This window comes from Ascidiella aspersa, chromosome 2, assembly GCF_963924565.1.
Source record: "Ascidiella aspersa chromosome 2, kaAscAspe10.2, whole genome shotgun sequence".
In the NCBI taxonomy this organism is placed as follows: Eukaryota; Metazoa; Chordata; class Ascidiacea; order Phlebobranchia; family Ascidiidae; genus Ascidiella; species Ascidiella aspersa.
In genome coordinates, this window is record NC_139448.1 from 18,864,358 (window position 1) to 18,971,687 (window position 107,330).

A 107,330-nucleotide genomic window follows, 5' to 3' on the forward strand; every position below is an offset into this window, starting at 1 on the left:
AAAAACAGTAAGACACCATTTTAAAATTGGTACTCTATTTACTTTTATCCGAGCAGTTGTTTTACTGGCTTTGTTTATATCTGTGGTTCCCAGCATGGGAGACGGGCTCAAAACCAAAATGTGCACATTGTGCGCACAATGTGCACTTGTCATATGTGCACGAATCAAAATGTGCACATTGTGCGCACAATGTGCACTTGCTATATGTGCACCGCATTCGAAGGTGCACATTGTGCGCACAATGTGCACTTGCTATATGTGCACCGCATTCGAAGGTGCACATTGTGCGCACAATGTGCACTTGCGATATGTGCACGGTTCAGTGCACATTTGAAGGTGCACATTGTGCACTTGCGATATTTGCGCCAAATGTACACTAAATCTGCATCTAATGTGCACCTCACTTGAATTCGATGTGCTATTAATGTGCCGGTGCGGCAAAGGTGGCTAAAAAGTTGCACACTCTGTTTTCCGTGATCACTTTTTCCACCGCGTGTGATGGTAAGGCGCTATTTGTCCAGCAGCCGATTATTATTATCGAACTTAAAAACAGACAGACAGGCAGATGTAGGATTTGTACTTTTCTTACTTACCAGAAGATATATAGATTGTCACAAATTTAATTATTGTAGACCCTTTGTTCCGGACTAATGCGTTTGTCCGCGGGAATCGCCGTTCGGGTCAGCTACCCTCCGACTTGGTTTTCCCTCAGGGACAGGACTTTGTGTGAATTTCGAAGTCTCAGTTTTTCTAGCGCTGCGTGACAACTTTGTGTGCGGTTGCGTTTTGGATGGCGTTGTGTTGCATCGTCATTCGTCGGGTGGATACCGAGAGAATCGGACGCATTTTGAGCACGGTTTGCAATTTCGTTGGTTAGAGGCAAGAATAATTTTTGAATTGTGAAGTCATTTAAGCTAAGTTACGTGACGTATTAAAAAAACAGCAACTGATTGATAATATATGAAAAAAATGAAAAGTCAACGTTTTATTTAATCAATATTCATAGTTTTGTCATAAAATTACGAACATGGCGTTAACTTTACTCTGTAAAATACAAGTTGTGACGTCATGCTGGAGTGAACCGCTTTTGTTTACAGGTTGGGGTTCGGTTAAGGTTTATGTTCTTTCAAATTATTTCGTTCAGTTCCGGTTCTGGTCCTTAAAATTTTACAAAAAACGGTGATTCGGTAACAGTTCAGCTTTCTTTACCTTTTTGGATGTTGCATAAATGTAGGCCTATGCCTTTACTTTTTATTTTCAGTAATTATTTTTTTCTCTGTAATCTAACATTATATATTTTTTATGTTTCTGTAGCATTTTTTTACGGTCGTCTTTAACTTTTCTTTAGTGTATGGATTTTTAATTTTTTTATTTCGATAGCCTTTCCTTTTTTATTCATTTTTTATTTACTTTACTATAATTTCATTTTCCTCTGTCATTTGAGGTTATATTTAATTTGTTTCTGTCGCGTTTTCATATTACCTACCTATCGATAGTATTTCGTTTATAATCTTGCTTAAAGTATTTCGCAAATATTGCTGCTGCAGTTTTCCGTTTAAAATTTTTCTATTCAACCATTTCCAACTTTATATCTTACGATTGGTATTTCGCCCTGAAGTGAGTATTGTTTTGTTCCCTAATTGCTTTTGTTCTATATGTGTGCCGTGACGCCTTCAATTTTCTGGCTTTATAAAATAAACTTTTGTGTTGAAGTTTTATAAATTCGATAGAGCCACTAATTACGAGGTCGATAGAGCCACTAATTACGAAAGCTATTTTTAGGATTCATTGATCATTTAAAAACAAACACAAACAATCTAAGCAGACGTATCGCTATTCAATGTTCAACTAATTTTAACCAATTTTTTTCTAAGTTAACAAAATTAAAATGCAATAGTGCAGTTGAATTAGATTAAAAATGGTCAAACATAGATCTGTAAATACAAGAAGTGTTGCCTTACGTTTAAAATGTCCTATTAACATGCAATTGGGTTGGGGTGCCAAAACGTGACATTTTTTCCGATAACCAATATCGTGAACAAAAAGTATCACAATCCGATACCCAATGACGTCATAACCATGCCCACATAAGCAGAGTAGTTAAAAATTATGAACGTTTAAAAATACTTTTACGGGTTTTAAGGCTAAATTTGCAGGTTTAGTTACTTCCAGTTGTTAACTTATTTGTAAATTTAACCCATATAATCGAAAATCCATACAATTGGGACTCAATTAAAAAAAAAGAATTATAAAAAGAATCGATCGAAAAATAACATGCATAATAAATCCACTCCATATAATCGGAAATCCATAAAAGTGGAACTCAAATAAAAAATATATCATAATAAAAAGAATGGCACGAAAGATAACATGTATTACTTGATCTTTTCCATACAAAAACATCATCGGAAAAATCGTTTAATATGAAGTTATTTATTTTTCTGTATAACGTTCACTGATACATTGTAAGTTGCACATTGAGCGATAGTGCACAATGTGCACTTAATCGTCACATATCGCAAGTGCACATTGTGCGCACAATGTGCACAATTCGGTTTGCGTACATATCACAAGTGCACAATGTGCACGTTTTGGTTTTGAGTCCTGTTGCAGCATGGGGTAGCAAGATTTTGTCAGGATGGTTTCCATGCCCATGTACTATTTAACAAACAAGTAATATAAAGTAAAAATTTGGACATTTTTTTATTAACCTCATACTATATACCATTTTGTTCCTCTGCATGCTTGGTTTTATTATTGTCTACTGTGTTTTTTTAATTTTATAAATAGAATTTAGGAAATTATCTGATCAAATATAATGTATATTGTTGTTATATTTGTCTTGTGTCTTAAAGTATTACCTGCTGAACAACTGCAACCTATTGTTCCAAGTGATGCTGTTGTTCCTCTGGATGAAATGTGGGGCCTTGCTAAAGATTATTATTTTAAAGAGGACTATCACACCAGTATAAAGCTTATAGAAAAGTCACTTGTTACATATAGAATGATGCAACATGTAAAAATTGCATGTCATGCCAAATGTGTAAATACTTCAATAGAAGTTGAATTGCCAACAATTTCTTTCTCCAAACACCCAGAATTATTTGCAATGGGCAATCTTGTTGTCCAAGCAAATTGCATTAAATTATGTAGAGAGCAACACCCATATCGTTTGGCTGACGAAGACAATAAGGTTTCTTCTAAAGTGTTAGAAGAATTTGAAAACCGTTTACCATATAACTTTTTACAGTTTGCATATTTCAAAACTGATCGAATGAAACAAGCATGTCAAGCTATGTACACTTATTTTCAAGCCAATCCTAATGGTGAAGGTAATCTTGAAAATATTGAATACTACAAATCATTACCAAACAATACAGAGGATGATTTTAAGGATCTGGAAGCTGCAAAATTTTATAAATTCTACCTTGCCGGGATTGATGCATACTCAAAAAATAACCACAAGGTTGTGATCGAAAGTATGGAGAGAGCTTTGGTTGAGTACTTTAAGGAATATTCAGATTGTGAAGCAATGTGTTTTAAGCCACACTTGTATACACACTTTGAAAAACTTTACAAGTCAATATCTCTGCAATTTGAAAGTGCTATAAATTGCTCGCTTTCATGCGAGCCAAAATTAAGTCCAGTTATTAATGGAGTTGTTGTGTCAAATTTTGTTGCCCAATGTTTTTTCTATTTACAATTTTCTTACTTTCACATCGGAAATGTTGGTATGGCAGCACCGGCTGCTGCATCAGCTGAGCTGTTTAACCCTGGAGATACTGATGCCAAGAGCAATATGAAATATTATATGAAATCAGCGGCGCAACATGGTTTATCATCAATACACTTAAGTCCTAGGTTAGATGCAGTTAAGTTTCACCAGCACCTATCCATGCTTACTGGTGTTCTTAAACAATGTGAAACTCTCCATCCTGATGATGAGGGTGAGCTGCAAAATGAAGAAATCTATGATGTTGCAGATTCTGATAACAATGATGAATTTTACAAATTACTTGATGAAAAAATTTTAAAAAAGATTGAAGAACGTTTTGCATTATAAACATGACTACTTACGGCAGTTATGCAATGCAGTATGTGATCGCTATGCAGTTATCATGTGAAAAAGGTTTGAAGTTAGGCTTTATCGTGAAAGAAATGTTAGTAGAATTTCAGTCCTTTGATGTTTTTCTGAATTTGTGTGCTTAATTATCTCTGGTTGTGTTTTATATAGTTTTACTTACAATGTTATTCCGATATCCTGCTTCTAGCCCAAGCATGCGTCTTATTTTGATTTATTTTGCAAAGTTGTGTCTGTTTTTGCAGGTGTTACGCTATGGCAAGGAAAATAGGTGACATAAATGCTAAATTGGCCTATTATACGTCCACCAAATCTGGGCCATTACTAAAAGTACAGCATCCCTTATATCTCACTGAAAAGTTTATGCCAGGAAAAAAAGGAGTGAAATCAAGTAAATATGTTTTGCTGTTATGGTATTTAAGAATTGTTAAAAATTTGTTTTATTCTAAAATATAATGAAACATTTCACCAAGTTAAACCAGAAACCCTGCTGCCCAGGAAAAAAATTCTGAACCAATGTGGTTATCAATAATACTAAAATCCAATGATCGGAATCACTCAAGAGTGAAGCAAAAATGATCTATATTTTCCTAAACGCATTAAGTAGTTACCAAAATAATAGTCAATTCAATTGAACCTTTAAACCAATCCAACAGTCTTGATAATATATTGATTATAAATCTGTTTGAGGGAACACAGTGCTACATTGGAAAGATGATTGTACTTGTGCTACATTGGAAAGATGATTGTACTTCATTTCAGATATTCAGCATAATTCCCAAACCAACCTTTTTTATAAAACAAAGGTCCGACTGTCTTAGGTTTTTTACTCAAAGATTTGCTATTCTTTTTTAGGTATTGTCTGTCAAGATGAACTGGCAATGTTTTTTGACTGTGTGAAAAAGAGTGATTACAAAAATGAATTGTGTCAAAAAGAGTTTTCAAAGTTTCTACAATGTGATCAAAAATTTAAGGTTAGTCAACAAAATGCTTTTACATTAAAATAAATTATTAAGGGTAAAACATACATGAAGGTTGTTCAAAACGGTATGTTTGATTTTAAAGGAATTTAAATTTGTAGTATAAATATATTTTTCTTAGTTTATAAGCCGGTTGTAACACACTCAAGGGAGCACCTTTGCTGTTTTACATTGTAGGCTACCTACTTTCTGGCATCAACTTATTATTTTGATGATTGAGAGGGTAGAGATTTTTCAAATACAAGACTAAACATTGACTGAAGTGCAGGGGCGTATCTAGAAATTTGAAAAGGGGGGGGGTCCCGAATTTTCAACTTGGGGAATTCCCCGCTTTTTCGTCTGACGTTAATGACGTCATAAAATAGTGACGGATATGACGTCATAAAATAGCGATTGTGATAACATCATAAATAATACCGCTTAGTGTGCAATCATTAACTTCAGGATTAAATCGAAAACAAGACCGTGAAATATTTGTGATTGATATTGGTAGATCCATGTATGGGATCACGCTAAATGTTGTTAATAGGTCCGAACCCCCACCCCCCCCCCCCCCCCTCGATACGCCACTGCTGAAGTGTATAACTCTTATTATGTTACAATGTGCTTTGTGTGCTCTCTGTTATCTATTACGACTGCATATAACATTTTCATCAATCACTGTTGGTGTCCTATGAGAGAGGGTGAACATTTTCAAAAGCCAAAAAAAGAGAAATCTTTTTATATACAAATACAATATTATTTCAGTGATGTCATCCAGATACATTTGTGCTGTTATAAATTTGTATTGCTTTTCACACAGAAGCATAGTAACATAAAACTAATTGTGTATCAAACCAGGAGACAGCTGACTGGATGAACCTTACTGTCTTTTGCTGTCTCCTGGGAATGTCAAATATTGCTAAACGTTTTGATTTCAACCACTTTCAATTTATTTATATTTTGATATTCCAAATAAATCACATATCTATCTATCTATGTATAATACTGCATGCTACTTAAAAAAAAATTGTACTAATAAAACAAAAAAACATTTTCCAAATCAGCAACCCAAAGTTAACCAAAAACAACCTTTACTTTTTATGCAGCAAAATTGATGCAAACAAATAAATTTTTATTTCACTTAAAATAAAACCTATGTTGAATTTTCAAGTTTTAAATTAGGAAATTTGTTTGTTTTGGAAACACTACATCATAATTTTTAGTAAATATCACCCAAATTTAATAATTATATCAAAAGTTTACTTAATTATAGAGATCCTTTTAGAGCAGGGGTCGGCAACCTTTCGTACGCAGTGTGCCAGTTTATGAATAATGTCAAAATATTGACAACTAGCATGCCAAACATTTTTCTATGTTTGGTTTCGCACTGGCAATCAGGGCTGCGGAATTGGTTAAAAACATCCTGAGTCTGACTCGGGCCGAATATGAGGTTTTATCGCGTCTCAGCCTCTGTATTTTACCAATTTACGTAACTAAATTAAGGTGGATATTCCGCAATCCACTCAAAGGGTCATGGAAAATATGCCACAAGCATATGCTATTCCACCTTAACAATTTACAGTTTGCTGCCTTATCAGTTTCGAAATTTGGTACTGTGCATGCGCACACGTTGGACTCGGGTAGTTTCACCTGGTCTTACTCGAGTCGCGAGTCCGACTCAGCAGCCCTGCTGTGATCTGACATCTAGTTTACGTATCTTTTTTTAAATATACTTCGATGCTTTTAAGCCGATACCTGTTAACTATCAGTTTTGCTTTTTGTTGGTTTCCACCCGATCCGTTAGAAATTAGTGCATTTTTAAGCAAAAAGGTCTACGACAATCAGGGCATGCAATGGCAGAAAAGTCTAGACTTTTAGACCTTGAGGTCCTGGCAATGCACTGATTTGGACCTTCAGGTAAACTCCCGTGTAGATAAATTAAAAATATTCATTAAAAGTTCTGAAAAGATAACAAAAAATATGAGATAGGATTTGTAGAGGGTGGGTCTGGTTAATGAGTCATCATTTATATAATTGCCAAGATGAATCGACCACACTCCTACAAGATTTGAGATGGCCTGTCTTCGTGAGGCCAGACAGGTCCAATTTTTTCCTTTAGTTCAGATACATGAACAGTCAATTTTGCTGTCTCAGTATTTTCTCTCTGCACTAGGCAGTACTGGGTGATTCTGGTTGATACTGGTTCAGTCACAAAAGCACTCGAGTTTGCTGTCTGAGTAAAAGCCGTAAAAAGCCCATTTTATATTGATTGAACACGCTATTTATAGACGAGAATCAGTTAAGAAAATTTCTGCGAACAAAGAAAGATTTACGTCATTAATTCTTATAATACTTAACAACTCAAGCCTTTTTCACACTTATTTCTGACGCGAAACATACAATTTTACGTCAAAACGCGATTGCGAAACAGCTTCTGACTTCAGTTAAATGACAACCGTTTGAAATCACACGACCGGGGAAACTGATTTCTGTTCAGACCGCGGTGTTTTGAAAACATATGCTAAAACGGATGTAAATGCCTTGACGCATAAAAATTGGTGTCAGAAATTTGAATTTTTGCAAATTCGTTGCAAGGATATCGCAAACATTAAGAATGTGGTTGCAAGAAATCTACGTGACGGAATTTTACCGAAAACTTTCCGTTTATCGTTTGCACATTGGCTGCAAGAAGAACGCAAACATTGAAAAGGGTTGCAAAGAATTTAGGCCATAGATTTTACTGAACATTTTCCGTTACGACACATCGATTAAAACAAAAATTCTCTGTGTAAACACAATATGACGAAGTGGCTGCTATAGATTAATAACACTTGACCCACCTAAACCCTAACGCTAACCCAAATAATGTGCGTTATTTTAATATTCTTTAAATGCTTGGGAAAAAAGCCCAAACTCGGATGGGCATAAGATGGTTTCTCGTCCATTGTATTTAAGATAATTACGTCACAAATTGAGGTATTGCGGCCTGAAGCGTTATAATTGTTAAATTATCGCACATTATTTGGGTTAGGGCGCTGGTTAGCGTTTGGGTTTGGTTGGGTCAAGTATTGTTAAACTTAATCTTCTTATGCACATTTGTTAATGCAAATTAGTGCATTGTCCAAGACCTCAACGTCTAAAAGTTGGACTTTTTGATCCTTTGAATGCACTGATTGTCGTAGACCTTTTTGCTTAGAACTGCACTGATTTCTGACGGATGGGGTGTGGTTTCTCAGTCGCACAAAAACACACGTTCTTACTTTTAATGTAGACAAGTGGTTCTCAACCTTTTTAGCTTACGGAGCGGTAAAATTTTAAAACAATTTTTGCTGACCGGTGGCCTTCAAAAATTAAAATGAACCCAAAATGTAATTATGACAAAAGTATGCAACTTAACAAATAACGAAAACTTTAATGTAACGAGAAATTTCCTGCTGTCTTTTTGATATCATATGTGTTATACGTGGTTCTATTGAAGTTTTTCAAGTACAACTGAACTTAAAGTTTAAGACTTAAACAAGTTGTAGCCTACTTTTAAACAGTTGGACACACTTGTAGCATTGTGCGTACGATAAGTCCAAAATAGACCATTAACTCTATGTTACGTCACAATGAAGCAAGTGGTAAAAAACTAGTTGGAAAAAACAAGTATACCGCCTACAAAAAATGATATTAAATACAACAATAATATTAGATACAACAGAAGACACTTATTTGTGACACGAACTGGCAATGTGTGCAACCATTTAGTTAACGCTAGTGTTAGTAATGTAATAATAATAATGATAATTATGTGGTAGTGATGTAATGTCTGCACTTTCTTAAGGTGATATAACGTGCGCGTTAAATCATTTGGCGTGCCATGCAATTTCATCTCGCGTGCCAGGGGTTGCCGACCCCTGTTTTAGAGGTTACCGATATATGCCTCAAAATATCCCTTCGCTACATAGCGGTAAAATTGCATTTTAGTTATGCTGGGAATCTTCGATAAACAGTACATGTTTTGCGTGGTTGCGAAAAATATCAATAAAACTTATAATTTAATCACTTATAGGCTATTTTTAACTCTAAATGGTCCCTTCAATAGTCATGTATATTGTGTAATTGTTCATTGTGCTGCCAGCCACAGAAAATAGTCAGCATGTGTTTGGACCACCCTGGCCTAGGCAACGAAAGAGCCTCGCCAATATCGTCTTGCCTGCCATGTTTCACTTTAATATATACATTTCAATATTGCTAGCTTTTCGTTTAGTAATTTAAAAACAAAAATATTTACAATGTGTTTTAAACGGAAACACACAATAAGACCTAAAAGGAAACAATAAACAGAAAAATCTATAAAACCATAGTATGTTTTATACACATTTGAGTTGACTTCTGATTTTTGTTTTTAGGAGAGTAAAGTCAAGAGTAAAGAAAAAACAGACCAAAAAGGAGCTGGTGTTGGAAAAGTTAACAGAGCGACTAAAGCAAACAATTTGTTGAAACGTTTTCCAAACTCTGTCTCTAAACTAGCTACAATCGCCCAGCGAAACATGTACATAACTGATAAGGTCCAACAACGGAAGCCGATGCCGTATGGTCGAAACCGGAGATGATTGACCGTGACCGCTTCCAAATGTTTTCCAGGAGACACTAACTAAATTCATGTTAGGACAGGTCTTGGTATTTTTATTGTACCTCCGGGTTTCTTATTGTGGTTGTTATAAAATACAAAAGCACTGAAACAACAAGGATTTTTGTGACATTTATGAAAATTTGTTTCATCAAACTTCATACATTTTCATTTATTTGTCTCATCGCACAAAAATAACCAGAAAGAAATCCAGTGGTGTTTCGAGAATTTAAATTTCGGGTGGTTGAAAATGACTTCATAAAAACGGTTGCTTAAAAAAAACCTTCTATTTCTTGGGCAAAATCTCAATATGCAATTGAAGAAAAGTCCACGAGGCGTAAAAAATGCCTTGGCAAAACCTTCAATTAATAAATATTAAGAGCGTTGACCAATCCGCGGTCTACGACTACTTGTATGCGGATCTTACGTTCATATTGTATTTAGTTTTTTTGGGATGTCCAGTGTCAATTCTCGTTTCATTAACTTTTGGCTTAACTTCTTGTTTAACTTTCCAATATTACTCAGCCCGTTTTAAGAAATCTTGTCAGCATAAACCAGGGAATCGACTTTGCGGTTGAGGTTCGCTTCGGGTTAAAGAAATTTTTCGGCACCCGGTTCTTATCGTATCTAATGCCGCGTTCCAACAGCCATCGTGTTCTGTTCACCCACCAGAATTAAGCGAGCATTGTAAAAGTGTGGGGGCGTTGAGCTCTGTAATTGCCTAATTCTGTCTACACATGCAACGCGACCCGTTAAGGAAGTGGCTAGGGTCCTAGCTACGTCACACGCTGCCTCGTTTTTTAGGGTATAATACCCATCGTGGTCGATATCTCCACAGAAAATGTCAAACCTATAAAGTATTACTTTATATGAGCGAAGCAATCATGAACAGTTTTAAAAACCGTAACCGTACTGCCCACAGTGACATCGCAGCCGCAGCAAGCTGTAAAAACATAATTCTCATTAACACAACGCAACAGTATGACGTCACAATTTAATTCACCAAAAACGTGGCTTGGATGTGTAGCGACAGCGGTCATTAAAGATGTTTTTATTGAGCTTTTCAAATGATTGACGAATTGTAAAATCGTGCATGCCTTATTGAAAAACATCCTAAACGTTTATTCAGTTGTCTATTTATCAAAAATGTAATTTTTGACTAATTGTAAAAATCGTGCACGCCTTATTTGAAAACTTTTTGTATTACAGTCCCTTGCGAAACAGTTCTATGGTCTGTTCACATATGACAAATAGCGTTGACACATAATTCCGTTATAGATAGAAGTATTTCACCTGTGTGAAAGCGTTGCTGTAACAGTTCCCGCCAGCCAGAAAGGCTACGGGTTCTGAATCATTTCCGCTTTTCCGTATCGCCCCTTTTGTTGTTCATGCAAACCTTCAACTTATATATGCGAAAGCTTATATCAACCAAACCAGTCTTGTCTAGTTAATACAGTGAGCGGTTGTGTTGCTTGCCGGCAGGCTTGCCGGCTTGCCCATACCAGCCAACAAAAACTGTGTGGATTTGTAATTAGACTCATCTATCTTGAAGGAGTGAGGTTGATTCATCAGGCAAAGACAATTAATTGAGACTCATTTATTAACAACGTTGCTTAAGATACATTAATTTTAACTAAGTCACTTATGATATGTGGTAACCAAGAATTAATAAAAAGGCAACGTATCTAACCGAGTGAAGGACAGTTTAAGGCATTAATAGTTTACTGCAATTACAGCCACAAATTACATACATCTGCAGTATACAAAACAGTTATTTTAATAAACTTATCTTAATGGATTACTTTTACTTAAAACACCTTTAAGCACATGGATTAACGTTCATCAGTCAAAAATGAACAAAATATATTTTAACGAATTCAACTGTAACAGCTTACAAAATGACGGAACGAAATGATGAAGGTTATGACGATGCTCAACCCCGCATCAAATTTAATTTGACAGTAGAGAAGCTTGGATAAATTATTACACTCTCGCAAAATTGTCGCACAGCCTCGCCATGCAATACTCTCCACAAGCTTTTAAGTCACCCGAAAGATCCCATCAGTTCCTTTGACGAACGACGCGTTGCAGAGGCGTAGCCAGGGTATTTTGCGCCCGGGGTCAAACTATAAAATTGACGCCCCCTCCTCCACGTTCAATCACATGGCGCCAAGCAGTTCTTAGGGGGGAATGATTCTGGTTTCATTTGGGTTATACACCACTCCTACAGCGCTGTACATACTCTGTTTTTGCCAACTTTAACATTGAAAAAAAAAAAAAAAAAATTGCAAAATAGTCGCGCTCGGCGTGAATCTTGTGTTTTCTACTTTTGCTGACTACGTTTTAGCCCAAAGTCTCTTTTAGTGCCATTCCATGTTTTCAAATCATCAAAGGTATAACGGCCCTATTTAATTACATTTTGCTAACTTATAGATAAACGATAAAAGTTATCCCCCGTTCGAACTATTTTTTATCCATATTTTATATGATAACAGGCTAACAATATGGGGACTCAAACTTTTTTGTCCGAATCGATAATGTTTTTGCAATGTTGCCGTTGTATTGTGTGTCGTCACATCTTTTGAAACACGATAACGCAAATGTTTAATTGTCTAGAATCGTCAACTCTTATATGTTCTTCTCATGATGCCAATTTTGACGGGCAATCATGGTGCGCAAATATTTGCTATTCCAGATTTGATCTGAAAAATATTGGACGTGCCGCCAACCTCGACGTGCATAGCAGTCACGGCCCTCCCTTTGTGGCGGTGGTTGGTAAGCCAGCCTCCAGTATCAATCTCAGAAAATGATTTGGAGTTAGCGAGTTAGCGTTGTCTTATTATCGACATACAGCGTGGATGGACTGGAATTCAAAATCGACTCCACTTCCAAAAGCAATGTCTGAAGTTGATCATCAGTCAGGATCCCTTAATTAGCCATGGAAGAGAGACTTTGATATCCTTGTGAGTTTACCTTGTTCGGAAATTTCAAGCAACCATTGGACAAAATAATTTCCAATCAACCATCTGGACACAGTTTTTTAACATCGACCGTCAATGATGAATACGGCGCGTTGTACCTTTCCAATAGATACGACGTGTAACCTAGCATCCACGGCACTGCACACTTTAAGTTGCACAGGGACGAAAATCTTTCCAAGAGCAGATTTGTTGGTGAGTCCACCCCGACAATAAATACTCAGTAGTTTTTCTTTAAAATACGGCTACGTGGCATTGCTGGACTCAAACAATTTCGGCCCTTTATCTGGCCCTTCTTTTAGAAATGCTGGTGCAGAGAACAACAAATTAGAATGAGCGAGTACATCGGCGGTTGCGCCTCGCGACACCAAGTCAGCGGGATTTAGTTTGGTTGGTACATGCTTCCAATTGCGTGTACACGCGATACAAATAGTAAAAATCTGCACTTGTCTTTTGTATACAGACGAATCGGTCCAAAATATTGATGGGCGCAGATCTAAGTTCCTTTCTTACGGTCTTCTCCAATTTTTTTCGCAGTTACGGCAGCCATCTTTTCCAATCTGGGTGTTCTTCCTGCGGTACCAATCTCGATTTGCTCACCACCAGGCTGATTTCTTAAAATAAGCCAAGCGTAATTCCAACACAACTACATGGTGTACCTACCAAATCCGAGTGAGTCGAACGGCGAGTTCATCGTCACGAGCATTCTATGGCGGGTGCGTGACTTCATCGGTAGAGAAACCATGAATTGGCTCAAATTCGCCGCCAAAGTCACTAACAACTTGCCGTAAACGAAACGCAGCACAACCGGGCCACCATAAAAACGCAAGCAGTTTCGATCACGCGGAGCAACACCAACTTGGTAAAACATAGCTTCAACATCATCCACAAGGGCAATTGGTCGACAATTGGCTGTGACAGTGTATGCTAAACTGGAGGGATTGGTTCAGCGACACACCTCGAAACTGAGCGGCGCAATACAAAACAATACCTAGTTTACCTGGCTTGTTCGGATTCAGAATGCCATGGTGGGAATACAGAAGCGACGCTTTGCAGAGGATTGTGCTTCTGGCACATCTTCAACATAACGCTTGTCGATGGCAGCCTGCATCTGGTCAGCGTATTTTGCTTACATTGCGTTATCTTAAGTCAGACGGCGTTCGAGGCAGCCAATTCGCATCTTCGCCATTTTCAGATTCTCGGCATAATTTGGTGATCTTAACGCCAGGGTATTGACAACTGATAGGGTCCATCGGCAAATTCCACAGGATCTCTCATTAAACGACGATTTCTTCTGTCTTCACTAGATAGTGACGTTCCAAGATTTTCAACCTTCTCATCAGTAGGTAGCAGATCCTGTTTGTCACTCAGAAACATAGCGTTCGTGGTTTCAACAACAAAACTATAGTTGGTACAGACATGATAATCTGTGGACTCAAAGTTGCTACCGAGTAAGGATTCATTTCCGGGACGAATGGACTTCACTCTGAGAGCTACTGGAACATTGGCTCTTATTAGAGGGGGGACGGTTCCTCCAGGAATTCTGGATAATTTTTAATTTCGTAGTAGACGATGTGCATCTAACGTCTGCGAAGTAGGAACGAAGTTTGGCGTCACCGGGATCTGATCAATAACGACGACCTCATTGAGGTTGATTGGCTTTCCGCCCTTAAGCGGTTCAACCGTGACAAAAATAGCAATGGTGCCCAACTGACGTGGCGTCGTCAGAGTATTCAACAAAATTTGTTTGGGCCTGCCGGATGCACTAGGCTTGTCCACAAGTTTACGTTCGCAAAACGTATCGCGAATCCTTGGTCCAAAAAAGGTATTGATTGCTGTGTCCCCATATCACAAAACAACATGAACGACTTTCAGGAGAACATATGAGGCGTTTACCCTCGCGCTATATCCCTTTATCTCGGCGCCTTTCCCTCAGGACGGTAGTTAGGGTTGTGTAAAAGAGTGTGGTAAAACATTGCTGTGCATTTATTAAGCTACAACTGCCTTCAGCATTACAATAACTGGCCACGTGACCACCTTTCAGACACCTAAAACACAAACTCTTGTACCTCATAGTACCATAACGCTCTACGTAGGTCATCTTCTTAAAGTCCGAGCAATTTTTAGGGACATGAGCATCCCAACATAATGCGCATCTAGCTGAGATCGAAACAGAATATGGTGTTGTGAGTCGTCACCTTGACGCCGCGATTAGAAGGCTTGCTATCTTCTTTGGATGGAAAAAGCGCCTTTCCAAATATTTATTTCGCCTGATTGCTTTCTTGTCCAACAAATTCAGTTAAGGCCGTATTCTCTTCCATTTCGGTTGACCTGATTATTCATTTCTTGCGGTGGGACACAGGAAGTTTCTTTGCCACCGTTAGCATATTACATTCATTGAGTCCACGCAAGATGCTTACTTTATATTATGTAAAGAGGTGCAACACTTGTTCAAGAGAACTGATAGCTTCATCAAACCATCAGGGTCCTCTGCCTCAATGCGGTTGGCCATAAAGTTCATGTAAACTAAAGCTTGCCATGCAAGCTTATCGGGCAGTATCCCTCTGCAGGTTCCTTCGCATTAAAGCGATCCAACCTCTCGCAAATATGAGGTTCGCAGTGCTAAAGCAGAAACAAAAACACATGTCATCGCTTTGTACCTTTTTATATATAAATCTAACGTTCGAGCAAACGACCAGTAGTTCATTGAATCACCATCGTTCCTTTACAACAGGTCTAGGCAGAAAGAGTTCATCATTTTCCCGAAGTCGTATTCTGTTAATCGCAAACCAAGTTTCTATTTGTCTTGTCAACTGGTTTATAAAATGTTAGAAAAAGTTTGTGGGCCATGAATCGTAATCGATTACAAGCGGGGTCACCGTGGTTGCTGGTATAGACGCTTTATCAACGGTTTACTGACCTGTGGTTCCCGAAACTTTATCTGAGTGCGGTGAGCATGAAAGTCGTCCGGTGGCGGTGGGGTGCAATATAATGACTCCTCGTCCCTGGCGTCCGCTTCGGCCTCGACCATTTCGAGTTGTCGCCCCTTTTCATTGGCGTTTCGACAAGCTTCCCCTTTTAGACGTCGCACTTCTTCTTCTGCTTTGCGCTGCAGTCCGGCAACTTCTTTTTTCTGCATTACGTTGAGCTTTTACAGCTGCTTCCTCTGCAGCACGTTGAGCTTCTTCTGTCGCGCGTTGAGCTTTTGCTCTAAGATGTCTAGTTTTTTCAGCTGCATCACGGCGCAACCTATGAACTATGTCCTCAGCTTGGCGCACGTTTGTCTTCTGATCATTAGCCATTTAAGCATTAACTTTACTCTACTTCGACATATCTCACTTTTCAACGAGCTTAACGTGGAAATTCGGCTTGAGTGAACAGAGATCTGTTCTTTGGGACTAGACAAGTTTGAGCAGGTGGCAAAAAAATGGGTCTTTTCCAGACTGGTAAACCATTGCTCTACCATCTGGTCAAATTCTAGCTTTTCCCGACGGCAGTCACCCTTGTGGGACACCGTCTCCGGCAAAGTGTCAGTTTCTGAAAAAAAAAGAAAAAAGTGTCAGTTTCTGACATGGTATCGCACAGCTGGCTTGCAGTGCCTTCATTGCGGTAACAATTGATGTCTTTCGACATACATGATGAGTATAAGGTTTAACTTGTTTTACTTCTCCACGCTAGTAACAAATACAGCCATTAAACGAAGTCCAACGAATGATTTAACTTTAAATTAATTTAGTTAGTTATAGTCAATGTTGCAAAGCTCATTCTTGTACTCCGCAAAGGTTTTTTTTATTCGGCTCTGTTTAGTATTGAGCCAAGCGAATGTCATTACATAATTCGCGAATATTTGTGGATTTCGTTTTAAGATTTTGCGGGTTTCGTTTTTAGCTTCTCAACATAGTTATTGTTGCGAATTAAACGCACAATACAACGGCCTTCTTGCTGAGTAGTGAAGTATAACGCCAGACGTTTTCATGCCAATCGAAGTTTGTACTTTTCCGCGATAAGCTACCCATAATCCCATCGGGGAAAGTATGGCAGATCTCGCGGGTGCACGGCCAAAACGATTGGGTGACCCGCTGCAACTAAGGTAAAAAGGCACCCCGCCATTATAACATGTAGGAAAACCGGGTGCATATTTATTTTCTAGGTGTGCAGGGTCTAATAATTCTAGAAAAGTGACGAATAGGCATCTGCAAAGTAGAATCCAAAGATGTTCTACAAAAATAGGCTTCGAATCTAGAGTAACGAATCCAGAATATCGAATCGTAATAAGTTTTGAAATAATTATTTAACTTTGATTTTGGGGTATTGACAAAACGGCCATTAATTGCTGATCTAATAAAAAATCTAACATATGTATATTGTAATCTAAAAGTTAAATTACAAATGGTTAACTTTCTAAACAACTGCAATTTAAAAGTTGTTTAAATTAGACTTCATAACTACACGAAAAAATAAACAAGAACAAAAACATGTTAAAAACATCAGGTTTTTGCCAAAAGTTATTTTTTCTCATATAGTGAGTGCAATTTAAAATAACGTTGTGTTTTAGCTCTACTTCATTACAAATGTTATATGTTAATTAGGTAGTTAAATAATTTGCTGCAATGAATACAAAGTACCACTGCCAGTAATGCGTTACTTTTGCTTCATAATTAAGCTGTGCAGTGTGCATATTAACCTCCCTGAATATTGGCCTACAGTTGACCACAAGTATAATCACCTAGCACACTTTGCGCGTTTTCGGATGAAATCTGTGTTTTGCAACTAACGCCCTCAAAGGAAATCTCTGTACCTGGAATAACACGTTAGTTGCTCACCCAACAGCATTTGTCAGACAAAAAAAGGTTATCGGCAAGTAATTGGCCGCCCGAAAAAAACGCTAAAGCCGCATAATCGGGGCCGAGGGTCACGGTTGAGAAACCCTGTACTATACGCTGTCTACTTAAAAATATTGTGTTTGGTTTTGCGATTTGTGAAATATTTGCAAATTATAATGTTTTTAGTTTTGTTCTATTTGAGATACTTTTAATTTGTAGCTGCTATTTTACGGCTATTTGTGGCTATGTTTATTCAAAGCAATCTGACACACAAGGAGGAGACCTATGATTTGCAGTGCGGGGATTTGATGAGTGTGGTACGAAGTTAATATTTAAATTTAGCACAAGGTCTCTTTTGAGTGCCATTTCTCTTTGAGTGCCATTGCATGTTTTCATATCATCGGAGGTATTAAGGCCCTATTTAATTACAATTTTGATATAGATAAACGATGAAACTATTTTTTATCTATATTTTATATAATTGGATAACAGGCTAGCAACAGGGGGCTCAAACTTTTTGGCGCGAATCGATAATGTTTTTGCAATATTGCCGTTGTACAGTATATTGTGTGTATCGACACATTTTTGTAAAGACGCAAGGCATAAGAAAATTATCAAAGGGGGCGCGACTGAAAAAAGGTTAAGAACCACTGGTCTATAGCATATCATTTTTCTTAATTATTCTTTAAATTTAGACAACAATAAAGCAAAGTAAGCTATAAATTATAATGCTGAAGAGGAAACCTCTGTTAACTGATGAGTAGGGCAATTATTTTTTGACCTAAAAAATGAAAGATTGTGACCTGAAATATTAAAATTTTGACAAATTTTGACCTAAAAATATATTTTTTTGCCAAAATTTTGACCTATTAGGGATTTGCACAACATCTTACTGTTTTATCTGCCTTAGTGCCTTGGCGTCGTCACTACACGTTTTGCATGTTTTACTGACGACCGGTACAACACAAATCAGTTATTTTTTTCGGGTTTTTGCAAAACTCATGAATGCTTAGTTGATATTTTTGTCATTTCAAAACGACAAACAACTATAAAAATACCAAAGAAAAACAAGACGCTGGTTATTTTAGAAAAATGTTGTCTAAACAGTTGAAATACCGGTAAAAATAATTGCAGAAAATTAACAAGGACCTATATCATCGAAATAGAAAATGGGATAATTGTAAATAACAAGCAAAACAGATAGCAAATAGTGTTGAATACATTTGTTCTGATAAGTAATACACAACGATCTCAAGCAAAAACGAAGTTCGAGCTAAACCTAATGCGATAAACTAAGCCTGGTTGGTTAATTCTGCTATAGCTCGCATGTACCTGTATTGCTCTAATGAAGATAAAATACTGTTTAATATAATTCATAATCATAACCAGGGTTTTTTTAAGGTTTGGTTTGGGTGACCGCTAAGTAGTTTTAAGAGACCGCAAGTGTTTCATTTAAATACCAAAATGTTGACAAGTCAAAAAATAATCGCCCTACTGATGAGCTACGCCAGAATTATCCTTGTGTCAGAAAAGGACGTGTTAATTTCGAAGCTGAATGCAATACTTGTAGATATAGCACGTTTTTCTCAAACGTAACAATTCTAATTTCGTTTTACTTGCAGGCAAGAAAATGTTCTCTTTTTGGGTGCTGAAAATATGGCAGCCCTCATATACCTGCAGTGTTGTAAACAAGTCATTTTGAAATGACTTAAGTCCCCGTCAAGTCATTCGTAAAATAACTTAAGTACAAGTCAAGTCTTTTTGAATAAATAACAAGTCAAGTCCCAGTCCAAGTAATCGGTTGCCCAAGTCAAGTCCCAGTCAAGTCATAATTAGAGCAAGTCAACTTCAAGTCCAGCCCTTGTCAAAAAAAAATAAAACTTTAAATTATGAAAACCGGCAAACTCCTTCGATTATTATGAGCAACCAAGTCAAAAATAACATAAAAGCAGCATATAACAAGCAAATTCTTTTATGTGCAAAGATTGGGCTAAATAACGCAATTTTATAATTAATTGCGTAATTAAAACAATTTATTTTAACCCAAGTCATTTGTCCGAATGAATTAAGTCAAGTCAAGTCATTTTCCCAAAAGACTTAAGTCAAGTCAAGTATTTTTGTCCAAAAGACTTAAGTCAAGTCAAGTCATTTAAAAACAGTGACTTAAGTGCACTTGAGTCAAGTCATTGATTACAGTTAAATAAGCTTTTTTTTTCCAATCATTACAGTTAAATAAGCTTTTTATTACACTTAACCAATTAAATATCCATTTTTCTCCCCAATTTCTCCCTGCAACAAATTTCTTCACAAAATTAAAAAAAAACTCCTCCCTAAGGGAACCACTTGGCTCCGATTGAGAACCACTGTGGGCCGTTATATTAATTTTCGTTTATATTTTTAGGCCTTACACTGTCAATCAAAATATCCATTTACAAATATTAGGTTTGACAAACTTTCGTTTCAAAGAATGTCACAGTGCAGAGGGCGACTTTTATCTGTAAACATGCCAAAAAAAACGCGTGAAACTAACAAGAAAGACAAAAGAAATTCGCGCAAAACGCAAAACCAATTACCATTTTATTCTTTAAACAAGCTAAAAATCGAGTTGGCGGGACATAGATCCGTCCTTTGAAAGAGTGTACATATATAATGTTACAAGCTACAACCAATCATGAAGAAAGTCGCCCCGGTTTGTATTTTAGGAAAAATGAACCACGGGCCAGATTAAATTGCTTGGCGGGCCAGATCCGACCCGCGGGGCGCCCGTGCTTGTGCTGCCTGTGTTTATCCAAGTTTATGGACTGTTTTCCTTCAAGTTTTACTGGCAGCCCCCGATACATGCATGAACGGACACAGGACGCGATGACATATGTTCGTCGTTTTGGTAGACCGGATCTTTTCATAACGTTTGCTTGCACTCCCAAATGGCTAGAAATTCAGCAGGAACTCCTTCCAGGCCAAAATTACGTCCACAGGCATGATTTAACTGCGCGAGTGTTTCACTTAAAACTCATGAAGATGATGTGTCTGATCACTAAGTGCCAAGTGTTCGGACCAGTAAGGTGTCATATGTACACTATAGAATGGCGAAAACGAGGTTTGCCGCATGCGCACATCCTTTTATGGCTGACAAATGGATGTACGCCAATCAAGTTGATTCCATCATATCAGAGTAACTTCCGGATCCTGGCGTTGACAAGCATCTTTTCAACTGCGTTAAAACTCAAATGGTTCACGGCCCCTGTGGTGCAATCAACCGGAATTTCCCTTGCATGAAAGACGGAAAATGTAAGAAACGTTTTCCGCGAGCATTTGTTAAAGAAACCCAAACAGGCGAAGACAGCTACCCTTCTGCACCAGAGTACGGAGGATTTCAAACGCTGGTTCGGGACCATGAGATAGATAACAGGTGGATCGTTCCATACTGCCCACTTTTGCTTAAAATATTCAATGCGCATATTAATGTAGAGTTTTGCAATTCAATTAAGTCTATTAAATACGTTTGCAAATACGTCAACAAGGGCTCTGACGCTGCCATGTTTGCCCTCGCACAGCAAAACAACCGCGATGAAGTTACTCAATATCAACAGGGTCAATACATCAGCAGCAACGAGGCTTTTTCGCGTATTTTTTGCTTTCCCATACATCAAAGATATCCAACAATTCAGCAGCTTGCAGTTCACCTCGAAAATGGCCAACCTGTTTATTTCACTTCAAACAATGCTGCGTACCAAGCTAGAAATCCACGAGAAACCACACTTACCGCGTTTTTTGAGCTGTGCGAAGAGGATTCATTTGCAAAAACATTACTCTATCACGGTCCCTTCGTATTATACATGGAGAAGCAAGCAATGGAAGCGTAGAAAAAGGTACCCCTGTGGACGGCCAGCCAGATGTTAGATTTGACAGTGCTATAGGAAGAGTTTACACAGTTCACCCAAGTCAGCATGAATGTTTTTATTTGAGAATGCTTTTACACGAAGTGCGAGGTCCATGTTCGTTTGAAGATCTTCGGACAGTAGATGGCGAAGTGTGCACCACATACAGAGAGGCGTGTCGCAGACTTGATTCATTAGAGAATGACGCCAGTGGGATGCCACGTTATAAGCTTCTGTAACCCAGTCAGCAAAGAGTCTTAGGGTTCTTTTTGCCATTATTTTAAGGTGCTGTGAACCTGCAAGCCCACTTCAGCTTTGGGAAAAGTTTCGTGACGACTTTGCAGAAGATTTTAAGCATCGCGCCCAACAACTTCAGCCAGATTTAGAACTTGGTTATTCTGAGGAAATGTATAACGCGGCACTTATAGATATAGACAACAAGCTAAAGGATTTGAACGGCCAGGAGCTTCAAGCGTACGGCCTTTAACCATACATTTGCCGCTACTTTATCTGCAGAAAACTTAACCATACATTTGCCGCTACTTTATCTGCAGAAATCATACGAGAAACCTCCTACGACGCCGAAACCTTAGCAAGACATGTGAATCAAAATGAACCTTAAATCAAAGAATAGTATATGATTCAATTTTGGATAAAGTAAAACATAAACAAGGTGGTATCTACTTCATAGATGCCTCTGGAGGAACTGGAAAGACATTTCTTATCGCCCTTTTATTGGCTAAAGTGCGACAAGGAAATGAGATTGCCCTTGCCATTGCTTCCTCGGGTATTGCTGCAACGTTACTTCCAGGTGGCCGTACTGCACATTCAGCTCTTAAACTTCCACTAAACTTAGGAACGAATGAAGCACCTGTCTGCAACATCTCTAAACAATCGGGAACCGGACAGGTATTACAACGATGTCGGTTAATTGTGTGGGATGAGTGCACCATGACTCACAAAAAAGCTCTCGAGGCATTGGATAGAACGCTTCAAGAATTGCGTAACAACTCCTCGACAATGGGAGGAGTCACAATAGTGTTGTCTGGTGACTTTCGACAAACCCTGCCAGTTATTTCTAAGGGAACCAAGGCCGACAAAATCCGCGCCTGTTAAAATCATCATGTTTGTGGGCCACAGTTAAAATCTTTAACCTTTCTACAAATATGAGGGTTTACCTGTTTGGAGATCAAGTTTCAGGTCATTTTGCAGAACAATTATTAAAAATTGGAAATGGTTTATTCCCTTTGGATAGCAATGGCGCAATAAACCCATACTCTATCAGCACAGTGCTGGTCAATGAAGATGAACTGCTATTAAAGGTATTCCCCGGTTTAGAATACAATTATTTGTCACACGAATGGTTATGCGGAAGAGCTATTCTTGCGCCAAAAAACGTAACGGTAAACAACATTAACTGGCAAATGTTGCAGCAACTTCCAGGAAGCACCACAATTTACAAGTCAATTGACACTGTAGTACATCAAGAAGAAATCGTTCATTTTCCAATAAATTGTTTAAACTCTCTGCAACCTTCCGGACTACCACCGCACAAGCTAGAACTAAAAGTTGGCTCCCCGATTATGTTACTGCGAAATTTAGATCAGCCGCAGTTATGCAACGGTACTAGACTGGTTGTTAAGAAGCTAATGGCACATGTGATTATCGCCACAATTATCACTGGATGCGCTAAAGGTGACGAAGCCGTAATACCCAGGATTCCACTAATACCAACAGATGTACCTTTCCAGTTTAGAAGACTACAGTTTCCAATACGTCTGAGTTTCGCCATGTCCATCAACAAATCTCTAGGTCAGACTTTAGCAGTGGGAGGTATTCATCTCGAAGAATCCTGCTTTGCCCATGGCCAACTTTACGTAGGATGTTCACGTGTCGGAAGCCCGAGCAATCTGTTGCTCCATCGGGGACTACCAAAAACATTGTCTATCCAGAAGTATTACGTTAAGAAGAGTTTGGCAATTATACTGTTTATTTAATTTCTATCAGCATATTTTTGATTTCTACTAATTGTAAAAAGTACGTTTAACAATGGTGAAATAAATTACACCTGTTGTTACTGTTGTGGTTATTTTAAGGACATTAGCGAAAACTATACCTATTATTGCTACTACATTTAATCACACCATACTGGTGTTGAATTTTGTTGCTTTTTTGTTGATTTTTTTATTAGTTTTGTGACTGCCGAATGTTTATTATTACTGCTTAAAATAGCATTGCACTGTTTTTGAAATTGTTTTAATTTTGTTTGACCTCAAACATTATTTTAGTCCGTTAAAAATGCGTAATTACTATTAAAGTTTTTTATACAACGCAACAAAGTATGTAACCAAAAAGCAATTTTGGAAGCACTCACAAACGTAAAACCTTTAGACAGATACGTAATCCCTATACCAGGGGTCGGCAACCTTTCGTATGCAGTGTGCCAGTTTATGAATAATTTCAAAATATTAACAACTCGCGTGCCAAACGGTTTTCTATGTTTGGTTTTGCACTGGCAGCCGGGACTTCGGAGTCGGTTAAAAACAACCCGAGTCCGACTCCGGCTAAATGTGCAATTTCATCGAGTTCCGATTCCGGCTCAGACTCTACAGCCTGTATTTCACCGATTTACATACCTAAAATAAGAATAGCAATCCACTTATAAGGCTCATGGAAATATGCTATTCCACTTTAAAAAATTATGGGTTGCTGCCTTATCACTTTAAAAATTTGGTATTGCACACGTCGGACGGTATAGTTTTACCTTTTACCTAGTCTTACTCGAATTCTGAGTCCGAATCCGCAGCTCTCCTGTGATCTGCTAATTTACAAATGATCTGACATCTACGTATCTTGGGTGACGCCAATAAACCTAATTTCATAAGTTAAATTCTGTAAAAATAACCTAACCCTGCTGAAAATAAAACGAACTATCACGAGCACAATACTTATTTTGGTTTTGAAATATACTTCAACGCTTTTCAGCCGATACCTGGAAGTGTTAACTATCAGTTTCGCTATAGTTTGTTTTCTTAGTCGCACAAAAAATCACGTGCTTACTTTTAATGTAGAATTAACGCAGTAAACATCACGCCAATTTTAAAGCATTGGGACGTAATGCGAACGGTTGTTCGCAACCAACAAGTTTAACGGCCACAAAAAATAATGTTAAATTCAACAGTTAAGCCACTAATTTGTGACACGAACTGTGTGCAACCATTTTGTTAGCGCTAGGGTTAGTGATGTAGTGCAATGGTTGCACTTTACGTGCGCGTTAAATCATTTGGCGTGCCAGCAAAAATCATCTCGCGTGCCACAAGTGGCACGCGTGCCAGGGGTTGCCGACCCCTGCTCTATACCATATTGCGTCGAACGTAAGTAAAATCTTGTTTAAACTGAAAATTGGTTACTATTAAAACCGCTGCATTAAATGCGAAATTTTGCGAACTCTACCTAAATTTTGCGCGGTAACAGACATCAAGAAGTTTTTAAACATTTAAGTCTTAAGTTGGAAACATTAAAACTTATTTATGACTTCAATTTGATTGTTATGCTGAAAACCCGCGACATTTATCGATCCAGAATTACTAACAAACATTAAACTTCAAGTTGTAACAGCGATTGTTGAGACTTGCGTAATAATCAAGCAAATAATACCGGCACCAAACTGCGTCTTACGTGAAAAAAATCCTTGAAAACAAAAATTGCTTAAGGGTGACCGGTTTGCGAAGGCGCTCGCTTACCTTCCTCGAAAATATATCTCCCAGCACCCGCCGGATAACATCCATTTACATTTTTTACTCACCACACACGAAAACGAAACTACCGGTAGCGCCAGCAACCTCACCCCCAGAAAAATATTTCTTAACACCAGCTGGAAAAATAATTAAATTTGCTTGACAGCCTTACCAACCGAAAAGTAAAAGTAAAAAGTATTATTTATAGTTGTAATAAAGAATTGCTAAGCGGGCTAACTCAAGAGTTTTTACATTTTTTAATATTTTTTATAAATCTCAAAGTGAAAAATCCGGGACAAATTGGTTAACCGGCCGGGACATCGGGACAAGGCCTTAAAACCGGGACTTATGGCAAGCCTAACTATACTGTTTAAGGTTTACAAATCTGTAGGTCATGCGAAAGTGTTTTAGGGGTGACGAGTAGGCATGCAATAACTGTACGTCAACAAATGCGTGCAGAAAAGCAGACAACTAAAAGCATTTTGTTTATCGCTGTAAAACTTAAAGGGTGGCGAAGCTTTTAATTAAATTAATAGTTCGCAGACTAAAAGTTCTAAAAACCTGGTTTAACCAATAAACCATGCTGAAAAGCTTTCTGTTGAACTCCTGTAATCTCATAAAAGATGCTGCAGCATTTTTTAACTAATTAGCTTCTCAATATTTGTGGGAATCCGAATTTGGAAATCGTTCAAAAACCTTAAATTACCAACCCAGACAATAACACTTAAAACGACGCAGCAACAAAGTTTCGCATAAATTTAACAAATAATTAAATATATGATCCACTTGTGCATTTTGTAAGGATTAAGGTCGTGTTTGTGACCCGCGCGATAAAAAGGTTCGCCATCCCTGATATATGCCATAGGCCGGCGGTTCTAAACCTGGTGGGCGCGTTTAACATGGCAACTGCCAAAAAATTTTGCGCCTTGCGTGAATCTTTTTTTTCTACTTTTCTTGGCAATGTTTTATCCCAAAGTATCTTTGATTGCCATTGCATGTTTTCATATCATCGAATGTATAAGGCCCTATTTAATTACAACTTTTCTAACTTAGAGATAAATGATAAAAGTCATCCTCGCGTTTTAGGGAGACACAGACAGAGCAACGTGGCTCATTTTGAGAAGACAGACAGAGCAACCGTGGCTCATTTTGTTCCCTCTTAAGCGAGTCGCCGAGCAAGTGGGAAAAATAGAAAGAAACTCGTGTGCTCCCAGACAGAAAAAAAATTGTTTCTTTCTATGAGAGAAAGTCGCGCATCTCAAGCGAGCGCCGTCGTAAACCGGTTACGGGCAACTTTTATTTTTAAGGCGTTTGTTAGCAATTCTGGATCGATAAATGTCGCTACATATTTTGTTGCTGTGTATAAAAAACCGTGTGAAAAGAGTAATTTAATTTCAATCCTTATAAGTCAAGGGACGACCAGCGCTTTGGTGTAAACAATAGGCTCACGGCATAAAAACATAACATGTTATGAAATCTATTGTAACCGAACGTGTGCAACGTTCCAAGTAAAGGCTTAAGTTTAAAACTTTTAGCAGTATATTCAACCACGCAAAATTTAGACAGAGTTCGCAAAACATCGCATTTGTTGTCGCATTTTGAACACTAAGCAGATTTACTTTTCAAACGAGGTTTTCTTTCGTTCAAATACTGCTACCACACGGGTCGTATACTAAACATACTTTGAAAAAAACATCAGGAAACCTACACGTATATCGTACAACAAGCCTTCCCGGCAATGTTGTGATGTTGATTGAGGCCAAAGTCTAATGACTTATTACAAAGGGTTTAACCACGCAATACATGACAGAGGTCGCGAAATATTGCGTTCATTGCAGCAGTTTAGCAGAAAGCATTTGTTTTTTCAATGAGGATTTCTTACGTTTGACGCAGTTTAGCACCGGAATTAGTTATTACGTATTATCAAGCAAGTCTAAACAAATTGCTGCTACAACCCGAAGTTTTACGTTAGAGAGTTATTGTCAATTGAAAAATGTCAAGGGTTTTCGTTACTTAAAAAAAACCTCGCAAAACCTCTTGACAAAAAGGGTAAAGCATTTTCATACATTTATAAGGCCATAACCTGCGTAAAGTGCATTGCCTTGGTAAAAATAAAGTTACATTTGTCAAAGTTTATACTTTTATGTTTGATAGCTTTTTGCAGTTTGTTTAACCACGTAAAAGATAGTATAAGTTCGCAAAATACTGCGTTAATTGCAGCGTTTTCCTTAACATTCTTTTATGAGGCATTAAGAAACTTACACAGACAACTTACAACAACCCTAACCCAGTTTAAACTACGCAACATTTGGACTGAGTTAGCAAAATATCGCGTTTGTTGCAGCGGTTTAAACACTAAGCAAATTTACTTTTCAAACGGGATTTTTTTTCGTTGGATGCAGAATGGTATTTACCGTGATGACTTATTTGCTTGAATTTCGCGGAATTTGAACAATTGCTGCTACGACTTTTTTACGTTTGTTAGTAATTTTTGATCGACATATGTCACGGGTTTTCGTTACGTAAATTATGCGAGACATCTTTAGCCAAGGTTGTGTGTTTAGTAGCTCCATTTTAAAAAGCACACAACGTTGCAATTTGGTTTGATGTTAAATACCCAATGTTTTTTAAAATCATCGGCTATATCATGCGGCTTCAGCAAGCTTTTACAATGGTAGCACGTGAATTAGTAATTAAATAGTCACAGCGCGTTCGCGACTTTCCTTTAGTGACCTATTTCAGACACAAAACTGCTTTTTAGGTTATACGATAATTTTTTATCTTTAGATTGTTTTAACCAAATGAAAAAAGTACTGGGACACAGATAAGTCAAAGAATTAAACACGCCATTCCGCTTTCACATTAATGCCGCTTTCACACAGGCTGTAAGTGTTACTCTGATTGTGGGGACCACGCTGATTCAAAACATTGGTACCGGTAGTTTAAAATATAACAAAAATATTTATAGTAAGAAAGTTGAAAAACATTTATTGTAATTTGGGACATTTTGCTGTGAGGATGATGTGTAAATTTTTTAAACTAATCGTGTCTGCCTAAATTTGTTTTCAATCTTCTACGGTTTTGAAGGCATATATAATCAATTAGGCCAACTCAAGTAGGCCAACAGTTCTTTTTTGCATTTTGAATTTGTCGTTTAAAACGCCGCAACCCAATGCCTAATTATGGTAACTTTTAAAAGGTGAAATGAGTCTCCGAAAAAGTGTAACATAAACAACGTTCTGCATTCTGTGGAGCGTGGCAAAAATGACCTAATCCTCGAAATAGAGCGTCGCACTTGCCGACAAACAAGTGACTCATTTAAATGCGGAGACATGCAGGCACTCGACCGTGCGCTACTAGAAATAAAAAAATAAGGAAATCGATACGCGTTTCAAGTATGTGTCTGGACATACTCATTTTAGTAAAATAATTCGCCAGAAAACGCACATCATTTAAGGAGTTCCAAATTTCGTAATGAAATATAACTTTGGTTAGATAAATTACTTAACAACCTGATTGTGGCGTCATCTCATTTTATCAAACATACCTTTCTGAATTAAAGATAACCTATACAGTAGAATATCATATGTTAAGTTTATATTCTTTTTTGCACTTGTTATTTAACCTAACTATTTTTAAAAGAAATACAGTTCCTATATGAATGTCACATTTCAGATACCGTACACGAGTTTGTCAATGTTTGTCATCGAAACGAATGTGGCATTCAGTGTTGAACTTGTCGTGTGGATTTACGAAACAAAAGCGCTAAATATACCAGTATCTCATGCAGGCCGCACAGCCCTGGCCCCAATAGGGTACAGCAACAAAGACATTCCACCGGAATTTCAAGGGGCAATACGATCGGCGGCGAAAACACCGATCGCACCAGAAAAAATAGTGCGCGTTGCAGATAGGTAGGAATGTCGAGACGCAAGCAGCTAAATCCGCAGCAGCTGGAGGACAAATCTTCCATTTCTTGCTTGTCAGGTAAAGTGATGTCGGCAGGTAACGAAGCCAATGCTAAAATTGGGTATTTCACGGAGACACCTGAAGCGAACAAAGAAATAAAACAACAAACGCCCGAGACGAAAGGGAACGAGAAAGATGGCGTTGAAGGCATTCTCTCGAAGAACGGACCTGTAGCTGACAACTCAAGCAATCCATTCGGTAGTAAAGTGCACTGCCTAATCGAAAAGCAACCTAAACTGATGAAAGGGGAAAATATCAATACTGGGATGGATGAAGGTTAGATAAAGTGTATTTGTGTTGCATATAGAGGGTTCAGTTGGGTAAACAGAATAATTCATTTTTCTATAACAAAAATAATTTTGTTTACGTAAACTTTTATTCGTGTTATCCATTTGAAATGGCCCGCAGTTATATTATAAGTGAAATAGTATGTGCATCGACGATCGCAAGTAGACATACACTTTGATACATTGATCAAGTAAAAGATGCTGGCCCTCGCGTGTGAGCTGTCTTAAATTATAAAATATTCATGTCATTTTCATAACACTCCTGCTTTATATATTCCTGCTGATGGTAGAGGCGGTATATTTTTACCACAGTACTACACGCACATACCTTTCTGCTTGCCGTTTATTTGTAACCACGAATGTCAGCTGCTCCAGTGCATAACTTTCGTAGCACGTGTGCCTCGTTCCTTAAAGTTTATCAACCTTTTTGTAAATTATGTTAATCGTTTTCAGCAAAGAGTGATAATGCACAAGTAAATATGCGATTTCGCTATAGGAAATGTGTTCCTCGAAATAGGCTATATTTGTTTAACAGCTTTTTATTCACCTTATGAATAACATCCTTTTTTGGCAAAATGTATATTTATTCGGTTTTCGTGAACCCGATTTCTGAGTTGTTTGAGGTCTATCATTTGGTTATCTTTTTTAAGCAGAACGCAATATACATATGTATAAATCTTAATGGATAAAAAATTATGTGACGTATAACATAATCACTAATGGCGACGGGACTCTCTCGATCCTATAACTGCATTCGTATAGTGCAGACTTCGTATCAGCGAAATCGCGAGTTAAACTGTCGTTTGTCGCGGATCGATCTTGTTCGAGCGCAGCTATCTTGAAAATCAGATCGACTGCCTGTTCATATCAGGCGCAAAGTCAATTAAAAACGCCAAACGGCAACGCTTAAAAACGCCGCACGCGCTTTAACCGATCTGTTCGAAAATTTTCTCCAATCGATGAACTGAAATGTCCATGAAATTGGATCGAAATGCGATGCAGCGCCGCATGAAAGCCTCCTTCTGTCATAAATCTTTCATTCATGGGTGTCACTGCTTCGACGCCCGCTGCCGAACCAGGTCTAAGATGCTTTATGTACATGTAATGAAATATTTCAACGACGGATGATTGAATATTATCTGGAGGGCCATAAACACCCGTGACCATCATAGTGCTTTTATGGTGTGTATGGCGATGTGCACGTCGGTCTTCCGTTTGCTTGAAAACAGCCAACGAAACAAGTTGCAATAAAGCAACAAATTATGAATTTGTTTATAACAAACAATATACAATTCTGCCATACAATACATTCAGCCTATCGGTAATATCTGATCTAAACATTTAGCTAAAATCATAACTAATAGGTAGGAGAAAGAGATAATTTTTAAATTTGACAAAACTGCTGAACGCATTTTTTTGCGAATTTCATAAACATATATCACACATAACTGACTCATATCCCGGAATAAGTAATCAGATACCTATTTTTTTCAACGGGTAGAAGAAGCCGCTGAAAAATGTTCGCGTCCCTATGCTGACGCATTGGAAACGCAGTTAAGCGAAACGTCGTATGAACACGTCATTTTCGAGGGGATAACATTTTCACTTCGTGTCATGTTGACGAACAGGGCTAGGTCACGGTTTCGCAAGAAAGGCCACAAGCTGTAGTTATTTTGTGTTTGAAATTTCAACTATTAGGCTGTCAATTAAAGCATGTTTTCAGCTTTAACTATATGATTCATACTTTATTTTATAAAATTATACCCTCGTTTCTCTTATGTAAAAGTTTTTGCAAAGTGGTATACCAAAAATACGAAGTTATTATAATATTTAAAAAAAATACAATAGTCAAAAAGACAGATAATGGTGAATAGGCTGTTTTTCTTGGAGATCATGGATTTAAAATAACTTAAGGCGGTTGATGTCTTAACTTCGCATGGCGCTATTATTCGTGCGCAAATATAACGATCGTTTTTAGTTGATAAATGTGCCTTATTAACTAAACAGCAATCTGACACCGCCGGGCCCATTCACCGCTGCAATCGTATATCCCTGGGACGGGGCTTCTCACCACGATATTACACCACCAACCCTTGTTAGATTGTCGATATAGGACCGCCGACACAATGGCAAAGGTGCTTTGAATAGGATCCACCATGCGTTTCATCACGGCGCCAAGTGGTTAATTGATCAGTACCTATATCGACATTCGTCCAATCGTAGCCGATACGTGTTTTGCCACAAGCTTTCAAAAACGCAGCATGTAACCTAACCCTATTTAAAACGTGTTGGTGTATTGGTTCGGTTCCTGGTCGATATATCAAAATCCATTAACTGATAAAGACACGCTTCTTTGCGGCCATATCGTCGATTTGAATGTCCGTTGTATTTCTATTACGTATTGAGCTTTTAGTCAGCCTATTTAATGATCACCTAACTTTTTACAAGGGAGATTGATCGACATCTGTTCATCTTTTGGGGGTTCATGTAAATTGGTCAGTAAAACTTTCCAAACGGCCACCGACAGTGTTAACATTACAATATTGCGATAGCTTTGAGTTAAACGTTTGCAGTTTTTTTGCTTAACACTGTTCATTTGAAATTTAAATTAATGTTTAATTTAACGAATAAGATAAAGCAGCATGTGCTTGCTGTATACACATGCACTTTTTTTATAACCAGGTCAATATTACCAAATTTTTTCCATGTAAAAAACTACATAAATACTTCTTGGCAATCCGTCTGAGCCGTGTGAAAATCGGCTCAAATTGTTTACATATAGAACGAGATTTGTGTCTCTCCAACGAATCTAGGTCAAACACTCGAGTTACGATATCGCAGAATTGCTAACAAAAAAAACAATTTTTGTCAGTGGTATTTTGTTGGTTTCATGTAAATTGCTTGCTGGCCTATCACTTTTAAAGATAATAACCAACCGCGAAATTGTTAAATTGGATGACGCCTAAAAAAAAGATGTAGCGTAAAATTCTGAATACTTTTATTTATTCGGTTATTCGGTCGACCATATGTTAGGGATTTTTACTACCAAAATTTTGATATTGAACAAAACATTTTAAACACGGTATATGTTTGTCTGCATTTAAGGGTTGTGGTTTTAGATTAGGCGTCATGCCTTTCGACAAAGAATCAGTTATAAACTTTTATACACCCAAGCACGCGCGAGATCCATGTTGGATATCAATTTGGCGAGTAAGAAATCTGAAGTGTCATTGTTACCTTTTTGCTATATCCCTCAACTAATAAGCTATTTAGAAGTGCCAGTCGGCAAACCTCACAACAGGATGCGAAACTTTGCCCTTGTTTACTTTCGCTCGGCATTACGCAGCTGCATTGGCGGCATCTCTGATCTCCGATCGTCGCGACATTGTGAAATTTAACGGTAGCAAAAATACGACAATTACGGACGAGCTGACCTTGTTGTTCTACAAATGCTTCCTGCGATGTATTTCCTTTCCTTTCGTAAGCTTCGACCTTTTAAAATAGTCCACTAGGTATCGTATTTCCAAATTAATTTACATGCATCCTTTAACTTTAAGTTCACGGTAAAGACGACCGGAAACGCCGATTTAGTTCTTTCCGTCCACCGCAATTGTTCGCTTTTAAGACCATCGCATTTACGTTGCTTTTAATTTTACACGGACCCAATAAACTTTAAAAAATAAAGACGACTTTTTTACGGCTACGCATTGCTGTTAGCACTTTATTTAAAAAATCAATCAAAAATAATGAAATGCACAGCCCTTAAAAAATTAATCCAGTGGCTTTTTAACCGTTTTTAGTTTTAGTATAACATCGATCAGCAAATATTCATTGATAGGCTTTCTGGATAAAACACTCTAGGTTTAGCAACGACTTTGTAATATAATTCCGTTGATGATAATTATTATGTAATATTTAATCAGGGATTTATGTAAAAAAAATATGTTGAGTGAAGAAATAATAATACTTCATCTTGCTTAGGGATATTATGCAGCGTTTAGGCTACTGCAATTTAGGGCAATCATACATCTTTTTTTATTATTTTATCGTTTAACTACAATGCTGTCCACGAATTGGGAGGCAGAAAAAAAACGTATTCATTTAACTTAAACGCTTAACATTCAGTAAAATAAACTGGTATGTTGAAAAGATTTGATCTAAACCGCTTAAACATAATAATAATAATAGTACGTGTGTCTCTACTAGGTTAAAAAAGTAGGTTGTCGCCAAATTGCAATTCCATCCTCATAAAAGCAACTTGTGACAATTGACGCCGCGCCCTATTTTAGTTTCTTGCGAGCAGCAGCGAAAATCCAATATTGTATCCCGCACACCTTGGTTACCTTGCAATAAAAGGAAACAGAGTCGATAAGCTCAATTGAGGTCAATATTATTTGATTGGTCTAGTTCTTGCGTGCAAATTCCTAGTCGCCAAGTCCCAGGTTGTACTTGCCATTATTTAATCAGCGTCGGGCGCCGAGCATCGTTGTCCTGTGATTTCGCAAACATAGATTGTTTTGGCGCCAAATGAATAACTTTATTTCGCGAACGTGTGGTTCCCCGCGATGCGCGGCTCGCTTAATCTTCATTGATAAATATATGTAAGAGTAAAGGTGTTAGGCCACGCCGCGCAATGAAGGAGCACGTGCCAGCGGTATGCCAAAAGGGAGAAACAGTAGCGTTTTATTAGACGCGTTCGCACGACGGGGTGCCAATAAACACACACGCGAGCCGCCTCGTGCATATTTGCAATGTGGCGAATTGTGGTGAAAAAATGCAATCGCCTTTTTTTCACATGAAAATGTCGTAATAACGTGCATTGTTGTATGCGATAAGACTGGACGGACCTCAATAGTTTGGCGAAGTCACGAGGTTATTAAACGTGGTTGCTTTTACCTTGACATGACCATTGTTTCTGCAGTGCCCGAGTTAGTTGGAGTTGTTTAGTTGTATCAATATTGTTCAACAAAAGATAGAAGAAGAGTAACTGTTATTGCTAAAGTGCTTCGGCGCCAATTATGGATTGTAAAGGTAACATTGTTTTTATATAAACCATGACATACCTAAAATTATATTTTCGTGCATTAAATCTATTTTTTGTTGCTGCACACTGGTGTGCCCTACATTGTACTTAAGGCTTTCGGATAATCACAGTATTGCTATTTAATTGTTAAACCCTTGAGGCTACTATGCACTGATATTTATGGTGTTTTTTGGTCAGTTTAAATGTATAAACGAATCGTTAGTTTTTTTAAAGACTTTTCTACAATCGTTTCATTACATACCTCTGCGTATTAACATATGGGCTTGAAAGCAACGAGATTAGCGCGTGTTGGCTTTATCTCTTGCTCAAAGCGGCTCAGGTCGAAAACTCCTTGTACACCGCTGTCAAGTTAGACTGCTTAAACCTCCGGGCCCAGGCATTAGTTTTAATCAAAACATATTTTGCTTCCAAAACAATGTTATTTAAAAACGCGGCTTGAAATTTTGTTAAGGTGTTCACCACCTTGCGAAGTGAATCGGTATGGGTGCTTCTGTGTTGGCAATATGCAACTTAAATTTGTGAATATTGTGTCATGTTTATCGATTAACTTCTTGGACAAAATTTTAAAAATACTCAGTTCATATCTCGATTCAATAAAACTACATTTCGTTTACAGTGTAGGATTTTTAAACTAGCCATTCACAATCGTATAGGATTTCAAATTTAATGTTTTAAACCGGTCAGAATGCTAACAATTTTTTCGATTTGTAAAACTCTGGGTACAATGTGGCCTCAACGGCATAAAAATCATTTTTAGGAACATGATTTAGGCTAGGTTTCCATTCCGTCAGCGGCGCCTAGTGCACGTAAACACCCAGTATATTGCACACCAGCGCTTAATATTTGCATAGTATTTTTACGCACACAACTACTGACCGTATTCTGTTTTCAACGAATTAACTTGAACAAAGGCTCCTCATTGTATCTCCGCGTCAACCTATACCGGTCAGCAGCCGACAGCTGATTCACCCAACCGTACCTAATTTTCCAACGGAACACCAATAAACTGGTCTCTTTATTGCGCCATTCCAACCGACATTATAGCGCCACTTTTTAGCAAAGAAATCAATTTTTGCAAACTCTTCTCCGATAAAAAGCGATTCGCTATTAAAAAAAGAAAACCTTTTATGCAATTTGCACTTTCTGTTGTCTTCATGATCTTATTATCGACGAACCATCGCCGTTTCGGTCGATTTACGTTCTTCATGCGTGTCAAACATTAAAACTAAAAGTGTGCATTTAAAGCTCTGTATTAGAATCTTTGTTTATCATACAATCGAAATGATATGTTTTGAAGAGAATTCATCCTAGCCGAGAAGCTTGCCCTTCCCAAACAATGTTGGCATTGTATCGATAACCCTTTGGCGTCAAGGTTTCGACAATCTAACGACAACAGCTACAGAAAATAATTCTTAAGCGAAAATAGGTTTCCTGAAGCCTATGAATTTAGTAGCGCCTTCTGTAAGTTGATAGTGTGTCCTAAAATATTTTTATTTTTCAGAAATGTCCAGTCGAATGACTGATCAGACGTTTCAATTCAATTCTGAAACGGTAAGATTTACAATTTGTTGTGAAATAATGCAACCTGTTCAATGTTTTTGTTTAATGGTTCTCTGTTTATCTAGTCTACTCGCTTGGACTGTGGCGCCATTTCACCGATTGAGAACAAACCACAACAAGAAACTTCTCGTAAGCAGTTTAATGTAAAATATGACTTCTATTTTGGAAATAAAAACATTTTCTCTTTCTGTAGCTAATGTCATACTGCAAAATACGAAAACGACCAGTGATTCGCCAAGATATGAAATTAAGGACGTATCACGCCATCTTTCCATCAGCGAGATATCCAGCGTACGGTGCCCAGTTGATTATAAAATAGCGGAACATCATTCTTCAGAGAGTGAGTCCCAGTTGTACATTGACGAAAAGTCTGATAATGGCGAGGAAGACGCAACAAACTCTCTACCACACGGGTCAAATGTGCAAGTTAATAACGCTAAGCTAGTGACTAACCTAAGACCATTGCATTCCAATTTTGATGAGTTAGTTGAACGACAAGTCAACCCTACGGCTGCAGTTCAAAAAAGCTTTCAAGAGTCTGACGAAGTTCAAAACAAAACTATTGCAGCTGAAGAAAAGTCGGAGCTTCAGTCACTTCGGGAGCAGATTTCTCTTATTCAACAGCAACATGCTTATCAAATTCAAATGATCCAGTATCTGCAGTGGCAACTTAATGTATTATCTCAGCAACGGCAGCAAAGTACGTCAGCTTCAGATCGTCCTAGTGTGTCCGTTAGCCGTGGCCTAGGTTCACTTGGTCAACTAGCAACCAGAGATTTCGGCAATATGGAGCAGTCTAAACGAGGATGTCCTATGGTTTCATCTTCATGCAGATCGTACGACGCTAACACATCGCCCCTGCAAACAGTTCGAGAGAGCCTGGAGACCACTCACAAATCGATGACATCACCAGAGGGTGTCAACGGGCAATTTTTCTCGGCAATGGGAGGTTCTTCGGGCTCACAGTGTCCTCGAAATTCGGTCGAGGAAGGAAAGTTGGCGCCTCATCTCAACCCGTTTAGCCATGCCATGCAACATAGCCATGCAACCAACAAATATCCTTTGTCTCTCGTTTCTACACTGGCGGGCCAGACTTCTCTTCCTGACCACGTTTCAGCAATGCTGCGCCACAACATTGCAAGCAGTCTATCCGCGGATCATGGTAAGACCGGAAGGTACCCCTCGGAAATTTTCTCCGCTGATAATCGCCGAAAGGTGTCGCCGCCTACCGGTAATGTGGGAGAAACTCGTAAGCTGCAAAAGATGGTAGAAAACGTTGGAATTGCAGAGCAGGAACCGTTGGTTAAAAACCAATGCCGAATCTGTCGTCGTGTTCTCAGCTGTCCAAGTGCACTCAAGCTTCACTACAGAACCCACACAGGTATTTTTTGTACAACCCAATTGGGCTATTTTTGTGTGTAAGCTTAATAATTTTATGACATATTTATATTACAAAAGGTGAGAGACCTTATCAGTGCGATCTTTGCTCTCGCGCCTTCACCACCAGAGGCAATTTGCGCACTCACTACAGCAGCGTCCATCGACGAGAACTTCCGCCAGCATCTGCTACCAGTACCAGTGGAATCAGCAAGCGTGGTGGATCGGCTGCCAAGAGCCACATGTGTCCTCTCTGCAATAGCGTGTTCGATGACCAAACTTCCTTTGGTCAGCATATGCAGATGCACGCTTTAGCTAATCACCAGCAACAAAAACAATTATTTGCCATGAAGCAGCAACTCTCGCAATCGGGTATGATAGATAACGTAAATTTGCAACGTGATATAAGTTATATCTTACTATTTTGTAAGGATGGCCGTTGGCTTTTTGTAGGTACACTACTACCTTGTTAACTGTTGTATATTAGGTTTAACTGAATCGTTGCGACATTTCTAAATGGTTTCAATACGCCTTTATTTGTTCTTGTATTGCAGCTGATGTACCACCAACTACGGCCCCTGAAGTCGACAGTCGAGCGCCATCTAGCTGCAACAAGACTCCATTTTCGTCGGCCGTTGATCTATCTAGGTCATTGTTGAAGCAGGAAAAAACGCCACAAAGTTTCGATCGTAATGTGTTTGAACAACAACAAAATGTAAAGCGGGAAATGTGTACACCACCACGAGATGACAAGAGACCATCTGGCGTACTTGATCTTTCTGCTCCTGTAAACAACGATCACGACACATATCAAAAGCAGACAGTACAACACTCCCGGAGCGTGTCGCCCATTGAACCACATCCTTCGTGTCATTCACCACAACAGTAAGCAAAACCTGTTGTAAAATGAAGCTTATTTTAAAGGGGTAGGTTTTAAGCTTTTTTATTTTTACTTTTGCAGATATCCAGATCAAATGATGATAACATGCCAAGGTCCAGAGCCACTGCAATCGGTCAAGGAGGAGAATGAGGTATGTTTTTACTGTTAAGATAACTTTGTCGACGTCGACCAATACTTAGCTCTCAAGACCACCTGCGGCACCTGCGACAAGAACGCATTGTGACCAAAGTTAAGGGTTAATCGCACAAAGAGCGAAAAAAGGTTTATTTCGTTACCACAAATATTTAGTTTCGGGGAACATGACCGGGACCCACCCTTGTTTGTGCACACCACAAGTCGTGCATTTAACTGCACCAAATGTTCTGATAACCTACATTGGTCTTAAACAATTTAAACGAAGCCCATAATTCACCAAAATTACAAACCATCATACTCGACATTGCATGCGGGGACAAGCGTATTGTTTGGCAAAATACTTTTTATAAAAAAATTAAATACGAAACTATTCAACTTAAATTTTAGGACGCAGAAAAGGAGCCTCATACCTTTCGATGCGAGAGTCTGCTGCACGATTCTCATTCAACAGTTATGGACAATGGATCCTCAGCAAGTCCATCCAGTGAAACATCCTCTAGCTTAATAGACCAACAGAGAGCTGCAGAAGAACAAAGATATTCTTTGAAGGTAAATTATCGTTTTGTCGTTTGACCAAGAGTTCCAATGAATTTAGTTGTTTACTATATTTAGGTGCGTTCTGAAAGCCGTAAAATGTTAATAAAACATACATGTTTCCCGTTTTTAAATATAATTTTAAATTTGAACTCTCCTTACGACAAAGTGAAACTAAAATCTCACAAAGAAATCTTTGCATTTATACCAAACCGTGATACCATTTTAACACATTATCTTCCAACAGCGCTCGCTCGGAGAAGAATGTGGTGAACTACCAGAGTCGAAACGCAGCGCACCACGTCATTGGTGCGAACTCTGCCAGAAGCAATTCTCGTCTGCTAGTTCGCTGCAGGTAATTATTTTAAAAATCTAATGTAAAACGCATTGCGCTGAAAGGTGAAGTGTTAGGTAGAGCGAGACAAAGTTGCATGCTGTTTATACAATAGATTCATCCCGACAACCCAGATTGTTTTATAGCTGTCTAACTCCAGGAGCCGCGAGGAGCCGCGACCCCTTAGTTGTTTTTCTATTAAATAATTATTTCTCCAAACTTCCGAATGTACTTTGGCAGATCCACACACGAACACACACAGGAGAGAAACCTTATGGATGTAAGGTTTGCGGCAGGGCCTTCTCTACGAAAGGAAACTTAAAGGTAGCTTTAGCACAGCATCAGCAGATTTTCTGTCGCGATCCAACTGCCATTACCCTTGTCCAGAGTGGAAAAACATGCATTCGTAATAGCGCGGTTTACCTTCTCTCGAATCCAATGATCTACAATTTGATATATCGTGCTAGGCGTTGGGTTTCAATATTACACTGCTTTAGGTGCACATGGGAACGCATGTCTGGGGTGCTGGTGGTTCAAGGCGAGGAAGACGCACCTCCATGGATAACCCGGTTATTTCTTCATGGATGAAAACCTCTACTACTAATGAATTGGAGAACAACGGAGTTGCCGCAAGAATAGGAGTTTCCAGTGCAAAAGACTCCTCCATTCAGCAAAACTCTGCTAAGCCTAACTCTGCATCTGTCGCTGCCATCTACCAGGTAGGTAACCTATTTAGCATTGTTTGTCTGGCATATAGACATCAATATGTTTGGATCTTGTATACACTGGGGAGACTTTACTTTTACGTTACCTTCGTGGTTATAAGCATTGTTTTTATTTTTTAGTACATATTTGATTTTAATGGTTTTTTGTTGTTTATTTTTTTGTTTAGCAATATGCTGCGCTTGCCCAAGGCCTAATTAACCGAGGACAGGAATCTAAATTCGCACCTGCTGCTAACGAATCTTCTGTTGCTTTGAACCTAAATCCTGCTGCTCTGGTCGCCTCACGATATTTTCAGCAGCACCAACATCAACAACCATTTCAAACTGGACCTGTCGATCGTTCCAACGAAGGTATGTTTTTTTTTACTTCAAACGCAGCGCTTACGTATTGTTTTCGCATAACATGCCTATTTTAAAACCATTTTACTGAGTTATTGGTATTGTCCCTTATTATAATAACTCGCCTTTATAAACACAATGTTGGATAAAGGATCTCCAGAAGGTCGTACAGAGAACAGCCTCTCTTCTGACGGGGAGCCGGAACAGTCCGAAGCTTCCAATAGCAGCATGGTAACCGCTGCTCAGGAGTGGTTATGGAAAGCCTATCAGAGATCCCATGCCGGACAGGTAAAGTAATAAGAGTGATTGTGTACCCGTGTTTTTTTTATATTGTACATTACACTTACTATTGTATCGAACCTCCTGAAAGACGCCTCATTTGACACATTTTAACTGTATTTTAAATCCTTTTGTTAAGGTTAACTAAATGCGTTTGGAGAGCATCATCGGTCGCTTCGAAGGACTGAAGAAACTACCAAAATTTCTGTTTTTGCACAATTTAGTTAGCCTAAATTTTGTGTTGCAATTTTTGTTTATGTCGATGCTACAAATTTCTGTTCTCATCACAGTTTTACCGCTTGTTATGGCTGCTAGCTGCTAACTGCTTGTAGATATTGTATTTTCGTTTTCCTGCTGCTTTATTTGCTGTGGAACGTCGACCACCTGAGTTAACACACTTTTCACTAGTCTCTGATTTTTTTGTGTTGCCGTGTTTTGCTAATACAACAGCGGACGAGCTTCGGTTGGTAAAAGTTTTTTTAAGGAGACTTGCTGCATCGCGACAATTAAACTTGACATATTTTGTATGTCATTGCCATAAAAAAGTCTTCAATTTAACTGTCCTGTTCAGCGGTTTATAAGCTGTGGTTCACGTACGGCAAAATTGTTCCGTAAAAGCCTTCCTGCTCATCGCAACTATTAATAATTACTTCGGTCAATATTCTAACACCGAAGTGGTCTTTTGCAATAAAGCCAACGTTTATAAATTCAGCTAAAGAAGTAAAATTATTTGCAGTTGAGCTGGTCACCAATACCAAACCATTAAGCAACTGTCTACGCTGGCTGTAAGTTCTAATCGTTTTGCCACGTTTAGGTTCCTGGCAGTTTTAAAATCTGCGATTAAGGTCTAGTGGATTTTACTTGCGACGTTTGACAATTTTAAGGTAACTGAAGTTTCACTAAAAAACAACAAAAAATTTTATACAATTGAATCCGGTGAATCTGCAATGGCTTTCAGTGTACTATTGATATGTAAGCCGTAATCGTTGGTCAAAAAGCAGCTTCAGAAGGGCTAGATCTCAGTTGTTAACACTCATATGTGTGTACATATATTTCATTGTATATAGTAAATATGTATGTGCTAATTTTGATGCCTTTTAGCATAGCATATACTTTTCAGACTGTGAAAATTACCTACCAACCAAATAGTTTGAATTCAAATAAAACTACTTTGAAAACACGCGATAACGCTAATGATTAATCTAGTTCAGTATGGGACCTGGCGAGCGATATATATGTTTTATTTCTTGCAAGTTTGTTATTACCCTGCCGAAAATAATAAAATATTATAGTCAAAATTTTGAATACGTTTTCCGTTTTTCCGTCACGCAGTTGGCACCCTTCCCCGGCGCAACGGTAAATAAGCATCGATCTATTTGAAAAGACATTTTCAAAACCAAACGGATGTATAAAGATGATTCGAAAATTTTTCGCACTTACGTGGTGAAAATACTCAAAAAGTTGGAAATGGACTCGTGTCTAGTTTGTCAAATAGGCGGCGGGCCGGATGAATTACATTGGCGGGCCGATCCGGCGTTCTGTCTAGAACGTCGAAACGTCGATTGAATATACTGCTGGATGAGCAACAGTCGGTTATATATTATGCCTGGCAGCAGTAGCTTATTTCAAATACTTATTAGTTCAACAACAAAAAAATCTCGTTACTTGAACCAAGCACTATACTATGATAGACGAAAATAAGTTTAACACAGGTACATTTAGGCTACTCAGACCCAAAACCATTAATTCTGCACAACAATTATGTCAATTGTTACGTTAAATACAGCCCTTTGAATAGTTAATTCCTAGTCAATCATACACAGAGGCAGATTCATGATTTTAATCTTGGAGATTTGGCGTCAAAAAGGTACCCCCTAATGTCGCGTCATAAATAGTAACCTTAAGAACAACATTCAGTGCATTTATGTTACAACACAAATGGTATTACAACACAAATGCCACATTGCATGTAGGCCTATTAAATATTCGCGCAACAAAAAAACCGCTTGCCCTGGACAAGTTTAGTGGAAATTGCATTGAGTCATATGGCATAAGCCTATGGCTATTTAAAAATGGGGAAATAACCCCAAAATGCCTTATATCGTCCGAGTTAGTAAAACTGGCATTTAGAGCTAGAGATGTGATGCACGGTTCCATTCCTAATTGGAAAGGTAGTGTAGAATCGCGCGAAGCGCTAAAAATGCCATAGTCAAATTTAAAATAGTGCCCCTTGGGATCTGCCCCTGGTCATGGCCTTGGACAGGATGACCATCACGGGTTGTGGTAACAGGTCGCATGCTAGTCTCGGGCCGATGTTGTGGACTATGGTAATAGATCGTTTTATAAAATGCACAACTTTCGAACAATTAGGTTTTCCATTTATTTTTAAGAATAATTTGTAACGGCAAAGTACACTAAAAACTGTCTTACTATAAGCATTTATTCCAATTGATGTTGGAAAGCCGCAATACCATTACCATTAGTTTGAAAACTTTGTCGTGAATATTCCTATTATCTCAGAATAGCTCATCCTCCATTTCTTTCTTAATTACTACTCTATATCATTTAAATACTTTTAATATCTCTATGCAAAATGTATTTTTCATTGCAAACTCTATCTTCATTGTCAAAACGTCGAGTTACCCAAAGGCAAAATTTATTTTTAGCCTTAACTAAACAGTATTATTTTTAGATTGACATAACCACGCCACTTTTCGATTGAGATGTCCATCCGATTTAACCTAAATCGTAAGTAAAGTGGTCCAATTTACAATAATTAGTAATAAAAATTATTCCCGCAAAAAAAACGAAAAAAAAGTTAAACCGTGCAACCTGTTCCTGGATTTAAATGGTATGGATCCTAACTGAAAGGATCCAACTGAATTTATTGTCTTTTTATCATTAACATTTTTGTTTGCAATTTGTTTTGATTAATAAATATATAAATTCAACGTTCTTTTATAATGAATGACCATATAGCCCGTCAGAGCCGCCAGTTTAAAAGATATCGGTTTGAAAAACGACGTTATATATGACACCTTTCAATTGTAATGAATTTAGTGGAGTCTAAACTTCTTTGCCACTTTCATTTAGAATAGATAAATCTTATCTTTTTATAATCGCCTGAACAGTACGATTTTCCGAACAACATAAATTTCTGATAATATTTTGCAATAACAAACAAACCAAAAAACGAGCTTTTTAAAACTAATAAAAAAGAAACTGCAAAGGTTTGCGAAACCTTAAATTTCTCCGACGCTTTAGGGCAGAACGTTTTATAAGCAACAAACGCTCCTGTACAGTTGGATAAGAAGCACCGCACTTCGTTAACTGCTTTGAGATATTTCTTGCAGGCAGTAGACGATGAGCGATCTATAGTTTTGTCACGCTCTAAATACTGTGGCTCGCACCACACGCTGAAGCAAATCGTACTTTATGGGCCTTTTAACCAATTATAAGCAAGTTCGGTAATCAAACAAAGTTTGAAATTCCTAAAGGGACGTGTTTGTCTAAGTTTACTTGCTGATAAAAAACTTTCAGTTGTGAGCAAGATAGTGATTTAGAAATAAAAACTTATTTACACCATATTAACAAGATTAAGTTCCAGGTCTCTCGAAAAGTTTAACAGTCTAATATTATGAGTACTACAGTATACACAAGGTAAAATTAATATACAAGTTTAAAGTTATTCTAATCTACACTTTTGATTTGTAACTGGCCAACGTAAAGTAGTTTAGTAGTTGAAAAGCAAAAGATGACACGGAGAGGTAATTGTGCGCAGTGGCCAGTGATGGCATTGTAACGTGCTGGTGATTCTGTTCTAAGTAATCTCTTGCCAAAAATATTTATTTCCAAAAGTGTAGTTTATTTGGTCAAGCATATTTACTAATGAGGCATGAATCAAAATAACCAAGAATTACATACAATGATTTTACTACAGATATTTGCCATTAAATTGCTCAGTTGTTAAAGTTCTGTGACAAATTCTGATGGAGCTTGAGGAAGTTCGAGAAGGAAATGGCCGAGAACTAAGCGATAAAACGGTGTGTAATTGATTCTTTTCTAACTAAACTGTTGTTTATTTCCTTTGTGTCGATTATAGATTCGTCTAATTTGTTTTTTCACCACTGGCACTGTATAAAGTTCTTTTAAAAAAGCAGCCACTATAACGCTAGTAATTTGAGAAAGCTTGATTTGATTTAAGTTCTCCCAATTGAACAAATAAATGTACAGTAGTTCGTAAACCTAAGCGATTCGTAATTTTTTAGTATCCCATCGTACAACCATGTACCACCTTTTTGGTGGTTGTTTTTTTGTCAGAAACCGAAGAGCCCATACCCAAAGCATGTATTTCTGATTATTGGAAATGAGTTCTGCGAAAGATTTTCATTTTACGGAATGAGGAGTAAGAAATATCTACGAGTGTTTGATCTCAACTCGAAGTTTTTTTGGTCGTTTATATCAGTATATTAATCAAGTTAAACTACCTGGATGTTAATTTTCTTAATATAGTTGAGTATCGGTCCCCGCAGCAGTCCCAGACTTACGACTCCGAACTCTATTTGATTATATTTGAAACAGCACCGCCCAAAAAAATCAAATAGACCTGGTTTTATAGGGAAAATACATGTAATTGTGGCTAAATTTCTCCTATTTATGTTACTTTTTTACCCCTATAAACATGTCGTTTTTTGTTGTGTTGATCTGATATTGAAATGCACCCACCATGCTGGTTATGGTTATTAATGGTTAATCTGGGAATATGTGTGAAAATGTTTTTCGTGCTTTAGCTGTCCTAGTACTCTATGCAAGGAACTACTTGATGTTTGATTCGGACACATCTACTGCTATTTTTCACGCTTTCACCTTCTTTGCCTATTTTTTTCCGTTGGTTGGTGGAATTATCGGCGACTCGTACCTTGGAAAATACAAAACCATACTCTACCTGTCTGTGGTCTACGTATTAGGTCACGTGGTCAAGACATTGGCTGCAATTCCCTACATTCCGAGCAATGCTGCACATATGTAAGTGGTAGATGTCGAGAGACACACTTTTGGTTGTAAAACATAGGATTTGCACAAGGTGTTGTTGGCTAACATCAGAGCTGGATTAACCATTAAGCAAAATAATCACGTGTTTAGGGCACCAAGGGAAGGGCCCGGGGGCATCACAGAAGTTTTCATAACCGAATTTTCAATGGTGCCTCAGTGTTTAATGAAATAATTTAAGTTGAAGTGAGAACTATTTCCAAAACAAAATCATGTACATTAATCATAACTTGACCCTCAATTATATTTTGAATGACACATATAGGCACCAAAGTTGTAAGTGCCTGTAGGGCCTCTAAAGGCACGATCCTCCCTGGTTAACATGCTGTATCGGTCCTGTCAAGCTTATTTAGTATTACAAACGACGTTTTTATTTAACAATTCATAAACTACAGTATTCCAAATCTAATCTTCGTTATTTTAGTGTGTAACTAATACTGTAACTTCAAACCTTTAAAATCGTTGTATTTAGAACCTTGTCAATGCTTGGATTGTTGTTGATTGCAATCGGAACAGGGGGAATCAAACCATGCGTTTCGGCTTTTGGAGGTGATCAGTTCGATGCCACACAGGTCGGAACAATAAATAAATTGAAAACCTAAACATGCTTACTATATTATTTTGCTTCTCAATTGTTTTCATTTTCAAATATATCGATCTAGCATAATAAAATATTATAATTGTTAAGCAAAAGTAACACGACAGAGAACGTTGCATAAAAATACTATATAGCCTATATTATCGATAAAACTTCACTTTCCAGACAAAATATCAAAGACAGTTTTTTTCGATGTTTTACTTCTCTATCAACGCTGGAGCTCTTATTTCAAAGTTCATAACACCCATGTTTCGTGTGGATTTGAATTGTTACCCGGGAAAAGAAGGTCCAGAATACGAAGAATGTTATGCTATGGCATTCGGAATACCAGGACTTTTAATGTTGTTCGCTGTCGGTGAATATTTTTTTATGCTTTATCTTTAATAAGTAATGTACGGTTATGTCTATTTCTTTATTGATAGGCCTAGTTTTGTTACAAATAAGTCAAATAGCAAGTATAAACGGCGTTTTGTTAATGCAAATATATGTTTTTAAAACTGCATTCCTTTTTTTCGGATAATAACGTTTACAAGATCGGTATTCAATCATTGTGATAATAACGTTTCAATTGGTATCAATACGTGCAGGTTTCTTTGTGGCTGGTTCAAAATACTACACCAGACGTCCTCTTTCAGAAAATGTTTTTTGGAAATTCTGTAAATGCATTTATTCGGCTTTACGAAACAAATGGAGGTCAAGGAAGGAGAAACAAGAGCCCAAAGAACACTTCATAGATTATGCCGATGCTTCTGTAAGTGTATGTTGTAGATTTATAGAGATGTTCGTTACACGAAGGTTAATATTTCTACCTTCGAATTTTTATACAACGTTTACAAAAGCATTATTGCCTTTTTCAGGCATCCATTAAAAAAGACACAAAGAGCGTCCTGAAAGTCTTGTTGCTTTTCACACCCCTTCCCTTCTTCTGGGCCTTGTTTGACCAGCAAGGTTCAAGATGGACTTTACAAGCTTTACAACTGGATGGACATTGGGTATATATATACGTATTGCTTATAAAAATATAAGCGTTTTGTTTTATTTTTGAATGTTTAATAAAAAATCGAAACACTGCAAAGTTTCATAGTAATTATATTTTATTTTTTCTCATCAGGGAACCTTTCTAGTTAAGCCAGAGCAGATGGATGTTCTAAACCCTCTTTTGATTATAACTTTAATCCCTCTGTTTGAGTTTACCTTGTATCCTCTATTACGACATTGTAATATTAATTTCTCTGCTGTAAGACGAATGGCAGCGGGACTTTTTCTGGCAGGATTGTCATTTGTTTTTGCTTCCATTGTTCAATTCAACATAGACGTAAGATCAATTCGTTTTACACACAAACTATAGGTATATCACGTTATTATGGTAATTTTTTAATTTGCTGAGTGATTTGTTTGAAAGTAGCGACTATGTAATAGGCCGATGTATTAGTTTCTAAAGTCTCGCAGTCATTTTTCTGAATCAACTTAAGAAACTAAATTTAAAGCAGTCAAGTTTTTAATAGAAAGGAATCACCTCTATTCCGACTTTGGAACAGTTTTCCGTGCGGGTGGTTAACATGGCTCCCTGTGATGTCACTCTACAGTCAGCCAACGTTAACTTCAACAATTTAACTGTTTATTCCAAACAAGTAAGTGTACTACTCCCCCATTTAGAAGGTATTATAAATAAACTAGTTTAGGAAAACAGCTGCATAACGCCTTTTTTTTTTCTATTTTGGTGGACAATGCTTTACATTTTCTAGGCAGATATTCGAAACAACTATCAAAGTTCTTTGGAACCTTTGTCATTCACATATAGAGAATGTACAACACACAATACGGTCACTATTGACGTGAAAACTGAGGCAGGACAAACTTTGGACGTAATACTTTACGGCTCCCAAGCTGAATTACATGAACAGGTAGTCACCTTGACTGATTTAGGTACATTTTACGACATAGCCGACCGAGAGATAATTTCTCGTTTCGCGCAATTAGAGTCACCTGCAATTACACACGTTTACGCACTATAGTTGACAGATTACTCGTTTCTGACGCCACGTTTTGACGTCATTTCAAAATTTATTATGCAATAGCATACGAAATTTTGCATACACCTCAGTCCTCAGGTCACCAACAGATAAATAAGAATACAATTTTGGTTTCTGGTCTTGTCCGGATATTCATATTCAGTCGGTATAAAATGGTTGCACACTCCTGTAATTATTTTGAAAATTCGTAACTTATATTTCATCATGGACCGAAGGGACTAATCGACTTATATTGCATCAAAGCTAAATTATAATTTGTGATAACTTTTTAGACAAATGTGCCGATATCCCAATTGGAAAATGGCGGTGGTTCAGTAACGTTCATCAATCTTGATTATTTTCCAAGTTACATTTTGACATCATCAGGAGAAATTATTCAGTCAAAAGTTGGAGTCAGGTCTTCAGTACTGGAAACACAAAAGGGAAAGTATGTGCAGCGTACTCTAGATACAAATGTGACAATTTAAACATTACGGTAACATTTGTTTTAGGTTCCCGTTTTCCGTATATTACGCTAATACATCGACAAATGCGTTCAACGGAAGTTTTGAAATGCAACCAGCTGGAGTGTACACAATTTTTTTGGTATCACCTTGAAGTAGTCAAATGTGTTAAATTACTATAATATCAAAATTGAATTAAATTATAATGTGTTTTAGACAAACTCCTCATCCATCCAAATCACTGATATGAACCCTAATACAATTAATATAGCGTGGATGATACCACAGTATTTTATACTAACAGTGAGCGAAGTCTTTCTTTCCATAACTGGCCTGGAGTTTTCCTACACACAGGTCAATTTAACAAAAAGTTCATGGATACATTATGACGTATGGTATCAAAGATAAATTATATGGTGCTAAAATTTAGCTTTGAATTACGAATTTTATAAATAATCTAAGATTAATATGAACTTTTGATAGGCTCCTCAAAGCATGAAATCAGTGGTTACTAGCTTTTGGTTATTAACCGTGGCCTTCGGAAGTTTGATTGTTCTGTTCGTTGCAAAAGCGAAGCCAATAGAACAACAAGCTTACGAGTTCCTTCTGTTTGCTGGACTTATCGCAGTCGCAGGCTTTATCTTTATACTGTTGGCTAAAAGGTAAGACTCTGATGATCATGATAGGGTAGCAGGTATTTAGGTAAGTAATTATAAGCAGCTCTTGCTACGAAAAATGTGGTTGAAAGCATAGAAATTGTGCAAAACAGAATTAGGGCATACAAAGTCAGCCATGTAAAAGAGCGAAATCTTATCCAAAATAATTTAATTAGAGCTACGTAATGTTTTTTGCCTGAAGAAGGTCTAATATCCTCTCGATATAGGATAATTCTTGCACACTTCGTTTTACAGTTTTGGTAAAATGTCAACGGTTTAAATATAATTTACGGATAGTTATACTTTTTACATTTTAAATGTAGCTGTGAATAACGTTTATTTGGTTTAAATGTCATACTTCTAAATCAAAAGGAGGAGCGATGCACTGTGTATTTGGTGGCGTTTATAAAGTAGTTTTTGCAAAAAATTTTGAGTCCACACAACGCAGCATGTCATGATTTAAACGGCCGCTTTTGCCTAAAAATGCTCGAAAACCCTTAGGCAGTTCGTTTGTTTCTAGTAATGTTGCTGTAAAAATAAATCGTTATAGTTCTGTGAAAAAACAAGAGCAAAACTATGACTAAATTACTGCTTTTAATCTCGACTTTTTCCTTAACTTTTAAGTAGCACTGTTTAAGGCAGAACTAGCTTATCTTTAATTTAATTTTGGTAAATTGCGATACATATATCAAGTGATTCTGTCTTTAAAAATTTAAATCAATTTTAATATTTTTACAGTGAAAAAAACAGGCTCTTAAAAAAGTTTCCAACCCAGCTTACGTAAATTTATAGATACAAAGAAGTGGGTGACGATGCCGAAGAAGATTTTTCACAAAGAAACTCCGAAGAGGATGACTCTATCGATGAAGGAAATAAGCTAATTGTTTCAGATGAAAACAGCAAGGATAATTTTGCTTAAATTGGTTTACCACCTTTTAGTAAACCATTTACACTAAACAGTTTTGCAACCTCATTTTACTTTGTCAAAACCCGTTGCGGCCGTACGCACCTCTTAAGAAATACTCATAGAGAGGAAAACAGCATTATTTTTTTGAATAATTAAAGCTTCGACATTTTCTTTTCTTAAACACATAACTTCTTAATTTGCCATTATCATAGAACAGGGATAGCGATGTAGTCCACTGACTCGCCGGTCACAAATTTTTAGCGAGCCACTTGATATTCCAAAATTAATGAATTGTAATTAATTGAAAAGATAAGCATATGTAAAAGACAAATATTTGCAACAAGGACTGCTTTGTAAACCATGTAAAAGTACAGTCCTTAAAGCAGTGGTCGGCCAACTGTGGGCCGCGGTCAAAATGTGGGCCTTTGGGCAATATTTAGTGGACCGCGGGCTATTTTTTAATATTTCAGTTTAGTCATGTATAATTGTGGGCCGCGTGATAACAGTACATTCATTACACTTTGTTTTAAAATGGCGTTCTTTTTAAATTTTGCTCATTGTTGTATCATATAGGCCAGGGCCACCGTTCTATGTACCCTCCCTATAAACTTTTTCGCACGAAACGCAACATTTTTAAGATTAAGTCTTTTATGACGTAACTTGTGACGCCATTCGTTTTACGTAGTGGACCTTCAACAGTTCTTGCAAGAACATTTTGGCCGCGGCAAATAAGTTTGCCGACCACTGGTGCTAACCCTACTTTTCACAACACAATTTCATACAATCAGTTACACATAGTCGTATCGATAATCTTATGGATTACCAGACAAAGAACACTAATTTGTACAGAAGATTCGACAGCAAAGTCGCATTTATGTTTTCAAGGTTTAGTCTTGTTTGTGATCCACGCAATTAATATATTTGCCATCGCTGACGTGGACCAATTCACAGTTTTACATTTTTTTTCAATTTACAGAAAGGGAGGGAGGGTCAAACAGAATTGCATACATAACGGCCCCAATCAAAATTTGACGTATTGCCCAATTGGTTTTGAAAAAACGCTTTTTATTTTTTCAGTTTGTTGCTAATGCTTTAATATTAACATGAACGAAAGTTACCGAAAAAACATTCTTAACCTTCTAAAAATTAGAATATGCTAACTTCTATATATTTAAAAAAATCTCTATCCCCTAGTTTAAACTGTCAATTTATTCGATTTAATAAATATACGTCTTCTAAATCTAAACTATTTCCAAAAGAGTTGTTTCAAAATTGAATTGCTATCCGTAATCACAACACGAAGCCGCAATTTTGTTCAAAATCGTAAACATTATAAACATATATATATAAAAACAAGTGTTTGGATTCTGTCGTTTTGAGTTGTTCAGGACCTCGGGATGTTCGAGTACTTAGAGACAAGTGGTTGGATATTGGTAGCATTCAGTGGACAGCAATGCTTTTCAGTGGTACTTCAGGACATCTGAGTAAATGTCAAAACAACCAAGAGTTATAGGCTTGTGTGGCGCTGTTTGGCTATGTGAATACGATAAACTGCCAATCCTAAATAAAGAATAGTCAATGGAAGGAAGTCGAAGGGAATCATCTGCAGTTGTCGATCACGCCGAATACCGATAAAATTACTGCATTACAGCACACAGTTTGTAATAAGAAAGAAAGGTGGAAATAATGGAAAAAGGAACTTTAGTGCTGTTGTTACATATTAGTTCAAGCTGCTGCGGTACGTATTTATCGGGTATAAAAATTTTTTAATAATAAATTGTAAGAAAACCTTAAATATTTATTTAGTACGAACCGTCAAATGTATAAAATCAACGTCTATCAATTCCGACAGAAAATTTTTTTGCAATGCCAGAAATCCAGAAACCATTTTTTTTGCGTTCATGCTTGTGTAGTTTTTTTTATTTAAATATGCTTGTCTGGATATATTTCGGGAAATAGAGTAACATGACCGCAACATGGCGACATTAAACAATACAAACCCTTTTATGATTAATTATTATTATCTTTAGTTTTTGTATGCAACAATGGTAAGGCAATTCTTCCAGAACAGTTTTGTGATGGTCAGCTTGATTGTGACGACGAAAGCGATGAAATTAAAACCAACAAAACATGTCCAGAATGTAAAGATGCTGAAATAAGGTAAAATAATTTTCTTTTGTTTAATTTCCTAATCTTCTGTTAAACAGAAAAATAAAGTTTTTTATTTAAAAATTTCAAAAGTTTAACCTATGATTCCCAAGTTTATTTATTACGGACAGCCTTTGCGATTCTACTCATTTGAAGGTAGCCTAAACCAGAAAAAATATATGACAGTATCCAATAAAACTGTTTTTGATAACCTTTTTCGACCGCGAACCATCTGCAGCTGGTGGCTATTTATCAGGGTTGAAGGTGCCATTTGCTCCGAGAGGGTACCGACTCCTATCATCAGACAAAACATAGGTGTTTGTTGTTGTGGTGTTAATCTGTGACAAGCTATGTTTAACTCAGTGGTTCCCACTCGACCCGCTTGCCAGTTTGCAACCGCAATTTCTTCTTTCATTGGTTGAAAATAAGGGTAAAGATGACTGGTTCACTAAAGCAAATTTCGTTAGCATAATTGTTAGACTGGCAAATTTTTTGACTCCTTACACTGCTAATTTGTTTGTATTGTTTTGTTTTTTGTCAATTTTTCGTTTGGCAAACAGTACACGGCGATCCCTTGCTATCCCTTGGGATTCGCGACCCCCAAGTTGGGACCCACTGGTTTAAGTATATAACTAAACGCTAATTGTTTCGGTTGTTCGCTGACTGCAACAAGCGCAATTACTTAGTAATAAGAAAAACTAACTCACTTTACGTCAGTATGAAGGCTTCTTCTGTTTAAGTAAGCAACATAACCAAAAGTATTATATGTTTTTAGCACGTCTAAGCTGTATATATTAGCGATGTCCAAACTTCATATATATATATATATAGATGGTTTTAATTTGAACCATTTTATTGCTGGCCACAGATGCTTGAGCTAACCGTGCCGTGACAACCAAGTTTTGTAATAGTCGTATTGCGTCTCTATTTGCATTCAAATAACTAAAATCTGATAAATGGTTATATTATTTCTAACTAAACTTTGAATATTAACTCGGTTTACCATTATGTTTAGTTGCACGTCGAGGATCAACAACAAAACATGTGTTCTACAAAAGCATTTTATATGCAAAGGTATAATCACATGCCTTTCACCTACTCCATGCGAAGCCGGTTGCCGGAAGTCTCACTACAAGTGCTCTAACGGAGATTGCTTTCCACGCTCGAGCATATGCGATAGCAACTCATGCTTTGGTTGCCCTGAAGATAAGGAGTGGTCAACAGGGATTGGTTTTAAGTGCATGAGGAGCGAACGGAGCTGTGTCCTTCCCCAGCAGCTACTTTACGACGATGTACAGGACTGTGACAACAAAGAGGACCTATGCTTCTATGAAAAAGGGTCTGTCTATTGTAGTAGGCTTTCACTAGTTAATTATAGAAAAATAACACACCTAATAGAAATTTCAATGCTTGGTCACATAACCTGTATACGGAACACACAATACAACTGCGCCCCCCTGTGAAGTTCATTGTAAGTCGCGCGAACTGCGAAATAATTGAATATATTTGATGGAATTGGCTAATCTGTGATTCAGGACGCATTTCGCAGCGGGCACACAACACATTGCTCGTGTTAGACATATTGATTTTTATTAAGCTGATTTTAACAAACACATTTTGATGAAAGAAAAACAAACAAAAAAACATGTTTTGAGGGCATTGACTCGTAGAAACCATGTAACAATGATGACTGAAGTGTAAAAATAAATCGAGTTTCAAAACATTTTTGATTTGATTTCATCATTCTAGTTAGACCGTGCTGCCTAGACCAGAGGTTCCCAACGTGGGCGGTACCGCCCCCCTGTGGGCGTTGGCGAGTTCCAAGGGGGCGTTTTGAGTCTTTTTATTATTTGGGGGGCGCTGAATGCACATAAGGGGGCGTTACATGAAAGTACTCATATCAAAATTTTATAAAAAGTTCACATAAAAATAGTAACAAACAGCACTGTAGGACGTAGGTAACTTTTAACCTTAAATGGCAACTTTCCGTACTGCGAACTTGTAGTAGTTTCCCGACCATTGTTACGCAATAATTGGCTTTCTTATGTAAAGCTGTTGGTTGTTGTTGCGTTTCACCGTTTTATACGCGGCAAAATGTTTGTATATTTAAAGCAGGGGTCGCCAATTTACGGCCCTCTACCCATCGCCTCTTTGACAACTAGACACCAGTCCATTTTAAATACTTTTTGACTATTTTAACTTAGTACGGGCGAAAAATTTTCGCGCTGCGCGAATGATCTTTCTACGTCCAGTTTGTTTACGTTTTGATGCTTTCTTTGGACTAGATCAGCGCTTCTTTACCGTTGGGACGTGGAAGGCTGCCAAGTGTGTCGCGGACAAACGGAAAACGTATTCAAAAATATTAGACATAAATTTTTTAACATTTTTTTATTTTTTTCGCCAATGTAATGAAAACTAGCAGGAAATTTAAAAGAAATGCCGTTATACCCCCCAAAAATCGCGCTCGCTTCGCTCGCCAGATGCGCCCGGACTTCAAAACATTAACAAACACTATTACACTTTTCATTATTAGTATGGATAAAGAAATCCGAGGCCCACCTGATTCACAGTTGTTCTTACATTTTTCTTAGTTAACATTTTGCGCGCCACACAGATACATTTATGAGTTTGGTTGCGGCCCGCGACTAGAAAAGGATTTAAAGTCTTGGTGCAGAAAGATATGAATTTTTCCTGGTAATGACATAACCTGGTGAAATAATGTATGTATAAATTCCAATAGTGAATTTATGTTAGGCAACCTAAAATATCACTGACAGCTTATCGAAACGAAAGTGAAGACAATATGATGTCTGACAATGATTATTATAATACTTTACTGTAAAGCAAGATGAGGGGGGCGATATGAAATAATACTGAGCCCAAGGGGGCACTAGTGTCAAAAAGGTTGGGAAACACTGGCCTAGACAAAACCTGGAATTAATTTTTTTTTTGTTATTTAACTACAAACATAAAGACATGAATATAACGGTTGTATTCAAAATACATTTATGGCCGCGTTGACATAGATTCTCTCCAAAATGTAAAATAATGTTTTTAAGAAAAGCCAAAAGCATCTAAAATTCATCAATGTGCCAACTTGTTTGTGCGCCCAATGCGCAACGTCTCCTTCCATGTAAAGCGTTTTGTCGGTTAAGCCTTAATGAAGTTACGTTATGACGTTATTTTGTGATGTCATGTTTATAAATGTCATCACAAAAAGTCCTGGATCCGCCCTGCTCGCTATGTATTAAGCGCTCCATTTTTTCGGCTGCATATTTGCGGGCTAAACAATAATTTAAACACATTTGCCATTTAAAAAATGAATTAGCCTTAATCAATATTTCGAATAGTACGCGAAATGAGAAAGTCATAATTACTTGATTGTTCCGCGGGCCACAGATATTCGCCCCCCATACTTGGTTTCGCCTAAAAAGATGCAATAACACCCACTTTGAGAATCACTGAATTCTAAATGGCCTAAATAACATAAACCGTAGAAAAAGGATATAAGACTAATGGGCGTCGAAGTTTGTCATTCAAGTTTGGCACCGCTGTTTAAAGATGCCATTTGGGGCCTCTGTTTTGGCACCGGAATATTTTCACTTATTTATAGTTGGGCCGTTGGGGGTGCGTGAATTGTGTGGTTAGAGTTTCGTTTAGGGTTAAAATTATTAGTGGGGTTAGTTATAAATTAGGGTCGCCTTTGGGGATTAGGAAATAGGTTGTTCAGATCTTATTCTAGCCTTATAGGTCTTATTTCGATTTATGCCTTTTTTCGACTATTGGGTATTAGTCCTATATTGGTCTTATACCGACGATGATTCTAATGTGGGTCTTATTGCTGTAGGTCGTCTATTTGCTACAGTTTGAATTCCTAAAAAGGAGGTCCTATAGATGTCCATTTTTAGGACATCTCTATTTTGGTCACCAAAAGTACCACCGTCAATCATGATTGTCAAATCATGACGCTGCCCTGATTTAGGGCATCGGTTACGACCTGAAATCGGTCATTTCTCGATCACGTTTTTTTAATAAAGTCACTCATTTGGAGTTCTTCTGCAATACATGAAACAAAGAGGTATACAATGTTGCAAACAAATATTTTCAAATGACTTGTGTAAAGACAAGTCAATAAAAAAACCTCTTAAACCTAGTAGGCCTACAGTCGCCTTTAACACTTTTTTAAACAGTCATTCAATGAAAAAAAGGCATTTACTTAAACCAGTGATTCTCAACATTTTATGGCTTACGACTTACGTCACCCCTTGAAAACAATAAATAGATTTACGGCACCCCGCTTGGAATTTTCGTTGAGTATTTTACTAAAATGTTACTGTAAATGGAATTCGAACAATATGCTACAATTCAACTTAAAACATGTAGGAAAATGTCATTAGATATAATCAGGGTTACCATCTGCTGAGACCAAAAAATAAGCACGCTATATTCAAAAAAATAAGCGTACGCTACTAAAGACCAGGGGCAGATCCAGGATTCCGAAAAAAAAAAAATGCGTTTATTTTTTTATTTTTTATTCTATAACGTTATTCCTGAAAGCTTGGATTTAACATAGTTAAAAATATGAGGCATGGCCGATTAGTCGTGTTCACTGTCCAGCTTGTGAAACAGGTCGCTGGCCGGATGATTTTCTCTGGTAGACCGGATCTGGCCGCGGGCCGTAGTTTGCCCACCCCTGTTTTAAACCGTGGTGCATGGCAGCATAAAACGCCTGAAGCTGACCCTGCCTGGTAGTTAAGTTTAGTTCACTTGGCGGAGTTTGGCTTGTAATGAAATTATTTATTGAATTATTTACTGTAATGCTTCTAGCAATTTTTTTTGTAGTAACATTTTGTTTTCCATAGCCTATGGGCTGATTTCACAATCACAATAACAGCAATGATCGTAGCTCTTTTCCTTTCCACTTCTTTTGACATTACAAAATTCATTTTCATGTTTATCCCAAAAACGTGCTTATGCTGACTCATTCTCTCAATAACATTTTGTCTTTACTGACACAAAAATGCCTGCCGAAAGTTTACTTGATTGCTTCAGCAAGCTACCACACTTCTATAGGCTACATTCCCAATGTACTTTTTAGATTTAAAATAAACAATCACAATCCATTGTTATTGTGTGATTTAATGCATTGTTGCTATAATCTGGATTAAATAACTTGGTAAATATAAGGAAATGAAATCTCTTACTCCTAAGTCGATGTTAAAAGAATTGATAAAGAATGCTTTTCAAAACTAAAATAAGACAAACTAAGCACACAACTCTAAAATAAGCACGTTTCTTAGAAATAAGCACATTTGTGTTTTCTAAGACACTGCACCCAAAAATAAGCACAAATCTTAGAAATAAGCACGGTATGGTAACTCTGGATATAATGGTCTCTAATCGTACTCAAATAGTTTTATCAAAAAGCTTACAAATGGGGCAAAAAATCATATTTTAAAAATTTCTCAAATGCTTATCGGCACCCTTGAGTATTAGAAATGGCACATCAGGGCTCCGCGGCACCCCGGTTTGAGAACCACTGACCTAAACCCTTAATAAACACCAAAGACTTTCCCCCCAAGTAACTTGTTTATAGTTAAATCATTTAAGTACTGTACAGTGACTTGAGTGTGCGTCGCCTAGTAATTAAGCTGTTTTAATGTTATTTTTATCTCAAGCAGTGGTTCCCAACCTGGGAGTCGCAAGAGGTTGTCTAACTAAGGGGGTAGCCATGTATTATTTGCCAAAAGAATAGCTTATTGACAATAAACTACAAATTGAAGTTGGCAATAGAAGTAAAACATCCCCATGGCCGTTTAGCATTTGGTTCAGTGAATGCTTATGACGTCACCAGTCGCTTAAACATCGTTGTTAAAGTTTATTTGACGATCGAAAAAACGTTTAAGCTTACTAAGTGCTGCGTTTAACATAAAATCACCATTCTGTATAGCTTATGCTTATGACTGGCTGCTATAGACGTCAATAAATCCTTTTCATTGAATTGCTCTACCAGTAGGAAATGGCACCTATGCGCTAATAATGGGCCGAAAATTTATTTTGGCAAAAGTTGCAGATAGAGCAGACCTGGGCAACATACGGCCCAAGCAATTTAATCCGTCCGGCGGCCTATTTTCCTTAAAATACATAGGCTAAGACATGAAAAAACATGGGCGAGGTTCTATATGTCTGGTTGCATCGTAAACACTCTTTCCTGGGACAAATCTAGTCAAGACCCTGCAAAAGTCTAGTAGATTGTTTTAAATACTGAAACGCAAAATTGTTTTCGCGCTTCGCGCGAATCTCTTCTGTCTTTCTCGTATGTTTTTTAAACTCTTAAATATACCGATTCACATTTTGTCAACCTAATTTAGTTAATGCTATGTTGTGTTTCTTCCGATTTATATTGTCTTTGCAATATGGCCGTTGTGCCGCAAGTGACACATCGATATAACTTAAAGCCTTAAAAAGTCAAAAAAAAATTTACGTTTTTTTGTGCGATTTTTTTACGTATTTTAATCTTAACCTTTGGGTTACACCTCCCCACAACTTGAGAAACGCCAAATTATGAAGCAATGTAGATTTTTAACTGTGCTTAATATGTCATTCCCCTTTAAATCTAAATTAAAGCTTACATTTTAAAACAAATATAGTGGCAATTTTTACAAACGTATTAACAAGTTTGTTAGTTTATTTGTTTTATACCGTCAGAGTATGACGTCATATTGCGTGTATGTGAGATCCTATTTTTGACCCGGCCCGCCACAACATTTTAAGTTTCTCATGCGGCCCGCAGTTAAAAATAATTGCCCAGCCCTGAGATAGAGCAACGTTTTGGCTTTCAACCCTAAAACAAGTATTTTTGCTTTTAATTCTTATTTTTTTAGAATTATGCCGTAATCGAAAGGATACGCAGCTAAACAAAAAGTTTAAGAACCCCTGTCACTTGTGTTTGGCCTTCGCTTTTACTGTTTGCCGCTCAGTATCCGATAACTAATTTTAATTATTTAACATTTATGTTAATAGCTTGACTTATTATAAAATTGACTTTGGACTGGGACAAAGTATTCGTATTTTTATTATCATTCAAAGAGAAATTCGAGGACTGGATCATGTTTTGCAATGCAAACGTACAACTGCAATTTACATTTTTCCGTATTCAAGCTTACGCATGTGTATCCCAGCATTACTACCAGCATCAATACTAAGCGATGTTTCCAATGTTTGGACGGCTCGATTGTGATCAACAAAGGTCATCTTTGCAATGGAATTATAGACTGTCCGGACCTATCTGACGAATGTTTGTGTGAAACAAAAAGACCTTCGATCTGTCGTTTGGTAGAAGAAAATATAATCAAGTAATTAAACAAAATATTTAAAATCATCTAAATGAGTTTTATCTTAAAGTTTCAATTTCATGTTCATTTTAATTTTAGGTCTTTAACAACTTATATCTCGATAATCTTAATATATGCTGACCCTAAGTAGGCCTACAGTTGGCTACCTTACAATAACCTTGTGCTAAGGGTTTTTTGTTGATATTGCTTTGTACAAACTTAAAAATCATTGGTCGGTCTCTTATCTTAAAGCGCTTGCACAAAATACAATGATTCAAATTAGGCACAAAAGATTAACTAAAATGGCCAATAGATTTTTCGGTTTGTTAATAAACTACTTTGTCCAGTACACAATACTTCAATATTCTAATTGGAAACCTAGAAACGCTTCGCATCAGTTTTCCAATATTTGGCACCTGCGCGATATAGTAACAGCAGGTCAAGCGCAGCAACCGTTAAAAGTTGACCAGCCAGGCAAAATTTGCTGCTTGTCAAAGTTCACCCAGCCTGTCGTAAGGAGGTAGAAAGTTTGTCAAATGTAGCCTTGTACTCTACAAAAAGTTTAACAGAAGTTTGATTGTAAATATAGCTTTGTTTTAAGTGACTGGAGTGTTAGTTTTTAAGAAAAAGTTAGCTTACACGCGCCTGATTTGCCTATTTTGCTTTCTAACAGAAAAACCAATACGAATGTACGGTTGTCGGTTATAGGCTTATATAAAATGATAAAATGTGCCAACTGCATCATCAAAGAAACGGAGCAAGTTATGCGTTGACTTGGCTCAGGAGTAGACATTTGCGGCTAGATTTAAAGAGAGTGGAAAACAGTAAAGTTTCTAGAATGTTCTAAATACCAGATATTTTACCGTGTATAGTTTACTCCAACACTGTCAGCCCACGATAGCTTTTATAAAAGTTTTTCGATGCTTTGCACACTTCTTACCAAAGGCAGCAATTCGAAAGCCTAAAATGTGAAACATTACATGACTCTATATGTTACAATTTATTGAAAACGTGATGTTCATGGTAAAGTTAATATGTTTCGTTGATTATTTTAATGTTTTTTCGTTCGTTAAATTTATTTTTAGTTTGTGCAGCCTGTTTAAACACAAGACAATATTTGACAATATTTTCACTATAGTCTTTTTGTTAGGCCATTACAAATCAAGGTAATATTTTTGAAATTTGAAGTCACTTTTTGGTTAATTAGATTTTAGGTCACTAAATACCTGCCTAATGCTAAATTAGTGCTTATCCGTTTGGCCATTTAATTTGTATGCTAGACCTAAGTTCATCAATACACTCTGTGTAGAAACTCATCAGTTTGTCGAATTGGGGAGTTTTTGTGTGATGGTCGATGTCTTAACAGGAAAACGATATGTAACGGATTGCTGGAATGTTCCAACGGAGTGGATGAACTGTAAGATATTTTTGCCCAATTGAAAATAGGTCTAATTATTGTTATAGACCATACGGCGTCATCCATCATCCATAAGCACAACAAAAAAGGTGTAACAAAATTATTTCAGAGGAGCGCGATAAATTTAGTCGTTAACCTGGCTTATATGATGTAGTTTTATATGTTTTTTCTGCATTTACGTGGGGTTAAATAGCCAAAAAAATAGATCAATGGACTCGTGTCCAGTTTGTAAAAAAGTGTCGGGCCAGATGATTTACACAGGAAAATGTTCAAAAGGTCTGTTTCTGTCAAAAATCAGGATTCCGACAGTGTTTAACAACTTTGGTAAACAGAAAGAATATACTAAGATTTTTATTTTTGCCTAATGATTGGCGTTTAAAAATGAACTATTCTCATAATGAAGCCAATTCAGTGAACCTACAAATCAGGCTTGAATAGGACATGTTTAAGCATATTTTTCAGTTACGAGTATTGTGCCGGAACTTTGAGTTGTGATGATGCACCATTCACATTTATCAATACAACATGTCGGTAAGTAGAATTAAACTAAAACAAACTTATTATTGCTTTCATAAACTTATTACTATACCCACACTATCGATCTATGAAGATTACTACTTGTCTCTTCGGGTTGGCTAAGTTAACGATTTGAAAAACGTGTACCTATTAGCAACATGGAAATTTAAGACATAGCGTAGACAAATATCGCACCAAACGCAAAAAAATGTAAGAAAATAGTTTATGTTTTCCAGTTGCAAAGATCACTGCCAACCTTTGGAAGGTACACTGTGTGACGGTGTGGCTGATTGCCCAGCACCTCTAGGTGTAAAATGGGAAAAAGGCTCGGGTTGGCCTTTTGACGAATGTTCACATGTATGCGTCAAGCCCGATAATTCACACTACAAATGCACAATGCCCGAATTCTATTTCGACATTCCGGGATTAAATATGATCAACTGCGAACATTTGGTAAGCTTTTTTGCTAGCCATAATCACAAATTCGCAAGGTTCGTTTGTCCGTTCCATTTTAGAGTTTACAAAAATGTAGGGATTATATTTAAGCAATAAACCAACCAGCTTGTTTCGGGACATTAAATTAGTTATAATGAATTTGATGAAGGTTTTTAATGACAACCTTTCGGCACAACAGGTCGAGCTACCTTCAGTGGATGGAAGTTACTACAATCACACGTCAACAAGACTGGTTACCAACAGGCAAATATGTGACGGAATTGTCGAATGTACTGTAAATTTAGAAGACGAGTCCGAACAGCGGTGCCCAAACAGATTTCGTTGCCATGCCGGACCGAACATGATCTCTATACCTCGGTCTCTCGTCTGCGACGGAATTTTACATTGCCTAGACAAAACGGATGAGAGCAATGTAACGTGTCCCGAAAGATTTATTTGCCCCGCGCTCGGAAACACAAAGGTTCGGGTTTAGATTTTACCGTAGCTGATGATCCGTGTCACGGATAACAATTTTTTTGCGTACCATTCAGTGTTGTATTACCACTGCTTTGCGCATCGCACAGTTTTAAAATATTTTATTTTGTTTAAACCTTCGTGTAGAAAAACATACAAAGAAAATGCCCAAAAAATGCATATTTTTTTCGCGCATCCTGTGAATCCTGTATGACTACCCGATTTAGGACCGCATTTTTAAATCAGAGGTTCCGTGCGTACCACGCCACTCTTTAATCGTAATTTATACATTTCCAACTGGAATGTTTAACAAGATAAACCATTATATCTTTTTTTCGCTCGGGCAAAACTTATACAAAATTTTTTTACGAACCATACAGCTCTTGGGTAAACTCTCGGATCCACCCCTGATATTATACTTTTACTGACAGTAGACATTATACTGTTAGTGACGTTATTGTTATGTTATATATGTGCAGATAAACAGCAATGTTAACAAAATGTGTTCAAAACGTCCCTTTTTATTACCTTACTATGAGATACCTGAGCTTTATCTATAAGTTTGAAATGCATTTTAAGTCAATCGTTCGTTGAAATATTTTGCGCTAATACGATCAAGAGGTTTTCCAATCGTATGCTATTTGGTCGTTATAGCTGACGGTTTTGATTCATAAACAATTTTCCTCATCCTGCATCGCTTTGTTTATAGGTGTCAATTGAACGAAAACATGTTTGTGATTTTCTGGTTCACTGCGACGACGCAAGTGACGAAAAGAATTGCAGTACAGAGCAACGATTTTATTGTGAATCTGGAAAACCACTTTTTATTAGGGAACGAAAAGTACGTATTAATTTAATTTGCTAGCAATATTTTTGTCTTAATTTCTTCACTAATTGAAATACGAGAATACTTCATGGTTATAAAAAAATCGACAAATTCCTGCAGAAGTTTGACGGAATTGTTGATTGTGAGGATTGGAGCGACGAATGTCCGATGAAAAGTAAACCAGCAGAAGATACTATATTCTCTTCCAGGTACGAACTGGTTGCAAATCCTTTCCTAAACGCTATTGTCTGGATCATGGGGTTCCTAGCCATTGTGGGAAACGCGGTAAGTCAAATGTTAGCAACAAAAAAGTACCAGGCCATATTCACTAACTTCTATTTTGCTATTTAAAAATGTAGTCAGTAATGTACGGAGAGAGTCAAACGCTTCGTCGATTGTTGAGCAAGTCGGATTCATCTTCATCATTGCAAGCCAATCACCTTTTGGTTTTAAATCTGTCGACGGCAGACTTTTTAATGGGCATCTACCTGATCATACTTGGATCGGCCGACGCAGCTTACAGTGGAGTATATTGCAAATATAAGTTGGAGTGGTTAAGTAGCAACACCTGTGCGACAATGGGAGTTCTGGTCGTTTTATCATCACAAACATCGGTGGCAACAATGGTGCTTCTTACATCATTCCGCCTATATGCAGTTTATAATGTACGTAAACAGTATGCTTATTATCTGGGCCAAAATTTTCACATCGTGTTTTTTGTCAACTTTTTGTATCGTATTTTTCACACCAATTTTTTTTCAAAGTAAAACTCTTGGAAACTTTATGTTTTATGGCATAGCGCAGGGTGCTGGTGAGTGTTTTGGGGGGCTTACACTTTTTCTACTATTTATTAGTTTATAATAAAAACATTAGTAATATCAATTTTTTAAGAAAAAAAGTATATACAAGGTGATCATAAAGTCAAAAAAAAAAAAAAAAAAAAGGAAAGGAGGCCTTGAGGTACTTAGGCAAATAGGGACGAAAAGTGTTATTTAACAGAAACAGCACACTCTAGAGTTTACGAGTTCAGACGGCTCAAAAAATGTAGTTTTTGGAGCTGGAAATATTTGCCCACATCTGATATAGCTTGTCGAACCAAGTTGAGGGAAGTAGAACACACAATATGTAGCTTAAACAAATTGTAGGGTCAAATTTCTATATATATAAACTATATCGGGAATTTAAAACTTATTAAAAAGTCAATCTACAGCTCAGTTGCACATTGTTTTACAAAGTTTTATTTTGATAAAAACATATTATATATTAATTTTTTTTGGTTTATTTTAATTATTTTTTTAATATGTAAGATGTCGCCAGCTAAAAAGTTTGAGAAGCCTGGTTTACATGGAGGATGTTATCTGGTGTTTTGTAGTTTACAGGTGTCAATTTTAAATTGATTAAAAATATTTTAATAACACGTAAAAACACAATCCAATGCGTTTGAATTTTCACATGTCTTATTACACATTGCAGCCATTTTCCTCTGCAACAAGACCAACTCTACGCACGGTGGTGCTTTTTCTTTTTCTAATTTGGATGTTCTCTTTTACAATTGCCCTAATTCCATTGTTTCGATTCGAAAATACGTTCACACGGGATGTCCTTATTGAAGACAACCCATACTTTGCAAACACGGTGGTGAAGTTTGAAAGTGCTAAGCAACTAATTGGGAGGATTTTCATCTTCGGACAGCATCCTACTAATTATTCCGAAGCCTTAAATCAACTTCGTGATGCCACAAAGTGGGCAGAACTGCAAGATCTAATTGGGAAAAATTACTCCAATCTGCTCAATGTTGAACGAAAGTTTAGGTGAGTATAAGGTCTCGTCATTTGATCTCTAACATTCCAAGAATATATTAAGCCTTAAATATTTAATTAGTAACGGTTGTTACCAAATTGGCTTCGTACATATCCCAAACCTTAAACAAAGCCAATTAAATATTTTTAGCGACAATTTGTTAATTTTTTTACAGCTGAAATCAGATTAAAATTTATTTTACTATATGTTGTTATTTTGCGTTCTTTAAACACATTTTCAATTAACGATTACATGCAGTTACTACAGCGCTCATAGCGTTTGTATGCCAAAGATATTCCTGACCCGAAATGACCCAGCTTGGAAATTCAGCTTCACAGTGTCGTTCTGGAATTTCCTTTCGTTCCTTTTTGTGGCAATCTCCTACCTGGCTGTTTACATAAAGTCCCGAAAAACTGCTTCGGTACGCAGAGAGAGTTTAAAAAGTCAAAACAATTCCAGAGGTAATTCGTATGCATAAATTAGACTGAAATACAAAAAATGGGTTTGAAGGCTGGCGCGTAGCTTGGCTGTTTTAAAGGGGGTGTCACATGATCAGCAACCCAAATCACTTAGGGGGTCTCGGGGTGTGGTATGAACACCCCTAGCGGGTACGGGCGGAGCGCGAAAAAAATTACGTTTCATGTATTATAAACGCTGAAAATGGCGATTTTTAGGAGCTTACGGCTATTCAAAATTGCCTGTTCGACGCTAGAAAAACGCACTACCTCGCTGACGCATTTAAGTCAAATGATTTCAATTGCGCGCGAAACGCTGTGGAAACAGCCTCTGTGACGTATCAATCACAAACTGTCGCAATTCGTTGTCAGTAGGGATGTTTAAAGTAGACTCTAGAACTTTAGGTTTCAAATCTAGAATAACAAATTCCCAATATCGAATCCTGTTATATTTATATTAAATTGTTCAACTTCGATTTTGTTTGGAGGAGGGATTAATCTTAAAATACTCTACAGGGCCCACAGTCACAGAAATAAATAGCAAAACAATTTGCTAACATGCGTATATTGTAATAAACAATAATCTCCCAAGTGTTTAACATTCTTAACAACTGTCATTTGAAGCATTTGTGTAAACTGTGATACATGTCCAGGTGAACTTAATTTTTTGACACGCCTGTATTATCTACGTCGTTTTGAACTTTGTTTGTTTTAAAAATATCTTTTCGAAATGAAACAACGATAACGAGCGATGTTAAGGCGGTGGTGGCGATAAACAACGACGTGTTTTCAATGCCAGGTGCAATGATTCCTATTTAACATTGCAGCAATCACGGTTATAGTTTTGTAATCATTGTTTACTGAGATTTCAAAGTGGGCTGTTTAGACTCCTCGACACCCTCCTCCCCCCCACGCTACGCCCCTGTTTTCAGACCTATAAAACAACAAAATATGACAATGTGCATTATACTGATCCACGACCGTCTGATGTCCTGTTTCGGTAACTTTCTCTATATTTTAGCCTTACAAAAGAAGATTCTTCGTTTGGTCATCACTGATTTTTGCTCGTGGGTACCTGTTTCTCTGATGGCGTTTGTCAATCTCAGCGGCCACCCTATTCCGAAGATTGCCTACGCGTTTGCCGCCATTGTCCTCCTGCCAATTAACTCTTCGCTTAATCCGATACTTTACTCTAACCTACTTGATAACTACATCAAGAAAGCATGGGCACGGAAATCGAGCTTTAACACTAACGTTACTGCGGTTACCCTGTCTTACCGAGCAAGTACCAGCAACCGCTTGTGAACTATTTAACCACGCTTACACTGCATAAATTTCAAGCATTCGTGAATATTGTTTTTATTTAATTATTGCAACAAACATTTCCTTTTTTAAATAAATAGTATTGCATAAAGCGAGGACGATAAATATACATTTACAACCCCCTTTTTATTTAGGCGTTTTATGCGACTGTTTGATAACCAAAAGTATTACGCCGAGTGTCTTTGCGATTTAGATTCACAGTATATTAATCATGTCTGTACACACACTTCTTCGGCGTCATAAGTCTTATAAAATAGTTTGGAAGCCAAAAGAATCTAATAATTCCTTATAACGCAAAAATGTTTATTTCTAATTTAGGTTATCCGATCCACTAATTAGGATATATGTATCAGAACATTGAAAAATCAGTCACGGGCTTCGGTCTATCAAACGGTCGGCTATATTATCCTGGTTGACTGCTATATTATCTTGATTTACGTTACAATAACTGTAATGGCGGCTTGAACCATTAGAGATTTTGCGCCTTTTTATTGGAAATCACTGGGCTTTGCTACCCTCGCCTCTCTATGTCTAAGGAAATTTTCCGCATTTCGTAAGAATCGTTTGCGTTTTGCAATGTCGCTCACTCTTAATCGGAATTTGTTGCGCTTGCATTTTGTTAAACCATGCGATACTCTCAACTGGAAATTGCATTTATTATACACTTTTATCCTACAATTTGGCGATCCCTATGGAGATGTGGCTAACCCATGAAAGGCCAAGAGCTGCCTTTCTTTCTTTGTTAACCGCAAAGAGTTACACCTCGCACATGACGTAGTAATTATCACTCTGTTTCTTTCTCACATACCTTAAGCTAAGTTTAATCTGAATAATGCGCACTAACTATTAACGCAAATCGTTATTCATTCTTGGGATTTGCTAAATCCTTTCACGTTGTCAAAGATTTTTAATTATACTGACTTTGTATATTGCAACAAAAATGACACTGGTCACCGTTCTATCTGACTTCATTATTCCAAAACTGAATTCTGTATTGACATTTGCTAGATGGCGCAACTTAATTGACATTTAAAAAAATTAAACAAAACTCAGTGAAGCCTATTACAGCACAAATGTCATGTATTGTGACAGGATAGTTGTGATTTCTACAGTTCTCACGTGAAAAGGTGCAAAAGCGACCGCATTAGGTTTTAGTGAGTTGCAGAATGGATTTTACAGGCCGGCCAAGAATGTTAAACGAATTAAATATTACACACTTGCATTAAGCAAACACTGTAATTTTATTCATAGTTATGTATGATATCGTCCCTTTGTACAAAAGTGATAAAGTATTAGCCAAATCCGGCATAAATTGGTAATTTAAGCAAACGAAATCGAAACCATTCAGCAGTGTTTTCAGATTGTGTGCCACGGACAAAATAAGGATTCAAACAAGCATGCGAGACTTGAATGCACTTATCTATAAGAAAAAAATAATAATTTGTATTTCCTAGTATGCTTATGTATTGGAAGTGGGATGGTAAAGTTATAATTCTTTTGAATTAACATCTAAATAGTGATTAGAAGTGTGTCGCCATTGTTTTGTGTTTTTTAGATCGTCGCAACCTCTGCTGTACATCCTAATAAAATCGAACAAAACAATAAGAGCCACATAAAATATAAAAAAGTGCGGCATGTGCGGCTCGTGGGCCGCGGATTGGCCACCCAAGTCCTATACGTTAAAAAATACAGTGAAATAATTGTAAAAAAAACATCGTGAATAATCTTGATGTTAGTTTTGCAGTAAATCGTAGTAATAAGTTGCATATATTACTAAACAAGTGCAAAGATGAAGTAAATCGTTGCAAACGCCTATAAATACAAAAATACAGGATAGAAGAAAAACAATTGTGATCATTTTTATAGCAGTGCACGAAGTTTTATGCTATGTAGGTAACCACACTCAGTCTGTCTTAAACCTGTGGAAAGGAAACTGCTGTCGGTAGACGCATGGATAATATTAACCTGCAAGATTGATAGCCTTAACAATATGGATTGGTATTGTCGAATTGTTTGGAAAACATAGTTTCTCTAGTTTTGTTGTGTAGATTTATGAGTAAGCGTTTTGTTCAGCAATCTGCTCGGTGTCTTGTGTTAGAAACAACAAGTCGTCGCCTCGACGCCAGAAAACTTGTCCTCCCGAAAGGACTTTGTGTCTGTACCTGTTATTGACATAAACAATTACTGTTATGTTTACAATAACAATTTATTTTCGATAAGAAATTTAAAACGCATTCCTTAAACCAGGGGTGTGCAACCTTTTATATAGCCGGGCCAAATATGTGTATTCGGATTAGACCACGGGCCACTTGCATATATCTCGTCGACTACCCGTTTTAGTGACTACCACAAAAAAAAAACGTTTCGTTTTTAGTTTATTGAGATTGAACGGAAAAGCTTTACAATCACTTTAATGAGAGCTGTGAATGGCTTGCTTTCCCAACCACAAACCACCCTATCCAGGTTCACTTAAATTCAAGTGCTGGCAACCCGAGGTCTATTCTCCAGGTGTACTTCAGTCAGTTCTGAGCGATAAGAGGATTTCATGAACCCCAGTTAAAAAAAATGTTCACACACGCACGTTAAACCGAACAATGTAGTCTTTGTAGTAACAAATTTTCTCAGCTGTGGAAACTCATTTAGATCGAGATGATTGCGGGGGAAAAATACTTTTTAGCTGCGCAGAGAGAATTTGTTTCTTTATTTTACAACTCACATGAACATTGAAATTGATTGAAAAATAATTACATTTGGAATGAGTTAAAACGATAAAGCTAACATTCTTTATTATGCTTTTGCTATATGGACCACAATATTAAAATCATTTCAAGAACAAAAAAAATTGCAGCGTTCAGGGCAATCCATACATTCAACTTTCACACAACTCGTACACTTTCCGCAACAGCATCTAAAACCCATTTTTGTAGTTTTATCTTGTTAACAGGCCACATTACTTTGGAATTACTTTTGTTTTTTGCTTCCGCCAACCAAGGAATTTTACTATAAAGCTATAAAGTTTGACTCAAAATTATAAACAAACTATAGTAATTAACTGTTAACAGCTACTGCAGCGATAATTCCATGGTTGTTTTAAAACAATAGCACTAAGGATATCGTTTAAGGCGATTTATAAATTGCTTTACGGTTAAAATGACTGTTGGCGGTAATCTTAGGTAAATCGCTTCCCACCCTATTTAATAAACCAAAAATTTACATGCTATATAAGGTGACCTAGAGTTAGGAATTGTCAGGAAGTTTCAATATTTTAACAGTTATCTAAAACAGTTGCCTAAATGTGTCGTGGTGCGGGCCAAGAATCAAAGCACTCCGCGGGCCACATATTTTGGTTCCGCGGGCCGCAGGTTGCACGCCCCTGGCTTAAACTGTTCTATATAAACGTAAAAATCAATTATCCTCCAGATTAAAAATTAAAGACGATTTTCTACTTGATGCTTTATTTGGTGAATAAAGAAAAACAAACAAAATATTCCAGATATAAATAGCAAAAAATAGTTTGTGCCTTGCCAAGATAATCATATGCTACCCGCACCATGCAACAGCGTTAAGACCGATGGCAATCTATGAGTAGAACAAGGCCATAGTTTTAAAGAACCGTCCTAATACACACACGAAACTAAACCGTTTGCACTCGGGTGCCATTTTTTGGTTACCGGTACATAAAATGTTTTCCTACCATCTACTTTAGGAAAACTGACTTCACAAATAAACATACGCAACACAAATGTGAGATGTATGAAGTGTCTGTTTGAACGATACAGGGAATCACTTTATTTTCCAGACTCCACACGCAGTAAGACGGTTCCAAATTATATTTGGTAGGCTATTAATCACCCTAGTAGAGAACCACTGATTGTACTCCGACATAGATAAAAAGCAATAACTGGGAAACAGCTTAACTGTTATTAGGATTGTCAGAGTACTCATTAATTTGAACAATCAGTGCTTTATTTCAACATTATTTCATGGGCCCTTCAAACAAATGCTTCAAACTTTGAGATGAACTCTGCTAGAGTTAGGTTGACCCCTTGCAACCATGGTGTCTATTCGGCTCCTTGCAAAATGACAGCAGTTCAACAAATTAAGCAATTGTGCCAGCCGCCTTGTTGCATTACCTCGAAAGAGCCAGAATATCTATGTGCAGTAAAAAATTGAAACAAGTGTGCTCAGATCTCGAACCTTCTCGAAGCCGCTTGTCTATAGTGCTTGAGGCGGACCGTTAAACAAAAATTATGATCATAAATCCCTGTTTTCTACGAAGCATAGGTAGAGGCCTTCTGTTTTGAATACTGTCTTTTTCCCCAAAATATATTTCCTCCAGTTTGGAATACTTATTAAAAACGCTAAACACAACCTTTCCTCTTGTTTTCATCGGAAGTTTGCGGCTGATAAGTTGTTTTCGTCTTTAGAAATTAATTTTCGTTCTTTAAAGAAATCGAGGACTCGTCCCGTTGAATTTTCGACCTTCTTGTGAGCATAATTGTTCACCATGTATAGCGTTCAACCAGACTTTATTTCAGTTTTACATTAGCACGTGTTTTCATGTAAATAACACATTGTGAAGACTATATTTTCAGTCTTATTATACCTCAAAGCTCGTGAATAAATTATCAACAAAAATTGATAAAACTTTAACCACCGTCGCTATAGGGTTGCTATGATAAAACTAACCTACAAAACGGATCAGTGATCACTAAACGGATTTACTTTGTTGTAAAGGGACTAAGAAAGCGTTTACCTATAAAAACTATACTTAAACTGTGCAAAGCTGAAGTATTGCGTCACATAATGATTTCGCTTGTACTAGAAATCCTTTGAAAATATAATATGCTTCGGGGCGTTCGACAGTAAACTCAATAATTTAACTTAAAAATTAAATCATAACATAAATTATGCAAATAATATATAAAAAAATCATTTAAACCAAAGCTCTAATGATATGACATTAATAAAAATCTACTAGGCCTAAAGATGGTAAAACCAATACTAAATCAAATACCCATATGTGACTTACTTGAACAGGACGAATATAGCCAGAGCAGCGATACCAATAAAGAATAAGACCAGAAAAGCGATGAGTCCTGCATTGCCTGGTCGTTGTGCAGAAGGGCCTGCTAAGAAACAAGTTTTGTTTAAAACCAATAAGTAACACATTCCTAAAAAAATATAATGTTCCTCTCAGCTCTTGCATATATTTAAATGGTTCTTCTGGCAAAATAAACTTTTTAATTAGAATGTAGTAATATTGCAATACCGCACATGATCAATAACACAGGTAAAAATAACAATATATAATTTTCAGAAAGAAAAAAAAAACATCCATTACCGGTTCACGAAAAAAGAAAACAAAAATTAAATAATATGGTCTTTGGACTGAAAAAGAAATTGTCATATTACTTTACCGTGTCTGCTAGTTAATTTACTTACGAGTTAAGAAGCTTGCATTTGTCACAAAACCTTAAGGAAACATTATAGAATTCAAGAAACGTTATATAAGTAAGTGGTCCATACTTTTTGTTATAAAAGGTCACAAAGTTTTGTCATAATTGACCTCTTGAATCAGGCAATATAAAAAAACGCTGTTCGCGGCAGCAGAGTGTAAATACATTTAAAGGAAGGTGGCAAAGAGTCTACTTGTTTGGCAAAACTTTCATCGGAAAGTGCTATTTGCAGGGCGCCTTTGTGTTTAAATAAATTGCTTAAAATGGCATAAAACACTTCTACGAAATAAAGTGCCCCTCTAGATCCGCCACTGCAAATAGGTAAAATATGTTTCATTAAACGATTTTAGGTGATTTACGAACATTAAATAGATATTCTTCAAAACAATGTATAAGATGATGGAATAGGATTTTAAGGCATCAAAAAGTTAACTAAAATACCAGGATTAGTGAGAGCATGAGTCACTGTGGTGCGAGGGTTACTAGTTGCAGTTCGCGCAGTTAGTGGACAAATCCGATCATGTGTGCTCTCCCATTGACCTTGGAAAGTACATACCACCTGCAATAAACACAAACGTCATGTGGCATAGTGCTGAATACACGCACACACACACAAACACACAAACACACAAACATATACATATATATATATATATATATAGGCCTATGTACTGTATACACACAAATGCTTAATTATGTATTATGTAAGTACAATTTTTTGGGCGTTTTGACATAAGTGATATTTGATGTACGTTCAAAGCTGCCTTGCGTAGGCCTACCAATACCGTTTCTTTCTTTTAATATCCGAAAATAAAATAGACATATGGTTATGAAAAGTGGCAACAAACCTGGTATTGAAGCGATGTGTCATGTACACAAGAAGAAGTAAAGTTTGATCCGTATTTGCTTCCACAAGTGACTTCTTGTCCATCCGGGATTTCAGACTCTGAACATGATATTTCTGTGAAGTAAACCATGCAATTCCTGTTATAAACACAAAAATTTCAATGCACTACAGATACACAAAACCTTATTAACCACTCTACGATATCAGTCCGCCTTTTTTCTGCAATCACGGTTGAAAAAAAAACAACTATCGGTTGGAATTTGAACAACTTTCCTAGACCAACTGAACAACAGGCAAATTGGTGTTAAGCGCAATAACAAGATGTGGAGAAGGGGTCTATGTTATTATATCAACTTGCTTTATCGGTTTGTATATGCGTTGCTCAGTAGCAATAATTGTCGAACTTAACACCCAAAAACTTTGCCCCGATGGCTCATGACGCATAATTTAAAAAAAATACGTTATTAGCAAACAATAAAACCGAAAAAACATACGTCTAACGTTGACGGTAAACTGACAAAACGCCTTATTCCCAGATAAATCTTCTGCTATGTACTCGTAGAAGTACACTCCCACGGCTATTGAGTAAGGTGGTGATTGGTGTATCTGAAACAACATACCCGGTAATAGTGTATGGAGGACAGAAAGTTAGATATAGAGTTAGTATACAAAGACTTAAAACATATTTATTCTCCCATACCGACGATCTAACTTTTGGCTTTGTACCAGAATTATCAGTAGCCACTGGTAATGGGAATGTTAGGGTGAACAGCTTTGAGCATCTTTCCAAGTATACTGTTCGCGATTGAGGACAAGTAGTGCCGAATGAAGGAGGTTCAGTGTCTAATAACAATTAAGTTAAATCGTACTTTGAGAAAAAGAGAATATACTCACGTCTATTATAGGCAAAAAAGGTTTTAGTTAAACATATCTATTTCTAATAACCGGTCGTTAATATACCATTATATAGAGTAGACAAACACAACACACAAATGAAAAAATCGTAAAGGTAACCTTGGTTGTAAGATTTTTGGCAAGAGTTATTAGCAGATAAAGAATAGTGATCAGCACAGGTACACTTGCGTTCAGTCGAAATAGGTAAGCATATTTGTTGACAACCACCCCTTTCCACTGAACATCCGTTTGTCTCTAAAACATAGGCTAAGATTAACGAAATGGTAAACACGATATACTTTTAGTCTATCAACGTAAGAAAAGGTTGCCTACATTATGTGAATTTTTGTAAATTATAACAATGAATTTGAAGAACATCATATATGTTACCATCTGCCGAAATAAAAAAGCATCCTTCTATGTGATTATAACAGTTGTGAACTTAATATTTTTGTTTGTAATGTCATAAAATTATGTACTAAACCCAAAGTCATAAAACAAATATTCTTGAAAACATCTGTTGTTCTCGAGCTCGTGCGCAGAAAGCAGCACAAAACCAGTATAATCGCCCATTTGATTGAAATTGTCAAACCTTTTAACTGAAGTAGGCAACACATGACGCCTTAAACACACAAAAGAAATCCGCATATTACTCGAAATAACAGTCTAACAGGATTTTATAGTCTAATAGAAATTTTGCTTTGTAGAGTTTTAATCACACTGCGTAACCTGTCAGTATGCATAGTTTGGACTGAATTGATTTCTTAAAACGGACAAAAACTTATTCAAACAGACAACCCCCCTTGTCTTTGTCTATCTACTGTTGTCCTTTGTATATCTTGTGCAAGTTTTGTGTCACGCTTATAAAACAGTTTGTTATCACTGGTCTAAAAAAACACCTTAGCCCAGTTACAGGATCCATCAAGTTCTACTATGCTTTGCAAGGCGTATATTGTATTTCAAGATAATTTGTGCTGCGTTACGTTAACAGAATTTAGGCACGTTTATAGGATTATGTGTAACCCAGTTTAAAACATACAGACTGCAATAGTGCAACACGCTTGGGCCTTTAGTTTACAGCATGTTGCAAGTTTTTAAACTTATCCAATAAAGCGCAACGACCACCAACCCCTCCATTGCTTCGCAATTCTCTCATTCAAAAAATATACAGATATGATAAACTTTTGAGAAAAGTATATCTATATGTCATTGATTTAATTATTTAATACTCACTGTAAGATTGTTTTTCAAAAAATCGTATTCCTGTAAGGGAGAATAACACATTCGGTCCAAAAGGTTTCACAGCCGTTTTGTGGTCGACATTATTCATCACATCGCTTGTAGTCACCGAGTGAATGCTGTTTTCCACCAAATCAGTTACGAACAGAGTTGAATTAAACAAGGCGATGCCAATAAGACGGTTTCCGTTCAGCGGTACGTGCTTAAAAAATTTTGTTAGTTAAGATGATGTCATTATGCTGTCGAATCGGAACTGGCAATAATCGATAACTGGAGCAAACCAAACCGAAACTGTATATCCTTAAAAAAATAAAATAAAAATGAGCCCATCAGATCCGCCTAAAACTGGTTGATACCCGACATAAAGCTTGGGATCCGCTATTTGGTCATATATCTGGTTAGGCCACTAATTTACCATTGGGTCCATCAACTTTTTACCCCAAAGCAATAGAGTCCCTAAAACACGATTTATTGGCTGCTAAAACGGGACAGCACATGCACACTGTTGGTGACAAGAAATACTTATGATTGTCGATTCTCTTGACGGTTTTAAGGTATATGATAACTGCAGTAAACTTAAATAGCGGTAGGCTACAATTTTTTACCGCAGTCCATTATGAAATATGTCAAATTAGCTCAAAATAGAGGTTTAAATTACGCGATGCTAAAACGGTTATACCTTTTTAAATCCAACATTGTAGGAACCCCTCGTGTTGAGCTCCATGTTATACCAACCAATATTTCCTTCGTAAAACTCCGTCCAGTACACAATCTTGTCTGTAAAATTTTAAGACAAAAATAAATCTCTTTTTTAAATGTAATCCATTTATTGCTTATTTATGCAAAAACATGTAGTTTTATTTGGGGTTTCATGTTATTTCATAATATAGGCTTAAACGTACGGCTACTTTTCTTTTTAATAAAATGGATCAAGATTGATTTTTTTCAGGGTAAATAAAAGGTCCACCCATGATTGATCTAACCTACACCCCAGTTACAGAGCCTGCCATTATGCTGTATTGCAACGCAAAATTCATCAATAGGCCGGGGCTTATGTTTAAAACGTCCGCGATCATCTGTAAAAGAACAGGTTTGAAACAAAAAGTCAACAAAGCTCAAATTTCTCCCAACACATTTAACCTGGACATTATTTAACATCTGATCACTCAAGAGCGGATCTCTATGACCAAATGCAAACACTTGTTAAACCTCCTGGGAGGACACAACGTTCATATCGCAGTTCAAAAACCCAAACCAGAGGAGATCGTACTCCATCCAGGATACGAATAACAACCAATATCAATCTTGACAACTACTAACTTCAACAAAAAAGAGTCAATACCTACTAAAGAGCTTCCCATCAAATTATAAGAACAAAATGTAAACGTATCGACAATAGAAAATTGTAAAATGTTTATAAAGCAACTAATTTAATCTAGCGCAGGGGTTCTTAAACTTTTTTCACCGCGGAACCCCTAAATTTTATTTTTGCTACACGTGGACCACGGTAAGCAGGAAATTTAATAAAAATGACGTCATGAATTGACGTCACAATACAAATAGACTGTAGAAATTCGCAGTTTTAGGTCCACAAAATGTGAAAAGGAAAATAGAAACAGAGACATTCAGTGCAAAAATGTTTTATTTTAAATATTTAAAATTCCACCGCAATAACTGGCTACGCCCAATGCAGAAAGTAAACCTGAGCGGGCTTCCGGTAAAATATTTGCTGTCGGAATGGTGTTCCAGGACAAGATTTTTTGCAGTTACGCCGTACCGGTGAAAAATAGTTTTACCAGAACATCGCGCCATATCGCCTTGAATGTATGTAAACTAAGACTTTCAAACAAAAACCCTAATTATCTAATATTACTTTGTTTTAGAATTTTACAAGGCCATGTCCCCTTTTCACCATCTCTTTAAAAGTATAAAAACTAATATTTCAGTTGCAAATTTGTGCACTACATCGACCAATAACCTTAAGGTTTTCCAAAATTATTTGTTTTTGACGCACGGTTATGACGTAACTTTGATTTCAAACACTGGAAATTTAACGCTTCGTTTTGCGCACATATTTAGCTAACGAAATTCATCAAGGTCATGCTCCGAATTTTCTACTCTTCTTAGGCATGTCAAGGACAAGTCAAAACAACTAAGTTTTCTGTCGGCTGCTCCATTGTTGTAGTTAAGGTTGTTTAGGTTTATTTTGGGGGTGGTTTGCTTTTTTAAATACAGTTGTTTATATTTCGAAATTAAATAGTAAATACGTTGAATATACTGTTGCAGCCAGGCATTTTATCAATGGTTTGTTATGAATATAAAAATACTTTTAGGACGCAACATTATAATTGCTAAAGCTATAGATTAATGTTTTTTTGCGTCATGGAATTTGCCGCCCATTCGAACAAGTGTCCTGAAATTCGACGCATTTATGGCAGCCTATAGAAGCCCTGAAATACGCCTTTTTAGCCTTCGTTGCATACGATTTACATGTACTTATTTTTTCATATTTTTCTCGCTTTATCTACTCAGAAATGACTTTTTCTAACCATTTCTAAAACTTAATCTTAGAATAATTCAATAATGGCTAATGTCAAAATATTAAAGTTGGGCACAAAACACCAACGGGACCAGAATTCCGCGAGAATGCAAACTCTTGACTTGTAACAGGGCTTACTTTCAACGTCGCATCAGCAAAGAATCACTCTTCTATTTTTTTTGTTTTTTTACAAAATTAAAAATGAAAGTTAGAAAGCATAATATCTGAATTAAAAGCACCAGCGCTTAAAACGTTTAACATGCCTTAACAGATATTTGGCCTAAAATAGTTAAAGTTTTCCAATTAAACATAGAAATTTGATTGCTCACCAGAAGAGTCAATTGTAATGCCATGTGGCTGGGAGGCACCTTCCACCAAGACTTTTCTTGAAGTACCATCCAGGTTGGCACACTCAACACGACCAACAGAACTTCCGTCAGCAGACATTCCACCCCAGTCCGACCAAAATATCATTCTAAAAGTATTGATTTAATATTATTATTATTATTGCCTTATGTTGGATTTGGAGTTTTTGTTTTCAACTTACCTTATTGTGGGATCCACAAACATCTCAAAAGTTTTAAAAATGTTATGAAGCTGCAGGGTTTTGGAGATATTCTTCAGTTCAAGAGAAGCAACAACGATAGAATCAGTGACCGAATCAGCAAAATACAGATTGCGCGAAACGGCGTCAATCGAAATTGAGTAAGCTGTTACTCAAAAAATAGTCTTCTGTAGCATTAAAGTGGTGAAACAGCCATATATACTTGTTTGATAACGCATATGGCGTATTATCCTGTTTTTAGCGCTTCGAGCTAAGCTAACTTGGCTATGTGTTGTTGTTTTCACCCCGTTCTCGTTTTAGCTCAAAGGCCCCGGAGTGTACTATTGCACTCTGTAATAGGAGTTTTTCCAACTTAGCGAACGCTTTTTTCGCGCTTAATATGTTCTGTCCATTTAAAAAAAGTAAAAGGCCTGATTCAAATCACAAGCTTTGCCACTTCAAACTTATAGTTATTAAAAAGTATTATATGGCTCTCACATACGACAAACAATATGCGGCTTTTATAAAAAGAGGGTTACGTTAAAAACACGTAAACTCGTTTACAAGTTGGACGAAACATTTATTACCTTTTATGCCGGTTAGGAAAACATCTTGATTTGAACCATTTGTGAAGGATCGCGAAATTGTTTTCTTTTCTGTATCGGAAAAATATACCATACGACTGCTGTCATCGTAATCAACTGATTGAAGGACCCCGACATTCGAGACAGGTATAATGGCATACTTTTCTGGAGAATTAACGGGAACCTATAAAATATACGTATTTTACAAGACAAAGTGCTAACGGTATATTTAAATGTTAAATTCTTGCTTAAGAGACCACATTTGTTCAGATAGGATGTAACGAAAATACTATAAACCTATGAACAATAAACAATAAAACTCAAAGTTTAAAATCCAGAGTAAAATCAGGATCGGAGAAATAAGAAAAAAAAGGAGAAATAAGAGAAGTGCTTACGGCATACCAAGGTACGTGGGACAAACCAAGAACTCGTTTTCAACCAGATAGAGGGGCCATCGAGCCGTATGGAAAACGTTTAACTACAAGGAAAAGAACGACAAAGCTGCTCGTTTACGGCACTATGCTGTTGAACACATATCTAAACTTAAATTTAAACCCGCTATTTCGGAATGTTTTGAAATTGTATTTTTGGAAGAGCCGCCTATGAGTCAACTGAATTTTAGCTAAGCCAAATGTCTGTGCGGTGCTGCTTTGCATTAGATAGTTTTTTTCTGACAGCCTGATGTTTTTGTTTTTAAACTTTTTTACGTAAACCTATACTGATTCCTTAATTTGGTGACCTTTTCATTAATTTTATTATTATTTTGCTTTGTATTTTATGTATTTCATTTTACTTATAGGAACTGACGATGCCAGTATAGGCAAAATATATATTCCTTTTTAAAAAAATGTCTGATCCTGATTTTACTCTGGTTTTTAAACTTTGAGTTTTATTGTTTATATACGCGTCAGCGGAACAGTGATCGACAAGCAGAAACCTGCTGTCAATGGTTTTGGATTCCATAAAGATACTCCCTTCTATATAAACCTATGAAAATACTATAAACCTATATTGAAAAAAATAAGAACCTACAATCAATGGTTAGATATACTGCTGTATAAATAAATAAAATGTTCTTGTCAACGAAGTAACAAGCGCAATAGTCAACGGGCCTAACTAAGAAGGAAATAAATTATAACATTTGGTTTTCGTCCGGTAGAGCAATTGAACATGGTAAGGTATATTCAAAGTGAAATAACTATACTTAGCATTACAAAATATTCTCTATAACGTACAAGCTAATGCACAGAAATAAAAGCACATAGCTATTTTCTCTTTTTATATATATTTCTAGTTAAAGTCAACCAACCTGAAAAATTTTATTGTGTGCTGAGTCAAAAACCATAAAAAAGTTGTTTTGAATATTTGGCCTTAGGCACGACTTTCCGTTCGCAGCAAGGTAATATCCCTGTCCACAATAACATTTGTAAGAAGTTCCCTTCAGTGCTATGCATAATTGAGCACATGTATGGTTTGTACAAGGATCTACACGACAAAAGAGACATTAAGGCAATAGGTTTTATTTCCAATTTGCTATTATAATCTGATCACGAACGGATATTATCATAGTGTCAAACGACTCGAAAGACGACGACTTTTCGTCGAGTATATAGGCTGTAATTTAATAATATCGTACGCCCTTAGTCAAGAGTCGCATATATGGTGATTCTCATACTTATATGTGTCGCCCCCTACAGTAATTTATGTATCATCTTCGCCCCTCATTAGGGATTTTCAGATTTAACTTTTTTTTGAAAATTTATGTTTTCTGCTTGATTTCCCATTATGTGTCACATAAAAATCAGTTTCATAAGTTATTCAAAACAATTGGACAACATTAAGGGGCTCCGCAGACACCCCAAAGTTACCACACTAAAATTGCGAAAATCTGGTACTTCCCCTAACACGATGCTGTACGTTTTTCTTTAAAAACACATAAACCTTGTAATTTTTATATTAAATAATGGAATTACGCATTACTAATCTATTTTCCAGTTTATGTAACTTAAAATGTATTCTTAAAGCCCCAAAATCCCTACTCCATTCCATTTTTTGACCTGTTTTTTTTTTTTTTTTTTTCACATATATAAAATAAAATATATTTTAACAAATTGTTTATTATGAAAAGCAAAGTATTTTAATCAACAGTGGATAAAGAAGGAATATAACAAAAGTATAACAATGTCATACTTGAATAAATGGAATAAGGAAACATCATTAAATAGTTTTTTATATTTTTTAGCCAAGGTGTTTTTAGAAAATCTGGGTATGATCGCCTGTGATCTTCAACAGCCTGTAGCAAGTTGTACGTTGCTGTGATTGTCGGTTAATATAGCATCATAATCAGTGTTTAATTTTAACCTCTCTTTTTGCGGCATCATTCACAACTTTATCGGTACATAAAGACTTCAACTCGTTGTACCCATTATGGGGATCATGCAGCTGGGAGAATGCGTCGTTCAATCACATTTCTGATTGAGTAGCGTAAAAATAAACCAGGAATCTGTGCCAATCAAACCCTCTAAAGTGGTATAACTTTTGATTTTATTAGGCAAAACTTGAATGCCTTGGTGAAAATCTTCAGGATTTGCTGTTGCAAGAAATGTATGGTCAATTGCTGCCTTGTGTCGTTGTTCATTTGTGGGTGATTACTAAACAAGGAAAATGTGACAAGTTTGTCTAGAAAAATAGCATCATTACCCATCTGCTCATATACTACATAACCAATTTTGGCCATAGAAAACTTGTCCCGACCACCTTGTAATGTGTGTTGCACCTGCTTGATCGTCTTCTTCTTTCGTTTGGACGATCTTATTATTCCAGTTCAAATGTCCGGGCAGAAGTCGAGATACCAGCGGATAGTCTCATCGTCCAAAAGTGTCAGACCATTCGTCACATTGGTGGGCGATATATGGCACCGTGAGACTATGTGATCTGCCGTCTGTTCCTCCAAACCACAGTCGCAAAAGGAGCTGGTCCCCATTTATTCTTGGAAGACCTGGTTTTATTTGGTGGCCATCCATTCACCTACACCAGAGCTTTCACATTTCTGCAGTGATTTGAGTGCAGCTGGTACGAAGGGCATCTCGAGGGTAGTAGCCTTTAGTATTGTAGCTCCTCTGGGGCGAAGCTCAGCGGGCTGGATGCCTGCCAGGGTCGGAATGTGAGTGTCCTGTCCAGATGCACGCCGGGGTATATAGACGTGGAAATCCAAAGTTCTTCCATTGGTATTGACGGACAACACACAGTTAACTTCCTTGTTATTGAGGTAGACTAAGAGTCCTCTCAACACTGGCCAATTCCCTTCAGCATGCAAGATCGCCAAGTCATCAGCGTATGGTTGGAGACTGTGGCGGCAGATTACTGGTATAAACATTAAACAGCAAAGGAGCCAGGACTGATCCCTGAAGCATGCTGTTTCTAAGGCGTCATAACCTACTTTGATCGAGCCGTTGTTTGTCTTAAAACAAAGCTGCGATTATGGACAAGTTCCATGATCATGCTGACCATGTATTTGTTAAAAATATTAAACACTGATTATGCTGCTATATTAAACGACAATCCTCAGCTTGCTACAGGCTGTTGAAGATCACAGGCGATCATAAACAGGCTTTAAACAATTCGCTAAAATGTATTTTATTGTATAAATGTAATAAATTAAATGACAACTCTAAAAATGGGGTAGGGCTTTAGGGGATTTAAGAATACATTTTAAGTTACATAAAACTGGAAAATAGATTAGTGATGCTTTCTTGCCATTGTTTAATATAAAAATTACAAGGTTTCTGTGTTTTTAATGAAAAACGTACTTTTCCGCGTTAGGGGAAGTCCCATATTTTAGCAATTTTCGTGGTAACTTTGGGGTGTTTGCGGAGCCCCGTAATATTGTCCAATTGTTTTGAAAACGTGTGAAACTGATTTTTATGTGACACATAATTAGGCTTGCCATACGTTCCGGTTTAGCCGGGACAGTCCCGGTTTTAAGGCCTTGTCCCGGTGTCCCGCCCGGTTAACCAATTTGTCCCGGATTTTTCAATTTGAGATTTACAAAGAAAAAGTAAAAACTGTAAAAACTCTTGAATTAGCCATTTACCAATTCTTTCTTAAAACTAAGTAATACTTTTTACTTTTTCATTTTTTAAGGCTGTCAAGCAAATTTTTTTAATCTAAATTAACTAATTTTCGAGCGGGTCTGTTACAGCGCAAAATTCAGATAGAGTTTGCAAAATTTCGCATTTAATGCGGCGGTTTTAATCGAAACCAATTTTCAGTTTCAAACGAGATTTTACTTACGTTGGACGCAATAAGGTACAGCGATTACGTATCTGCTCAAAGGTTTAACGTTTGTGAGTGGGTCCAAAATTGCTTTTTGGTTAGCCTACATACTTTGTTTTATTGTATAAAAAAAATATTTAAAGATAGTAATTTAATCTCACAAGACTAAGAATTGAATATGTTTCTTTAAAAATTGCATTTTGGTTACATACTTTGTTGCATTGTATAAAAAAAATTTAATAGCAAATAATTATAGCTGCGTGGAAATAAAAATCAAATTAGGTATATTGCCTTAAATAAAGTTCATTTCTTTTAGGTTTAAGAACTTCTTGAAGTATGTTACCGCGCAAAATTTAAGTAGAGTTCGCAAAACGTCGCATTTAAAGCGGCGGTTTTAATCGTAACCAATTTTCAGTTTCAAACGAGATTTTATTTACGTTGGACGCAGTATGGTACCAGGATTACTTATTTGCTGAATATCACGCAATGCGAACCATGGCTGCTATACAACTTAAGGTTTTACGTTAGTGAGTGGTTCCCTATTGATATATGTCACTGGTTTTCGTTACGTAAAAGATGTTTGACGTGCTTAGCCGTTGGGTATTAAGTCGTTTCATTTTAAATAAGCACACATTATTTGCAATTTTGTTTCAACTAAATGTAAAATTTTAGTTTGCGAAGACGAACAATTAAATGTTTCACAGTCACGCAGATAAATGCGATAATTTATAAGTAACACGCCATGCGATTAAATGCTGCTTCCACATAGGCTAAAGAATGTGACTCCATTTGTGGGGAAGAATTTAGTTAACCCATTTCAGGTACAATAAGCAAAAAAATAGTCAAGGGACGACCAACATATATGCTCTATAACAATTAACGATTAAAAAAATTAAAATGTTTTATTTAGAAAAAAAATAAAATGTTTACCACTTTACACACTTTTTAGCACTCAAGCCAGGATATTACGCAATCCGTAACATTAGTTTTAAGTAACATGGTAAATTACCTTTTTAAATCATCGGACAAGCAAATGGCGCAGAGTAGAACATAATATGTAATAGTTTTAAGAGTCCAGCTTGATGGAATCTTACATTTTGTTTAACCTATGCTTGAGAATGATTTGGTCCGGGGAATACGAATTTGTTATGGACACAGCGCCTTTGTCAACATGTACGGCCTAATATTGTTGCTGCTTTCAAGAAAGCCGCATCCTACTTTAATTGTAGAAAGTATTTACTGGACTCATTTTATTCACAATACAGAGCATTACTTTGGGTTACAATTTAAATTACTTGACAAACCACCCTTAAAACTGACAAAATATAAAATAACCACAACCCCGTTAAGTTAATTAGTTTCATTAAATTATTTTGTATTACGTCTACATAAAGTTTATTTGCTGTTTTAAATATGCGTCCCGGATTTACGTTTCGAAAAAATGGCAAGCCTACACATAATAGGAAATCAAGCAGAAAACATAAATTAAAAAAAAAAGTTAAATCTGAACATCCCTACCCCTCATCCACATTTATTTGACGTCTTAAAACAAACAATGTTTGAAACAAGTGTTGTTTCTAGCGAACTCGTGCGCAAATATGAAGCCAAAATCCAACTAAATATCGCGCAGAGTAGATTTCCTTAAAGTAGACAAAAATGTAGTTTTAGCGGACAGAACTTCACGAGAATTGCAAAACAATGTATGAACATAGTAAATTTGGCCAAAATATAGCTTGGGGTAATGGCCTGGTGCATACCCTCCCCGTGATCTGCCATTTTGGTCAGGTATAATCGCAACTCATAGTTTCCTAATGGAAAGGCATTTTTGCAGATTGTACGCGGGTATAGCAAGCAGACGGATCCAGGATAAGATATGTCATATACTGCGACTTCAATAATGTTTAATCGACAAAATTTTTAATTTAGAAGTCTACGTAATGCATTATTGAGCTAAATCTTTCGCACTTTGCTCGATGTAATAACGTTTTTAAGATGATTTTGTCTGTTCGCCTAAAAAAATTAATTTGACAAAATAGCATTTTGGAGAGTCTAAGTCAACCCGGCAATATATACAAAAAGTATGGCAAGAATCAAATTGATGCGCGATACGGCCGGAGCAGCAGTTGGTCCAATTGACCGTTCTTATTGTATACTTAAAACCGGAAACCGGAAAATGCATTTGTATATTAAGACAAATGTAACTCACTCGCTTATTTTTCAAACTAGGCACGAGGCAATATTTTAGCTTTACATTATCAAAAAAGTTTTTTTTGCGCTTCGCGAATCTTATTTAACTTTCTGGGTTGTTTGCAAGAACCTTTATAGCCCAGCAAGGAAGCCACACATATCATGGAACTCACAAAAATGACAGTTTTCGACAACGTATAGTCTGCATAAATAAATGTAGGTTTCAAATACGACATAACATCGAAAATAAACGCGGGGGTACATTGAGGCATATTTTTAGTATAGTTTTATAAAGATTTTTAAGAAATTGTAATGTGCGGATAGTTTATAAAAACCCAGCTTAATGTACCCCCGCATTTATGTTTTGCTGATTTTTTCGTATTATTGGCTTTAGGAAAACCTATTTCGGTGTAAATATCTAATTAATCAGAGTGGGAGACTATGTTTATCTTGTTAGGCATACTTTTTAGTAGTATGGAAATTTTAATGTGCGAATAGCTTTCAAAAATCCAGCTCAATGTACCCCGAAGAGTTGAGTTTGTAAATCTGAAAACAACTTCAAAGACTTAATTTTTTTAAATGTTTTACATATATATTTTTAAAAGAATCCTTTACAGCCGTTTATATAACTCCTGCGACGACTTTTGTTTTTATCATAGTAATAAATGTAGAGCTAAATTTCCCCAGATAGACATACTTGTTTGCCAAATGACCACTGGTGCAATACAAAATACATTTACACAAAGGTAACAACGAGTGAAGGAACTTGGGACAAATAAAAAGTTTAAAAGAGCTGCTTACTTGAATTTAAATCCGCGATTGTAGCTGGTTGTATTTCAGGAGAGTAAACAAGAACGGAGCGTGGGCTAGGAAGAAATCCGAAACTTATTCTTTTGACAGCTCTTGTGTGTTTGTCAATCAATATAATACTTTTTCGTAGCTTGTCGCTCACGAAAAGTGTGTCCTGCGTTAAAAAAAATTATTAGTTGTTGACATTTTCTTTAGTGGTAATATATGTTTGCTGGTTAACAATTGCTAACCTCAGTCATTATATTTTCAAAAGTTGATAAACGTTATGCTCTATAATTACCTACTTATGGCTTACTTATGCCACATAATAAGAACGTTTAGTAATAAAACCGATCTGAAGTCTTTCACGATTGTTCACAGCCTATCTGCAGAATGATATTTTTTTATTGCTCGGGAAAAACATTTGGCTAAATATTTTGTAGTTAAGTGTAGTTCAGTTAATTTTATACGCCGTTCCGGTCATTCATAATAGCTCTAGATTTGTATATCTCGTTAATGGTCCACAGTTTTCCTTCCCAATTCCTGCGCTTACTTACCGAAAAACTAGACATTTTATAACCATAGCGTCATCGAAAATATAAATAAACCGCACCGTTTTAGTAGAGGAACTGTGAAATAACACCAACCTTGTCAGACGTAATGCCAAAAAACCAGGATTTTTCTTGCTTGAAGATTTGCGTAATGTTGTTTGGTGAAGATGTTGGACAGGTTTTTATTTTTGCCAAAGTAAAGCTTCCATCAATGGTAGTTCTTTCAGTCCAATACAATCTGGAAATAAACCACCAAAGATTGTAATCGAATGATTTGATTGGAAAAAGGTGTCCCAAATTCGACATATATAAAAAAAATGTATTAAGAGCAACGTAAACAAGGCTATAGGACTGCCAATCAGGTAAAAACATCTAAATATCTCAGGAATTTTAAGAAGCAGGTTTAATTTACATAACTTAAAAAAATGATTTCCTTCTAATAACTTAGGTACGCTAAATGAAACTACACATCTTATAAACAACAATTTAGCTGTAAACTCGGCCAGTTCGTTCTGTTTAGATTTGTGAGCCAGTGTTCTTAAGATCGGTCTGGTTTGGTGTCTTGTTTGTCAGTTTGTGTCATTATTTTGCATTTCATAGTAAAAGTATAACACTCGAATAGCTGTTAGCCTAAGTTCTCTTTTTTTGGCTACTTATAAATGCAATAAATAAAATGCCGAAGAAAAATTTCGCGTAATTTTAAAATGTTTGGAGCCAGTGGCGCTATGTAGCGTGTACACTGCCCGGAGGTGGAGTCCTGAAGCCGTGCATTTTTAACGGAGTCGTAACTGGAGCCGGAGCTCTACGTAAAATTCGTATAGAGCTGGAGCCAGTTGTTTAAAAAATAGCTCCGGCTCCGATGTATTTTGTAAGATGTACACTTTGCACAGCAACCCTTCACAAAATTAAGAAATGTTGCCTCTTTGGCGCCACCTTTTCTTTGTTTTGTTTTTATTGTGGTGTTTTGTTTGTGATTATTTTGAAACGCTAGATATTTTAAATTAAACGTTTATCCTTGACTTAATGGAGCCGGAGCCGGAACAATTTAACATTTACGCCTGCTCCAAAGCCTTTGTGTTATAACCATATATTTCTATACAAGTCTCGCGATTTCTTTCTCATATTTGGAAATGCTAAACCAGGAACCTTGGAATAAAACTAAATTCAGGGTGGAAGCCCTGATCAAGGCAATTTCGTTTTTATAGGTGCTATTTTTCTATGGGGGAAGAGTTTTGAATATAAGTCAGATGGGTCTCACATAAATACCGAATCCACCTTGAAATTTCTAAATTCCCCCTTAGTGGGAAATTGTGACGTTATGTGTACGTTTTAGCTAGAAACATCTGGTGTTGTTGCGGAATAATAAGCACCTTTTATCAACGGGATCAAATATAAGATCGTCAATTGAAGTAACGTCGCTAAAGCTGTGAAGAAGGACTTTGTTGTTTCCGGTCAGATCGCTCTTTGTGATGTTACAATTACTAATGCCCACTTCAGACCAATACAAAGATCTAAAAACATAACAACAGGATTCAAATTTTGCATGAGTTACTAGAAGTTGATAAAAAAACTATAAAATAGCATGTTTAAGCACATGCCATATAAAAAAAAACTTAACACAACGCACCTTTCGAAAGGGTCGATAGCAATTTTTGCAGGAACTTTACTTGTAATTGCGGAAATGGCAAAAAAGTGCGTAAAGCTCTGGTCAGAAACCATTATCCAATTTTTGTCGGTATCAGCCCAATAGAGGTTATTAGTGATCCAATCCACTGCGATTCCGTCAATACCGTAGCTCATGTCTTTAAAAATCGGTGTGAAGTTCTTTTTCTGTTAGCAAAGAGCTTTGAAATCCACATGTAAGTTCGGCGAATTAAACAACTTTTATAATTGATATCATATATTCGCCCCAAAATAAATTCAAGAATATTGTTTACTACAGAACATCTCTTTTAAATAAGCGCGGACTACTTGCTTGTGTATTGCGCAATCACACATCTTAATTGCCGTAAAGTCATAAACAAAACAAACAAACAAACATGTTTATTGTATATAATAAACTTTAAAGTCGAAAACACTGATTTTAATGGATAGCCTATACCTTGACAACAAAATTACACAAATTGTTGTGAGAAAAAAACTGTGATTAATCCTATATCATATATATAGGATAACAAAAATTTACAATTGACTATAGTCAAATGTTTCCTTTCCTTATATAACTTGAATAACAGTTGGTTTAACACAGTGCTACCCAACCAATGGGCGCGAAGCATTTCTAAATGTTACCGTTTTTTATTAGATCGGCAAATTATTGCATTATCATACGTAACTTTTATTCAACAATGTAACAAATACGTAACAATTAGATGAGTTGTGTCGCATTTACTATTTCAGTGCGTATTGCACGTGCATCCATTGTTCTTTTTCTCATTACAGTAATTTGTTTTTTATACGTTTGGTCGTATCTCAATGTGAGTCGAACAATAAAACTTGCGTTGAAAGTGAGTCGCGAACTGAAAAAGTTTGGAAAAATCAAAAACCATCTGTTGTACGTCATAAACAAGGTAATTACATTCGTATGACTAGATTTGTAAGGTCTTCTAAGAGTCATCTTTGGATTGTTTAATAATATTATTCAAAAATTTAACTGTGTTCTCTGTATGACAGCAGTGTTCTTTATGGTAAATCTCATGTGTATATTGTCGGAAGTTGTCTAACATGCGACTAACACGAAAACAACTGGTTATTGACAGCAATAAAGCGTGTAAAATCGCCAGCTGCGTGTATGGCTTAGGATTATTCAAAATTGTTCCAGTAAACAAGACCAGATAAATCATTTTGTAGCCGATGCGATACGAAAGTACTACCCAGCAAAAGCGCCAAACATGTCCTCAGGTGATTTACTACGTACAACCAAAGAGAACTAGTATATATTACGCATCTGACAAAAAAAATCGGTTCATTATATTTTTAATAAATTAAAGCCACTCTATCTAAAGTAAACTGGACATATTAAAATGTTAAAAAAACAGTTCTCTCCCGTTATTAAAACAATGCTATTGGCCTACAAACTTTCAGGTAGGTCACAGCGCTAAGCCGACTCATGCATTAAGTCAAAAATACTGCCGTCGGAACAACCATTTGCAGAAGATTAATTCGCGAGACAAGATATAAGAAAATAAAATATATTTGCCTCGTTTTGTGTATTTTAGGGTGTTACCTTTGCTGAGAATGCGTATCATTTTTCGAAAAACGATAACAAATTTTAAGAAGTAAAAAAAACTCAATTTGTGTTGTACTTTTTGTCGTCATTTAGGCTTTTAGGACAAACTTGGTCATTATAGTTGATGCATATTACAACCGTAATAAAAAAAAACAGGTAATAGGCTGTAACTGTATCATTTCGAAATAACAGACGAAGCTTGACACTTTGATCTCGCCAGCCTTTATTCTGGTTTAGGTCACATACAACAAAACTCGAATGTCCTTGAAGGCACTACCTTTATTGAGGATATCGTCACAAAGCCGCCACATGTATTTAGGTGCTAAACTAAAATATGTTAAAACAATAGCTAACAATATTGCCCACTAAAAATATATAAGATAAATGGCAATGTAAATAAAGCTGACAACATACCTGTGTATCATATGCTCCTATGAAATTGTGCCTGTAATCAGTGAAGTAGATAAGGTTCAACTTGTAGTTACACGCCAGCGCCCAGTACTCCGAAAATGGAGCTCCGTTGAAAAGTATGTTGGGGCGAAAACTGGGAAGGTTCAAAACATCCTTGACCGGACTCGAGAGAATTGTGCTGTATGGAAACTAAACAACAACCTTATAATCGTATATACTTATAGGCGGGGAAACTATACAGAATAATGGCCCGACAATACCATATTTTAACCTATATATTGGATAACACAATCTTAATTAATTATATTTTAAAAGAAATGAAAAGAACATCTACAACGATATAAAACTATACTTTTTTAAACGAAAACAAAATAGAATATTAACATATATATATATAGCAATTTTTTAATTTGTTTCATAAACTACAAAACATAGAGTAATTACTACACATCAAGAACCAGTAAGCGCCTATACTTCTTATTTTTTTCGAATTTTCTAACATTATGTAACTAGTATAATAACAATAATATTGTTAGTTTGCAGGTCTTGTTGCTGGTTATTAATATTTACTTCAACCTTTTTTGGTATTAAGATAATGGGGGCAATGCTACATATGTCGGGCAGCGTGAACTCACCATTGTAATTGTGCACATACACGTTTTTTGATAATATTGACATGCTTTAAGTAATCCCGCTATTAATTTAGCACGGTTTTGATTAAAAGCAGTTCAACCTAAATACAGTATAGGCTAATAAAAACTGTATTTAGTACAACAATTTAAACTCACAAATATTCGCGTATTGACAATCCAGACAAGGATTGGTTGTGGAGTTGGTTTTGTGGTCACATCAGTAGTTATGACTGTTTTTGTTGTTGTCGTCAAACTGTTGGTGATAGCATTAGAAATGGTTGTGTTCGTTGAAGTCCTGTTGTCACCCTGTGTTATTTCAGTGGGCACCGCAGTATAAGTCGTGACATTTTCGAGAGATGCTGAGGCCGATGAAAAAGTGATCGGAGTCCCGGTTTGAGTAATATTGGTTTCATTTGCTGAGCTTGCGAAAACCGCTGCATAAAAGTTATATTCAAAATAATTTTCCGCCTAAAGGGACAGCATGTTGATTACTATAGCCAGTGGTGAACGTAAGCCGGAACGATCCGCAACGGCGTTCCGGTAAAGAATTTCTGCGGGAACAGGATTCTTGTAAAATAGGTATATCCAGTAGGCCTACGCTGATCCGGTCAAAATATTTTCTTTTTTACGAGGCCATGTCCCCATACCATGCTTACCTCTTTTAGTTTCACGGCATCGAACGCTAAGCCTAGGATTTTTTAAGTTACATGCTTTATGAGATCTGTTTATCCAGAACTTATTTCGTCATCCCTGGATTTTTTCAAGCGTTTCGGGAAGTAAATTTTAAATCGTTCCTGTAAGAAAACTATTCTACTTTCACCCCTGCTACTAACAAAGAGTGGCGAATATGAAGCAAAATGTTTTAAAACCAAATATCGTTAATATATGTGTAGGATCCACGAATTTAGTTTCGCCCAAGCCGACGACACTTTCCAAATTTTTATACTTAGTTCAATCTTTCACAATTAAAAAAACAGCAATCCATCCTATTCGGTAATTCAAAGATTGCCAGTTAAATATTGTTTAGCATTTTGGTGACCATTACAAAACAACAGACCAGTATGTTCACCTGTGCCTAAACCCGGAAAGGCTTGTCATTTCCGCGCGTGCTGATTTAGCCTTAAACACACACAATGGCACACTTACACAAGCTTTGTTCACCTCGCTTACCTGTGTTGGTAACAGTCGTGGTGGTTATGTTATCTTGTGCTGAATAGCATGATGCAAAGAGAAGTAAAACAAAACACCGAATGCTTAGTCGGCCGATCATTCTGCAGCGCAAGCCATAAGCAGTAAAAATTGCAAAAGTGAAATGTTGTTTTATTTGCATTAAGACTTGCAACAACTGTTAACATAAAATCAATAGAGTTTCATAATTTATCTTACCAACGTGAATTTAAATTGCATCAAAATAAATTTTAAAATTAAAACGAGGTAATTCAACAATCACTTTGGTTCTAAATTTTGCTCTATTTGTGTTTTTTTTATACAATTTATGTAGGATCACATTAACTCCAAATTTTGATTCTAAATTCATTCAAAATTTTGCAGCAATTCAAAAATGCTTTTTTCATTGTGGCATCACAGTAAACCCCTCGGCGAAAATCCTAGTAATCGTGCGGCCAACTATTTATATTTTATGAAGGGTTCCGTGAGCCCAAAAGGTTGGGAACCATTACCATACCCTATCAACCCGAAAGTATGCCTTAATTGTAGTAAAATATCCTCAACATTGCATACAGTGTGTAAGGGAAAAGATAGGTGAGGAGTATTTAAGATTCCCATGTGGTTGTAACGGTCCTATTCACTTTTTTAGACACCTAAAATTATAGATTCAGATAAAATTTGACGCTTTTAAAAAGTATTTTTTTTTCGCATTTTTTATATGACCTTGTATTCTCAATAGCGCGCGTCATGAACTCAGTTGTCTCAAATGTGAATGAATTTATTTTATTGATCTTATGCAAAAATCGCCTCCTTCCAAATTAAACGGTGTGCTGTGCAGCGGCAGTCAACAGCCTTTGAGAAAGTGATTCTCAAATTGTGGCACACTTAGTGTGGTTTGATAGTTTTCGAAGTGTTACGCTGGATTTTTTGAACTTGAGGAAAATAAAATATTCATATTATATATTCATATTACTGCAAGCAGGCAGGCGAGACCTGGAAGCATATATAATTTGGGATATATCATGTAGCAATGAAACGGAATAAACTCTTTTAAATCATATAACATTTTTCAGTTCAAAAGTGTTATAGTTGCCCGTGATCATGCAATGTTTACCACGTTCCACTAGCCTTTGTACAAACTGTGCAGGGTAGGCCTATAGTGTAGTTTATAAAAACTAAAATAGTATAAAAATATTTATTTTTTTGCAAACGAACTAGTAATCTGTTTTTCTTCTACAAACTAACTATTGTAGAAGAACAGATCGCCCTGTTCTTCCGAGACACGTTGCATTCGCACTTTTTTAAATAATAAACCCAATTTACAAAACCTGAATCAAAGCTTTGCTTTAGCTAGTTGAGTGGCCTCCGATGGACGTAGGCCTATGTCTGTCGCATAGTAATTCTCTAATAACAATTCTCATTGCATTTCTCATAATTTAACAATAAGTCTAGACCAGTGTTTCTCAAACTTTTTAGCCAGGCTTGTTTTTAAAAGAAATGTAAGGTCCCACTAGACCTACTACAGATCTTAAATTATGTATTTGGTGAGCCACTTCAAAGTCATCCGTGACTCGCTAGAATGTTACCAATCCCAACCGGTTGGGCGTATGCCGCGATTTGAGAAACACTGGGTTAGAAGTTAGCAAACTTAACCCACTACAAGGTAGTTCCTAAAAATTCTCAATGAGCTCACACTTGTAAATCTACTTCCTTGCCAAGTAACAAAGAAATATGCTTTTACTCTAAATCAGTACGTAATACTACAATTGTCTTATCTTGAATCACGGCACAAAGTGATAAAGCTAATAAAAAATATAAAAAGTAGTCTTAGAACATACAAAATATATCATCTTTTTTGCATGTTAGATTTTTTATATTTGGCTGAAATAGCTTTACACGCACAATCTCAGTATTAAACATTTTTTACAGCATACAGCTAACCTATCGCCAAATCCTTTCGCCGACGCATTGTATGCCTAATAACATTCTAAAATCTACACGTCATCCTGTTTCGCACTACTTCCTTGATTTCACATGATAGCAGCACGTCAATTGCGTAGGCACGTAATCATGGTGATAAGTTCCTAGTTTCAGCAGAAATAAATTTCTGCAAGTATAAACGTTTAACTAAAAAGCAAACCAAAAAACTTCTCAAAGGGCAATGCTCTTCAACTCATTTTGCCGTTGTATACCGCAAACCTTACAAACACCAATTCGTAAAAATAAGATGAATAGGTGTTTGGTAAAGACTAGCCACAAAAAACACTGGCATAAAGTCACTTAAAAATGTTTAAATGTTTATTGCTTTTTTTGCAAAACCACATGCGAATAAAATGGTCAAATATTTCGCAGGGTTAATTAACTTGTAGCAATCTGTCGCTGAATACTGACTATCTAACATTCTAACTGAACGGATGTTTCGACAACGTACTGTTTTGCAACTACGGTATTGTGACGTTCCGGAAATAATAAACAAAGCATAGAAATCTGTTATAGCACACCACCCTTTGCTGTACAACTTTAACAGTAAATCGTGGTTTTAAACCTGCAGGTTGCGTACATTTTGGAGCTTTTAGAGTTTTTCAGGACCTTTTTACTTTGTTTGGGCAATTATGTTTTGTGCACAAAACGTCGTGAACGCACGTAAATATTTTCTTGCAGTTCTCGTTGGTCAATGCGCTACTATTTTGTTAAATGACTATTTACCTTCGTATTTTTTTTTCATAAAAATCCCTTGACACAAAAATCTCATTTAACACTTTGGTCATTGCGCTTTAGATTAAATTCAAGTCATTTGTCCGAAATATTAAGTCAATTTATGTCAACCTACACAAGACTGCCAAACACGTTCTATGTCTATGGAATTATATTGCTGAACGCCAATCAAACTGCAAGTCTATGAGAGGCTCCTGTTATTGGCACATAACATACGCTGCTGTAAAAACGTACGAGTGACGCTAAATAAGCAGTTCATATACTAGTGCATTTAGCCTAATCACATCAATACACATTTCCAGTGTTGTAAACACTTACTTTAAAATGTAAGTACGAGTAAATTAATTTGCAAAATACTGTCCAAGTCAAGTCGTTTTCAAAACATAAATTTTAATCTGTTTAACTTATTATTTTATTCAGTTTCAAAAAAAAATTGCCAAAAACAAAATTAAAGTAAGAAAAAAGTTTTTCGTCAATTTAGGGCAGTGCTCTTCAACAAGGTATATCGTATCCACAGGTGTATACTAAATGAAAGGTAGAGTAAACAACTGACCAAAGGTATACAGATCTAGGTCAACATTAGTACATACCACAACTGTAACAAAATCATTTTTATCCTGAACGCACATGTTGTATGTCCAAAGCTTTCAAGAAGACACATTCCTGTACCCCAACCCATACAGCCGTTATAGTAGTACTCAACTCGGTTGTCATATGATTAATATGACACGGCCACACTGAATAAAACGTTTGACAATTTAAACCTAATAAACGCAAAAAAGAATTCCCTCCTTAAATGCATCTAGACCAGGGATGTGAAACACACGGCCCGTGAGAAAATTTAGTGCGGCCCGCAACCAACTTTAAAAAACAAAATATTTTTATCTCTTTTAGTGTCTCATGTGTTTAAGTTACTCAGGCCATGAACAAATATCCAGTTTAAAAAAATGTAAATCAATATTGAGGTGCTTTCTTTGGTGTATTTTCATACTTATTGACTTGTTAATTTTTCTAATCATCTAGTGCAAGGTGGCTAAAACCCATAACTACGGACCACATGTGGCCAGCAACATTGTTTTTTAGTAATGGCCAAACTTTTTCATTTTTAGGGGTACACTTCAAGTACAGTATTAGCACCCGATCTCAATAAAAAATATCAAAATTATTGAAAGACATATGTAGGAGTAAGGCACCAGGCCATGGCCCCTTTAAATTATTTTTTACTTACTTCAACCATAGTCTAAATCAGGGGTGACGAACACGTTGCCCGCGAAAGAATTTTGTGTGGCCCGCAAAGCATTCAGGTGAGACCACGGCAGTCTTGAATTTTATTTGACCCGCTACTACTCCTTGCGATGCGATATCAAAAAGTGATAGCCAGATTAAATAACGCGTATATATCATTCAGGAATTGTAGAAACGGTTGTGTACAAAGTGATGACACGCTGAAGGCTATGTATTTGAACTAGCCGTTGCTTAAATGTTATCGCGTTTATGTATTAAAGGAAGAGTTTCCAAACTTAAGAGCACTCAAATAGTCATCTGTTTTTGGAAGCACATATCTATGCGAACACTTTTTTTTAAATGAACATCACAAAAAGTCGTTACAGGTCAAGGATAACAGACGAAAATCTTAGTATGCAGTTGAGAGTTGCCACATCGACAAGCAAAAATGTTTCCAAATTTCTCATTGAGCAAATAACTTTATTAAATGTTTATTTGCTATTTTTTATTATTTCATATTTCAATATTGCGTTAAATAATTTAAGCTGTATGGTTCGCATGGGTTTTGATTAGTTTCGTTTGATCAACAATTGTTTATGATTTTAACAGGTTTTATAGTATGAGTAAAAAGTTGTGCGGCCCGCTTACTCAGCGGTAACTGACAATGTGGCCAGCGACAGCAAATAGGTTCGTCACCCCTGGTCTAAATGTACCACGCATGATGGCATTTATTGCGTTAAATTAGGGGAAAATTATCCCGCTTTCCAGAAGTCTAGTTATTTTTGGTTTCAAACGCGTCTCTTTCTAAACTGAAAGCTTGGCCAATTTAAACCAAATAAATGCAACTTTTTATTAGACTTCGGTCAAACAGCAGGATATCTGGGAAATTATTTTCTTTATTACGTCACGTTATAGCGTAACAAATAACCTACGGTGTTTTGCCTGAGAAGAAACGCAAATAATGTTATTATAACCCTAGATCAGTGTTTCTTAACCTTTTTTACTTGGGGGCGCACCTAGAGACGTGTGAAAACGTGGTGGCGCACCTTGCAAGCGAAACGAGCGCGAAATTTTTAAGATGTACCGATATTTATCTTAAAATGCCTGCATTTTTTATTATATTGGTTTTATAGTTGCCTATCTTTAAAGGGACTTCCAGCCTTTGAGACTAAAAACGTTATTTTATCCATTAAAGTCTTATTCCGAATAATCTTGGACTATGCTTTTTCCTTTTGCTCGCGGCGCACCTAGCAGCCTTCCACGCCGCGGCGCACCGGTTGAGAATGATGACAATTTTGTACCACCCTGATAGAGTGTATTGCGATCCGCGGGTTAATCCGCATAGCTTCATATGGCCCTTAGAGCAATTTGAAGTCGAGACCCTTGATTTAGACCATTTCTTTAGCGTGTACGAGTTTGACCTAGAACAGGGGTGACCAATTTTTTTCATAAACGGCTGAATAACTGTAAGGCCTGACCATCTCCGGCAGGGTAATTGACCCCCGGGGCCAAAGTTTAATGACCCCTGACCAGAGGCGCCCGCAGAAAAATTTCCAGGGGGGCCAATCAGGGGCGTATCCAGAAAATCAAAAAGAGGGTCCTGAATTTTCAACTTATGGAATTCCCTTATTTTCCGTCTGACTTAATTAATAATGACGTCATAAAACAGTGTCGGTATGACGTCAGAGAATGGTGATTGTAAGACGTCATAAAAAAACTTATCAGAAACAGCCAACGTCCAGCAAAAGCGAACCTTTAGACGCAAAACGAACACGTACGTCGTCGACAATCCTATCAGGCGCAGCTGCGAAACCACAGTGTGCAATCGTTAACATCAGGCGAAAAAATCAACGAAGACATAGAAATATTTGTGATTAATTGTGGTAGCATTATACATAATTCGACTATCAGCAGCGCAGTTTCCTAAGTTCTATGAACGAAACTAGCGCTAAATTACAAGCACGCCCTATTGCAAAGACGATATAAATCTTGAGAAGCACACAACATGGCGTTAACTAAATTAGGTCGACAAAATGCGAATCCGTATATTTCAGAGTTTGGAGAATGTATTTTAAGGAAAATAAGCCGCGGGCCAGATTATATTGCTTGGCGGGATCCGGCCCGCGGGCTGCATGTTGTCCAGGTCTGTCTTAGAATTTGTCCAAAGAGCATAATTTTGCGTTAACTATTAAATGGAGACTTTGAAACGTGCATGGCAGTCACCATTATACCTCCTTTTAAGAATCTGCTTCAGTTAAACAGATGCCGATGTTACACCAACATCGGATATTAGCGCAAAGAGCAAACAGCGAAGACATTAACTGCGCCTAACTCGACGTTTTAGACTTTGGTTTCGCATTAGCTTAGGACGCGTAACCCAATTACTTAAAAAGCACGCCGCGTCGAACGGTTTGCTAAACCGTGACAAAAACGAACAGAAAACAATAATATCACTTACAAAAGGACGCCACCGGGGGCAATGGATAATATATAATATTTTTAACCCTAATAAGTAATACATATTACACTTACAAATAATACTAATAATCGTATCGTATTTTGAAATTCCAGGGGGGGGGGGGGAACAAGTGCTTTATCATTGATGTGCAACCAGAATCGTTTGTTTTCACCATTCGGATTCAGGCAGTTTCTGTTATTCGAAAGAAAATTCTAAATATTTGCAGTTGCTTCCGGTAAATAATACCGTGGAAATTCCAAATTTCTGAAAACGTTTGTTTAGCTCTGTGGTCGGAAAACTTTTTTCGTCGCTTTTCCGGGCTAAAGGCCCACTACATAAAACCAGGGCTGCGGAGTCGGTTAAAAACAACCCGAGTCCGACTCCGGCCAAAAAAATACACCCGAGTCCCGAGTCCGACTCCGGCCAAATGTAAGATTTTGTCGAGTCCCGAGTTCAGCTCCGACTCTACAGCCTGTATTTTACCCATTTACGCAACTAAATTAAGGTGGATTTTCTGCAATCCACTCATATTGGTGTCATAATTGATCCACCCGCATTACATGGTTTAAAAATATTTCACATTTGCTATTACACTTTTACAACTTAATTACATTTTGCCGCCTTAACAGTTAAAAAAAATTTGATACTGCGCATGCGCATGCGCTCGTCGGACTCGGGACTCGGGTAGTTTTACGCGGTCTTACCCGAGTCCCGAGTCCGACTCCGGCAAAACAAACCGACTCCGTCGAGTCCCGAGTCCGACTCCGACTCCGCAGCCCTGCATAAAACCACTACAAAAACAGTGTCAGGGTATAGGTTTAAGGTTGGAGACATTAGAATGACTTCACAAAGTTGGAAACACTCGCCGTGCAAGTATGAAACTAAAATCCAGTTTAATTGAGCTTATAAAAAAATGATACGTGACGCATGGCACAAGGATATGAATATTGCTCGAAATAACGGCATTTATAGTAAAATTTAACAGAATATGGACTGTACAGTTATGATTACATGACGCAAGAAATTATTGAATATCGCTTTTGGGCTGAGTAAATTTCAAAGTAATTTAAGAAATATGGTCTTCTCGAACCGACCGGCGTGGTAATAAGCAACTAAAAAAAATGCGTCTATTTGGTTTTAGTTGGCAAATCGCTTACCTTAGACGTGTACATGAAAGAACACTACACCATCTCCACAGCTGAATGGCAGCACCCGCAATCACGCAAAACGTTCGCACGAAACACGTAAAATAAATCAATTACGTTAATCTTGTTTTAAAATTTGGATAAATGTTACTCCTGATACGATAGCAATATTGCAAAGTTGATTAGAAAATTAATTATATTCATCTAGATATATTTTAGTATAAATTGCATTTTGCAGGGAGTCTAAGTTTACACAGCGTTAAGCTGTTGACACCAAGAAAAGGGGAAATGTTACACGGCACCTTAATGCCGAAAACACTGCCAAAGCACAATGTAAAACATACTATAAAAGAAGACTACGCGCGAAGCGCGAAACATTTTGCGTTTACATATAGTTAAAGTATACCAAAAAGTATAGTTTGACAGGCACTCTCAGGGCCACATTGGCGAATGAGTCTGAACCACGCTGAGACAATATAAAAAATCTTAGCCACACCAACTTTTAAAATACAGTGCAATGAATGTATGCCTGTATGGCTATCACACGGCCCATAATTACATCATAGCACCATACTATTTAAAAGTAACTCGTGGCTCACTAAAAATGGCTCTGCGGCCCACAGTTTACCGATCACTGGGTTAGCTCGGGTTAGCTCTCAAGCCTCACAAGCCCCTTTACAGACCCTATCATGGCTGACGCTCCATCCTTGGCGATGGCAATTAGTTGTAATCATCATTGCTTCTTTTATATCAAAACATAGAGCTCATGTGCAAATGTGCCAATAAACTGGAGTACCGTTACTGTAATACTAAAAGGGAGGCAGTGCATTCGGAGAGGCTATGCGGTGTAATTTTTGCGTTTATAAGTTTAAATACAAGACGTTAAGACTTTAACTTATAGTTAAAACAGGCAAATGTATAATTAAAGCGGGCATGGCCTCATAACCTCCTGGATACGCCCCTGCTTGGTAAAGTACAAGATGAATAATTTGCTAAATCTTAGACAAACTGTTGTTTGAACTAAATATATAACAACTGTTCAACTAAATTTATGATATTAGCAAGTAGAATGGGTTGTACGTGTTAAATATATTATTTTTAATTTTTGATGGCGTTATGTTGTTTACCACTAAACATTCGTATTACGTCACAATGCCCCAAATTTGGCGTAACGTTTACAACGTGAAAGCAGGGCATTCTACATCAGTGGTTCTCAACCGCCGGTCCGCCAAATATATTACAAATTTATATCTCAATTGCAAGATGTTGAAGGCGGCTTGTCCATCAAATTTAGAACTTAGCCAGTTCCGTAATTTGCAGCATTGTGACGTAACATAGAGTTAATGGTCTACTTTGGACTTTATCGTACGTCACGATGCTGCAAGTGTTGTGCCCAACTGTTTAAATGTAGGCTACAACTTGTTTAAGTCTTAAACTTTAAGACCTGTTGTACGTGAAAAACTTCAATAGAACCACGTATAACACGTATGATATCAAAAAGACACCAGCAAATTTCTCATTACATTAAAGTTTTCGTTATTTGCTTTTAAGTTGCATCCTTTTGTCATAATTACATTTTGGATTGATTTTAATTTTTGAAGGTACACCGGTCCGCAAAAATTGTTTTAAACTTTACCGGTCCGTAAGCTAAAGAGGTTGAGAACCACTGTTCTACATTAAAATTAAGCAGGTGTGTTTTTGTGCGGGGAGAAACCAACAAAAAGCGAAACTGATAGTTAACCCTTCTAGGTAGCGGCTATAAACCATTGAAGTATATTTCAAAAAAGATACGTAAATTAGATGCCAGATCACAGCAGGGCTGCTGAGTCGGACTCGGAACTCGAGTAAGACCAGGTAAAACTACCCGACGTGTGCGCAGTACCAAATTCCGAAACTGATAAGGCAGCAAACTGCAAATTGTTAAGGTGGAATAGCATATGCTCGTGGCATATTTCCATGATCCTATGAGTGGATTGCGGAATATCCACCTTAATTTAGTTACGTAAATTGGTGAAATACAGAGGCTGAGTCAGACTCGGGACGCGATAAAATCTTTTAATCGGCCGGAGTCGGACTCGGGTTGTATTTAACCGACTCCGCAGCCCTGATTGCTAGTGCGAAACCAAACATAGAAAAATGTTTGGCACGCGAGTTGTTAATATTTTGACATTATTCATAAACTGGCACACTGCGTACAAAAGGTTGCCGATCCCTGCTATAGTCAAATAAATAAAAATGACTTTTTGTCCCACGCTGTTGCAAACTATATCTTTCATTCTCATATTTTCGTTTTGCGGTGCACTTTTTGCAATACAGTGCAACATATCCAATGCGAAAAATACGGAAAATCTTAATAACAAAATCCACCCGGTTCGATTTGTTTTACACGCTTTTAGCGCTCGTGTTAGGATAATTCGGGGCTTTGTAGGGTCTGTGACCAATTTTACGCTTCAAGCGAACTGTGTTACAACTGGATCAGGTGAACATCGAATGCGCAGACTAATTAAGCATAACGAAACGTTACCAAGCGACGCAGACTACAGATTTTTAAGCTTACAGTTTTGTATATTATAAATGTTTATAATTTAACCCGGTAAATAGGAGGTTAAAGACTTTTATTGTTGCTAAAGCATTGGCAATCATCTTTCATACCAAAGCTTAATTAGTCGGAGCATACGCTGTTCACCTGTATCCAGTTGTAACACAGTTTGCTTGAAGCGTAAAATTTCTAACACATGGTCTAACACAGACGCTACAATGCCCCGAATTATCCTAGTTTGCGCTACAAGCGTCTAAAACAAATCGAACCGGATGCAAAATCAATCAAAATAAGACCTACACCCGTCAGAATAAGACCTAAAACTAGTCGGAACAAGACCAATACCCGACAGAATAATACATTAAGTCGCCAGGATAGGATCCGTCGGAATACCAAATCTCAAACTTGTCAAACTAAAACCGAAAATCCAATTGTATTATAAGTAAAACCCTTCATAATAATGTTGCACTGAATATGTGAATAATAGAAATCACCTTGACCCTTGCAAGATAAATGTCGACCTTAATTCCTGATCAGTAACAGCAAAATAATCTAGCAAAGCTAGCAATTCAGGTCAGACACATTAACCAGATCTTAAAAAGATATATATATATATTCCTTCATAATAAGACCGAAACCTGCCAAAAGACCCGTCGGAATAAGATTTAATAGGCCTACTGGTCGAAATATAACCAAATTCCTAAAGAACAACACCTATGAATTCGTCGGAAAAAACTTTTTTATTTTGTGAAATAAGACCGAATACTGTAAGATTAATACCAAAACTAACTTAATAAAACTCAATTCAGAATAAGGCTAAAATAGGACTGATATACCTGATAGTCTTAAAAAACGTCTGAGTCGAAATTAGTCCTCAAACTCGGAATAAGACCTAAATGACTAGAACAACGCCTATTAAACCTTTAACACAATCCCAAACCTTACCCCAAATTGATTAGCAACTTTCCTTAAAATTTCAACCCTAGCCCAATTTCTAACCCTATCCAATACCCGCCCATAACACCCTAACGGGGGCAAACAATCCGGTGCTTAAACAGTGGGGAACTATGAGGTAATAATGCTATATTCCAGGCGCTTACAATTTTAGCATTATTTATTTTTAGTTTTGTTTATAACTTTGATGAAACCACACAAAGTTTGGGGCGCGAACCCATACGCTGGAATTCTGGAAAGCACGTGCGTCGGGCGTAGACCAACAGATTTAAATTTAATTTACTCTTTCTGGTTTTTTTATAATTGTCTTGCCTCTTTCAAGACTGATTAATTTCTTTTCTTGAGTTTTATTCACCTTTTTTACAACCCTAAAGAATTGATTTTTACCTTTGCTTTAGTTAAACATAAAGTTAGGAGATTTTAATATTAAAACAAGAAGAACAAACTTTTTTTCGATTACTCAGTTGTGTAATTTATGGAAAGAAGTACAGACCCAATATTAAAAACAGAAATGTTTTTACCGGTCTGCTTGAACGCCTTCAATTATATTACCCAGCTAACAATTTGACGTCGCAGCGACGTAGATTTTTGGTTTAAGTTTGGTCGATAAGACGTTGCAACCAACGTTATTTCTACGTAAAAGCGTCGACACTTTACGACCTAGATGCGACGTTGTGCAACTACGTTATTTATACGTTTATCATAAACGTTATTTTTACGTAGAAGTGTCTACTCCAGACGACGTAGATTAGACGTTGCAAATTACGATGTTCAGCGACGTTATTTATATGTTTATCATGAACGTTATTTTCACGTAAAAGTGTCGACACCAAACGATGTAGATGCGACGTTGTGCAACTACGTTATTTAGACGTTTATCATGAACGTTATTTTCACGTAAAAGCGTCGACACCAAACGATGTAGATGCGACGTTGTGCAACTACGTTATTTAGACGTTTATCATGAACGTTATTTTCACGTAAAAGCGTCGACACTTTACGACCTAGATGCGACGTTGTGCAACTACGTTATTTATACGTTTATCATGAACGTTGTTTTTACGTAGAAGTGTCTATTCCAGACAAGGTAGATTAGACGTTGCAAATTACGATGTTCACAGACGTTATTTTTACGTAAAAATGATCCGGACAAAGTTCATGCGACGTTGGAAACTATTGTAAAACTAGGTTATTGAAAACGTTCACATTGTTATGTTTGCGTAATAGTTTGGACTCCATGCCCTACAAATTACGTTTGCAACTACGGTATAATGCGCAAAAAAGAAACATAATAAAGATTTTTTTGAACTTTTAAAACACTTATACTTGTGAGTGACATATCTGACTGTAATTATTTACACTTGCAAATTCTTAATAAATCTTCTAAACAATTACCATCCAGGAAAATATAGAAATAATATAGTATTGAAGTAAAACAAACACAGGAGTATAAAAATGTTGACAATAAAGAACTGTAAAAAAGACAAGAAAACTGAGAAAATTGGTCTGTGGACCTGCAAAACACACGAATTTTATAGTGTTACTTAAATTGCTCTATTACACTAACACAGTCTAAAAGACAAAATTTAAAATGTTTTGCATTTCACAGACTATGTGTAAAACAATGCACATTGCACATTAAAACAGGAAAGTAACGTTAACAACAACAACGTATTGAACAAATAAGAACAATGCAAATCCAGCGGTGTAAAACGAAAATCCAGCAGTTTAATCCGAATCTGAATGCGTGTGCGATACATCGAGAGAGCTGTTGGCAAATAATATAAAAATTAGGGAATAGGGAAGTGACTGCTAGGGCTATAGGGTCGAACAGGAGAATATATACCTTATAAAAATGGCTCATTTGTTTGTCAAGCTAAGGAAAACCCCATCCAACTTTCATCTGTTTAGGCTGCATTAACTGGGAAATGTGATTAATGACTACAAACATAACTTTTAACTTCATTTACCTTATGAAACCAAATCGAAATGAGCAAAGCCAAAAAAACTAATTGCAATGATGCACATGCTTCTACATGGTACAATAAATGCCCAACTGGTTGCCTTAAACAAAAAATTTAAAATAACCTGATAGTTATTTCATGTTTTTGATTTTTTTATTATGTCAGCAAAGTGTTTTGTGATTAATTGTTCTCACTATTGGTAATATTATGATCCAGACGTTTGGAATCCCAACACAATTCAACCATAGTTTCAAAATTTAGATGTGCCATTTATTAATTTAGCCAAGTACAGAAATTTTATATCACTGTTAATGTATTTTCTTGTGCAACCTGAATTTGTTTGGTAAAATTTAGTATCAAGGATTTTTATCTCATTTTTTTGCCAATAATAACATTTAATAATGAATATTAGTATTTTTTACATTTTTTAAACTTTGTTTTTATATTAAAAAAATATAGACCATTCTTAGTACCAGTCTATGGTATAATTTTTTCCCAATAATTCTGTCATATTATGTTTATTTTGCCTTTACTTATTGTGTGATAGCGTCTTGTGCTGTGTAGCTTCTGGTCCACAGAACGCAGACTGGTCAGAAATATATAAAATTAAAATTTTGGTGACATTGTATAACTATCACTGGTAGGTTTTGAAAAAAATTGCTGCCCAAATAAAGAAATTTAAACGCAGCCAGGATACATTTTAAAGTCTTTGTTGTTAGCATCTAGGGCAATTGCAAGCATAAAACAAAACAGTAAGAGTCAAATAAATATAATAATTAACAAAAATCTTGAAAATATTAATCACTAATTTACCTGTAAATATTGATGAGCAGCCAAGTTCATGAGGAATATCTTTAACGTGTACCCTTCTTCAAATCCCACCTTGAACTTTTAATCAAGCCTTTAGTCGAGATCTTCAGTAATGAATTTTCAAGTGTTCATTTGGGGTTTTATGCACACCCAAGGTATTTACGCTGGCATGATACAAAGATCAAGATTTGCATTAAAATTGTCTAAAAAATTTGGGTGTTCACTCGCCGTAGAATGCAATTGGACGCTGGTCCAGAATCCTACCACAATGATTAAATCAACGCACAATAGTTGGGTTTGGGGTGAGAGTTAGCGTTTGGGTGAGGGTGGGTCAAGTATTATTATATTTAATACTTGACCCACCCTAACCCAAATATTGTGCACTGTGGTAGGATTCTATACCAGCGCCTGCAATTGCCCACAGAGGTAATAGAGCTTGTTTTTCTATATTAGATGAAAATTAGTGGAGGCTTTAAAGTCATTTATTGAGTAAATTATTTTTTTTCCTACTTAAAATAAAAGTTATAAATAAAACTACAAATACAGCTTAGACTATTTAACCTGAAAATATATTTGATAACAAAGCCTAATCTTTTTATGTAACCCTAATCTTCATGGTTTAAGGAAAACAACCTAAATATCTAACGAGCACTCTAGCGCTGAGCTGCCAAACTTATTGTGAATTCCAATGTCCTGATAGCAAATGTTCAAACTGGACTGTGATGTCATCCGCATATTGGCCAATGACGAGTTTACGCGCCGTTCGAAAACCGCGAAAAAAAGCAGCAGGGAGCGACATTCTTGTCTATCCAGGAAACTGCGTCTATAGCGGTCGCTGCGCTAAGTACTTTTTATGCGATTTGTTTAATGTAAAGACATGTTACCCTTACTAAAATGCTATCTTAAATTAAGTCACATCTCTATTTTATGTAAGCATAACTAAGAAAACTTCTTTACATTTTCTAAAAAAGTTAATCAAAACACATTACAGAAAAAAACAAATATTTTTTACATAGGCTATATAATCCCGACGCATTCCTTAAAAGAGAGCATTTCTATTTAACGAAAATTAAAACTTGGAAAGTTAGTTTTGACGTCGGTAAACAACGTTTTTTATACGACACGTATGACATTTTGATTCGATTGTACTTCAGCTCAGTCGAAAATACTGTGTATGACACGCAAATTCGTCTAAAATCAGTTAC

The 107,330-nt window shown here is 36.7% G+C and overlaps 5 protein-coding genes and 1 long non-coding RNA gene across 11 annotated transcripts; 4 read left to right on the top strand and 2 right to left on the bottom strand.

The window, feature by feature from the left end:
- Window positions 1–2,794: 2,794 nt before the first annotated feature.
- On the top strand, window positions 2,795–9,776 carry LOC146164193 (uncharacterized). 2 transcript variants are annotated; one of them, XR_014494520.1, is made up of 3 exons: window positions 2,795–4,472; window positions 4,937–5,055; window positions 9,438–9,776. XR_014494520.1 is itself a non-coding variant. In XM_083381529.1 (3 exons), the coding sequence occupies exons 1-3, from the start codon at window positions 4,337–4,339 to the stop codon at window positions 9,639–9,641; spliced, it is 459 nt and encodes a 152-aa protein (XP_083237655.1). In that variant the 5' UTR covers window positions 4,078–4,336; the 3' UTR covers window positions 9,642–9,776. The 2 variants fall into 2 exon arrangements, 1 of the variants encoding a protein (XP_083237655.1); XM_083381529.1 differs by having other exon boundaries at window positions 4,078–4,472.
- A 19,129-nt stretch (window positions 9,777–28,905) lies between these two features.
- On the top strand, window positions 28,906–41,017 carry LOC146164194 (uncharacterized). Of its 3 annotated transcripts, XM_083381560.1 has the most exons (15): window positions 29,211–29,319; window positions 34,252–34,361; window positions 35,876–35,925; window positions 36,000–36,063; window positions 36,128–37,315; window positions 37,393–37,683; window positions 37,866–38,196; window positions 38,273–38,342; window positions 38,735–38,896; window positions 39,129–39,236; window positions 39,456–39,539; window positions 39,713–39,934; window positions 40,108–40,291; window positions 40,431–40,567; window positions 40,698–41,017. In XM_083381560.1, exons 2-15 carry the CDS (start codon window positions 34,349–34,351, stop codon window positions 40,704–40,706), a joined length of 2,913 nt encoding a protein of 970 aa, XP_083237686.1. In that variant the 5' UTR covers window positions 29,211–29,319; window positions 34,252–34,348; the 3' UTR covers window positions 40,707–41,017. The 3 variants fall into 3 exon arrangements, with proteins under 3 accessions (XP_083237684.1, XP_083237685.1, XP_083237686.1); XM_083381558.1 differs by lacking the exon at window positions 34,252–34,361 and having other exon boundaries at window positions 28,906–29,319; XM_083381559.1 differs by lacking the exons at window positions 34,252–34,361; window positions 39,456–39,539 and having other exon boundaries at window positions 28,910–29,319.
- Window positions 41,018–44,884: 3,867 nt separating this feature from the next.
- Window positions 44,885–50,256, top strand: LOC146164195 (solute carrier family 15 member 2-like). The gene is made up of 13 exons (XM_083380684.1): window positions 44,885–44,963; window positions 45,349–45,583; window positions 46,080–46,179; window positions 46,371–46,560; window positions 46,793–46,956; window positions 47,063–47,197; window positions 47,317–47,520; window positions 47,711–47,836; window positions 48,511–48,665; window positions 48,730–48,823; window positions 48,898–49,035; window positions 49,165–49,343; window positions 50,130–50,256. Exons 1-13 carry the CDS (start codon window positions 44,957–44,959, stop codon window positions 50,254–50,256), a joined length of 1,854 nt encoding a protein of 617 aa, XP_083236810.1. The 5' UTR covers window positions 44,885–44,956.
- Window positions 50,257–51,930: 1,674 nt separating this feature from the next.
- On the top strand, window positions 51,931–66,954 carry LOC146164196 (uncharacterized). Its single transcript, XM_083380686.1, has 14 exons — window positions 51,931–51,982; window positions 52,275–52,404; window positions 53,408–53,731; window positions 59,586–59,747; window positions 61,036–61,143; window positions 61,606–61,674; window positions 61,896–62,112; window positions 62,294–62,575; window positions 63,278–63,409; window positions 63,515–63,679; window positions 63,754–64,059; window positions 64,868–65,205; window positions 65,453–65,655; window positions 66,671–66,954. The coding sequence occupies exons 1-14, from the start codon at window positions 51,931–51,933 to the stop codon at window positions 66,952–66,954; spliced, it is 2,772 nt and encodes a 923-aa protein (XP_083236812.1).
- A 1,028-nt stretch (window positions 66,955–67,982) lies between these two features.
- On the bottom strand, window positions 67,983–92,490 carry LOC146164197 (uncharacterized). 3 transcript variants are annotated; one of them, XM_083381917.1, is made up of 21 exons: window positions 92,320–92,490; window positions 91,306–91,583; window positions 90,521–90,706; window positions 88,508–88,710; window positions 88,251–88,391; window positions 86,977–87,118; window positions 86,342–86,504; window positions 80,388–80,563; window positions 79,082–79,262; window positions 78,498–78,660; window positions 78,280–78,425; window positions 76,091–76,188; window positions 75,406–75,613; window positions 74,293–74,427; window positions 73,979–74,121; window positions 73,773–73,884; window positions 73,280–73,392; window positions 72,873–72,990; window positions 72,418–72,447; window positions 72,005–72,101; window positions 67,983–69,134 (listed from the first exon to the last, which is right to left on the bottom strand). In XM_083381917.1, the coding sequence occupies exons 1-21, from the start codon at window positions 92,477–92,479 to the stop codon at window positions 69,023–69,025; spliced, it is 3,105 nt and encodes a 1,034-aa protein (XP_083238043.1). In that variant the 5' UTR covers window positions 92,480–92,490; the 3' UTR covers window positions 67,983–69,022. The 3 variants fall into 3 exon arrangements, with proteins under 3 accessions (XP_083238043.1, XP_083238042.1, XP_083238044.1); XM_083381916.1 differs by having other exon boundaries at window positions 72,005–72,104; XM_083381918.1 differs by lacking the exon at window positions 72,418–72,447 and having other exon boundaries at window positions 72,005–72,104.
- Window positions 92,491–104,753: 12,263 nt separating this feature from the next.
- LOC146164198 (uncharacterized) lies at window positions 104,754–106,360 on the bottom strand. The gene is made up of 2 exons (XR_014494536.1): window positions 106,129–106,360; window positions 104,754–105,119 (listed from the first exon to the last, which is right to left on the bottom strand). It is a non-coding gene; the product is annotated as an uncharacterized LOC146164198 (long non-coding RNA).
- Window positions 106,361–107,330: the final 970 nt, after the last annotated feature.

What these genes read in the sequence shown, in the direction of transcription:
- LOC146164193 (XM_083381529.1), top strand. Translation starts at nt 4,337, where the DNA reads ATGGCAAGGAAAATAGGTGACATAAATGCTAAATTGGCCTATTATACG. An exon ending in AAAAAAAGGAGTGAAATCAA is followed by an intron (nt 4,473 to 4,936) that starts GTAAATATGTTT and finishes ATTCTTTTTTAG; the next exon opens with GTATTGTCTGTCAAGATGAA. An exon ending in AATGTGATCAAAAATTTAAG is followed by an intron (nt 5,056 to 9,437) that starts GTTAGTCAACAA and finishes TTTTGTTTTTAG; the next exon opens with GAGAGTAAAGTCAAGAGTAA.
- LOC146164194 (XM_083381558.1), top strand. Translation starts at nt 28,995, where the DNA reads ATGTCGAGACGCAAGCAGCTAAATCCGCAGCAGCTGGAGGACAAATCT. An exon ending in CAATACTGGGATGGATGAAG is followed by an intron (nt 29,320 to 35,875) that starts GTTAGATAAAGT and finishes TTTATTTTTCAG; the next exon opens with AAATGTCCAGTCGAATGACT. An exon ending in ACCACAACAAGAAACTTCTC is followed by an intron (nt 36,064 to 36,127) that starts GTAAGCAGTTTA and finishes CTCTTTCTGTAG; the next exon opens with CTAATGTCATACTGCAAAAT.
- LOC146164195 (XM_083380684.1), top strand. An exon ending in CTGGAAACACAAAAGGGAAA is followed by an intron (nt 48,666 to 48,729) that starts GTATGTGCAGCG and finishes CATTTGTTTTAG; the next exon opens with GTTCCCGTTTTCCGTATATT. An exon ending in GAGTGTACACAATTTTTTTG is followed by an intron (nt 48,824 to 48,897) that starts GTATCACCTTGA and finishes AATGTGTTTTAG; the next exon opens with ACAAACTCCTCATCCATCCA.
- LOC146164196 (XM_083380686.1), top strand. Translation starts at nt 51,931, where the DNA reads ATGGAAAAAGGAACTTTAGTGCTGTTGTTACATATTAGTTCAAGCTGC. An exon ending in TATTAGTTCAAGCTGCTGCG is followed by an intron (nt 51,983 to 52,274) that starts GTACGTATTTAT and finishes TATTATCTTTAG; the next exon opens with TTTTTGTATGCAACAATGGT. An exon ending in TTTATCAATACAACATGTCG is followed by an intron (nt 61,675 to 61,895) that starts GTAAGTAGAATT and finishes TATGTTTTCCAG; the next exon opens with TTGCAAAGATCACTGCCAAC.
- LOC146164197 (XM_083381916.1), bottom strand. Translation starts at nt 92,479, where the DNA reads ATGCAAATAAAACAACATTTCACTTTTGCAATTTTTACTGCTTATGGC. An exon ending in TAGGAGCATATGATACACAG is followed by an intron (nt 88,711 to 90,520) that starts GTATGTTGTCAG and finishes CTTTGCTAACAG; the next exon opens with AAAAAGAACTTCACACCGAT. An exon ending in CATTACAATTGACTCTTCTG is followed by an intron (nt 76,189 to 78,279) that starts GTGAGCAATCAA and finishes AAAATTTTACAG; the next exon opens with ACAAGATTGTGTACTGGACG.